The sequence below is a fragment of the Lissotriton vulgaris genome, chromosome 5 (assembly GCF_964263255.1).
Source record: "Lissotriton vulgaris chromosome 5, aLisVul1.2, whole genome shotgun sequence".
In the NCBI taxonomy this organism is placed as follows: Eukaryota; Metazoa; Chordata; class Amphibia; order Caudata; family Salamandridae; genus Lissotriton; species Lissotriton vulgaris.
In genome coordinates, this window is record NC_141693.1 from 1,059,536,559 (window position 1) to 1,059,680,737 (window position 144,179).

A 144,179-nucleotide genomic window follows, 5' to 3' on the forward strand; every position below is an offset into this window, starting at 1 on the left:
AGACAAGTTTGTGAATACCCACAAACGTGTGCCACTGTTCCCAAATATCTAAAGTCATCCTGCCCTGGAATGACCCTTCCTGCCCCCTTAGGAGATTTATTCAAGTGTAATGTTTTTGAAAGATGGGTTATATAATAAACTTGAATGAATACATTTACAAGAGCATATTCCTCCTTTGATGAATTCTCATACCCAGAAATTTAGACATTTGCACACTTAAGTTGGGCTTAAGCATGAAAAAGGCTTTGTGAATCAGGTCCCGACAGCTCTAGAGTTAGAGTTGAGTGAGTGGTGACTCTGACCTCCACCTACCCGCCGAGTTTTTCTGCTGCATAATCAGATGGGCCTCGTGTAAAAGATCTATCGATATTCTCTAGTTTCTTTCCTCTTGTCTTGCCTATTTATTGGACTGACACTAAAGAAAACATATTAGTTAAGTATGACAACAATATAACACATATAATGCATGTTAAGTAGAACTGTAAATGTAAGTATAGTATAAAGCACTTATAGTAAAGCCTAGATTGTGAAGTGAGCACAGCTCACAATACCAAGCGACAGAAAGAAAAGCAAAGAAAGCTAAGAAAAACAAAACCACAGATGGCTAATGTCAATGAACGGTGGCAATCGCTAAACCGGTTCTTGCAACCTTCCCTAAAAAAAACACGGCTGTTGAAAGAAGTTTGTGAAACCAGTCTGGAAATTCTTAATTTGAGCCGGTTGTTGCAGATGGGCCAGTGCACTCGTTTTTCGGGGACGGTCACTTGTTTTGCCTCAACAGACTTGGACTCACAGCGAGAGAAAGAACAAGCATATGCAATGCAATAGGTCTCACAAAAGTGAGATTTTGAGCTATAGCCATTGTAAATGGCAATGCCTTTCATAATATTAAAAGGCATTGTCATTTACAATACCAATTGGTCAAACTTCAGCAAAATCGAGACTTATTGTATTGCAGAGCGTGGTGTCCATGAAGCGGGCACCGTGCTTACCATTAAAGTAAAAACATAAAAGCTAAAAGAAAGCGCGGTGTACCTGAAGTGGACGCCACGTTCTTCTTAAAAGCATTTTTTTTAAAGCGCCACTATTGTGCTGTGAATGCTATGGGGGTAGTGGGCAGCCACTTTTAAAGTTTAAGCGACATAGGGCTCCACATGAAAAGCAGCCGCCATTGTCCTGTGTGGGCGCGCTGAAAATGCAAAAAGCAGCCGCCATTGTCCCCATTAGTCAATAAACAAAATAGTGCTCACTGATTTATAACGCAGACCATGTAGCAATCCAAGTAAAAGGTCCAGTCCTTATGGGAGGTAACAAATGCAGACAAGGCGATATCAAGAGGGACTAACAAGCCTATTTATGGTCAGAAGCCAGCATTTATAAAGGACAATGACACAAGCCAATTAAAAATAAGGGCGGAGAGTGGGTGGGGCTTCAAAGCCATACTTCACTACCTCATGCCTCGCAGCAGCGTATGCGCAGCCCAGGCTCGACCTAATAACACAAAAGGGGACAGAAGGAGAAAGAGAAGGATGTAGTCAATAGTAAAGGGAGAAAGCTGGGGTGAAAAAGGACCTGCAAAAACTGAGATAAAGAGATAGGGAGCAGAAAAGGACAAACAAACAAATAAAAAGTCAGAGCCAGAGGCCTGGCCCATCCACAGCCGAACCCTTACATTTTTTGCGCATACATTGTGCAATACTTCATGTAGAGACTCTTGAAAATAAAAAAAAGCATTTTTCTACAATATGGAGAAGTGTATCAACATTGTACATCACATTATGGGCCCGATGTAGGTAAAATTGATTTACCGATTTTAAATTACCGAATTTTACCGATTCGGTAATTTAAAATCGGTAAATCAATGGGTCCGATATGTAGGTATTCCAGATGTGCTGGAATACCGAATCGGATGAATTCGGTATTTACCGATTCGGTAAATACCGATTCGGTAATGCCCATTCATTCCTATGGGCTTTGAAGCCCATAGGAATGAATGGACATTACCGATTCGGTATTTACCGAATCGGTAAATACCGAATTTCTCAAGGGTGCAGGGGGTGTCACTTTGACACCCTCTGGCACCCCCAAAACAGGCACGGGTGCCATGTGGCAGGCATACCTGCCCTAAGGGCAGGTCTGCCTGTCACATGGCATAGGTGTGCATGCACACATGTGCATGCACACCGGAATCGTTATTTTACCATCAAATAGGATTTGATGGTAAAATACCGATTCGTTAAGGCTCCTGGGACTCTGAAGAGTCCCACCTACATATGGGTGGCTCCGAATCGGTAAAACTACCGAATCGGTATTTTACCGATTCGGTAACTTTACCGAATCGGTAAAGTTACCGATTCTGTATTTTACAGAATCGGTAACTTTACCGAATCGGTAAAGTTACCGATTCGGTAAAATAGTGCACCTACATGTCAAATCATGTATACCGATCGGTAACGGCCGAAAATACCGATTTTCGGCCGTTACCGACCGACCTACATCGGGCCCTATATACCTAAATTTAAAAAACATATATTAAAAGTGAACATTTTTAAACATGACCATAAAAATATTAATGTCACACGATCTCCGGTCATGGCAACGATGGCATTAGTTAACTAAGAGGCATGGTAGTTGCCACGTGCACCCTTTGAGTGGTCTAGATTCCTACATGGTGTTTGTATATCACACCCTAAACTTGGGTATTTCAAAGTGCTCTCAAATGCAATATTGGCAACAAAGGAGGCATGGGGAAATAAAATACTTGCTGAGGATCATACGATTTGTTCAAGTTGGGATGCCGGGATAAATCAGATGTTTTCTAGTATGTAAATGTAAATGTACAGGAATTTATATAGCGCAAATCACCGAGCGGTTTCTAAGCACTTGCTTACGGAACCCGTCCTGGTATTCCCCTGTGAGATAACCCCGGCAGGGTAACCGCAAGGTGAAAGCCAGGCATCCCACCGCGAGGCCATTGTGGAGATTAAGCAAGCTATTGCCAAGAGTCGCAGAGTGTGAACCCATGAATCGAGTAGGCACCGGAGCGAGAATTGTCGAGTCCATGGACATTTTAGGACTCAAGACCCCACCGAGCCAGGAATTGAACCCTGGTCCCGGGCTGACCTCTGCTTCCACACTTCTCCACCTTATCACATTGTGCCATGCAGCCATCAGGGGCCGTAATACGTATTTGCATTGTCTGCGCCCAGAGCACCTTTGGAAAGGTACGCTGGGAGCAAACAATGCCAATGTGCCCCATTATGGTGAATGGGATTCAATGGGGGCAGCTGCGAACTTGCGCTGCCCTGGGGGGCAGTGCATTCATGTGAAAACATGGAGCAGCCGCTCCGTGCTTTCACCGTGCAGGCGGCATCCGCCTGCACTTTCACAGGGGATTATAGATCCTCTTGCAGGCGGATGCAGTCAGTGACCGCACTCGCCTGCAAGGGGATGTCTGGAGGGTCCATGGGACCCCTTTAACACCGGCAGAGGGCTGCTCTTTAGGGGCACACAGACAGTGCACCACCTTTTAAATGGTGCACTGTCAGTGTGCCTTCTGAGGGCTTCTCTGACTCTGTGCCTGTGTCTGTAATATGGCATGGGGGCAGAGTAAAAGGAATTCCCTCATTTGCATAGGGCACGCCCCTATGCAAATGAGGGAATAGCACTGTCGATACCGCTGGCTCTTTAAGTGTGCCAGCGCTATCGGTATTATAGAAGGAGACGTACAAACGGCTGCGCCCCCTTCTATAATACTAAAGTGCTCAGGGAGGGCGCGCAAAGAGGGCGCAAATGCCAGTTGCGCACCGGGCACCCTATGTAATATGGCCCCAGATGGATATCTCTTCCCCTCTCCTAATTCACACCAAAGGATGATGCTTTTTCTTTAATTCTTGGCACAAAGGAGTAGCCAGAAGAATAAAAGTCCCTGCACTTTGACTCTTATATAGTAATAAATGCAAGAGTAACGTGAGGAATCCCAACTCTTCCCAGTATCCTGGGAATTGTACCCTGTGGAAATTTGCTGAACATTATGCAAAAGGATGACTATTATAGCATGATTTTAAAGGAATTTGGCCAAAAACTGTACATTTACCTGTATTTACCTATTTCTCTCATTCATCTTTCCATCTTCTTTCTTTTTATGCTTCTTTATTTTCTTCTTCTTATCATCTTTTTGTTTGCTTTCATGTGTATTTCATTCTTTCTTTCCTTCTGTCCATTCTTGTCTCATTTCATCAGTCGGCATACCATATTGCCAAAAACAAAAAGCCATTTAAGAATGGAGAAAAAGTAATTGTCCCAGTAATTCTTGACATGGCTAAGACAATGCTTGGTGAAAAGGCAGCAGATAAGTTTAATACAATACCCATCTCAGACACAACAGTTTGCCGCAGCATCTCTGAAATGACAGAAGATATCCACGGACAGCTCATAGCCCGGTTGAAATTGAGTTTGTATGCTTTGCAGTTGGATGAAGCAACGTACTTTTCAAAGGAAGCAGATTTAATTGCTTGTGTTTGATACTGTTATGCATTCAACTCTGTCAATACCTTTGTGGATCTTCAAGGCTTAAAATGGGAAAACTGTGTCGGAAGCGGTCCCCGGAGCTCCTCCGCGGCCACCCTCCGTTTCCAGTAATCCTGTTGTTTTCCCCGGGCTCCAGACACTGCATTCAGTTGCGGAACAGCCGGAGCCCACTTGAGAGCGAGATCGGGGCAGTAGCGAGATCGGCACGGAAGAAAAGTGCATTTTCTCGCCCGCAGCAGCCCGTCTGACCGAGACTTTAAAATGGCGGCCCTGCACGGACGAGTAGACGCCTGGTGAAGGAGGCAGATTTGGGGGCATCTCAAAGGCACTGCGGCAGATTCTGCGGAGGGAGCCGGACGGAGACAGGAGGAAGCGGGGCAGAAGGCGCCCTCGCGCCCGGACCTGGCACCGTCCGCTGAAAACTAATGGATGCTTCCTACGCCACTCCCCTGATGAAACAACAGCCCGACCAGGATCCCCCTGCAGCACGCCTGGAACCTTCTCTGCAGCCCCACGAGAAACCACCAAGTGAGACCCCAGTCCGACCGAATACTCAGCCATGTGCACGGACTGCTGATCTTATTTTTGGAAGGATTCAAGTCCAACTCTCCACCGGAGCAGCGCCTGAGGTAGGACGCCTGACCCCAAAATGGCCGCCACGCGCGACCTCACCAACAACAAATGAAGCTCGCTGACTCCCAATGCCCCCAATTTGACTAAGCGGAGCACATACACTCATGAGAGCACCAAGGGGAACCACTTGGAAAAAACGAATCGCTCTGTCCATCGTCCCGTCAGCAAGTCTGTACGCACGAAGAGCATTCTGACTTCAAAATGGCCAGGGGCACTCCCTTGGTGTTGTGACCACATGCCCCCCTACGAACCCACTTAAGGGAACTCTGCCTAAGAAATTCTACTATGTGTGTATATATATGTATATAGGGATAACTCTAATCACTAGTACATACTGTAGACCTTTGTATTCCTATGTGACTCTTAGAGTGTATCCATAAGTATCCCTTCCCTATGTATATAGAGATAACTCTAATCACTAGTATATGCAGTAGACCTTTGTACTTTCTACCATTCCTATGTGACTCTTAGAGTATATCCATTCGTATCCCTTCCCTATGTATATAGAGATAACTCTAATCACTAGTATATGCGGTAGACCTTTATGCTATCTACCATTCTTATGTGACTCTTAGAGTATATCCACTTGTATCTTCTCCTTGTGTGACTTTACATCTTGTACATTTGCAATTTTTTCCGTGTGTATCCTTTTTGTAACGCATGTAATCCTAAATCCTTATGTTTTTCAACTGGTGCTTATGTAAAGTGCTCTGACAACTTCAGGTAAAGTTCGCGCTATAGAAAATCGCATAAATAAATAAATAAATAAATAAATAGATGGTGCTTCTTCCATTTGTGGTACTAGGGCTGGCTTAAAAGTTAAAGTGTTGACAGTCGCTCCACATATTCTGTGGATACACTGTATGGCACACAGGGAAGCCCTTGCTGACCAAAACATGGATGTTAAACTTCAGGATATACTAAATTATGTTGTTAAAATAGTTAATTTCATAAAGAGCCACCCAACAAGAGCTCAACTATTTGTAATTTTATGTGCAGTAATGGGAACTGAACAAAAATAGCTAGCTGCTTCACACACAAGTCTGATGGCTTTCCCGGGGAAAAGTGCTGAATCGAATTTTTGAATTAAGGAATGATGTACAGTAATTTCTTCTGGATTTGAACTCCTGCAAATATGAAAGATGAACAACTCTGCAATTCCCGCTGGCTTGAGCTTTTCGCATACCTTGATGACATCTTTGAGAAATTAAATTCCCTGATTCTGTCTTTGAAAGAAGCTGAAATAACGTATTTTACCATGTATAAATAATATTTATTTTCAAGAAGAAGCTGGCGCTATGAAGAAGAATAATTGATGCTGGCCTGTTTGAGTCATTCCCATGTTTAGCAGATGATTTTGAAGAAACAGAATATGAACTTCCGAATGTTTCTGAATTAATAGAAAAATCACCTGTCATCTCTCAGGGACAGTTTTCAAAAGTATTTCCCTGAGGAAAATATTCATATCAATGACTAGGTATTTAAACAATTTCAGGCAGATGCGGGCGACCATCTCCCGATTCACATGCAGGATGTACTTATTGATGTCCAGAGTGACCGCACATTGCAGATGCAATTTAGTAAACTCTCATTGGGGGCGTTTTGGCAGAAGATGTCTGCAGAACATTTATCTGTGAGGGAAATTGCAGTCAGAACTCTCTTGCCTTTGAGCATGTCATATTTATGCAAGATTGTGTTCTCTGTACTTGAAGACTTAGTAACGCTCAAGGCTGGTAGTGCAGCACAACCTCAGGATAGCATTAGCAAAAATCCATCCACAAATAGACTGTCTCTGTGGTGAGAGACAGGCACATCTGTCACATTAGTTTTGGAAGTGTGTTCATCAATCTATGTCAAATTATGTGTTTTGTGTGAAAAACAGAGCACCATTGTAAATTGTTTTGTGCAACATTTTTCTTGGAGACTTTTCATTTTAGCTGTGTAATAAGCATTTGCCTAACCACAGGCGCTCCCAGACCTTCTGTATACTAAACACTGTTCATTTGTATAATAGTATTTGCCATACACAATTAGGACTTTGCAGGTGAGGATGGCTGTCGATGATGCAGAGTACCAGCTTCCAAAAATGTCGTCAGGTGGTGTGGAGGGGGCTCAACGCTTGAAAAGGTTTAGAAGTGGGGCTCCACCTATAAAGGTTTACAGACTTCTGCCCTAAAGGCTAGCAAAATTGCGCCTATGCCGGCAAGATTGCTCAGTGAGTTGAACAGCTGATGTGAGGTAGTGAGCTCAAATCCCAGCGAGTCAAATCATCATACTAGGAAGTGCAAAATATCCCTCAAATATTGCAAAGTTGAAAAGATTTGACCTTTGAGAAACTTCAGAACTTTGAGAAGTTTCTGAAGTTTGCAAACTTGGCCAAATTCAGGCTTGCTGCAAAAGAAAGTTTTTGCAGGAGAATTCTTCTACTAAACGCAAGATTTGCATGAACGTTGGTGTGAATTTACCATTGGATCTCATACTTGGCATACGCCTCGACTTGCGCGGCTGATAAATTGGGCATTAACTTTTTAAAGTGCACATGCCAAACCTAAAAATATTTGCACCACAAATGGAGAAGAGGCTGGACCTTGATTGGGAGAAGCATGGAAAGGGGGCCAGGCCTTTAATCCAAGCAGTGCCTAAGCATCCGTGCTGGGGCCATGGAAGGGGAGGGGGGGCTTGCTGCTAGTGTTGCATCTGCTGAAGTACTCATTCTGTCAATGTCCCGCAGTCTCTGGTGCTCACCTCACATCCAAGTTTCTGGGTAAGCATGGAAGTATGGACATTTCGAGAGTCATGGACAGACAGGAGGGCCTGGATGGTTAGAACACCTGACCAGCCACTACCATCGCCAAAGATAAAAGGGTTCCGAGTCTGACGTCCTGGGAAGGTTAGCAAAAAAGTAATGGTCCTCAACTGTGTAGAGGCCCCACACTCAAACTGGAAACCTACTCTCACTAGGGGTTTCAAGGTCATCTTGAATTCACAGTGTGATATCCACTTTTCACCAGAAATCGGTCGAAAAAAAAGTGCCAATACCTTGCGACACACTGTGGCACATTGTGAGTTTGTAGACCTCTTTAAAATGTCAAAATAAATAATAACGTTAAAGGTCTCGATTGGACAAAACTTAACAAATGTTAACAACTTGAAAAGACACTAAAATAGTGAACTATGAGAAGAAAGGACAGTCATCTTCTGCACCAGGGAAGACCTACCTGCTGCAATGCAGGTCAGTAACCCGTTCATGAAATCAGAATCATGAAATCAGAAGCCTACGAACCGGAGGGGCAGGCTTGGAAAGATAGAGCTATGTGATATGGATGCTTATTCATCACACTATTTATAACATTCAAAGATGTATGCCTGAATTTAATTGTTAACGGTACATAATGAAGAAATATTTCACTAGGTGCAAATGTTTGAAAACCGCTTGAGTTTAATTCTTTCCCTTAACAGAAATCACAATGTCTCGTTAAAAGTAAGTTTCATGGAAATCATGGTTGGCTTACACATACCTTTGAGCAAAAGCTACAGCGTACGTTTCAAGACAGCCATTATTTATTTCAAAGGATGTCTTATTCGTTGTGGTATATTCATATCAATGTGACATTCATTTTGAGAAATAACATTCATGCCAACATAAGTCATACATATTTCAACATGTGTCACTTGTGTAATTCTTTTTAATTCATTTCATATTAATTTCCATGTCATATTCTTCCTACAAAGTCGTTTTCAACAGAAATATCACATATCACAGTCCATTCATTTCTAATAGTGTCATACTTAACACACGAGTGAGGCAAAAATAGGTGCAAAGCATTAAAATGAAACAAACATTATTCAAGTCTACAACAAAATTAAAAGCATAAACATAGCCTAAAAGGCGTGTAAGTTCCATAACTCTTAATAGGAGGCCAGATGAAACACATGCAGTTCACATAATGTTCACATACTTGTACTCCTCAGAGCCTGTGATGCCCTGGTCACTTATTGGTTGTCCACAGTGACACTTCAACTAAACAGGCCCTGCAGTACTCCCCTCTGGTGCGAGGCCTCCAGATACTTCCGCAGGATCCTTGCAGGGTGCCCACACTTTGGGCTATCACAAATAATCACTTACATATCTTGGGGAAGGCTGGGGCTCATTCCTTCAGCAGCAGGGCATTTGGTGAGTAACAAAGACAAGCTTCGAGTCACTTTCAGCAGGAAGTTAAAAAGCAGTCTGCCACCAATGTGCTGGATACTGTACAAACAATGTGCTCCAGCTACAGCATCCGAAGTTTCAGCTTCAGATTCCAAGAGGAGGTCTTGGGTGATGTTCTATCTACAAACCTCAGTCAATGACATGAACCCACCTACCGTGGATTCAGTTGACCAGAGTCTGTAGAGGAATTTTGCGCATTTATATTTTGGTGCATCATTAGCAATGTGCAGAAAATAGTTTCAGTCTCAATTTCGCAAGTATACACGAATATAGTGCTTTTGTATTTGAAACTAATTTCCTATGATGTGTAGAAATACGTTTTCATGACTCTTGCCAACTAGGCCCCAATTTGGGCCTAGCAGTCATGTTTTCCAAAATGGATGTAATCCTTGTCCTTCGCCTGTGCGTCGCTGCCTCTCATTTCCACAGTACCAAGTCTATTAGATTATTTTTTATTTCCATTGTCATTGTTCATGCTATTTTTTATTAAGTTTCCCCAACTCAGTCACAAAGCTGCAACTATGTATTCAGTCTTTCCGCTAGTACCCTATTCATTCATGTAAAAAACTGTAAATAGTGTGTTGTACCATCTCCAGATGACAATATCATAGAGGGGGCAGAATAATTATCCATGTAGAGGGATTGTGCTTAGGTGCTAAGGAAATATGACGGTTTATTAGACTGTGTGCTGATATGTGCCCAATGTAACATGTTTGATCATACCACAATGATTCTGCTTTTCTGTTAATTCCATATGCAAAAGTAATGTATAAAACCCCTATTTTGGGGGTTTCCTGTTCTACTAGAAATGCTGTTGGTTTCTCTCTGGATTTTGGTGCCCACTTGGGCTTAGAATATGATTGATTTTGTTTTTCCATGTGGTGCTCTATTTCCTGAGAGCCGTCATGGTAATTAACCTGTACTATACTTTGATTTTTTGTTACAAATCTTTAACCTATTCCACTGATCTAGAACTCGAATATTGAGTGCGTCCTTTTACTTAATTGACTGTGTTTCTGATATTATTGATGTGCTAAGAGGTGCCTTACCTCAGGGGGACATTGCCTCGTGAAACTGAGGTTTAATACTATCTCAGTTTCATCGAAATGGTGGGTGTTTGGTTGAGGTAAAGTTTGGGTCATCAGTATTGCATGGTTCCCCGCGCCAACAAGTCCATACTCTGAATGAGTCCAGTAAGCCTGGAATCCTCACTTGTTCCTTGTTCCGATGATGAAGGTAGGTTTAGAGTGTGTGATTTCAATAAAGTAGGCCTTGTCTTAAGCATGGAATACACAACTAAAATATGTTTAGTTCATGGACAAGGCATCAGTGGTCTGACACACTTATAGATGAACACTCAAGTTCAGCTAGTAATGTTTTTGTTTTAAAAGCTATACGCATTACAGTAGTCTCAATATCTTAAACATGTGTGTGAACTGTGGCTACAGGTCCTTTAACCCCTTCACTGCGGCGGCTATTCCGCCGCAGTGCTAAGGGGGCAAGGCGGCCGCGCGGCGGGCGCATGCTGGTGACGGAACCGCTCCGTCACCAGCTGCGGTTGCGCTGTGCTTATGACGGAGCGGTTCCGTCACGTTCAGCGCAGGCGCAGAATCTGCGCCGCGCAGGCGTTCCAAGCGGGCCGTGACGGAACCGCTCCGTCATCAGCACAGCGCGACCGTGGCTGATGACGGAGTGGTTCCGTCACCAGCAGGGGAGGGGTTAAAGATAATGCCCCCGGTTGCCAAGCGGTAATGTCATTACTTTTAGCTCTGCACGTTATAGTCACAGACATTACTTTTGAGATGGCTCCACCTCACACAGGAGAAAGAAACAGGAACTTATATCATACCTCCGCCCACCATCTGGGCGTTATAACTACTAGCTTATCCAAGGAACTTCCTGATAATATCAAGCCTAATAAAGTCAAGCTTTCAGGGAGGGTGGGCAGGTAACATAATGACTGTGAGGAAGATGAGTAGGGCTAACAATAATGAAGATTAGTGGTAATTAACTGGGTCATTGTCCCTAGTCTAAGTCTTTAATGTTTAAGTAATCCAAAGCTAGACTGGCTTTCAAGCACCAGAGCATCCAAGAAAATAATGCACAACATTTGTCATTTTAATTAATGATTCAATAAAGAAAAAAATAGAATCGAATGTAAAAACAAGGCATTCAAAAACCTTTCACCAAAAGAATGTCTTTCCAAACCAATTGTTAAATTCTGTAATACATGAGAAAACTGTGGACAAAGACGCAGCAAGAAAAAGTCTCAGATAAAGGAACACTCTGAACTTCTGCTCATGGTGTTGCAGCTCCTCGAGTAGATATGCTCTGAACACCCTCCGGTATGCGAATTCAGTTAAGGTGTAAGTCACTGGCCATTTCAGATACCGTGCATAACCTCCATCACATCTCCTGCTTAGATTCGAAAAGTAGTGTCAAATGTTAGTTTATAAAATGTGAAAAACAGGTCAATTTATTATCTAATACTAAAGAGATGTCTAGAGGATCCAGCAACCAGCTGGGCCAAGGAGCATTCACGTCATTTATCTCAACGTAGCTTGTTCCACTCCAAAAGTTCATTTAATCCCCTCTGCTCACTTTGTTCTTGATATATCCAGCGTGCCTCCTTGGTAATCAAACGTCTCTCAATGGTCTGGATGTCACCCATCACTCTTTCTAATACCACCCACGTGAAGGTGTGCTTATTGCGGTGGCAGTGCTGCACTAACTTGGTGGTCAGTTTCCCAATCCTGATTGTACTGACATGTTCCTGGATACGGAGTTTGATTTTGCGCGTAGTGAGACCAATATACTCCAACCCACATTCACATCTCAGTCTATATACAACATTAGAAGTGTTGCAATTACTGAAATGGTTCAGTGTCCATATCTTGCCAGATTGTAATGTCACTGTGGTGGCTTTTTTCGTCATAGGGCACACAGAACAATTTCCACAGGGGAAATGTCCATTTGGAATGGTTTTCGTTTCTGTCTCAGCTCTTGCATTAGTCCTGGTGTGGACTAGTTTGTCCTTCAAATTACTAGCTCTACGAAAGGCAAAGCGTGGGGGGGGGATTCTTAAAGTCTCCCGTAGATAGTAAGGACCAATGTTTCCTGATGGATTGGCGGATCTTGGTGGCCATGGGGTCAAAAGTCATGACCACCGGTAGACAGTCACTTCTTTCTTTTATTTGAGTCTCCAGCAGAGCCGAATCGAATGTAAAAACAAGGCATTCAAAAACCTTTCACCAAAAGAATGTCTTTCCAAACCAATTGTTAAATTCTGTAATACATGACAAAACTGTGGACAAAGACGCAGCAAGAAAAAGTCTCAGATAAAGGAACACTCTGAACTTCTGCTCATGGTGTTGCAGCTCCTAGAGTAGATATGCTCTGAACACCCTCCGGTATGCGAATTCAGTTAAGGTGTAAGTCACTGAAATAGTAGCACATATACCATGACACAGTATTATTACATACCTTATTTCATTGATTCACACCAACAAAGTTTATAAACAAGTAATCAGAATTTCTATAAACTTCACACCTTTCCTGATAGAAAGGAGCATCTCATTCAACATCTAACAATTGAAAAGGTTCTTCCTCTTTAGAACATGGTTCCGGGAAGAACATCTTTAACAAAATCTCTTGCCCCCTGTACATTCCAGACACAATTTTTGGGAGGAAAGCACAATAAGGTTTCAACAATGCTCCCATCATTCAACATCATAGGAAATGGAGGTAAACATATCAAAGCTCTAATCTTTCCGGCTGATATCACTACCACCAAAAATACTTCTTTCGTTGACAGATAATTTACATCAACCAAAGGCAGAGGTTAAGATTCAAAAGGCAACTCTTAAAGACCCTTAGCATTACCAGAAGGTTCCAAGGAGGATCCGTTCAGGAAATTGGTCTTGAAGAATAAAAGCTCTTCAGCAATTTCACCACAAGATCCTCATCTTTACCAACTCGTCCCAGAGCATCTCTGAAAGCTTTGATTGCAGACCACTGTGCTCTCAAAGTAGCTCCTGCCAGCTGCTTGTGAAAACAGTCAGATAAGAATTGAAGGATAGAAGTAATTGTCACATTCTACAGGAGAAAGAGCTAAGAGAACACCAATGTTGAAACCTTTTCCAATGCTCAGCATTGGATTTCGCAGTAGAAGGATGTCTCGAGCACTGAATACCCTTTGCTAAATATTCTGGTATCCCACTACTTTGAAACCTGACACTCTTAACCTCAAGATTGACATAACCAATCTCTGCAAAAGGCACCGCAGTGCAAAAAGAGGACAAAGTATTAAGGGAAGGGACTTCTCCAAGGTGGTGAAAGAGCCATCAAGCTCAGTAGGGGGGAGCAGGATCACTGGGCCAGAAAGGAAGAAATGCTAAATCTTTAGAAGCAGTAGACGGATAAGGGGATTAGGTGGAAAGGCATGCAGCAGATGATCACACCAGGGAGTTCCTTAATCTAGGGATACTCGCGACGTCTCAATCTATTGCTTAAATAAAAAGCAGCCTAGCTCTGATCTCAACAATACGAGACAACACAGAACTCACAAACACTTTGAACGGACAAAAAATGTGTGAAGAGCGAGATGGCACCTCACGGGCGCACCACCAATGGGACCCCTGGCTGGTACTCACCAGGATGGCCCTGTTATCATCATTGGTGCCATCAAGCTTTAACGGAAACGTGTCTCAAACCCAAAGTAAACAGTGCGTGGTGCAGTGAACACAACTTATATGCAACAAAAACTAACAACATAAAACATTTAGACATATAAGATACTGTGCAACCAGGACGTTAAACTTTACTTATGTTCCTTTCTTTGTTGCAAACAGTAAACACTTGAATATAAAAAAGGAGAGTGTGAAGACTACCTATCACTTCACACCCCACTTACAGCCAACATGTTTCATTGCCGTGGTTTAGATCAGGCAATTTCCTCAGGGCCACTCAATTTGAATGCCACTGCTAGAGGCACTGTGCTGCCAATGCTGTAATAAAAACAGACAGAAATATATGGGGTTACCTTCCTGGCCACCTAACTGAAGTGCAGATATTAACACTAATGCAGTCTAACATTCATGCTGTCCCAATTAGAAGATATTATAATTACCCTTTGCGTGGTTTAACCCCTCATACCAGCCGAGAGGAAAAAACGCTAGGAAAATGCCCCCAATGGTGAGCGAAGTCCTATCTCCCTTCAATGAGGTTACTGCAAGGAAATATTAAGCACAAGGGTTTAGCCTCTTTTACAGCGCAGCCCTCACACGCATTAGCAAAGCTTCCCCCCTTGTCTCCTAGACCCTCTGATCTCACCCGTGGAGAATACTCGTTCGGCGTCTTCTCATTACTCGAACGCCGAACGAGTGTCACAGATGATCTTTTTGTGTCTCCCGGTGCCGATTTTCGTGATCTCTCATTGGCCGGAATTCGGCCCACCTGATTGGTTCTGCTCATCACGTGGCATCCCCGTTCATGGCTAGACGCGCCGATTTTCGTGCTTTCTCATTGGCCAAATTACGGCTCCCCTAGCTGGTTCACATCATTACATGGCATCCGCGGCCATGACTGAACGGTGCCGGATACCATAACCCACCCTTGATTTCAAGGATTCCTCTGACATTTCCTAGTAGCTCTCAATATTTGCAATGTTGCTCGAGGGGCGGGAACACCTCGCTCTGAGTATTATGACTCTACACTTTCACAGATTCATGTCCTTATTCATTCAGGACAACTTGTAAGCATTTATTTTCCTAGTTAAATTTTCAACATTGAAAGAACAACAAACGTGGGGGCTTATCTTTTGCTTGGTGGGACCCTGTTAAGTTATTCAATATGTCCACTGCATCTGTCTTAAAATACTCATGTCATGATTCACGACTAGCCACCATACTAATGACGTTTTGTGGGACACGTGGGGGCCATCTTGGAATGGTGTGTATATAAAATATATCCAGCATTACTGGAATAAGCTGCAGCCCTACAGAAGGTGTTAGTCTCAAGCACTACTCATTCAAGGGGTACAAATTTCATGCCTTAATGTATTTGGGTACCCAGTTATTAAATACCCAATGTATAAAGAGGGAATTATATCGCTCCCAATAGTATTAGCCTTAAGCACTGCATATTGCTAGAGTAAGAGACCAGACTGAGTGCTTAGTAGCCGATATACATCTGTTTTTAGTAACAAGAGTATCTCATTTCCCTATCCAACGGGACCAAGTCCTCAAATCCCTATACAGACAGGGTTAACATTGCGGGCCCTGTTGGATGGCCAGGGCCATTTCAGATACCGTGCATAACCTCCATCACATCTCCTGCTTAGATTCGAAAAGCAGTGTCAAATGTTAGTTTATAAAATGTGAAAAACAGGTCAATTTATTATCTCATACTAAAGAGATGTCTAGAGGATCCAGCAACCAGCTGGGCCAAGGAGCATTCACGTCATTTATCTCAACGTAGCTTGTTCCACTCCAAAAGTTCATTTAATCCGCTCTGCTCACTTTGTTCTTGATATATGCAGCGTGCCTCCTTGGTAATCAAACGTCTCTCAATGGTCTGGATGTCACCCATCACTCTTTCTAATACCACCCACGTGAAGGTGTGCTTATTGCGGTGGCAGTGCTGCACTAACTTGGTGGTCAGTTTCCCAATCCTGATTGTACTGACATGTTCCTGGATACGGAGTTTGATTTTGCGCGTAGTGAGACCAATATACTCCAACCAACATTCACATCTCAGTCTATATACAACATTAGAAGTGTTGCAATTACTGAAATGGTTCAGTGTCCATATCTTGCCAGATTGTAATGTCACTGTGGTGGCTTTTTTCGTCATAGGGCACACAGAATAATTTCCACAGGGGAAATGTCCATTTGGAATGGTTTTCGTTTCTGTCTCAGCTCTTGCATTAGTCCTGGTGTGGACTAGTTTGTCCTTCAAATTACTAGCTCTACGAAAGGCAAAGCGTGGGGGGGGGGATTCTTAAAGTCTCCCGTAGATAGTAAGGACCAATGTTTCCTGATGGATTGGCGGATCTTGGTGGCCATGGGGTCAAAAGTCATGACCACCGGTAGACAGTCACTTCTTTCTTTTATTTGAGTCTCCAGCAGAGCCGAATCGAATGTAAAAACAAGGCATTCAAAAACCTTTCACCAAAAGAATGTCTTTCCAAACCAATTGTTAAATTCTGTAATACATGACAAAACTGTGGACAAAGACGCAGCAAGAAAAAGTCTCAGATAAAGGAACACTCTGAACTTCTGCTCATGGTGTTGCAGCTCCTCGAGTAGATATGCTCTGAACACCCTCTGGTATGCGAATTCAGTTAAGGTGTAAGTCACTGAAATAGTAGCACATATACCATGACACAGTATTATTACATACCTTATTTCATTGATTCACACCAACAAAGTTTATAAACAAGTAATCAGAATTTCTATAAACTTCACACCTTTCCTGATAGAAAGGAGCATCTCATTCAACATCTAACAATTGAAAAGGTTCTTCCTCTTTAGAACATGGTTCCGGGAAGAACATCTGTAACAAAATCTCTTGCCCCCTGTACATTCCAGACACAATTTTTGGGAGGAAAGCACAATAAGGTTTCAACAATGCTCCCATCATTCAACATCATAGGAAATGGAGGTAAACATATCAAAGCTCTAATCTTTCCGGCTGATATCACTACCACCAAAAATACTTCTTTCGTTGACAGATAATTTACATCAACCAAAGGCAGAGGTTAAGATTCAAAAGGCAACTCTTAAAGACCCTTAGCATTACCAGAAGGTTCCAAGGAGGATCCGTTCAGGAAATTGGTCTTGAAGAATAAAAGCTCTTCAGCAATTTCACCACAAGATCCTCATCTTTACCAACTCGTCCCAGAGCATCTCTGAAAGCTTTGATTGCAGACCACTGTGCTCTCAAAGTAGCTCCTGCCAGCTGCTTGTGAAAACAGTCAGATACGAATTGAAGGATAGAAGTAATTGTCACATTCTACAGGAGAAAGAGCTAAGAGAACACCAATGTTGAAACCTTTTCCAATGCTCAGCATTGGATTTCGCAGTAGAAGGATGTCTCGAGCACTGAATACCCTTTGCTAAATATTCTGGTATCCCACTACTTTGAAACCTGACACTCTTAACCTCAAGATTGACATAAGCAATCTCTGCAAAAGGCACCGCAGTGCAAAAAGAGGACAAAGTATTAAGGGAAGGGACTTCTCCAAGGTGGTGAAAGAGCCATCAAGCTCAGTAGGGGGGAGCAGGATCACTGGGCCAGAAAGGAAGAAATGCTAAATCTTTAGAAGCAGTAGACGGATAAGGGGATTAGGTGGAAAGGCATGCAGCAGATGATCACACCAGGGAGTTCCTTAATCTAGGGATACTCGCGACGTCTCAATCTATTGCTTAAATAAAAAGCAGCCTAGCTCTGATCTCAACAATACGAGACAACACAGAACTCACAAACACTTTGAACGGACAAAAAATGTGTGAAGAGCGAGATGGCACCTCACGGGCGCACCACCAATGGGACCCCTGGCTGGTACTCACCAGGATGGCCCTGTTATCATCATTGATGCCATCAAGCTTTAACGGAAACGTGTCTCAAACCCAAAGTAAACAGTGCGTGGTGCAGTGAACACAACTTATATGCAACAAAAACTAACAACATAAAACATTTAGACATATAAGATACTGTGCAACCAGGATGTTAAACTTTACTTATGTTCCTTTCTTTGTTGCAAACAGTAAACACTTGAATATAAAAAAGGAGAGTGTGAAGACTACCTATCACTTCACACCCCACTTACAGCCGACATGTTTCATTGCCGTGGTTTAGATCAGGCAATTTCCTCAGGGCCACTCAATTTGAATGCCACTGCTAGAGGCACTGTGCTGCCAATGCTGTAATAAAAACAGACAGAAATATATGGGGTTACCTTCCTGGCCACCTAACTGAAGTGCAGATATTAACACTAATGCAGTCTAACATTCATGCTGTCCCAATTAGAAGATATTATAATTACCCTTTGCGTGGTTTAACCCCTCATACCAGCCGAGAGGAAAAAACGCTAGGAAAATGCCCCCAATGGTGAGCGAAGTCCTATCTCCCTTCAATGAGGTTACTGCAAGGAAATATTAAGCACAAGGGTTTAGCCTCTTTTACAGCGCAGCCCTCACACGCATTAGCAAAGCTTCCCCCCTTGTCTCCTAGACCCTCTGATCTCACCCGTGGAGAATACTCGTTCGGCGTCTTCTCATTACTCGAACGCCGAACGAGTGTCACAGATGATCTTTTTGTGTCTCCCGGTGCCGATTTTCGTGATCTCTCATTGGCCGGAATTCGGCCCACCTGATTGGTTTTGCTCATCACGTGGCATCCCCGTTCATGGCTAGACGCGCCGATTTTCGTGCTTTCTCATTGGCCAGATTACGGCTCCCCTAGCTGGTTCACATCATTACATGGCATCCGCGGCCATGACTGAACGGTGCCGGATACCATAACCCACCCTTGATTTCAAGGATTCCTCTGACATTTCCTAGTAGCTCTCAATATTTGCAATGTTGCTCGAGGGGCGGGAACACCTCGCTCTGAGTATTATGACTCTACACTTTCACAGATTCATGTCCTTATTCATTCAGGACAACTTGTAAGCATTTATTTTCCTAGTTAAATTTTCAACATTGAAAGAACAACAAACGTGGGGGCTTATCTTTTGCTTGGTGGGACCCTGTTAAGTTATTCAATATGTCCACTGCATCTGTCTTAAAATACTCATGTCATGATTCACGACTAGCCACCATACTAATGACGTTTTGTGGGACACGTGGGGGCCATCTTGGAATGGTGTGTATATAAAATATATCCAGCATTACTGGAATAAGCTGCAGCCCTACAGAAGGTGTTAGTCTCAAGCACTACTCATTCAAGGGGTACAAATTTCATGCCTTAATGTATTTGGGTACCCAGTTATTAAATACCCAATGTATAAAGAGGGAATTATATCGCTCCCAATAGTATTAGCCTTAAGCACTGCATATTGCTAGAGTAAGAGACCAGACTGAGTGCTTAGTAGCCGATATACATCTGTTTTTAGTAACAAGAGTATCTCATTTCCCTATCCAACGGGACCAAGTCCTCAAATCCCTATACAGACAGGGTTAACATTGCGGGCCCTGTTGGATGGCCAGGGCCATTTCAGATACCGTGCATAACCTCCATCACATCTCCTGCTTAGATTCGAAAAGCAGTGTCAAATGTTAGTTTATAAAATGTGAAAAAACAGGTCAATTTATTATCTAATACTAAAGAGATGTCTAGAGGATCCAGCAACCAGCTGGGCCAAGGAGCATTCACGTCATTTATCTCAACGTAGCTTGTTCCACTCCAAAAGTTCATTTAATCCGCTCTGCTCACTTTGTTCTTGATATATGCAGCGTGCCTCCTTGGTAATCAAACGTCTCTCAATGGTCTGGATGTCACCCATCACTCTTTCTAATACCACCCACGTGAAGGTGTGCTTATTGCGGTGGCAGTGCTGCACTAACTTGGTGGTCAGTTTCCCAATCCTGATTGTACTGACATGTTCCTGGATACGGAGTTTGATTTTGCGCGTAGTGAGACCAATATACTCCAACCAACATTCACATCTCAGTCTATATACAACATTAGAAGTGTTGCAATTACTGAAATGGTTCAGTGTCCATATCTTGCCAGATTGTAATGTCACTGTGGTGGCTTTTTTCGTCATAGGGCACACAGAATAATTTCCACAGGGGAAATGTCCATTTGGAATGGTTTTCGTTTCTGTCTCAGCTCTTGCATTAGTCCTGGTGTGGACTAGTTTGTCCTTCAAATTACTAGCTCTACGAAAGGCAAAGCGTGGGGGGGGGGATTCTTAAAGTCTCCCGTAGATAGTAAGGACCAATGTTTCCTGATGGATTGGCGGATCTTGGTGGCCATGGGGTCAAAAGTCATGACCACCGGTAGACAGTCACTTCTTTCTTTTATTTGAGTCTCCAGCAGAGCCGAATCGAATGTAAAAACAAGGCATTCAAAAACCTTTCACCAAAAGAATGTCTTTCCAAACCAATTGTTAAATTCTGTAATACATGACAAAACTGTGGACAAAGACGCAGCAAGAAAAAGTCTCAGATAAAGGAACACTCTGAACTTCTGCTCATGGTGTTGCAGCTCCTCGAGTAGATATGCTCTGAACACCCTCTGGTATGCGAATTCAGTTAAGGTGTAAGTCACTGAAATAGTAGCACATATACCATGACACAGTATTATTACATACCTTATTTCATTGATTCACACCAACAAAGTTTATAAACAAGTAATCAGAATTTCTATAAACTTCACACCTTTCCTGATAGAAAGGAGCATCTCATTCAACATCTAACAATTGAAAAGGTTCTTCCTCTTTAGAACATGGTTCCGGGAAGAACATCTGTAACAAAATCCAGACACAATTTTTGGGAGGAAAGCACAATAAGGTTTCAACAATGCTCCCATCATTCAACATCATAGGAAATGGAGGTAAACATATCAAAGCTCTAATCTTTCCGGCTGATATCACTACCACCAAAAATACTTCTTTCGTTGACAGATAATTTACATCAACCAAAGGCAGAGGTTAAGATTCAAAAGGCAACTCTTAAAGACCCTTAGCATTACCAGAAGGTTCCAAGGAGGATCCGTTCAGGAAATTGGTCTTGAAGAATAAAAGCTCTTCAGCAATTTCACCACAAGATCCTCATCTTTACCAACTCGTCCCAGAGCATCTCTGAAAGCTTTGATTGCAGACCACTGTGCTCTCAAAGTAGCTCCTGCCAGCTGCTTGTGAAAACAGTCAGATAAGAATTGAAGGATAGAAGTAATTGTCACATTCTACAGGAGAAAGAGCTAAGAGAACACCAATGTTGAAACCTTTTCCAATGCTCAGCATTGGATTTCGCAGTAGAAGGATGTCTCGAGCACTGAATACCCTTTGCTAAATATTCTGGTATCCCACTACTTTGAAACCTGACACTCTTAACCTCAAGATTGACATAACCAATCTCTGCAAAAGGCACCGTAGTGCAAAAAGAGGACAAAGTATTAAGGGAAGGGACTTCTCCAAGGTGGTGAAAGAGCCATCGAGCTCAGTAGGGGGGAGCAGGATCACTGGGCCAGAAAGGAAGAAATGTTAAATCTTTAGAAGCAGTAGACGGATAAGGGGATTAGGTGGAAAGGCATGCAGCAGATGATGCCAAGGTGGAGTTAACCAGAAGTGCACATGGCCTCACATATTTAGAAAAAAGGGTTAGAGATGGTACAGTTGTAATAGCACTGCAAGCATGAAATGCATAGGCAGCCCAACTTGGACTTGGTGCACAATTGTGCCCGTGACACATATACATGGCGACGCAAGTGACAAGGTGAAAACAGCGGAACGGCGTTTAGTGACAAGTGAAATAATATATACAGGTGACTGTGTGGTTCAGGACGGATTGATTCACAAAGGTTGCTTAGGAATAGATAGGAGCGACTTAGGTAGAACCACCCCAGGTAGAGGCGCCTTCAATTGTGCTGAGGGGTCGACGACGTTTCGATGCTATGAACTACGTACGGATCATCTTTAGGAAGGGGCGGCTTTTTTTGGAAGTGCTGTGTGTGAAGGGCGCGAACCAAGGTCCACAGAGGAATGTAGGGATCAAGCTGACGTGGTTAAGTACTGCACCGTGTGGCGTGGGTAGTCCTACGCAAATCGAACTGGGCAGGTGCCAGCGAGCGAGTGGCCCTGGAGGGGCAGAGAAGAGTGCGAGTGGGGCACCACGGGAAGGAGGACGGCTTCCCGGGGGCTGGCAGGTTGAGGTCCTCGTCTGTCTGGGGCGAGCGTGCCAGATCCTGTCAACAAGAGAGGAGTGAATCCAGGCGGTGGGGGGCGGCGCGTCTGTCATCCATGAACCGCCACGTTCGTTCTGTATGGCCCAATATCTTAGTCAAGGAATTTCCAACTATTTCTGTAACAAGAGTTTTTTATTTATGTTAAATGAAAATCATCTCGAGCTACAAATATTGTTAGTGATGTACTAGAGACCACGTCAAACAAAATTACATTAACGGCCACCCTCTGAAAGATTAGCAGCATTGATCACCTCAGTGCATCAGACAGGGTGCCACAGGGTTGCCTGCAGTACTGTAAAAAAGATTTTTTTTTAAAAGGCTTTGTCCAGTCAAAATGCCTTTACATGGGTAATACTTAATAGCCAGAGCTGTAATGTCGTGGGCACCAAAGTAATAATATTAGAAAGTCTTCGCTCCTTCACATGAGTTATCACTCAAATATCAGCTTTCCACATATATTTTAGAAATTCAACAATTTTTTTCCAAACATCTGCATTTTCATCTCGAATATAAGCTTTAAGTATGGTATTCATATATCAATTTAGCTAAGGATAAGCTTCAAATTTGGGAGGCTGGACTACCTACATCAGAGCTACTTACAGGTTGCTGACGAGCTACCAGTAGCTCACAAGCTACTTGTTGGCCAACGCTGGCTTAGTCTCACTGATTCCTAAGTCTATCTTCTCTTATGGCTGAAGTCTGCTCAAAACTGAGAAGCATAAAAATTATTCTGTTTCCAAGAGCCTTGTTCTTGGTTTTGCTCTTAGACAGTTATCTACATAGACTCTCCAGGATTTCGCGATTTGGCACTTTTGCAAAAATGCCGCGATTTTTACAAACGTGCCCGCAAATTGAAGGAATGTGGAGAACAAACTTAAACAGCAATAGACTAGTGCCATTTTAGTTTGTCTCCTTTCACAGCAGGCAGCTTCTCAGGTGAGTTAGGCCCCTGTGAGTGGAACTGAGCTCCCAGCACAGGCCTCAGCCAGGCGTGAATTACTTCTTTCTTGCTTCGATGCTTGTGATAAGGTGATAGGGGCCCTTATCTCATGGCTGACAAACAGGTCACCATAGTCAAAAAAAAGGGAGCCAATTGCTATAACATTAATTTACTAATATTTTGCCAGAGCACTAACCAGGAAGCTGCACCATTCAAAATACACTATGGGAAGGTTAACAGGTTCTTCACAGCCTCAGAGGGTTTGATTGAGCCGAGGGGTCCTAACACAATGATTCTTCTGTAAATCTCCAGGCCCTTTAATCTGATTTCGTCTAGGTTGCAGCTGCACTGTAGCCTTCACGCTCTTGGACTGATTCTCCCCCAAAAATGTTACCTTGCACAAATGCGATTTCCATTTCTAAATGCACAATCTTAAAAACATTCTCAAACGAATAGGTCTCGCCTGTGACACAGGGGCAGACCTACCGGCTTTGCCAGTGTTTTATTTTTCCCCAGATAGGAATAGTTCTCACTGCCCGAGCCCCACCTCACATGGGCTTCTGCTGTACCTTAGGGCCACTCCCTACAGCCAGTTCCCATTTGCCCAGTACCACGCCGTACAGCCTCAGATGTGTGCAGTGGCTGCTGGGTGCAGAGCGTGGCTTTCGGCCACATCCTATATCCGGTCGTCACAACCTGGAATCGACTGGGCTTGGTTTTGTCTGTGTGCAGTAGCCGCTGGGCACCCACAAGCTGGTCTTAAGCGTCTGTCCTTGTGCCACTGAGCTCATTGGCCGCCAGATGTAGGGCTCGACCTTTGTCGTCCGTCCTTGGGACACTGAACTCACTGTGAGTAACCTTAGGCAGTGTGCTTTGGTCACTGGGCCCAGAGCCTGGCTGAATGCCCTGTACTGCGCCCTTTTTACATGCCCTGTCCCAAGTCCATATTCCAGAGAACCCATTATGCGCAGGCTTTGGCTTTACACAGCACCACTGGGCACAAGACACAATCAGTGGGTACATTCTGCAAAGGGTCCTGCATAGCGCTTTGACCATGCACAGTGCACTCTAAGCGCTGCCCTATGCCACTGGCTCTGAACTGTGCCTAGTATTCCTGCCCACAACCTTAAGCTGTACTCAGTGGAAAAGGGTGGATGCTGAGGCATTCTGCAGCACCCTGCAGCCCCCACGCCTTTTTAACACTGTATGTTGTGCTGAGTTTAAAGTCACAATTCCAGTCTGAAATAACAATGTGCTTTGGGAGATGCTGCCATTTAAAAGTGATTGTGAGCACCGTGAAGCAGAGGTGGTCCTCAAACTACTACAAATGCAAGTACTGCCTGTTCAGCTGCTGTCTGGTATAAATGAAATGGGCACTGCGCGGTGCAAGCGACAGAGCCGGTTAGTGTTAACCCAGACTGCGGTGTTGGATGATTCGGTGCGTCGTGAAACTTACGAGCGGTGCCCCCAGCAACTATGTGGTTACAGGTGTTGAAGTCAGCAGGCAGTGATGACGTCGTGAGCCAGGGCGGCGAAGTAAAATGAGGCGGTGCGGAGTGCGGTGCCCACAGGTCAGGGAGAAATACAGCTCCCTCCCACTAGGTTAGGACTGGAGCTGTGCTTCCGTATTGCTGCCGACACTTTAAACATGCTTATTTCAAAGTGGAATACTCTGCTAAAACAGTTTCCATTGATTTCAGGCTGAAAATGAATGATTATGAGTAAAATAAAGTGCCGCAAAAATGCGAATAAATTCCCATATTTGTGCCGCTAAATTTCTATATTTGTACCGCTAAATTTGCTACTCCATGTCGCAATATCCTGGGGGGTTTGATAAATGTGCATGGAAGGGGTAACATTGGGGACACTTGAGGTGGGGGTATGAGGGTATTTGTCAGAGACAGAGTTGGTGTCTTTTGCAAGAAAATGGGCTAATGGAATAGGAGGGTTCTGGGGTAGAAGTGGATATATCTTGGCAAGTGATTTTTGCACCAAAAAGAATGTAGATTAAGCTCATACAGTATGCCTCATATCTACTGCTCGCAATGGGTACATCTGAAAAATATACAGTAATAAAACCCAAAATATTCCATGAACAAAATAATAGGAATCCTTTTATAGAAAACTAGCAGCCCGTCCCGACGTTGTCCGGGTATGAATTGCTGCCGGCCAGTAGTATATTGTTTAGTAGGATTTCGTTTAGATAGCATTTCTTATCTGTGACAGGCCTGTGAAACTCTCCGATTCACAGTGCACTGCTGATGCACTTAAGAGTGCGCGTTCAGTAGTGTGTGAACTCGAGTTTCCCTACTTTATTTTTCCTTGCAATATTATATAGCGCGAACTCAACAACATGGCATGAGCACAATTTACATTACAGAAGAACACAATTCATTCAACGGGGAGACAAAGCGATTTGCCTGGAATCACAGGATGTTGAGCGGATGCTGAGATTCGAACGTAGCTCCCCAGCTCTAAAGTTCGCAATTCTAGAACTTGTGGCGGGAGGTGTGTCTAAAAGTGTATGTCGGTGCTGGCCATCAATGAGAGAGACCTGTGCATTTTTCAAATAGGTGGTGAAAAAAATATGAGTATGTTGCTGGAGATGTGGGCCGCCGTGCCACCAATGTACTTACCGGGGGAGGGTAAACACCCATTATTCCGCAACTTTCTTTCCGGATACCATTACTCTGCATACTTTCATTACGAAAGTACCATGACTCCGCAATACCATTATAACGCATGGCATTACATTTTATATGCTTTTACCACACATACATTTACAACGAAATTCGTTGTAAATGCATGAATGGTAAAAGCATGTTTTTTTTAATGTTTGGATAAGGTAAGTATAGGTATAGGGGTATATGTTTTGGGGTACTGAGGTGTATGTTTTGGGGTGTTTGGGTATTTTAAGGGTTCAGATATGGTTTTTGGTTATGGGGTACAGGGGTAGTTTTAGGGTTTTGGGATTGGTATGGGTTTTGGCGTACAGGGGTATTTTTAGGGTTCAGGGCTAAGTTTGGGTTTTGGGGTATAGGGGTATTTTTAGGGTTCAGGGTTAGGTTTGGGTTCTGGGGTACAGGGGTATTTAAAGGGTTCAGGGCTAGGTTTGGGTTTTGGGGTACAGAGGTATTGTTGGAGTTCAGGGCTAGGGTTGGGGGTACAGGGATATTTTAGGGTTCTGGGTTAGGTTTGGGTTTTGGGGTACATGGTTATTTTTAGGGTTCAGGGCTAGGTTTGGGTTTTGGGATACAGGGGTATTTTTAGGGTTATGGGGTAGGTTTGGGTTTTGGGGTACAGTGGTATTTTAAGGGTTCAGGGCTAGGTTTGGGTTTTGGGGTAAAGGAGGTATTTTAGGGTTCAGGGGTAGGCTTTGGTTTTGGGGTACAGTGGTATTTTTAGGGTTCTGAGCTAGGTTTGGGTTTTGGAGTACAGGGGTATTTTTAGGGTTCAGGGGTAGGTTTGGGTTTTGAGGTACATGGGTATTTATAGGGTTCAGGGCTAGGTTTGGGTTTGGGGTACAGGGGTATTTTTAGGGTTTAGGGATAGGTTTGGGTTTTTGGGTACAGGGTATATTGATAGGGTTAAGATGGGTTAGTGTTTAAGGGTGTTGGGGTATTTTAAGGAGTAAGGGTGGATTATGATTATGTGGTGCAGGGGTATTTAAAGGGAGCAGGGTGGGATTAGGATACAATATGAGACATGGCATGAAGGGCGGAACGTACCACACGCCCCCAGCGTTTGTCACGCCCCCAGAACACGCCCATAGTACAAAGCAGACACGCCCACAAGGGACTACTTTGCTGGCACGGTTCTTTAACCTTTTAAATATATATGGTGGGCGTCTGCATAGCCTATGTCCTTCTGCTGCAACTGCCCTTTCCAACGCTGTATTGGGTGTTGTGATTGGTGCTGTGATTTCCTGAGATTACCCGCCTCAAAGGTTTGGGCTCTCTCTTTATTATATTAGTATGGATTACTCTTTCAATTAATTAAAGGAAATTCTACAGAGCTCCTACAAACACTGACTAATCGAATAGATCTGGGTCTTTTGTGGTTAAAAGCACTTGTGTGTTGACCATAACCTTGCTTTCTATGTGTAGTTTTTCGAAGGCAGCAGTTTGTTGCTTTGGGGATTAGTGTTGTGCTGTGGCAGGGTTATAGAGGGGAGTAAAGGTGCAGTATAACAGCGGTACGAGAGTGATAATACTACAACAGGGAATACGCACTAACTAAATGTGAACATCCACCCCGCAATCCTCCAGGGTGTAGTATAACATTTATGTAAAAAGGGTCTGTTGAAACGGGATAGTACCCCTAGGTGATTTTTTAAAGGGTCTCCAATGTAGTGTGTTACTACCATGAATGGAGAAGGGGCCTTGGGCATGTATCCAATGAGGGACTATCCCTTTCACATTCCTTCCAGGGTATGTAAGCTTTCCCAGTCCAAAATCTCCTTCTCTGTCCTGTAAAGTCCATTATGCCATAACAGATGCAGCAGACCCCAGAGGCTACAGTGTGTTATGTTCCCAGACCTGTCCATGCATGCATGGTCTCCCTTTCTGAGGCCTATTTATTCATCAACCTCCATAAAGCCAGGCACTCAAGTAAAACTTAGATCTGCACAGGGAGTCACTGCAAGCTGAGGTGCTGCTGGCTCACAAGATTAGGAATGGCCCTGAAGCTACATATTGCTCTCACTAGTACCAGAGGGAAGATCCTTTGATTCTTTGTGGCACTGCAGAGGCAGAATAATGCAGAGAGTGGTCTTGAGGGAGCCCCAACCCCTGATGGTCTGCCTTAAACGAGGGGCAAATGACAAGACTTTGTTGGGGAGACCTTCCAATACAGGCCTGTCTGACCACAATGGGCCGCCCTTACAATGCTGTGGTGTGGGTGGAATACAGTTCTAGGAGGGGTCTGTGGAACTGCTGGAGACACTTAGGGGTCAATTAGGATGGCGGACGGATCGCCACCGCCATGTAGGCGGTGGCGATCCGTCGGCCATCCTTGGCCGTCCGCCACCAGGGTGGCGGTCACACCCTAATTGCAATGGAGGGAACACCGCTGCCACTGCAGACGGTCCCTCCACCTCGGGGGTGGCTGACGGACGCAGGTCCGTCCGCCATCATAATCGACCCCTATGTGTTTAACGGTCAGAGGGGTGGTGTTGTAGTGAAAATCAATAAGTAAGGGCCACACTGCCACATTCATTGGATACCAATTAGGGACCCAGACAGGAGCTGAATTTAGAAACATGGTCAGCCAATATGCTTGCTCTTGGACGTATACCAGATGGAAGAGTTTTACACATACTATTTGTTTTAATTCAGTTTACTGTTTCACTAAATAGATATTGAATTACTTCCTCCTAGCTTTCTTCAATCATTAACTATGTTATTTTAATTTACACACATGGGTCACAGAATCACAGCAGCAGTGCTTAGATTTAAATGTTTTATTTACAATTAACTGTAAAAAACAGATATTTACAAGTGAACATGCAAAAGGAATTGGTATGTACAGCAGGACTAATATATGGCCTGCTTCTCAAGTACACAATTGGCTGGAATTACAATCTACAACAATTATTTCATCTTGAGCACCGTTTGACACAGGTTTATTTGGATAAACCTTCTAGCCTAGGCCACAAAGGAACAGTCTCATAATATATGGCCATTATACCCTGAGAAACCTGCCCTCTTCTACTTTAAGTCTCAGCGCAAACCTCCAGTAAGAGCAGCAGGCCAGGAATATTGTTTTGATTCTTATCACAATAGAAACCAAGTTGACAGTGTGCCAACAATTTACATTTCCTCCGGAGTTCTAAAAAATGATTCCCATTTAAAAAAACAATGTTGACAATATTTTTTTTTAAATCAGTTAAAAAGGTATATAAAACCATAATCCATACCAGCAACAGTAACAGATGAATTTAGCACAGAACATATGGACGTTTTACAGTCTTTAATGAGGTAACTATGATGCCACTGGTGGTAAGCACAATACAGAAAAAGACTGAGCTAAAAGAAAAACAGACCTTATGTATAATTATCCATGAACTGAAATGTGTCCCCAAAAAAACACCATGCCCTGCTTCTATGTAAGCCTCTTTACAATATCTCAGACAGCCAAAAGTTCCATCTCCTTGCCGTTAGCATCAGATGCCTCGCCAGTAGCCTTCTTGGCCCACTTGTGGAGCCGGCTGTAAACTGGAAACCCATTGATCTCCTTGTACGTGTAGACCCCAGTAATGTCGTTCCACTGGAAGGTTGGTTGCACGTTCTCCACTGGGAATTCCTTGATCATTTCCTTCTCATCTTTGTCCAGGGCCACCATTCCGAAGAACTGCTTCACGTTGGCAGCAGCCAGAATCTTGGCATGGACCTCGGATGTACGATTGAAGAGTGTATTTTCAGCGGAGTTATATTTGGAACAATATTCTTCTTGTCGAAAGCTAATTTTGGAACTGCAATGCTTGAAACACTTCATGATGAAACCACTAACTGCAACACATGCGATCAAAAGCCATCCAATGATCTGAAAGACAAGAAAGCCAAAGTAAAATGGCAGTTGAAGATTAATTTTCATCTACAGAGTTTATATGACAAAGCTCCTTCAATGGGGGTTGCGGGGAGTGGATTAGGTATAGGGATAGGTGGCAACATCACAAAGCATTTATGTAGGCGAGTGGTAAGTGAGCAGCAGGTACACGTGTGTCCGCGGTCCCAACATGAAGCAATAATGAAATTGTAGCATGTCAACAGCAATGACACTAATCAGCTTGTCTGTTCCTTATAAAGGATCAACCTGAATTAAAGCATGCAGATGGACTTTATATACAGTCACAAACCATGGACTTCCTCACCACCTCTCTCATGACAACTAAACAAAAGGAAGCAGGGAGAGGCAGCCCGCAGCAGCAGAGAATAGAACCAGGAGAATGCTAGGGCCAGTGATTCCAGTTGTGGATATGTTATTAGAAGGATGACTTAGTCAACTTTGGGGAAGTTAATCTATCAGACTTATAAGGGTTGACACTGTAGGTCAATGCCCACGTTTCAGACCAACCACTGCCTTTGTGAGTTTTTTTATTTAGGATCTGTTGCACTTACATCTATTTTAAATCTTGAACGAGGAGGATGTAAGACTGATGGTTAAGATGTAAAGAATATATTCGGTTTGGGGTGACCGTATATTTTTTGATTTGGTGCTTGTGTATGAATGGATAACAATGGTTCCAATGGACATTTTCTATCAAATAAATCCTGATTTTTATAAGCATCTGCCCACTATGCTTCATAGGCCAAGTCATTTAATTACACAAGTCGAATTGTAATAATACTGTATATTATAATAATAAACATTTCCCTAAAATATGGTTTCAGTACACATTTGCCTAATCAGACCCCCCAGGATATATCGGCATGGATTCGCAAATTTAGCGGCACAAAAATGGAAATTTAGCGGTACAAATATGGAAATTTAGCGTCAATTTTGCGGCATTTTATGTGGTCATTTTTCCTACAAAAAACACAGATATCTTAGCTTTTTTAATTAAAACGTTTTGTGGATTTGACGTAGCACAGAGTTAAGAATCACGGTTATCATGAACTCGGCACATCCAGAAACGTATTATCACTTGCACACTAGTTTGTCCCCATGAGGGAGTGGTTTTTCCCTTCTCATATCAAATTGCATTATGAATGGAGCTTATGCTAACCAAGGCTGTGTTTTCACTGTCCCCCATCTATAGATCGATGTCACAGTACATCACGTAGAGCTTGCTGGTGCTTTTTACGTTCTATATAAAGATTTGGGAGATTCACATCAATAAACGATGAGTGTTCCAAGAAGGTTTCCCTCGCATTACCTAACCAAGGAGATTTCCACTTCCCAGGATACAACTGTACACTATATCAATTTACAAGCTCTATTAAAACTGTGAGAATGACAGAGAGGTCCGATGTAATACTGCCATGAGAGAATCTTCAAATATATTTTCTGGTAAAATGTTTCCTTTTGCTTGTTCCCTATTGGCAGGGCCACTGGAATTATGTCATTGTGCGGCTTTTGCGATTTTCACATTAATACAAATTTGCCGCATTTGACACATAATACATCATCTGCCACATTAGCTGCAGATTTTAATTTTGTGTTTCTAGCTCAAATGGTTAAAAAGTTGATAAGATATGCAGTGAGACGTGTTGCAGTGCAGTGAAAGGCCCTTTGCAATGGTGCACTTGCCACCTTTTTGTTGCTTATTGCTAAATGTGGGTATTAAAATGGCACTAAAGCGGTGCGACCAATGCCCAGACAATGTTACCAAGTTTAAAATGAAGAAATAATACTAATCATGCCACATAATTAGGCTTTTCTTGCTACATAATTTACTTAACCCTGCCACATAATTTGGCCCTCATCTGCCACATAATTCCGTTGGTCCTGACTATTTGTGCATATCCTAAGAACCAAACACCTGTATACAATGTACGATAGTCTTTATCGAACGCTCTATAAAAGGACATGTAATCATCTGTACAGGATAAGGCCCTTATTCCCCACCTTTAGAAGGCGAATCAATGCCTTCTAAACTATACTATTATGTTATGTTAATAAAATGTATTGAGCACACAAATACCCGGAGGTGTCTTGGCGCTAGGACGGAGGTAAGCCAGGAAGAGGATCTAATTCTGAAATAGGCAGGTTTTTAGATCCTTTCTAAAAGAGGTCAGTGATCTAGCCTTTCAGATATCAATTGTAAGAGTATTCCAAAGCTTTGCTGTACCATACAAAATACTTCTGCCTCCCCAGCATGTAGTTCGAATCCTTGGCACCCTCTTAAGTTTAGCGTCAGTGGAGCGTAGCTGTCTGACCGGATGGTACCAAGAAAAAAGATTTCTCGGTAACACTGGTCCGGTGTTGTTCAAGGCCTTGTAACCTAAACATAATGTCTTGAACTTAATACGGTGCGCTACCGGAAGCCAGTGGAGTCTACGAATTTCCTTAGCTACTGACTCGTATTTAGGGACATTCAGTATTAGTCTTGCAGCAGCATTTTGTACCATCTGTAGTTTTTTAAGGCACTGTTTCTGCATATTCAGGTAGAGTCTGTTGCAGTAATCTTCACAAGTTCGGTCACTACCGTTCTTTGGGAGTCGAATATAAGGTAATATCTTCTTCAGTTTCTTGATCAAGAAATGGGAGGTGGACACAATGGTATTGGTTTGCAGAGAGCCCGCCCGTCGACGAGTCTACTGAGTCTATCGGAGCGTGGTGTGCGGGAGGCTGCTGAGGCATTGCTCGAGATGGCTTTTACAGCGGGAATCGAAGCCGGTTGAGCCGCAGCAGCCGGGGGGCTCAGTTTGTCTCCCCGCACGCCCGCCTCTCGGTCGCGGCCGCCCACATTCAGCCGTTTCTGACCGCCGGCTTTCACCCGCCTGCTTTCACCCCGCGCTCGGACTGGCGGCTACGAGTGCCGCCCTAGAGATATCCAGCGGGAGATCGGGAAAGCAGCGGCGTCGGCGGCCGCAACGGGCACCAAGCACCAGGAAGCCAAGCAGTGCGAAAGTATCCGGCATCACACCTCATCGCCCCCGAGCCTGGGGGTCAACCAGGTCAACCAGGAGTCCATGCTGGTGCATCACCAGGGCCACAGAGCCGAGAGAGGCTGGTGAGGCAGTCACATCGTCGGGGGGCAGCTGACAGTGGTGGTTTGAAGCGTTTCGAAGCTGTGGCACCCAGGGTCACAGAGAAATCACCTGGCCCCAGGCGCCCTAAGCGCCAAGCCCCAAAGCTCCGTATTCCAAATTGCAGCAAGCTCCCCCTCGAGCCCCCCTGATTGAGCCGCACCCGCAGCGGTGAATAGGGTGGCAAGGGTGGGAGCCGGGCCGCGTGCACCGTGAAGGAGGAGGAGGAGTGAGGTTAGGAGAGAGGTGAGGGCGCTGCGGCCAGTTGCGCAGGCCCTGCCGCCGTCCGCCTGCCGTAGTGGTTGCACGGCCAAGACCGTCCGGACCGAAAGCAGGGGCCCAAGCAAACCCTCAAATCCTCCAGTCCACCAATCCATCATTCTGCCTACAGAGCCCCCAGAGTCCTCAAGTAAAGGGTTCTGCCAAAAAAAAAAAAAAAAAAAAAACCCTAGTCAGTGAGTGTGGAATTAAATCTCTAAACCACACAGCAATCTCGGAGGGGGATCCACAGGGGAAAACAACTTCTGCTAAATGAAGCATTGCCGGAACAGGGAACAATTCTAAAAGCGACAACGGTAACAAACATCTTCATCCGTATAAACGTCGCACCTTTCAGGAAACCAAGCAAACCCCCTGCCAGAACAAGAACCCAACAAATTACCATCCATAGCCGGCCACAGAGCCAGGGCACGCGCTTCTTCACGCAGGAGCTCAAAAAAGTAAGAAGAAGATCAGACCCCAAGCCAAGAGGAGGGCCTCACAAATGATATCAGAAACAGTCCGTCAAGCGGCGACAGACAAAAAAACAAACAAAAAAAACAAATCCAAACCATCAAAAGAGGAGGACTCTCTATCCAACAAAACAGTATACGGAGCAGGCCAAAGGAAGAGGCTGATCTCAGCACCCAGCCCAACAACAACAAAAAACGCCAAGCCCGAAAAATTAAACAGGGATTCGAAAATTATTTTTTCTAAAAGACCCAATGGCGGCAATATACGCTCCCTCAAAAGAATCCTCCCAGCTACCAAGTCCAATGCAGCCTGACAAATCACAAGCCACCGCTCCACTCACCCCTGCAAATTCCATCATTTTCATCTCAAAATGAATTACTTTTGGGGAAAAACACGGCTCAAATAGGTGTTAGGAAACTCGTGACAATAACAGCCCAGGTGCATCAGATAGCATCTACAACACCTGTCACAACCCTCATAACAAAAACCGGAGCGCCTGCTAAAACTCTCAATGTGATCGGAACAAAGACAGCTACTAATGTAGAACCAACGGAAACGACTAAAAACCCCACGGGGGAAAATAGAGAATGCGAAAAATTCAACCTCAGTTTCGAACCATCAAAAGCAGCACCGAAGGGACTAACAACTGCCACGGACCCAAAGGTCGGTAAGCTACCACCTGGTCCTAAGGAAGTGGGCAGATCAAACATAAAATGAACCAAGGAGGAAAAAATAAACCTAATTAAATCTGCAGCAAATGCAGCTCCTAAGGAAGCAGCGTGCAGTAAATCATTCTCCAACATAAATGACTCAAACTTGATAGAAATCTTGGAATCACTAGAATCTAACTGTCAGGATAATGAATGCCAAAGCCCAGGATCAAGAAAAAGAATATCACAAAGAAGATCCAAATTGGCTTCATCTACACCTCTAAGCCCACAGGGCGAACAAGATCTCCAGCACTCAGAACTAGTGGAGGCCGGTCATAGCTCCATAACAATTAAGCAACCAAACCTTTCTTCACCAATAAAAATCTCCTCTGAAAGCGGGTCAAGCCTTGGGCCGGAGGCCCCGTCGCAGCACTTTAAAGAATATTCCAACATGCAATGGGCTCAAACTCTGATCCACACCCTTGAACAAGCCATAAGGGTTTTAAATTTTCATTCAGACAAAATGGGCATCCAAATTGATCTTGTAAATCTTATAGCCAGCCACATCTCAGGCGTAAACAGCAAAATAGATTTAATAACATCCCTACTAACAAAAAGGGAAAATTTGGATCAACAAAGACACACCAACAAACAATTATCCACCTGCTGTTGCAGCCCCATAATCGAGAAACTGGCAACCCTCCCTGAAATTTTAAAAGACGTCCTAGGGGCAGTAAAACAATCTTACAACAGCAAACAGTACACAAACCACCAAAAAAGCGTCGACCAAGAGGTAAGAGCTAATTGCATCGAAGTAATAACAAAAGGAATAAATGATACCCACGAAGAATCAGTGAAAATAGAGCCAGAGGCACAACTTAATCTAATAGATTTTCAACCAGACGCCCCAGAGGACCCTTTTAAACCAGCAGTTGTGGCAGTCAAACCGACAAAACGGGAAAGAAAGCACGCAAGAAAGGCCCGGCTCAAAAACAAAAAACAGCCTAGGCCCGCCTCGGAATTTTTTTCACCACTATTCATAGTAAAATCACCTAGGGAAAAGAAAAAAATTACGTCCCCCCCTTCCGGGGCGGCACGACCTGCAAGTGACCAACCTCAAGCTACCCAGCCTCCCATCCCAAAGCAACAGGGCACCAGCCATACCTCCACATTTCAAAATTCTCCCCAAGTCATACAAGGGGACTGAAGCCTCCTCTAGAGGACAAAGTAGCTCAAAAAGCCATCCGGGTAGTGCAGCAACAAGGAGGAAAAGCATTATCCAACAAAGGAGCGGGGCAAGGAAAAAAAATCTTGCATACATCGGGCAATAGAATCCCGGGGAGCTGCAAAGGCCCGAGTACACAACAATGTGATTTCCAACAAGAAGAAATAAATAAGGGGTCAGAATTAGAAAAACAGAAACCTCCTCTAGTGAAGGCGTTGGAGGCTCCAACACCACTCAAGCCTCAAAACTTCTCCAAATTAATTGCTGTAACGATAAGGGGAAAGGATTGCCACTGTAAGCTCCTCAACCGGGATCAAGCGGAGTCGCAAATAGGGAAAACAGTCCAAAAAACTCCGGGAACACCTAAATTGAGATCAGAGGCGACAACTATAGACACCATTCAGTATGATCCACAATGTGGACAAAACACGTTATTAACTTCAACATTCAAAGGCGGAAGAAAGGAAAACGTACCCCTCTCGCACAATGATCAAATTCAATCAGATGAGTTCAAACTGAAACTGTCTTTCATTCCCGAATACTCGACAAAAGGAACACAAGACACATTAAACAGAGGAAACCTCTTGAGGCTGTTTAACGAAATCCAAGAATTAAAAGGAATCCGCTCGTGTGACCTAATATCGGTTGAATTCAAAGAAACAACCGGGAGGGGAGCTGAAGAGACCCTGACAACCTGGTCATCTAAGGACCTGGTGGATAAAATAGTATCAACGACTGGAAGGTTCGGAGCATGGGGAATTATGTTAAAGGCTTATATTAAAGGTATCCGCACCCCCTCCTCAGAAATCCAAAAGAAGTGAATAGCTCAGGTAAAAGTCAGTCCACATGCGTACGTGGTGCGCGTGTCAACTCACCAGAAGCTCCCTTCAGCAAGAATAGGCACTTCACAAGAGAAAGCCCTGGCAAAACTGAGGGCAGTTCACAGGACACAAGGGACTGGTCCTGGATTCCCAGAACACTAAACAATAAGCATTCCTAACCAAGCAAAGAAAAGCAAAATAACAGAAAGGAGGACGGCCCCCATAGTGGAAGACGCGTGTTCAGCCAACATCTCGCTCTGTTCGTGGAATGTTCACGGATTTAATGATATGGGGCAAGGCCACAAAACCGTATCGTTCTTCACCCAACAAGATATAATCTTGCTCCAGGAAACCTGGAACCTGGTTGCAAGCCCAAATCCAGGATTCATAGATCATCATTGCCTGGCAGAAAGACATTCAAGTTTTGGACATCCGAGAGGGGGCCTATCAACATTCATCATACAAAAATTTTATTGGGCAACGGAAGAAATAGACACGGGGGCCAACTGGATCCAAGCAACTAAAGTAAGCAGCAACGAACCAAAGAGGCAACTCCTACTAATCAACGTTTACATCCACCCAGAAAGAAAAAGCAGAAGGGAAAACATATAACCTTAGTTAAATTATTAACATCATTGCAGAGAAGCCATGAGAACTGCCAAATAGTGATCTCAGGCGACTTCAACAGCAACCTTTTAGTGACTCAGCCGGGAAGTAAAAGAAAAGCAACTCAGGGAGCGAGAGCATTAGTGAGCAAATTAGAAGCTCTCGACCTGACAATTGTGAACGGCAACGCTTCGGGGGATATTCCAGCTGCTGTAACATACCTGAGCGGAAAGGTCTCCTCAACGATAGACTTTATAATTATTAGTAATACCTTGCTCCCACAAATCAACAACTTTAGAATCACTCCACGAGCCGAAAGTGATCACCTTCCGTTCATCCTAAACATGAACAATAAAGTTAAGTTTGCACAAAAAATCAAGTCCATCATGCAACCGCCTGAAAAATTCAATCTTCGAAAGTTAAAATGGCGGGCAGTGGCACCCCTATCCATTCAGGAGACAGTCAAGGCTTTCCTGGATACACAGGACTCCCAATCAGAGAATGATTGCGTCAACACCTGGGAGCAGCTGGCTCAGTTTTTAGTTCATAAATTTCCAGTCTCTCCGGGACGCATCCCAAGAATGGTGACCAGAAGCGACCCATGGTTCAACCAAGACCTTAGAATTAAAAAAAGAGAGATCGCGAGAGAAGTGCGACTTCAATTACAAGCAGAAAAAATGGGTCATAAATCAGAAAAAACGAAGCTGCACGCATTAAGGCGTACTTACAGGAGGAACCTGGGGAGAGCAAAAACAGCGCATAAAGGGTCCATCTAGCTGCAATTACTATCGGCTAGTAAAAAGCCCAATAGCAGCATTTTTTGGGGCATAATAAACAAATTATCAACCGGCCCAAAATTTCGGCAAGAAGCAGGAATTGGTGCAGAAACATGGATTGCCCATGTGCAATCCCTTTATAATAAGGCAGAGACGGGTCTCGAAGGAAGGCCCCACGGGCAAGTTCTCGATCAGAAAGAAATACAAGCCTTCCCCACCCCGGATCATGCGGAAGGTAGCTCACTACAATCAGAGTCACCCACCAACGAGCCAAACACCCTGACTAATGCGAAGGAGCTAAGAGGGCTCATACTGAAACTCTAGTCCGAGGGAGCGGCTGGGCCAAACGCCATTCCTAACGCCATTTTTAAGAACAACCCAGAGTTTTGGTCTTCCTACCTTACCCCAATCTTCAATGAGATCTACACTCAGTCCAACATCCCGGCTTCCAGGAAGGGGAATATCATCCACCCCATATTCAAAAAGGGAGATCACCGCAAGCCGGAAAATTATAGACTAATCTCATTGATAGATGTAGAAGCAAAACTGTATGCCTCGTGCCTGCTAATTCAGCTGCAAGGTTGGATGGAAGAAAAAAACATAATCCCAAAGTTTCAGACAGGATTTAGGCAAGGAATGGGTACCATATCCAACTTTGCTATCCTAACACTTCTAACAGAACAAGCATTTACAATGCAACAGTTTCGCCTTTGCAAAAGTTAGATCTATTGGCATTGTAAATGACAAAATTGTCATTTATGTGTTGGTTTTGAAAACGGATAAATAAATGGCATTGTCATTTACAATGCAAATAGCTTAATCTCTCGCAAATGCCACACACAGACCCACACCTACACACACACAGACCGACACCTACACACACACAGAACCCCCTCCACACACACAGAGCCCGCCCCCCACACACACAGAGCCACACGTATGTCAAATAAAAATGTGATACCAGATCGCTGAACTGCAAGTGTACAGTCCAAATTGGTTGAAATGTTTTGGGATCGAACTCGGGAGGGCCCAGTGAGAAATAAAGAAAGGTAGTTTGGTTTTAATTTCTATGGCAGTAGTTAGGGTTGTGGAAAGATGAACATTCATCAACTCAATTGGAAGCTTAAAACACAAAGCCGACAAAAAGATGTCAAGCACAGACTAGAAGTCACAGACAGCAGGCAGGAACCGCCCACCCACTGCCTGTGTCTGAAGGGTACCAAGAGAGTGGGATCATTTTCAGTCCAAGCTTCAGAGGGGGCCATCGCCTCCATAAAACCCAGAAGCGTCATCTGATCACTCGTCAGCAATTTACCTCGCATCCCTCCTCGTCGGTAGCTACCACCATGCTGGTAATCAATAAAGTGCAGACTTAAGCAAGGCACTGGACTGGTGCTACTCAAAGACAACAAACTGATCATACCGCCTCCTCCAGTAATGGGGCAACAGCAGCTCCGGCTGGGGCACTTCCACGTCCCCTCTTGAAGGGCACATAATACATGGAGCTCTAAGGAAGCCTAGTGGCGGGACTTGTGCTCCTAGACACAAGAGGGACAGCGCGCCTCTAGAGGATTGGGTTGTTCTCACAAGCTAGAAGTGCCGGTAGAACATTTGTCAAGAAGAATTAAGTAAAATCAAGAAACGATCCAAAACTAATGTACTATATGCCAAATAAAGCAAAGAAGACATATAGGCAATTATTGTATGAAACAAGGGGAAAATGTAAGATTACATAGAATCCATCTCACATGGAAACTACACTTTCTGAAGACTTGGCTCTGGAGTAATCAACGCAGAATTTAAAGACAAAGATTCAGAAAAGTAAATGTTATTTAATAAATGGGGACCACTCGCATCCATTCTGCTCGTGTTTCAGTGTGGCCTTATTTATTAGCCTTTACAGTTTGGTAAAGCACGTATTAACTTCTCTAACCACAAGATAAGGAACAAAATCGTATTTTTTCATTTAAACTACCTTCTCGTTTGAACTTGGAACACGAATGATGACCCAGCGGTAGGAAACCTCAAGGAGAACCATTTCAGTGTCTTCCTGAATCAATCCTAGAGGTGTGACCATTCTTCTACAGTCAGGGATTTAAAGGACAGATCTAGGAACTAAGGTTATCAGAGAAAAGAGAAAAAAGTAAACTGTGTTGGAAGCTCTCCGGTATCTATGTTTTACCCTCCCTAAAGCAGCTCTGAGGTCAGACAGGGCCAGGGTGTGCAGGGAGGATTCTGGGTGGGTGTGGACAAACAAGGCGCACACTTCTTCGGGAAAAGCACACGTCCAAGGAAAGGGGGGTTTGTATTATTTATACCTGGCATTGTCTCCTCTGCACAGAGAGGCGTCGCACCCATGTGCTTTGGGCAGAAGGTGTAACAGGTGACGTGGGTGAGCGCACACACAGGAGATATCCAGCAGGACGCCCCTCGGAGCTCAGCCATGCAGCCAGCGGGAGATCCCACAAGTGTGGGCTGGGAAGGCCCATCCAGCTCTCCATGACACTAGCACGGCAACCTTCGGCGCTGTGTCTAAATAAATAACATATTTTGTAACTCACAAGGGCTCCAGCAGCGGTTCAGCGGACACTATCATCCCAAACACTACGGGAACGAAGAGTAAAACACAGAGCTACCCTGAAAACAAAGCCGTCGAGTCTTTGTAGCTGGTATTTATATATAGCGCTTACTCCCGCTGACGAGGCGCCACAGCGCTTTTCGGCGAGTAGTGCGAACTAAAGTGTAATTCTTCTGGTGGCGCGGCCTTGGGCATGGTCCAGGCGTGAAGGGGCAGGTAGACAAGATAAAGGACCCCGATAAAGCCACCCTAAACTGCTGATGTCCGAACTGGGCTGCCAGACCAGTTTTAAATCCGTGCCAAGTCCGCTCTTTCCCGCACATTGGAATGTTTATTCCACAGACCATCGGGTAGAAAGTTTCTAGTTGTTGAAGTCTTTATCATGGGGTAAAGACGAGTGGCTCTCCTCACAGAGTGCTTGTGTCATGTGCCAGGGGGCATGTCCTGGGACTGGGCACCGAGAACAGCCAGTCTGGCAACAATGCGAGCCCGCTTATAAAACTGGTTTAATCTCTCACCACCTTCTGCCGATGGTGTGGGGGCACTGAAAAACTAGAAACCGTTTACTAAAATATCACACGGACAGCGGGAGGGGGGCGGGTGAACGGGCTCACGGACAGCGGGAGGGAGCGCACACACAGGAGATATCCAGCAGGATGCCCCTCGGAGCTCAGCCATGCAGCCAGTGGGAGATCCCAAAAGTGTGGGCTGGGAAGGCCCATCCAGCTCTCCATCACACTAGCACGGCAACCTTCGGCGCTGTGTCTAAATAAATAACATATTATGTAACTCACAAGGGCTCCAGCAGCGGTTCAGCGGACACTATCATCCCAAACACTACGGGAACGAAGAGTAAAACACAGAGCCACCCTGAAAACAAAGACGTCGAGTCTTTGTAGCTGGTATTTATATATAGCGCTTACTCCCGCTGACGAGGCGCCACAGCGCTTTTCGGCGAGTAGTGCCAACTAAAGTGTAATTCTTCTGATGGCGCGGCCTGGGGCATGGGCCAGGCGTGAAGGGGCAGCTAGACAAGATAAAGGACCCCGATAAAGCCACCCTAAACTGCCGATGTCCGAACTGGGCTGCCAGACCAGTTTTAAATCCGTGCCAAGTCCGCTCTTTCCCGAACATTGGAATGTTTATTCCACAGACCATCAGGTAGAAAGTTTCTAGTTGTTGAAGTCTTTATCATGGGGTAAAGACGAGTGGCTCTCCTCACAGAGGACAGCGGGAGGGGGGGGGGGGGCGGGCGGGCACACGGACAGCGGGAGCGGGGACAGAGGGAGGGGGGGTGGGCAGGCACACGGACATCGGGAGGGGGGCGGTCAGGCACACGGACAGCGGGAGGGTGGTCAGGAAACAGCCAGCAGTACAGGGACAAGACGAACAATGAACACAAACATCTGTGGTAACAAAAAAAAAAGTACACGCCCACAGTGGCCACGTCTTCATGACGTTGCGGAGAGGGAAAGAATCGGCGGAACGCCCACCAATCGCCTCGGGAAATGACGGACAGTTCTCTCTTCCAATGGCTAGCCTCCATTTATGGAGCTAGCCAATGGAAGAGAGAGGCAGAACGAAGGCCACACTGTTCTAACATTAGATTTCGCCTGCGCCAAAAAGCTGCGCAGTGCGCAGCTTTCGACGAGGCGAAACCTAAAAAGCGCAAAAAAGGAAACTCCGGCTGTTTGCTTGCTTCGTGGATATCAAATCCGCTTTTGACAGAGTGAGCAGGAGCCAGCTCTGGAAGAAACTCAACGCATGGGGCTTGCCAAGCATAATACTCAACGCCATAATCTCTCTGTACACGGACACCTGGGCAAGAGTCAAGCTGGGCGATGGGTTGAGTACTACTGCAAGTATTCACACGCAAAGAGGCCTGAAACAAGGCTGTGTCTTTGCCCCCAGCTTATTCAACTTGTTTTTATCTGATATTGCACCACATATTGAAATACCAGATTCTCACCCCCCGAAAATGCCCAATGCATCAGTTGCCATCCTACAATATGCAGATGACATAGTCTTGCTGAGCCAAACTCCCATTGGTTTCAAGAGATCAATAAATAACCTTGTAGCCTAGTTAGACAAGGAACAACTGGAGCTAAACAAAGATAAACAAAAACCGTCCGCCTAGTGGATTGTAAAGAACCTAAGTTCAAATGGACGGCCAAAGGGGCAAATGTTGAAGAACTTAGCTCATATAAATACCTGGGCATAATAATCGGGCAGGGTGCAACTCATAAAGAACATAAATTGGCACTGAAAGCCAAGGCACAATCATTAACACCTTGGCTGCTAGGGGGTTTTCCAATCCTGTGCTGCATTCTTGAGATTCCCATTGTTCATGACAAAGCCAGCTCGTCATAAGCACAGCGCAGGTAAAACCCATGACGAGCTGGCTTTGTCATCAGCACTGAAGGGGTTAATCTACGCATACAGACTATTACGTAAAAAAATGGACTGCCCGAATTACTCTCATTTGATAAAAGTAATGGCCGTCCAAATCCAGCCCAGTTTGTCCTATGGCTTGGCCCCTTGGTGCGGTAAAGAAGTGCACTTACTGAACGAGCTGCAGACAAAGATCTACAAAGCCGTCTTTGACCTACCAAATTTGCCTCACCTTCGCAGTTCAGATTGGAATTCGGCCTCCAGCATCAGAAGTTCCGGGGAATGAGCGGCTTTATAAAACTTTGTCATACATTTCGCTCCTCAGACCCGGGCACTCTGAATAGTTTATGCTGGGATGAAATTAAGCTCATGGGGGATCAGGAAACACCTAACTCCTGGGGAAGCTTTTTGAGAGACTCTCTGGCCGAGATGGATCTACAAACAGCATGGGACAAAGGGTTGGACAGAGGAAGGGTTTGCAAAATAGTAAACATCGCAACCAAAACGAAATCCTGGGAGGACAAAAAGGCGCTCACCAAGCGGCGGCACGGGTGGACAGTCATAAACTCTTACAGATTTTCAAAGCCACAAGCATACTTATCTGCCCATTTTAGCTCACAGCTAAAAATGAGCTTTATAAAGTTTCAAATGGGTGCGCATGTCTCAAAGGACTTATACCCACTGTGGAAAAAGGCCTTCAAATCAGAGTCCTGCCGACTATGCGGCTTCAAAAAAGAAACCTTAATCCATCTAATATGTATGTGCCTGTCCAGCCATCCAAGACCAAAGGAGACAGTACTTGAAATCAATTTTTAATGATCTGAACATTCGGTCCAGCAGGCAAGCGGTGATACGCTGGTTAGAGGGCACGTCGAACATCCTGGCATGCCGAGGAGTTAAATACATGAAATTAGTTAGCAGACTTCTACGGCAAGCCGACGGAGATCCTAAATAAAACGTGTATAATGACATTAACATCCTCTCTAAGGGGTTCACACTCTGTTAACTCTGCTGTTCCGAGTTCAAAAGTCGCCAACGCAAGATCTTTTACCTCTGAATTTTATTGCTATGTACCTTTTATAAAAAAAAGTGATGTGTATTTTTTTACAGAACGATAATGCTATTGCCTATGTAATTCTTTTATCTGTTCCAGGGGGGTATTGTAATGATTTTAATTAATCAAACAATAAAAACAAACTTGAAACTTGAAACTATTGGTTTGCTGAGATAGGGTGAGTTTATAATCAATCAGCACCCCCAGATATTTGCCTTAAGGACTGGTTTTGGCAGCTCCCCCAATTCCGCCGGCCACCAAATATTGTCCCAACTGAGTTGCATATTCCCAAAGATCACCACTTCGGTTTTCTCAGAATTTACAGTGCTTTCCCAACCACCTGTTTATTTCCACCATGCAGTTTTGAAACTGCAGAAATAGGGAGGCTTGATCTGTATACGCTGCCACCACAATCTGGGTGTCATCAGCGTATGAGGTGAGACTAAAACCGAAGTCTTGTGTCAAAGGTGCGAGTTCTGATACATAAACTGAAAAAAAAACTTAAAAAGTGTTGGGCTAAGTGACGAGCCCTGTGGGACTCCACAAGAAAGGGCATAAGCTGTTTATTTAAACTGGTCCAGCGTCACTGTTTGTCTTCTATCCCTCAGAAAGGAGGATAGCAAGGTCAGTGCCAGACCCTTAACCCCTAACATTTCTAGCCGCCGTCAGAATAGGTTGTGATTCACAGTGTCTAAAGCTGCCGACAGATCGAGGAGGATGAGGGCAGCAGCCCCCCCCCCCCCCCCCCCCTCCGTCCATCACCCTCCTGATCTCTTCGGTGGTCTTGACTAGTGCTGTTTCTGTGCTATGTTCTGTTCGAAACCCGAATTAGGAGGGCTCATGGACGTCATTTTCCTGTATGAACTGAGCTAAATGTTTTTCATTATTTTCTCCACTATCTTGCCTGGGATGGGCAGCCGGCTATCGGGTGATAGTTGTTGGGATTGGAATCGTCCAGGTTATTTTTTTTTTAACAGTGGCAATATTGACGCGTCCTTCCAAGGAGCTGGAGAAATACCACACATGAACAGATTATAAAACATTTCTGCGAGTTGTGGACTCTTTCAGGAATGCAGGTGGGCATGGATCACATGGGGATCCAGATTTAATTTATTTGATGTGTTTTTCCACTAGTTCAGGAGTAACCTGTGAGAAGCAGTGAAAGATCTTACCACTAGGGTCTACACATGGGAATAACTCATTAGGAGCTCGAACAGGAGCTACTTCAAAAGATTCTTAGATGTCTTTGACTTTATTTCTGAAGGCCTCTACAATGACCTCGCAAAAACTGTTGTTGTGCTTAGTGCACATTTTCTTAGGTAGAGAGGAAAGCTTCTATACTACCCCAAACCGTTCTTTAGATGAACTCTTGGCTTTCTCAATCTGCCTGGAAAAACAGGCCTTTTTTCTGCAATCAGTAAGGTTTTGTATTGATTTTGTGCAGATTTATAGATGTTTTTGTCTGCTATATCATATTTGGTTCTTCAGCGTCTTTCAAGACTGCAACATTTTTGTTTTTCCTGACGTAGGGCCTTGGTAAACCAGGGGGCGGTGGAGAATTACGGTTCCCTGAAATTTTACCGGTGGTTACTGTGGCCCTAATGGCCTTTTTTAGCCAATCCGTATATTTGTTAATTGCTAGGTCAGGGGGATTATTAAAAAGTGGTCGTGTCCTGTTCAATTGGCAGTGAAGCAGGTCTTTATTAACCTTGTTCCAGGCATTATATGTTAATGAGTGGGATTTAATTACCCCTTCCTTCTGGACTTTGGGGATAGTGTAGTCAAATGTAATTAAGGAGTGATATGACCATGTGAGAGGGTGAGTATTTTTTACTATTAGGCCAGGTGTAGATGTAAAGATGCCATCAAGTGTGTGTCCTGCCTCATGTGTGGGCTTGAGCACCATCTGAGATAAACCTAGTGTCCCTATGGTCTCGAGGAGAGAGATAGTGTCCTTATCCCCTCTATCTTCTAGGTATAGATTGAAATCGCCTAGAATGGTGAACTCATTGGCGGAGAGAATAAGCTCCATGAGAGCATCTACATTGTTAGTAAAAGTGCTTCTGGCGCCTGGGGGCGATAAAGTAGTAAGCCCCTAAATGTGTTTTTAGCATTTGCTTCTAAGGCAAAGTAAAGAGCTTCATAGTAAGGGGTGGAAGCTGGGGCAAAAGTAGTTTTGAACTTTTCCCAGTATATAACAGCCACTCTGCCTCCCCTCTTAGTAGGCCTATCTACCCTAAACAATAGAAATCCATGAGGGGCTTCTATCACAAAGTCCGGGTCAGAGGCCGAGTCAGCCATGTTTCTGTAAGAAACAGAGCATCAAGCTTGTATGTGGACATAATGTCTGCTACTTCATACTTGTGTTTGGCAAGCGATCTAACATTGATGAGACCACAGCCTGCTTCTATCAAAGCTAGGGAATCTAAATGCTTTGTCTCACAATTATTTCTAAAGGGTTGAAGTGCCTTAACCATCTGTTGCAGCGGGCGTTCTTCGTACTTGTGATCTGCACGCTTTTGCTGCTAACTTGCTGATGGCATATGTCATGTAATGGTCTATTAATTGTTTATATAAAATTTCAAACAACAACCTTTGTCTGTCATTCTGTGAGACTGCTTCAGCAGTGATTATTGAACTTGAATAGCAGTGACGGATCCAAACGGGGGGCACTTAAGTCCTTATAGGTACTACACCACTCCCAGTCATATGGCACGCCTTTCTGGTATGATCATTTAGGATGGGTTTACGCACTGACACCCGAATTCACTGTTTAATGGCTGCCTCCGAGCTCTGCAGGTAAATCAACAAAAGAACAAAACAAAGGGTTGAGCGCCTTTGTGTGGGAGAACCAAAGAATCAAAGCCAGACTTGACCTACTTGCAATCAGCATCGGATTGGTAACGCAGGCACTTGGGCAAAGCCCGAGGGGCCGGTATCCAAATTCCAGCTGTGGGCTGCTTTTTTGAGCAGCTTGGGGTGCCGATTTGGGCGGTTTCTGCATTGTTCGATTTCGTTAGCGGCCCAGTGGGCACCTGAGTGGTGTTTCTGGAGGTAGATGATCGTCCATTACCTCTCTTTTATCAACAGGCAGAGGTGTCATTCCCTTTTTCTAGCTGGGCCGGCCCATTAATATATCCAGATTGAGCGGGGGCAGGGGACCCGAGCAAAAGTGGCCTCACTTGTTTTCAGATGTGTTTTTTACCAGTGAAAAATAATCTGTGCATTTTTTTAAGCCCGCACCCCCCCATTTTTATAAAATTTCGCAGAACCAGTGGTTTGCGGAACAGCAATATTCAAATGTGGGCCACTTTTTTTTTGCGTGCCCGGGCCGATTTTTAATCCCAATCCAACCCTGCTTGCAATACCTCATGCCAAACACTTTATAGTGCTGTGAATCTTACACAGACAAGGGTCAGTGCAGCACTAGCAGACAAAGAGCTTAGGCAGGACTGACGGCGTTTCCATGAATGTGGACATTCCAGCCTTGCGGAAGGACCGACTGTGCCTCGAGGCCTGCACTCTTCTCTTAGCCTTCAGCCTTAAACTGCCTGTAACAAAAGTCTTTGCGTAACTGTGACTTTACACTTGTAAACTATGTACCCATCGAAACCCACTTCAACAGAATGAAGTCAATCTGTATTGTAACTATTGTTATATTGAGTGCCATGACGCTCATCGGGTCCAGTAAATACTGTAGAAAATTCCACAATAAAATAATAAGACAAAAGTAAAATAAAGAGAACCCAGTGCACAGGGCTGGAAATACACAGTATGCGTGCACCACCTTGCATTATGTGGGCCTTGTTTTACGCATCGTAGTGAGAGTAACACCAGCGACGGGCATGATGGGGGACCTGCGCTTACAATGATCAAAAAGCGGTTGTACCTATTGACAGTACTGGTTTTAATCCTGTGGGTCTGGAGCGCCCAGACCCTAATGCTGTACTGTGAACTGATGGTGGGTGGGAAGGGGGTTCAAATTCACCGAGTTGTGGGGCATATTATCAAGGGTGGCGATAGGGAATTTTTGCTGCTTTAGCGGCCGTTTTCAGCCGCTAAGCGGCGATAATTCTATCACCCTATTAGCAAGCTGTCGCTAACAGCAGTTAGCGACAGCTTTTAGGTGATAGCGAGCGGTTTGGGGCCCGCTTTGCATGTTAGCGATATTTATCGCTAATGACATGCAAAGTGGGCGTACCAAAACTGTTAGCGACTGAAAACAGTCACTAACATCGCTATCTCCTATTAGTAAGGCAGGCGTAGCAATGGAAATATTTGCGCTAAGCGCGAATATTTCCAAATACTTACACCTGCCTAGGCCAGTTCTTAGCCATGTTATCCAATGGGAGGTGGATAACATGGCTAAGAGCATTTCGTCGCTAATGCGTGAATATCGCTGTATTCTCAGCGATATTCACGCATTTCGCCGCTATCGCCGGAAAATGTATCGCTTTGGAGATAAACGTTGCTAATAGCACGTTATCTCAACGATAAATTCCGACGATGCTCAGAGACAAAAAAATCGTCGCTAAGCCTATTTATCGCTACTTGTTGGTAATATGCCTCATGTCCTGATGCTGCGCTGTGCGATGCTTACTATCACTGTTATATTTGTTTACTTTTCTTGCAATAAAAAGATCTTTAAAAAAAAAAAGCTATAGTAGAAACACCTTCCATGTGTTTCCCAAATGAAATGGAGTTAGTTGGCCCTTTAGTCTCTATTCCGACCTAGATTATCTCCTGTCATTTCATTTGTGCTAATCAAGTCTGTCTGCAAAAGGAAGGTCACAGGTTTTAATTTTGACCGATTCGGGTGTTCATCCTTTGGAACGTGTAAAAGTTTATTTTCACATCGGATCGAAATGGAAAACGCTGCAGTGATCGACACTACATAACAACCCGCCCCCCCCTCGCCCCCACACCCCCGAGATTCCGCGATTTGACGCACTTTTTACACAACCGCCCTCAAAAATTGGAGACTTATGATCAGATTTTTTTGGGTTGACAAGATATTTTCTTCCCCATGTTCCTAACTTTTGGGAAACGAGGACATATTGTGGCCATCTTGTGGGTGTACACAGGCACAAACTGAGGCTGGGCACCTGGTTGGCAATGCTGCTCCAGGTCAGGAGGCCCTATAGAATAAGCTGGGGGCATGGTTCTAAATTAGTGCCAGGAGCTAGAGGTGCCATCGGAAAACACAATATTTTGTAACCTATAGACTAGTGGTCATTTTGAGTGGTAAAAGTAAAGTATTGACAAAATCTTACTCATGAAAACCTCTACTGTTAAAGTGAACAATTCTGATGGAGCCACAATTCTTGGAACCCAGTTATTCCTAGGTATACGGTAAACTAACTATTGGTACAAAGAAGATGGAGGCCATTAGAAGGAAGACAATACGGATGTGGGAGTAGCATGTAACGATCCTGTTTCTCACTGCCAGAAATGGCCCTGCTACTGAGTAAAAAAGTCAAGTTATTTTCTCAGGCTCTCTGTAGCGCTCAATTCCGATGAAATATATTTTCTCTTTAGCGTCGCTGCTCCCAATCTTATTCCCTGCCAACTTTACCCTAAGTATCGTTTTCAAAGTGACCTAGTGTCCTCTCTTCATAACTGTTCTCTATGCTTTCCTTTCGCTTCACTGTTCATATCAGAGCAGTCTCTCTCCCGCACTCTGTCGAAGAACAGTCAGGGTACAGTGCACCCATCCAACATTCAAAATAAAAGTTATTTGAGCTCCTACTATCTTTGCCCCAAGGGGACCAGGAAAACAACCAAACCGACCACCATGAGGGGCGGCAAGACTCTCATTTACCCCTTCGCGGGGGAGGGGGGGTGAGTGCGGCGATTTCATGCTCGTGACGGAACCACGCAGTCATGAGTCACGGCGGCGTGTGCTCATGAGGGTGTGGTTCCGTCACGGCCCCGCCCGCTCACTAATTTGCCCGCACAGGCGGGGAATTAGCACTGCGTAGGAAGTGCAGCAGCTGCATGACGGAACCACGCCGTCATGAGCCCGTGGCTCATGACGGCATGGTTCCGTCGTGCACACGCAAGGGGTTAAGGAGTAATTTCTCCGCTACTTTACTGAAAATTAATATATATATATATATGGAGATGTAAGTTTCCTTTCAGGGATATCATTATGAGTTCCTTTGTGATCACTGGGGCAGAGTTGTGATTTCTGGTCAGACCATCACTCAGTAATATTTGTATAAGATTTACCATATGCCTACTTGACTATGGAAAACGTACTCCACTACCACAAATTTCTCCACCCACTATGATCCTGCGTCTAGGGTGCCTATGGAGACGTCACGTCACCCCTCATGGAGCTGGGAGGCAGCAGTGCCCGGCAGGGGTTCATACATGGGCACTAGAACATCCCAGTGAGAAACAGGGCCCCCCTCCTACAAGATTATGATTGGAGCGTTGCTTCCGTAGAGCAGCAGAAACTTGAAACATGCCTTTTTCAAATTGGAATACAGGCTCCACTGATTTAAGGCTGAAAGGGAATGATTTCGAGTAAAATAAAGTGCTGCAATAATGCCGGAAAATTTTTCATTTATGTGCCGCAAAATGTGCAAATCTATGCCACAATATTCTGGGGAAGTCTGTTTAAAACCCACGCTTATATTGAGGATGACATTAATCCTGGTCTGCAACTTCACTTGATATTTCAGCACTGGAATTCTCCCTCTACTCCTAAAATGTTGCTCAGGCTCTTCTGACTGCTGCAGCATCAGCCAAGCCAGTACTGGGGCAAACAGTATTGGTGATGCAGTTGTTTTGACATGCACCCCTTTCCAAACAAATTCTCTACAACCCAGAGAGGCCAGTAAATGAACCCCAGTGTCAGATCACTGCTGTGCCAGTGCACCTCAACACGAAGAGCCCAAATCCCCAAAACAAGCGCAAGTTGCAGACATATTGAACATTGGCTTTTATAATGAAACCGATTTTGGACATATAACAACTTACACATCAGAAAAAACTGCTGCAAGTGAGTGGTAAGCACAAAGCGATTCCCTAGCTCTACATATGCATATCGAAATAAAGTGTAAAGCACTCATGTTTGGCTTTATGGAAATGTGTTTTTTTGTTACTCTCCCTTTCCCCCGAGAAATCGCCCCTGTATTCCCTATGAAAATTTGGATATTTGATGGAATTTCCAGAACTTCCAGGAGCACACACATCTAGCTCTTTCAGGACAAACATTGATATGTGAAGGGGGTTTGGGTGGCTGCTGACCAGAGGAAGTTTGCCCCCTGGACAGATTGATAGGGTGGTGCATTCCAGCGGCTTCCATTTGGTAATTAGGCTATGTTTATAGCCCAAATGTAGCCCAAAATATATTTTGGGGGTCAAGTTGGGCTACCAGCCACCATTTTAGGTTCAGGTGACCTGGTGGCTGGTAGCAGGCAACTTAGCTGTAGCAAAATTTCTAGAACCTTATAAGTCCCTGAGGAGGAAGATTAGGTTGTACTAATATTAGTTTAACTGGAACAGTTGACTTACTTCATATGGTGTCAAATGATGCATGAGTGGCTGCGGCTTTGCGGGTGCTAAGGGAGGCCGAGAAGTTAGATCTTATGCTGGGAGGGGAGGTGGATGCCGCCCTGACCCGCACCAACCCGCCAAGTGTCTGCTGGAGCCGCGGCGGCCATTGCCGCGTACTCCCCGCCAAGGAAATGGTGGGAGGAGGGGGCCACATTTGAGTAGGTGAGTGTAGGGGCCGCTCCTTGAACAGAGGGGCTGCCTCTCAGGGTTCCGGATGGAGAAGGGCAGGTTCTCTGGTGTCGGCCAGGCCGTGGCGTGGACAGGGCTGGAGGCTGTAGGTGGAAGGGGCAGGAGCGAAGTGGAGGGGGGCATGGAGTAGGCCAGCATGGATAAGGTCCATGTAGCAAGGTCCGCGCTGACAGTCAGCGGCAAAGCAGCCTGCCATGTGGTATGCCTGTTTACAGGGACACCAGTAAAAAAAAAAAGGAGGAAGGGGGCGGCATCAGAGCAGCAACACACATTTGGTGGCACGTGGAATGGGAGGGGTTTGTACACAAGCATGATGGGAGGGGGGAGCAGAGAGGGGCCGGGTAAGGCGGAGGGAGTCCCTAGCAGCCAGTGGGAGGGGAAAGAATGGCAGAAGGCCTACAGGCAGCGCGGGGAGGAGTCGAGAACACTACACAGTGGAGTGGTCCCACAGCTCTGTGAAGGACAGGGCAGACTGCGGGGGGTGAAGTTGGACATATTTGAGCACTGGGAGGAGATCACGAGGGGAGTGCAGAGCATGACATGGTGGCCCAGGTGGACACATACATAGGTTGGGGAGGTTTCCTGTATTGGGGTCTATAGGGGAGGAGTGGGAGGTTTCTTCCAGAGGAGGTGGTAGGGGAGGCAGCGGGAGGTGGGTGGGGCCCCACATCCGCAATAGTGGTGGCTATGCTGGAACAGAGTGGGGAGGAGGATGTTTTAGAAGAGGGCGGCTTGGTAGATAAGGATTTTGGGGTCGTCGGGCCAGCCCCATCTTGGGTGGCATGCGGGTGGATTGGCGGAAGGAGTGGGTTCGCAAATCGCGTGAAGGCATTTCAAGTGTGGGTGAAGGATTTTTGGGGTACAGAAGAGGTCTTCAGGTCAGGCGCAGAGTGCCAGCACACCAGTCCTGTTAGCTTTCATTCAGGTGCAGAGGTGGTGCAGCGTTTCAGACTTAGTAGAGCTGGGTGAAGCTCATCAGTACCTAAGGGGAGAAAGGGCTGGGCCCAGCATTGTTCGCCTGACAACAGCGGAGGATGCTGGCGTGGCCAAAGTACGAAGGTCCTGGATGACCACGTTGGCTCCAGCAGCTGATCAGTCTGGGACTGCCTCTAGCACACGAGAAACAGCAAGCAGGCGAGTGGCGCCAGTGGATCTGAAGGGACGGGTTAACTTGTCCCCCTGGGCCACGCGTTGCACTACGACTGGGTCCATTACTGAGTTGTCCAGTATGTTAAAGGAGCGCAAGGAACAGCCAAATAAGAGTGCAAAGGAGGAGCAGCCACTGGCGAGGAAGACTGCAACTGCACGGACACCAGCCTTCGCGCTAGGTAAGGACAAGGAGATGGGGAATGCACCAAAGATTGTATCCACAGACGTGCATACTAGCAGATCGTTGGTAGGGGGAGGGGGAAGCTGGGCAATACATGATAGATGTGGGAGTAGGTACTGAAAAAAAGACAGCGCTCACGGTCAGTGCAGTGGCAAAGGCAAAAAGGAGGGCTCATGGGTAGTTACCTGGGGGGGCGTCAGATGTGGCAGGTGAGAGGAACGAGGGACCTGAAAGCAAGGATCTTAAGATAAAGAAATTGCCCAATATGGACAAGACTACACCACTGCGGCCTCATTTAATGTTTGCCACGAAAGAGTGAATTTGAAAGGGGGAGTAACTCGAGATGCTAAAACTCCTGCATAAACAGGTGCGATCGAAGGAGGATTCACAAGAGGAGGAGTGCGAGTTGCAAAGAAGCCAAGGGTACCCCTCACAATAGAAAATTGGACCGCAGCATTTCTAATTTATGCCAGCGTATACTGCGTGAAATATCCAGAGCGATGCGTAGGCATGGTCAAATACATGGATGTGGTAGAAAAGCCCAACTGAGATGGGGAGGGGGTGAAGAGTGGGTGCAATACGACAAGGAATTTAGGGCACAGTTTGCCTGGGATTCAGAGGCCAAATGGGGGGAATAGACTCAGACCTCTGGCAGCAGACCATGAGGGCCGCAAAGCTTGGTAAGACCATCTTTACAGAAAGTGGTTTGCTAATAGTGTATTGCCCCTTTCGGGGACGTCCCACTTGGCGTGGATTGGGAGGGGCACTGAAGACGCAACCAAGGGGCACCTGTTGGGATTTTAATAAAGGGATGTGTTAGAAAGTGGTTCTGACATTATGGGCCGCCCTGATTTTTCGCTTTTTGAGCACCTAATTATTGAGCTTTTACTGTGGGGGAGCCTCATAAACTCATAATGAAAGACACTGCATGGGGATTTTACTGGCGCCCCCTGGCTTGACCAGGCCACTGCGCAGCAGCTGGAGTAAGAGACAACAGGCTGGTTACATGCAGACACAGCTATACATGTGTGTGCACACATGTAAGGGCTGCACAGGGGTGATTCCTAGCGTGTGCAGTCCAGGAGCAGCTACAAAGTGAATGGTGTGACATGACTTATGCAGAATTGGGTGGTGGCATGGAATAGGCCTTATACACTGGGAAGGAACATGCCAGGTAAAGTCAGTGTGTTTTACTGTTTTTCACTTCATTATTCCCTTATGTGGGTGTGGAGACCATGGGCTAGAGTAACTTTCATAGGGCCTACAGATTCCAGACATGCACTAAAGTCCACTGTAACAGATGTGAGAAGGAGTATTCTGCAGAGTCCAAAGTCATATTCGTACTGCTTTTGGGTCATCTAGAAATGTCACATTTCTTTGAGTTAGCCATAACCAGGGCCTGGCTGAGGGCTGACCTCAGCAGGATGGATTGATAACCTTTCTTCCACAAGCTAAGGCCTCCTCTCCACGAAGAGAAGATGGGTGGCGCTACAGGCTCATCCATCAGCAGCTATCACTGGGTGCCAGGCACCAGGCTGCACCAAGGCGGGAAGGCAGCAAGGGGGGGAAGGGGCTTTTTCAGAGACTATGTGGCAAAAGACCCAGGACGACGCCATTGTGAACAAACTCAGAGGCTGGGCAGGAAGGAGGGAGCAGGGGGAGTGAAGTGATGTGTCGCTATTTAATAGGACAAACAGAGACTTCCTGCCAGCCCCCTACTCAACTTTTAATCAATCAATCATAGCATTTATAAAGCGCACTACTTACCTGTGAGGGTCTCAAGGTGCTGGGGGTGGGGAATGCCACTACTGCTCAAAAAGCTAGGTTTTGAGGAGTCTTCTGAAGGTCAGCTGGTCTTGGGTCTGCCGTAGGTGGGTGGGGAGGGTGTTCCAGGTCTTGGCGGCAAGGTGGGAGAACGATCTGCTGCCGCAGGTCGCTCTTCGGATGTGGGGGACTGTAGCGAGGGCGAGGTCGGAGGAGCGGAGCTGGCGGTGGGGGTGTAGAAACTGAGTCGTTTGTTGAGGTACGCTGGTCCGGTGTTGTGGAGTGCCTTGTGTGCGTGGGTGAGGAGCTTGAAGGTTATCCTCATGTTGATGGGGAGCCAGTGCAGGTCTCTCAGGTTGGGTGTGATGGGGCTACGGCGAGGATCAGGCAAGCAGAGGTGTTCTGGATGCGTTGAAGCAGTTTCAGGAGTTTGGCCGAGACTCCTGTGTAGAGGGCGTATCCGTAGTCCAACCTGCTGCTGACTAGGGCCTGGGTGACCATTCTTCTCGTTTCGGTGAGAATCCACTTGTAGATCTTGAGGAGTATGCGGAGGGTGTTGAAGCAAGAGGAAGAGACGGAGTTGACCTGCTTCGTCATGGAGAGAGTGGAGTTGAGGATGACCCCTAGGTTGCGTGCGTGGTCGGTGGGTGTTGGAGCTGTTCCCAGTGCGGTGGACCACCAGGAGTCGTCCCAGGCCGAGGGGGTGGATCTGAGGATGAGGACCTCCTGGCTGAGTTCAGCCTCAGCCAGCAGTTCCTCATCCATTCGGCGACGGCCTTCATTCCTTCGTGGAGGTTGGTTTTGGCGGTGTGGGGGGTCCTTGGTGAGGGAGAGGATCAGCTGGGTGTCATTGGCGTAAGAGATGATATTGAGGTCGTGCAGTCGGGCGACATGGGCGAGTGGTGCCATGTAGATGTGCCATGTAGATGTTAAACAGCGTTGGGCTGAGGGATGAGCCCTGGGTTACGCCACAGATGATCTTGGTGGTTTCAGAGCGGAAGGGGGCGAGGTGGACGCTCTGTGTTCTGCCGGAGAGGAAGGAGGTGGTCCAGTCCAGGTCCTTATCTTGGATCCCGGCGTTGTGGAGGCGTGTGCGTAGTGTGCAGTGGCAGACTCTGTCGAAGGCGGCTGACAGGTCCAGGAGGATGAGGGCCTCGGTTTCTCCGTTGTCTAGCAGGGTCCTGATGTCATCGGTGGCGGCGATGAGGGCAGTGTTGGTGCTGTTGTTGCTCCTGAACCCGGACTGGGACGGGTCTAGGATGTTGTTTTCCTCAAGGTAGCGTGTCAGTTTTTTGTTGACGTCCTTCTTGATGACCTTCGCCGGGAGCAGGAATATGGGCCAGAAGTTCTTGAGATTTGTGGGGTCTGCCTTGGGTTTCTTGAGTAGGGAGTTGATCTTGGCATGCTTCTGGCTCTTCGGGAAGGTAGCTGTCTCGAAGGAGATGCTGATGGCCTTCCGGAGTTGGGATGCAATGGTGGTGCTGGCTTTGTTGAAAATATGGTGCGGGCAAGGGTCTGACGGAGAACCGGAGTGGACAGAGTTCATGATCTTGACTGTGTCGTCTTCGTTTATGTTGGTCCAGGAGAGCAGGCGGCTGGTGCGGATGGTGTTCATGGGGTAGGAGGTCTCAGTGGCTGTCGGGCGGTCGTGGCGTTGAAGCTGTCGTGGATGTCTGTGATCTTGCGATGGAAGAAAGAGGTCAGCGAGTCGCACAGGTCTTGCGAAGGTGGGATGTCGTTGGTGTTAGAGCTGGGGTTGGAGAGTTCTTTCATGATGTTGAAGAGCTCTTTGCTGTTGTGTGGGTTGTTGTCTAGGCGGTCTTTGAAGGAGGCCCTTTTGGCGGATCTGATGAGGTGATGGTGTCTACGGGTGGCGTCCTTGTGGGCTGCGTAGCTGTCCGGTGTTCGTTCACAGTGCCAGTTCTTTCCTAGATTTCAGCATGTTTGCTTGGAGGCCTGGAGGTCTTCAGTGAACCAGCTGGCTTTCTTGCTGGTGTGGCTGTTGGAGGGTTTCTTGAGCGGGGCAAGGGAGTTGGCGCAGTCGTCGATCCACTGTCTGAAGTTGCGGGCGGCGGAGTCGGGGTCGGTGGGTGAGCTCTGGGTGAGGGTGGTGGTTAGCTGGTCTTCGGTGACTTTGCTCCAGCAGCGGCGAGGCATCTGTTGGGTGCGGTGGTGCCAGGCGGGTTTCTGAAAGGTGAAGTGGATGAAGCGATTGCCGGTCCAGTGGAGTTCGGTGGTGTGGTTGAAAGCGACGTTGGGGCCTGCGGAGAAGATGGGGTCAAGCGTGTGGCTGGCGGAGTGGGTGGATGTTGTGATGAGTTGTCTGAGTCTGAGGTTGGCGAGGTTGGCGATCAGGGTGGTGGAGCTGGTGTGGTTGTTGTTCTCGAGGTGGAAGTTCAGGTCCCCGAGGAGGATGTAGTCCGTGGAGGCGAGTGGCGCGTGTGCTGACGGAAGTCGGCGATGGAGTAGCTGAACTGTGGTTAGGGTCTGGGGGGTCTCTAGACGAGGGTTGCTCTGAGGGTGGTGTTGGGTTCGGTGTGGATCTGGAAGTGCAGGTGTTCGGCGATGCTGAGTGTGTCGTCTGTGTTGGTCAAGACTCTGAGAGTGTTCCAGACGATGACGATTCCTCCACCTACTCCGTTGAAGCGGTCCTAGCAGGTGATCTTGTAGCCTTCCAGGATGCCTATGGTGATGTCGGGTGCTGAGGAGGGGTTCAGCCAGGTCTCAATCAGGAAGGCGACGTCTGGGGAGGTTGAGTCGAGTAGGTCCCAGAGTTCAACGGCGTGTTCGTGGGCAGAGCGGGTGTTGAGAAGAATGCATCTGAGGTAGTTGGGTTCTTTCTTGGTCGGTGGGTTGGCGGGTCGGATGCTGGTGAAGATGCAGGTCCGGCAGGAGAAGGGTCCATGGGTGCGCTTCGGGGCGGCCAGGAAGCAGGCGTGTGGGCGTTGGGTGTTGAGTGCGTGGAGGGTGCTGGCATTGTTGCGGAGAGTGGCATCGTGGCGTCCGCGGGGGTCAGGGTTACTGGCGCTGGGCGCGGTCCAGGCACGGACGGGCGCTGACAGGCTTACCTTAGGCATGCCGGCTGCACGTGGTCGCGCAGCGGCCGGCATATATGGGGAGGTGGGAGCAGCTGGGAGGCGGGAGCGGGTGGCTAATGGGCGAGCAAGGGGGTGGGGCCGCAGGGACGTAGCAACAGGAAAAACAGGTGAGGAGAGGCAGGGGGAAGCAGAGGGAAGAGGGGCACAGAATCACAGGGGGCAAAAGACAATACAGGGCACAAAAAACAATAAACAGGGTGCAGGATCACAGGGGAAGAAAGGAAATATACAGGTGGCAAGACACAAGACAGTACAGACCAAGTGCAGTGGTAGCGAGCTGGGGCGGTGCTCACATCAGGAGGAGCTGTTGTTAAGGTGAGGGGAGCGACCTGCCTGCTTGTACAGGAAGAGAAGCTCTCTCTGGGGTGTGGTCTGCTCAGGCAGAAGGTGCTGGAGCCTGACACAATGGGCAGTTGGAAGGAGGAACCCCCTGACTGCCCCCAGGGTCCTCAACAGCACCAGGAGAAGAGTCCATAACCAGTGCGCAGAAGCAGGGGCCTCTGTGCAGGTAGAAGAGAGGCCCAGGAGGAGAGCAGGCGAAAGGCTGGTGCAGGGAGCAAGTGAAGACAGCTCCCTGATGAATCCCCCCTCTCAGAGACCCAGAAGGCGAAGGAGAGTGTTCCCAGCGGCTGGGGCTGGCCAAGAGGAGCAAGAAGAGATTAAATGGTGAAAATCAATCAGCCACCTGGTTGCAGAGATAGGCCCCCCAGAAGTAGGCGACCTTTGACCCCTCAGTGGACCGACGACGAAGCGTGTGGGGCTCCGCCGCCAGACTCAACCATACCTCCGGGGTGGGTCAGGTCCCGGGGGGTGCCCCCAGCAGAAGGGAAGCTGGAGAGTGCCGTTGCGATCCCCGTGAACATGCCCTGCAGGGGGCCAGGAGCCCACCCTGGCCCCCACCGAAGATAGAGGTGAGCGGGGAGTGCCGTCGCGCCCCCGTGACGAGGTCTTAAGGGGGCAGGGACCCCATCCCTGGGCCCAAAGCAAAGTCCGGGGTGCCAGGAGCCCACCCTGGTCCCGTCAGAAGATGACCAGGGGGCCGGGACCCCAACCCTGGACCCCGATTCTAATTCGGGGAGCGCTGTAGCGCTCCCTGTAAAGATGGCCCCCAGGGGGCCCAGGCTCCCCAACTCCGGGCCCCCGTGTGATGAGGTGCGGACGGGGAGTGCCGTCGCACTCCCCCGGGTCCTCGCTGGGCCAGCGGTAGTCAGCGTGTCTGACTGCCGGAGCGGGCAGACCAGAAGTGATGTGCCGGATACGGCAGCAGCACACGGAGGTGCAGGCAGGGAGCCGGCCGGGGGTGGGCTCCCTGAGCCCTCTTAGACGGGAAGAGGACCCCACCGGAAGGAAGCAGCCGGGGGTGGGCACACCGAGCCGCCTCACCTGATACGGGGTCTAGGTGGGACCGGGCTCCCAACGGCAGGAGGAGCGGCCCAGGGTAGAATCCCTGAGCTGCCAGGAAGCACCCACCTGGGGGTGCGGTGGGATCGGGCCCCCCAGCGAGTCCGTAAGGAAGCGACAGGAGAAAAGGCAGCGGGGTTCTCCCCGTAGCAGCGGAGGAGCCGCTGCTAAAGTATGCACAAACTCCCATAGCAAGTCCCCATGACACTTAAGGAGGGACTTCCAGTTTCGTGCTGGGGGAGACTGCGCTTCTCAAGCAGCTCCCCCTGCACCTTTGTGCCCGTGTGGTGGTGATCCCGTCCTCCTGGGGCCACCACAAGCAAGGAAAACCGCTGTTTGGCCTTGCAGGCCAGGACCAGCCTGCAAGGGCAAACAGCGGGAGGTGTGGAGATGTTATGCAATTTCACAAAGTAATTCCAACAGCTTATGTATTTTTGTAAATTGGTGCATAGTATGGAGTAGTGTGTGTGTTTAATAAATGTACTCTTACTTTTATAAAGCAAAGTACAGACTGGACAATCAATTATTGAGTGTTATTGCTGTGCACCTGTAAAGGCGATTACTAGCCCACACCACCTCCTTTGAGTAAGCCTCAGACTGCTCTGCAACGCTACCTTCTGAGAGTCAGGCGCTACAATTGGGTGTTTTGTTCCATGTGAAGGACAAATGTAGTCATGTTCTTTGTGTAGGCCTCACAGATACTGCCTCGTTTTCCAACAGTATATGCAAACGAGAATACGGTAAATTTCGCCATGAGTCAGCAGGTACGGGACAGGCAATGCAGCTTACAGCCAGGGCACTGGGCAGTTGCAGCAGTACAGGAGTAGCCAAGCGGAGCATCAGCAGCAACTTTCAGGTCCCCGAGGAGGAGGGTGGGCCCAGGGATCTGGTGCAAAAGGCTCGTACTCTGGAATAATCTAGAGAGGTTGGAGTACTGGCTTAGTTTCTACAAGCAGACAGAAGAGGAAAAGTTGTTGGGGGAAAGGATTCACTGGGGTTTTCATTTGGGGTACGAGGTATTCGGACTCAGTGGTGGGCAGACAAATTGCACTTCGCAAAAGCGCACATTCAGGTGGTGCAGGACAAATTGGAAAAATAGGTCTCAGAGGGAAGGATGGCGGGACCCTTTCATGATTGGACAATGGCAGATCTGATCACATGGAGACTGAGACAGTGGGAGAGATCTTCTTGTACCATGCAGACCAGACTGATATTAAATCAATGGTCGCCCAGATGACTGCTTATTTGTTTAGAGCTGGGATAATTAGAGTGTTTATCTGCTCCTAGAAAACATGGTTTCGGGTTGGTTAGTTTGGTGGAAACTGATATGGAAAAGCCTTCTAGAATTTCTAGTGTGTTCTTTGGAATAGTAGAGCAGACCCTGTCCTGACTTCGCTGAGAGAAGCCTCCTTCTCGACTCTGGTGATTTTCCCTGTCGAGAGTGTTGAGCTTTATGCTTTAGCATTCATACTTTTTTCCTTGAACCTTAAACTTGGTTTATCTAAAGCTGACACCTTTCTCATTGAATTTCCCCTGCCACTTTCAATACTTTATTTAGAATAGGGAATTTCCTTTATGGAACCTGTTTGGTTGATATTTCACTTGCTGTATGTGATTTGATTTTTCATCTTTTTCCTTATAATAAACAAACTCAGATGCCATGATCCTTTAAATATGTATGCTTTTACAATATATTTTTTCAATTTTGCTGACTGATTTAACTTGTAACGGGAACAAAATTGTTAATATAACTCTTAAGGTTTGAACACAATCCTCTGTTGTTCTTGTGGATACACATTAGTTTGACAGTACATAAAATGGATTGCTGATGGTAGCTCCACTCTACCACTTCAAGTCGACAATCAAATGTCCATGCGTCCAATGGGGATTATCTTTGATGATTTTACTAAGAGATTCAAGAAACCCCGCTCTATCAGTTGATTTCCTTGTCAATCTAATTTCTTTGGTTTTTTTAGGTCACGCACATGGCGATTACAGCGTGAAAGCGCTGTCTCGCCTGCGAGACCTATAGTCACCGGCTCTGCTTCCCAGCAGACAGGAGATGGGCACGTGCAGCCTCAGGAATCGGACCAGGTTGCGCGCCCATTGCTCCTGTGAACAGCATGCCGGAATGGTATCAGGATGTGTGCACAGAAGAGCGCGCACACACACAGACACACGCGCACACACACACGCACGCGCACACACCCTCCCCCCCACTCACCGGGCTCTTTCTGCTGCTACAGGCTCCGCCGCATCACCTCACACGCTGTTGGTATTGTTTTTTTTCTACATAACGCACATTTACCAAAATCACGTAGTTGCTGTAAAATTGACGAGACATTTCTTTTACGGCTCGGGTTAAGCTTTCGTCATCCATCAAGTACTACGTGAGCTGCGACCTAGCTTTCACTTTTCTCTAGTCTCTTTCGGCGTCCACCATTAATTTGAGCAGAAATACAGGTGAACATAACAGCAACCGACTGCGCTTGCGCTTAGGGAGATGGTACGTGCATGTCACGTGACACTGTCATCGGCAAGGTTAACGTTACCCACGTCCCAGTTATACTGTATGCTTATGATGCAGTTCTTATATCATGAACACCAAACGGCCTTAAGAGCCTAATTGACACCTTTGTTGAATTTATGGATATTCTGGATCTTGGGACTAACATCTCTAAAACCCATTAAAATCCTGTACGTCGTTTCAATTGGTATTAAGAGGAACAAGTAGAGAAGGGACATATTTTCCATTTTTAAGGGGTCATTGTTGATTCCATAAGCACATGGTCTCCTTATCTTTTAAACAGATGACTCAGGCCTAATCAATCCATTGGAGCGCTGCCTAACTTTGTAAAGCATGTGAGAAACAAACAGATCATACCAATTTTAGAGATTTGAAGTGTATGTGCCTGCCAGTATTGATGTATGGGGCTGCTATATGGGGATTCTGTAACACCAACAATTAAGAAGAGAACTGCAGCCCTCACTATTGCCTCCTCAAAGACCTAGGCCTCACTTAAGTAGAAGACCTTTTTAAATTAGCACCAATGCGTTTTTTGGGTTACAATGTAGGGAAACTCTCATGCTGCCCTCAACTGAGGGATAATTGTAGCACCAGGGAGTGCGGAAAGTCGAAAGACGATGAAATAGGTAAAATTAAATCAATAAAATCTATACTGACGTCTGTCGAACACCCCGCCTCACCACGCTACACCTGCGCTGGCCACCGCTGAAATGCAGACTGCCTCAGGCGCGACTTAGGCCATAAGGTTCCCTTGCTGAGACACATCAGGCGGAGAGTTTATGCCCTTGGCAGATCCAACCTGTTTACTGCTCCCTGTCAGATTGCTAAAGGGAAAGAACATAGGGTGTAAAAAAAATATTTTACATTAACATCAATACTAAGAGAGCCTGAAGAGATGAATAAAGCTGCAATATGGGATATGCGATCATACAAACTACATTTAACACATAGCCTTATTTGACCATGGAAAATAACCCATGGGAAAGATTGTTACTGACAAGATTTCGGCTCGGCAGTATCAATCTTTGCTATACCATGGGACAATGTGACTCATCAACTGTATTGTAATGTCCCTGTGATGCATCCTCTACACAAAAACTCATGCACTTTATTCTTTTTTTTGCAAATTTTATAAACCTTTTACGCAAGATTATTTATTACTTCTATTTAAAACGTATGGATTTTTCAAATTTAAACCTGATTTAAACTTTTTGTACATGTTGTCCAACCCCGATGTTTATCTTTGGGGTGTGTTTTAAAGTCGGCGTTAAGGCACCATGAAAAATTAGAATATTCTATCTTTATTTTAGCAAACAAAACCAAAGTTGACTACTGCATTTTGAGTACTCAGTGGTTCTTCTCATCATTGTTTTCTCTGCGCTATTTTGTACATGCTTTTATGTTCATCTCCGAATAATCAAATAAAGTTCAAAGCTTGGTGTGTTTGTTTTTGCTCTTGCCCTGGAGCATGAACGAATTGTGTCCTTCCACTGCTTCCTTTTCAGGTGCTACTTTTTAGGTCTCGTCTGAGCTAGCTTTAGCGCATGCGTTGCTCAGCGAGACATTTAGTGAGTGGCTTTTAAAAGTGCTGCCACACACTTTTGCCGGCCTAGCACTTGCAGTTACGCACACGAGCGCGCGCGCAGCCGCCAGCTTTGCCACTCGCGCGCTTTTTAAAAATGTTCTTTTAGTGCGTGCCCACGCACACGCACAACTCCCGAGCTTTGTTCCTCCCTTTTGTGCGCGCACACACAACTCCCGCTTCTCCCCCTCCTGCACCACAGATCGCGTCTTGCGGCCTCTCGCGCGTGCGCGACAAATGCTTGTTTTCTATGGGATGTTGTCCGCAATGATGACTGGCAAAATGAAGAAATGCTGTACCGGTCAGGAATAAAAGTGAATCCAGCTAAAGGTAAAATCAAGCTTTATTAACATTCTCAATGTTTATTCTTCATGTACATGCACTGCTAACGTAATGAGAACTCTGGCCAGAACTCCGTGTGTGTGTGTTTTCTGAAAAATACTTGGTCCTAAAGTTGCCTTCAGTTACCCGATAAATAAGAGTCTCCCACTTAATACAGCCGCCATAGCTTGGATGTTCAGTATTTGTAGTCACCCAGTACCTCCGCCTGCCGCCACTGCCCCCAGCTCTTGCATTTCACCACGAAGGAGCAGCCACCAGTGGGTATGCACATATTTTTTAAGTGTCTAATCCAATTTTCCCTCCCCAACTAGCAAAATCAAATCGTGACTTTTTATGAAAATATAGAAAAAGCACACTGGAACGTTTCTGGTGGTTTATTCTTGTGTTTTTTGCATGCGCTCTTATTCTTATTTTCTGTTTTCGCTTGTTCTGATTTTTATATTGTTTTGCTTTTGACGTTTTACATTTTTTAAATTTCGAGTGAATATCCAGTCAAGAAAAAACAGACTGTTCCCGCTGTATCCACTTTCGGATGTTGGCGTTAATGGTGGTTATGCTTCCCAGACCGTTTTAGGAAAGGATAAACTTAATATACCAGTAATATTTATGGCCAAACCACACCACTGCTTTGTTTCTGTCTTTTGCATGTAATGTCTGCATACAGTGTCTGCATACAATGTGTGCTTTCTGAACATCCACTGTAGTTCTGTGTTGTTGTACATGTTGCCAATTAATGCAGTGTTGAGGCCCAAGAGACGCCCACTTTCTTCATTATTGTTGTTTTGTATGGGTAACAATTAATACGTGTTTTCTCTGAATTCTAATTTTGATCACCGCTATTTTCTCAGATATCCTCGTATCGCTTTGTTTGCTGTTTAATGTGCTTATATCCATCATATGTTGATGTAACAAAATTGAGCTTCTTGATTTCCGTGGCATTTGGCTGTGACACAGTAGGGAAGTTACATACCTGACGCAACAGTACTTACCAGATGTGTTTAACCAGCTTATTCCAGCTTCCAGGAGCTGATGTCACCACCTATGAGAAATATCATCATACCTTCCAACAAATATCTGGTCTTTAATGTAATCCTGAGATATTTATAACGCTTGAGTGAAAAGGCACACTTACAAAGTCAGAAGTCATTAGTATATGTATCCTAACTTTAATTATATAATGCTCTTAAACACATCTGGGAATTTTCAGGGCACAGTTAAACTTGTCCAGATGAGTACTGGGTGAAGATCCTAGGTGTAAAGCAGGTGCAGGAAGCCCGGTTGGAAGATGAGCACAAGTGAGGTTTTTTGAGTAGATAGCGAAATTGGAGCTGGAATAAAAAATGTGCAGGCCTTAATTCGGAGCAGTTCAGATGAAATAACCGTGTTGGCATTGTCTGTTTTTTGTATTTTCTTTTAGGAGTGTGTGCAGTATGAGGCAGAGAATGCGCGGGATCATGTAAATTGATATTTGTAAATGTAAATTGATATTTGTATAGCGCACTACTCACCCGCAAGGGTCTCAAGGCACTTGTACGAATACCGCTGTGGAATCCATCCTGGCTTTCCCTATGAGGCGTCCACTCCTGGGCACCCCCAAGGTGGAGGCCAGGCTTCCTTAGCGTTGTGGGAGCCGTTGTGGAGATTAAGCAAGCTATTGCCCAGAGTTGCAGAGTGGGACTCCATGATTGGAAGAGGCACTGAGGCGAGAATTATCAGGTCCGTGGAATTTTTGAGCCCAAGACCAGCCGAGGCGGGGAATTGAACCCTGGTCCCGGACTAGACCTCTGCATCAGGGTCCGCCACTCTAACCATTGAGCCACACTTCTCCATTCAAGGCAAACATTTCCTTATTTAGCTATCATGTTCTGGGCCTTTTCTGCAGCACTTCTTTTTATTTGAGGCAAAGGGTCTAATACTGCTGCCTCCCTTTCACCTGAGCTATTCGAAGTGCTAATAGGACAGTGGGTATATTCGATCAGATTATTAGAAGCTTGCAACAGCTTTTCAAAATGAAGTTGCTAATGCTCCTACCATCACTAGCACGTTTTCGGTGCCACTGCTGCTTGACTTTACACTGTCAAGTACAGTGGAATGCAAGGCAATGAAGAAATGGTCATGGTGACATGCTGCTAAATCCTTGTGAGAACTAGCGATGCTTTCAATGCCAGACGCACCTTTCGTCATGTCTTGTGGCAAGTACAATGTTTGTTTCAGGTGCAATGGAACCTGCATGAAATGAAACTCTGAAGTGAACATGTATTACTGTGAAAACTCCAGCTGTGCCAAGCCATCAATTTTGTGACATTTATCTCTTTAGGTCTCGTACCAAAGGCTGCGCTTGCGCAGTCTTGCTCAGAGATTTAATGTTTTCTAGAGTGGGGCTTGAACCCGCGCCTCTTCTCCATTGGCTGGCTTCCTAAACGGAGGCCAGACATTGGAAGAGAGGGACATCACTCCGTTCAAGCCCCGTCTTTTTCAGATTAGGGTGTGTTTTTTGCAGTTTTTTTCTCCGTGACGTCATACGTCACTCAACAGCAAAAACCTCGCCCCCGAATGCGAAAATATCGGCACTTTTCGGACACCATTTCTGCCCGACCGCTGCCGGAAGAAGTCGAGAAGCTGCCGAGTCCTCCAGTGAGTGCTTGCTGTCCTGCCCCCTCATTGCTCGTGCTTGCTGTCCTGCCCCCCTCATTGCTCGTGCTTGCTGTCCTGCCCCCCTCGTTGCTCGTGCTTGCTGTCCTGCCCCCCCTTGTTGCTCCTGCTTGCTGTCCTGCCCCCCCTCGTTGCTCGTGCTTGCTGTCCTGCCCCTCCTCGTTGCTTGTGCTTGCTGTCTTGCCCCCTCGTTGCTTGTGCTTGCTGTCCTGCTCCCTCGTTGCTCGTGCTTGCTCTCCTGCCCCACCTCGTTGCTCGTGATTGCTCTCCTGCCCCCCCTCGTTGCTTGTGCTTGCTCCCCTGCTCCATCGTTGCTTGTGCTTGCTGTCCTGCCCCCTCGTTGCTTGTGCTTGCTGTCCTGCCCCCTTGTTGCTTGTGCTTGCTCCCCTGCCCCCTCGTTGCGCATGCTTACTCCCCTGCCCCCTCGTTGCGCGTGCTTGCTCCCCTGCCCCCTCGTTGCGCGTGCTTGCTCCCCTGACCCCTCATTGCTTGTGCTTGCTGTCCTGCCCCCTCGTTGTTTGTGCTTGCTATCCTGCCCCCCCTCGTTGGTTGTGCTTGCTGTCCTACCCCCCCACGTTGGTTGTGCTTGCTGTCCTGCCCCCCCGTTGGTTGTGCTTGCTGTCCTGCCCCCCCTCATTGGATGTGCTTTCTGTCCTGCCCCCCTCGTTCGTTGTGCTTGCTGTCCTGCCCCCTCATTGCTTGTGCTTGCTGTCCTGCCCCCCCTCGTTGCTTGTGCTTGCTGTCCTGCCCCCTTGTTGCTTGTGCTTGCTGTCCTGCCCCCTCGTTGCTTGTGCTTGCTGTCCTGCCCCCTCGTTGCTTGTGCTTGCTCTCCTGCCCCCTCGTTGGTTGTGCTTGCTGTCCTGCCCCCCCTCGTTGGTTGTGCTTGCTGTCCTGCCCCCCCTTGTTGGTTGTGGGTTGTTGTCCTGCCCCCCCTCGTTGGTTGTGCTTGCTGTCCTGCCCCCACTTGTTGCTTGTGCTTGCTGTCCTGCCCCCCTCGTTGCTTGTGCTTGCTCCCCTGCCCCCTCGTAGCTTGTGCTTGCTGCCCTGCCCCCCCTCGTTGGTTCTCCTTGCTCCCCTGCCCCCTCGTTGCTTGTGCTTGCTGTTCTGCCCCCTCGTTGCTTGTGCTTGGTCCCCTGCCCCCTCGTTGCTTGTGCTTGCTGTCCTGCCCCCTTGTCGCTTGTGCTTGGTCCCCTGCCCCCCTCGTTGGTTGTGCTTGCTGTCCTGCCCCCCCCCCTCGTTGGTTGTGCTTGCTGTCCTACCCCCCCTTGTTGGTTGTACTTGCTGTCCTGCCCCCCCCTCGTTGGTTGTGCTTGCTGTCCTGGCCCCCCTCGTTGCTTGTGCTTGCTGACCTGCCCCCCTCGTTGCTTGTGCTTGCTCCCCTGCCCCCTCGTTGCTTGTGCTTGCTGTCCTGCCACCCCCTCGTTGGTTGTCCTTGCTCCCCTGCCCCCTCGTTGCTTGTGCTTGCTGTCCTGCCCCCTCGTTGGTTGTCCTTGCTCCCCTACCCTCTCGTAGCTTGTGCTTGCTGTCCTGCCCCCTCGTCGCTTGTGCTTTGTCCCCTGACCCCCTCGTTGGTTGTGCTTGCTGTTCTGCCCCCCCTCATTGGTTGTGCTTGCTGTCCTGCCCACCCCTCGTTGCTTGTGCTTGCTGTTCTGTCCCCTCGTTGCTCATGCTTGATGTCCTGCCCCCTCGTTGCTTGTGCTTGCTGTCCTGCCTCCTTGTTCGTTGTGCTTGCTCTCCTGCCCTGCTATTGGCATTGTAAATGACAAAGCCATTTATTTATGTTTTAAAAACAAAAACATAAATAAAAACAAGCATTTACAATGCAATGGTCTCGGCATTGTTAAAGTTAGAGCTATTGGCATTGCTCATGACATTATTTTTATTTATGTTTTGGTTTTTAAAACATAAATAAATGGCATTGTCATTTACAATGCCAATAGCGTAATCGCTCGCATATGCGATACCTATTGCATTTGCACCCACACAGAGCCACACACACAAAGCCACCCACACACACACATACAGAGCCACCCACACAGTCATTCACAGAGCCACCCACATGCACCCACACACACACAGAGCCACACTCACAGAGCCACACACACAGAGCCACACATACAGAGAACCACACACACACCTCTCTGCCCAGTAACGCCCTAGGGAACAGAGGCACGAAAAATCGGATCACAGGCAGGGCACAGAGGCACGAAAAACTGGATCACAAGCAGGGCACAGAGGCACAACTAGCAACGAGGGGGCAGGGGGGCACAGAGGGACTACAAGCAATGAGGGGGCAGGGGGGCACAGAGGCACAAAAACCGGATCACAAGCAGGACACAGAGGCACAACTAGCAACGAGGGGGCAGGGGGGCACAGAGGCACAACAAGCAATGAGGGGGCAGGGCGGCACAGAGGCACAAAAAACGGATCACAAGCAGGGCACAGAGGCACAACAAGCAACGAGGGGGCAGGGGGGCACAGAGGCACACAAAACGGGCACAGAGGCAAAAAAACGGATCACAAGCAGGGAACAGAGGGGCACAGAGGCACAACAAGCAACGAGGGGGCAGGGGGGCACAGAGGCACAAAAACCGGATCACAAGCAGGGCACAGAGGCACAACTATTAACGAGGGGGTAGGGGGGCACAGAGGCACAACAAGCAACAGGGGGCGGGGGGCACAGAGGCACAAAAACCGGATCACAAGCAGGGCACAGAGGGGGCATGGGGGCATAGAGGCACAACAAGCAACAATGGGTCAGGGGGCACAGAGTCACATAAGCAACGAGGGAGCAGGTGAGCACAGAGGCACAAAAACTGGATCACGGGCAGGGCACAGAGGGGGCATGGGGGCACAGAGGCACAACAAGCAACAATGGGTCAGGGGGGCACAGAGGCACATAAGCAACGAGGGAGCAGGTGAGCACAGAGGCACAAAAACCGGATCACAAGCAGGGAAGCACAGAGGCACAACAAGCAATGAGAGGGCAGGGGGGCACAGAGGCACAAAAACCGGGCACGGAGGCACAACAACCGGATCACAAGCAGGGCACAGAGGGACAACAAGCAACGAGGGGTCAGGGGAGCAAGCAACGAGGGGGCAGGACAGCAAGCACAAGCAACGAGGGGGGGCAGGACAGCAAGCACGAGCAATGAGGGGGCAGGATAGCAAGCACTCACCGGAGGACTCGGCAGCAGCTTCTCGACCTGCGCGCACACAGCCTCTCAAATACACTCACACCTGCGCACACAGCAGTGCATACAAACACACACCAAATATACACCTGCGCGCACACAGCCTCTCAAATACACTCACACCTGCGCACACGCCAGTACATACAAACACACACCAAATACACACCTGCGCGCACACAGCCTCTCAAATGCACTCACACCTACAGACACACCAGTACATACACACACCTGCTCGCACTCAGCATCTAATACATTCACAGACAGACGCTAGTCCACACACACACCTGTAAACATATACACACACAGCCTTTCACTTTCATTCACACCTGCACACAGACGCACACCAGTGCATACAAACACACACCAAATACACACCTGTACACACACAGCCTCTCAAATACACTCACACCTGCGCACACACCAGTACATACACACACCTGTTTGCGCCCAGTATCTAACATACATTCACAGACGGACGCTAGTACACACACCTGTTAACACACACTCAGCCTTTCACATTCATTCACACATGCACTCAGACACACACCAGTACATACAAAAACACACCAAATACACACAGCCTCTCAAATACTCTCACATCTACAGACATACACCAGTACATATAAACACACACCTGTTTGCGCCCAGCTTCTCACATACATTCACACAGACGCACGCTAGTACACACGCCAGTGAACACACACTCAGCCTTTCACATTCATTCACACATGCACTCAGACGCACACCAGTACATACAAAAACACACATGCACACACACACAATTGTGCACACACCTGTAAATGCACACTCACATCTGCAGTCACACACATACTTACAAATATGCGCACACACCTGTACAAAGTCTCTCACATACCTTCACACCTGCACGCACACACATGAACATGCCTGCATGCACACAGGACTCACCATGCGCCCGATGCCAATCGCTGTGCTGTATGACTTTGTCAGGGCACTGAAGCGCTAGACACATAATTCATGCAGACAGCTAATAATTTCACAACCAAGACAGCGCTTTGGGCCAAGCAGAGGGCAGGGAAGCGCTACACAAACTGCAATACAATGATGTTTACACACGGTCAGCGCTTCACCAGTGTGTAGACATTGTTTTCTATACTGTGTTCTAGCCACGGGAGAAGCGAGAGGGGCCACGGAGCTGAGTAGGGGCCGCAGGAGCAGCGACAGGGGGCCATGGAGTCAAGGAGGGGGCCCCAACGAGTGGCATTCACTGACGGGTGGCACCGTCACCTCTTCTCCCTACCTGAGTGGCCCAGAGGCAAATGGGCACAGAGACCATCGCTAAATTCACCCCTTCAACAGACACCGGCTGCGTACCCAGGGGCATGAACAGCGGTGGGTAGGGGGGTGTGAACAAGGGGTCAGGGGCACGCAAGGGCATACAGGGACAGGAGCACCCGGGTCAGGCACACGAGGGCAAGGGGCACACGGGGGCAGGAACACTCACCTTATCTAGAGATGAGAACTTGAGCCAGAAACGCATATTAGACATAGTGGGAGGCCCCGCGCCCAGGCACCTTGGCACGATGACCCGGGCACGGAGGAGAAGCACTACAGCTAAGCTGGCAAGGATCACAATGGCAGCAATCCGATCCACGAGCATGAGCAGCCGGTCAGGCCCCACGGACAAGCCACGATCAGGGCCCCCGAAGCATATCCATGAGCCGCGAAGGCATGACAGTCAGGAGCTTGAAGAGCAGGGCAGCCCCGCACAGCAGAGGGCAGGACCCCACTGTTAAAGTTAGAACTATTGGCATTGCTCATGACATTATTTTTATTTATGTTTTGGTTTTTAAAACATAAATAAATGGCATTGTCATTTACAATGCCAATAGCTTAATCGCTTCCAAATGCGAGACCTATTGCATTTGCACCCACACAGAGCCACACACACAAAGCCACACACATAAAGAGCCACCCACACAGTCATTCACACAGAGCCACCCACACACACACAGAGCCACCTACAGAGCCACCCACACGCACCCACACACACACACAGAGCCACATGCACAGAGGCACACACACACACAGAGAGCCACACACACACCTCTCTGCCGAGTAACGCCCTAGGGAACAGAGGCACAAAAATACGGATCACAAGCAGGGCACAGAGGCACAAAAAACTGGATCACAAGCAGGGTACAGAGGCACAACAAGCAACGAGGGGGCAGGGGGTACAGAGGCACAATAACCGGGCACAGAGGCACAAAAACCGATCACAAGCAGGGCACAGAGGCACAACAATCAACGAGGAGTCAGGGGAGCAAGCACGAGCAACGAGGGGGCAGGACAGCAAGCACAAGCAACGAGGGGGGCTGGACAGCAAGCACGAGCAACGAGGGGGCAGGACAGCAAGCACACGCAACGAGGGGGGGGCAGGACAGCAAGCACGAGCAAAGAGGGGGCAGGACAGCAAGCACAAGCAACGAGGGGGGGCAGGACAGCAAGCACAAGAAACGAGGGGGGGCAGGACAGCAAGCACTCACCGGAGGATTCGGCAGCTTCTTGACTTCTTCCGGTGCCATTTTCACATTCGTGGGCGTGGTTTTTGCAGTTCAGTGACGGATGACATCACAGCGAGAAAGAACGCAAAAAACACGCCCCCGAATCCGAAAAGGACAGGGCTTGAACGGAGTGACGCACTCCCGTTTAGGAAGCCAGACAATGGAAAAGAGGGGCGGGTTCAAGCCCCACTCTAGAAAACATTAAATCTCTGAGCGAGACTGCGCAAGCGCAGCCTTCGGTCCGAGACCTAAAAAGATAAATGCCACATAATTGATGGCTTGGCACAGCTGGAGTTTTCCCAGTAATACATGTTCACTTCAGAGTTTCATTTCATGCAGGTTCTATAGCACCTGAAAACATTGTACTTGCCAGTGCGACGCTAGTCCGAGACCTAATAATGTCATGAGGGGATTTGCTGTTGTATCACGACCAAAACGCAGATGTGATTAAAATGGCATGTAGGTTACATACAAATAGAAGCAGTCGTTTAAAGGGGCCATTTAGAATTTATATAAAAACATTTCTCTTTGCCCAGCCCTGCGTCGCTAACAACCACCAACAATAAGCATTTCAGAGTGTTGCTTTGTGCCGTTGAGAGACACTGCAACATCACATGATGGTCCCTTTAAATGACAATACAAAGGGGTCTAGAATCATGGGGTGGAATTCTAGAGCCAGGTTAAAGACAGTGCTGTCAGAACATGAAATCTAGTTTTGCTTGTTGCTCTAATTTTCATGTCTTCTCACTTTCAGTTCAACACCAGCAATTCCTAATAACAAGCATTGGCATAGCTAATAGGTCTCGCATTTGGGACCTTATAAGTGTTTAGCCATGCAACAGTTGGTGTTGTTGCACCAAGGATATACTGAAGCATAACTGAATACTTATAAGGTCCCAAAAGCAAGACCTATTGGCTATGCCAATACTTGTTCTTTTTGTTTAGGCACCCGACTAGACTGCATGTCCAGATATCTCCCTCGTATACTCCCGTAATTCATTTTTGCCCATGTGGTTCTTCGGTTCCCCCATTCCATGTTGTGCATTCTGCTCCGCTTGCTCTCCGGCCCACCTGTGCTCTCCGTTTCCCCCCACACGCTTTGAGTTACTTACCCCACCTGTGCCCTCAATGTTAATTTCCCATCTCCTGTGTTGCTTGACCCTTCACGTACTCTGTGCTGTTTAGCCCTGATGCCCCTACTCTCAGTGTTGCATGACCCCAACCCTGTGTGTTGTTTCACCACTCTTCTACGTTGCTTTCCCCCCACCTGGCATAGCTTTTTTGTGTTTACTGGTCCGTCTCAGATTGGCAAACAGAATGAAAAAAAGGCGTCCACGCCATTTTTTCATGTGAACATGCGTGCACCTATGAAATGTTGGCAGATCGTGTCATCGTTTTTTTTTTCTTCACGTCGTTCTGCACAATATCCCTGAAAAGGCCAATAGGTCCAAAACGCAAGACCTATTGGCAATAATTGTTTAAGAAACTACGCAGCTGCACATGCGTTTTTCAGGCGCACGTTTGACACATTTGTCCAACATTCATCTTTTAGAATAAAAGTATAATCCTGATAAACTGATAAGTACCACATAAATTCACACAACACCAACAAGTATTTTAAATAGTAGCATCATGTACAGCTGTGTTACTTTGATTGCACTCTGAAAAGATTGTGTACTAGTTTTGTAATGTGATCCTTAACATGGAACCTGTCTTCGAGGCTAAAGGTTTGGCTCTTTGATTTGCAGTGTATGAGAATGCCTAAAACAAGGCCCAATTGCACAGAGCTGATCATAGCTACCGTAACCCCAATGAAGCAGAGCTTGCTGATGACATCTCAAGAGACATCACTGATGACATCATCCAGTGATTGTGAGTGTTTTCTAAACGTTACTGAGTGTAAGACATATATATTAAGGTAAGTGGCTGTGGGAGTACTTGTATGGGTGAGTAAATTGGAATGTTACTGGTGTTTAGAAGAGTGAGTGTGTAAGTGAGACACTGTATACATGAGTATGTGGGTGTGGGAATTTTTGTATGTGTGAGCAAGTGGGTGCGTCTGTGGGTGTATGAGTGAGTAATTGGCTGTGTGAGTATCTGTATGGGTGAATGGGTGTGTAAGTGGATTTAATGGTACATGATAGGGTGAATGAGTGGCTGTAAGGGTGAGTGTGCGGATGTGTCCGTGGTTATAAATGGGAAATGAGTGGCAGAATGGGTGACTTAGCAGGGACATAAGTGTTTGTACGGATGATTGACAGGGTATATAAGTGACTGCATGAATGGGTGTGTTAGTAGCTGTATGGGTGCGTAAATGGGTGTGTGAGTGACAGTATGGGTGAGTGTGTGGGAGGCTGTATGGGAGAGTATGAGCTTGTGTCAGTGACCATTTGTGAGTGAGCACATGTGTTAGTATATGTATGAGTGGGTGTGTGAGTAACTGTTTGGGTGAGTGACTGTATGGGTGATTGGTGAGTAGCTGTATAGGTGATTAATTCAGTGTATATGTGGCTGTATGGGTGTAGGAGTGGGTATGTAAGTGTCTGTACGACTGGATGTGTGGGTGGCTGGATTGGTCAGAGAGTAGGTGCATGAGTGGCTGTATATATGAGTTAGTGGTTGCACAGGTGAGTTGATGTGTGAGTGACTGTATGGATCAGTGAGTAGGTGTGTGTGTTTGTATGGAGCTGTGAATGGGTATGTCAGTGGTTGTGTGTGAGTGGGTGTATGAGATGTTGTATGGGAGTGTGAATAGTGCTGTGGATGATGCCATCAGTGATGCCATTTGAGACGTCATCAGTGATATCACTAACCATGTCTTGAGTGATGTAATACATAAGGTGATAAGCAGTGCATTGCGGGGGCATACGTTATAGTTAGTCCAGGTGACTATAACTGCTGAATTTCTATGGTTTTGTAGGAGTGAAATATGAGCCCAACTAGAACATCCCTGCAATCTTTCTTACATATGAGTGTGCAGGCTTCCGAAGAAGCAGGACAAGCTCTGCTCTCCGTTTCAAGGCTTTCATTTAGTGCCCTGTATTCGTCCAAAAATAATTTATCGGCCCAAAGCGACGCCTCTGAAACAACCCAGCTGTCCTTCCAGTATCTGGCGATTCATTCCTGATACAAAATTTCGATCACGCGCTCCCATGAACACCACTGCAGCGGCTCGCAGGCCCTTGCCCCAATTGATGCTGTCAAAACCGCCTAAATACCCAATTCAGCTTGCTCACCTACTGTATGTCCTGAAGATGATCTGGAATAATTGAGATCGAAACGCCGTTGACCCCCTACAACATAAACTCCTGTCACTCTGTAAACATTTTCTGAGGAGTTCTTACTATTGTTGTCAATGCAATGTCTTCATTTTAATATCACCCTCACTTTTCACGTCATGCTTATTGTCACTTACTGTGTGAGCACCTGAATACTATTGTTTTTTTAAATAAATACCTGTCATAAACTGACCTACATGTCCCTCTGTATATTACTTACTGCTCCCTTAAAGAATTAACTTCCTACTCTTAAACGCAGTGCCCACCCCACAGGATCACTTTTGAATGGACCATTGTTTTCCCAAAACGCCTTACCACCCCAGGTTCACATATTGGGGTAACCTTGTTTTTAGTTCTCGCCTAGCGAGGCAGCGCATGCGCTGCTCGCTTGCGCGATCTATTGTCGACGATTTTTCTTCCGAAGGGGAACAGGAGATGTGCATGCGTACGAACAGGAGATGTGCATGCGTACGGGTCATGTGCACGCGTACGGGTTGTGGCGTTTCAGCACAAAGTGCTTTCGCTTTTGCTGGTTATTCAAATCTAATGTCGCTGTGTTTCCACAGACTGCGTCTTTACTATTCTTTTCTTTACAGCCTCATCACCAGTACTGTACAATATTCCAAACACCACCCTTTACAGCAGTGCCTTAAAAATTGAAGCACCGTAGAGTGCAATATGTGCTAAATGACAAAAAAAGTTAATGTATATTTACGATTTTTGTAACAAAATTAAATTTAAAACTCTTATTTTACCAGTTATTGCACTTATAGCAACTACTGAAGAGCTTATCTTCCTTTCACAGTTAATTGACAATGGTAAAAAAAACATTGTGTTGCATTAAGTGTAAAATGAAAACAGTGGATGGGCAAAGTTTGCAAAGTCAATTACACATTTCCCCATGTACAACTCTTGCTGATTTTGAAACTAGGCTGCATTTCCCAGCCTCACGTGCCCACAATTGCCTGCTTTAAATGATTTAAGAAATATGATTCATTAAGGCAAAAAATGAGAAAAGTTAAGGCCCAAGGCTTGCAGTGTTTGGATTCCACCCAGTGCTTTACCACACATTTCCCAGACACTGTTTGCCATTGTCTGCACTGCACGCTGTTTCCATGGAATGATTAATTGTATTAGCTACAGTTCCGCGGTCCCCCAGTTATCAATTCTCGCAGTGGGGTAGCAGCTCAAATGTTTAGCTGGGTCATCTGGTGTTCAAAACTCCCGCTCAGAAAGGGAACACAATTTTCAAAACAAGCATTTGCAATGCAATCGGTCTCGCATTCATCCGAGTTTAAGCTATTAGCATTGTAAATGACAATGCCTTTTATTTATGTTTTGGGTTTTAGAACATAAATAAAACGCATTGTCAATTTCAATATTAATAGCTTAAACTCTTGCAAATGTTAGACCTATTGCATTACAAATGCTTGTTCTTTATTACTTCAAAGATCCACTAAGCTCAAATTAGGAAGGTCTTTCAATGACCTGGCCGTCACCAGGTCATTGACTGGGCCACAATTTCAGTGGCCTCCTTAGATGCATCAAAAGCATTTGACTCAGTAGACTCGTAATTTCTGTTTCAGAAACGGAAAAAGATGGTGTTTGGCGCTCGCTTCCTGTCCTGGTCAAATTGTACAACAAACCAAAGAGGGTCAATGGTGCCCAGTCCAGGGCCTTTCCTACTTGTTGAGGACAATGCATGGTTGCTCTCTGTCACTGTACTAGTTGGCTTTGTAATAAAGCCATTGGCATAGTGGATACGAAGGGATGTCCACATAAGAGGGTGGGTATAGGTTAAATACTGGGCTGAATACATTTCGCTGTACTCGAAAGACATGCTGATATCCATAATAAGCCCATGGGAATCCCCTGTCAGGCTTAAATAAATATTGATGCATATGAGTTGGTCCTCAGAGGCAGTAGCAGCTGCTATTTGGCAGTAGTGGTGAGGTGAGGAGGGGGGGGGTTAAAAAAAAAAAGGAATGAAAAGGAAACAAAAAGAACATTTGACTTACCTGCTGCCCTCTTCGGACAAAGCAGGAAGCGCACAGGCTCCCAGACTCCCCTAAGCCAATCACAACGCTGCTGCCATCAGCATGATAGCAGTGTTGTGAATGGTTTGAGCGTCCTGGTTCGATGCTCAGGCAGGTAGTGGGAGTCTGTGTATTTTCTCCACTCATCTGTGCAATACAGCCAGGTGGAGAACATGCTAAGTGCGCATGACTGTTTGACCGGTCCTAGAAGGTTGGCAAATCTGTCATACGCACTTAGAAAGTGTCCACCACTCCTCCCCATGCTCTGTGGGCAGCCTAGTCCCACCCTGCTCTGCACCTACAGAGCCAGTACTGAAAAATAAAATGAAAATAACATGGTGTTATTATCATTATATTTATATTGTGGGGTGATGCTCCGCTGCCTTAGAGGAGGAGCCGCTGCTTCTCAGAGGACCTTCAAGACTTCAAATGACACTGTAAACGGGTAGAATAAAAATACAGAGCCAGGCATGAAAACACCAACAGAACCACCTACAAGGATGCACTCAGACTCTAGTTTAGTTAAAAAAGAGAGAGGTGACCCAACGCGTTCCAGGGAACAGAGTACTCTAAATAGCTTAAGCCAAAAAGAGAAATTCCTGGAGGAGAATTAACAAGGCTTCACACTATCCTTGCAACTTTACCACTCATGTATTATGTCTTGCACACCACTTTACCAATGAACCAGCAACAAACCTAAATATACTTCTACACGCTGAAATGTAATGCTTACACTGTTTTATTTATTAAAAAGTATTTGTTTCTCAGAATTTAAAATTTCGGAAAAAAATGGAGGGATTTCCAAATTACATACAATCAAAATATTGAAACATTTTATACAGTCCACTATATGTGGTCCTAAGGAAAAAAAAAAAACACAATGTTAAAAAACACAATATTAAAAAACAGGTTTTGGTGGTAACATTCAATAAATATAGGACCACCTTCTTCAGGACAGGATTTCATATGGGGTCTTTCCACACTTGTTACCACCGAAACGCATCGCCGCCTGTGCTAATTAAGAAATCCAAAAAAGCAGAGGAATTTCTAGATACAAGGGATATTCCTGTACAAGTGGTTCCTTATAAATCTATATAGGGCTATTGGATCCGTCTGAAGTTAAACTAGACAACTATAACTGCTTCCTTTTTTTTGGGGTTGTATATTGTATGCACTGCTTAATGATCGTGCCTATTTTTTAACATTGTGTTTTTTAATATTCTGTTTTTTAATATTGTGTTTTTTTTTGTTTTTTTAACCTTAGGACCACATAAAGTGGACTGTATAAAATGTTTCAATATTTTGATTGTATGTAATTTGGAAATCCCCCCTTTTTTCCTGAACTTTTAAATCCTGAGAAACAAATACTTTTTATATAAATAAAACAGTGTAAGCATTACATTTCCGTGTTAGAAGTATATTTGGGTTTGTTGCTGGTTCATTGGTAAAGTGGTGTGCAAGACGTAATACATGAGTGGTAAAGTTGCAAGGATAGTGTGAAGCCTTGTTAATTCTCCTCCAGGGATTTCTCTTTTTGGCTTGCACTCAGACTCTACCACCTGCAACTGAGAGACGCCAAGAAAACAGCGCTAGATGAACACATTAAAGGGAGCTTCAACAGCAGCAAGGAGAGATTCTCCATCATCAAGGACTTCACCACGCCCTTGGTCTCAGTCCACAACATCACCCCTCCCAAGAACTTTGAAAGAATCTATCAGACTTCTTCTACAGCGAAAACGCATACATCTACAGCGAAAACGCATACATCTACAGCAACTTCGCACACCAACCAGACCACAGCGATCGCATCGTAAGCCTGCCCATGACAAACGAAGACCGTAACCTGACAGAATGGAAAACTCTCACCAGAGAAGACAAAGCAACGATCATGCAGATCATCCACTCAGGAGCTCCTACAGACCTATGCCCCCATCACATCTACAACCTTGGAGCATCACTGGTCAGAACGGCCTTTACCCACATCATCAACATTTCCATCCCATCCACCACATTCCTGGAAGACTGGAAACAAGAATGCCCTCCTCAAGAAGCCGCCTGCCAAACCAATCCACCTAAGCAACTTCTGTCCTATCTCCCTGCTTCCCTACCCAGCCAAAGTGATAGAGAAGGCCATCAACAAGCAACTCACCTCGAACACCACCATCTACTGGGCAACACTCAAATCACGATTTAGAAAAAAAACAGCACCCGTAGCAGCCACGAATGACAGTGGACCATCCGAGACCGAGGAGAAACAGTGGCCCTCATCTTGCTCGACTTCTTTGCAGCATTGAACACCATATCCAACAACACACTCATTAAAAGGCTCTAAGAACTCAGCACCCGAAAAACCTGCACTCAAATGGATCTACTCCTTCCTCAGGGGAAGAACCCGAAAGGTCAGGCTGCTACCTTTCACATCATTGACCCACAGCCTGATATGTGGAGTGCCACAGAGTTCGTTTATCTGCCCTACCCTGTTCAACAGCTACATAACTCCACTTGCTAACCAACAAACAAAGGTGGACCATCCAAAACGCTGTTGCAAGACTCATACTCAACCTCCCACACAACACTCACATCTCACCCCACCTCAGAAAGCTCCATCCAATCCCAAGACATCCTCCTGATTTCCTAAACTGACCACACCCAACTCATCCTCTCCCTGACGGACTAGACAACCTCCACCAGAGTCAATTTCACAAATAGCATGATCATAGTAGCAGAATGGATGAGAATCAACTGCTTTAACCTCATTTCCGACAAAATTGAAGCACTGAGGACCTTCCAGTGGGACACCCCAAGTGGCCAACAGAGCTAGGATTTACACCAACACTAACTGACCACGCCATAAATCTGGGGATAATCCTGGACGACAAGCTCAGCATGACAGAATAAGTCAGCGCTGCCTAATTCTGCTTTCTACGTATAGTCTGAAAGATCTTCAAGTGGCTGCCACAGAACACCAGCCTCATCATCACGCAAGCACACATCACAGGTAGACTTGACTATGGCAACACACTCTACGCCAGAATCTCAAAGCAGCCTACACAGGCTTCAGACCATCCAAAACGCTGTTGCAAGACTCATACTCAACCTCCCACACAACACTCACATCTCACCCCACCTCAGAAAGCTCCATTGACATCCCATTCGCAAAGGCAGCCAGTTTACACTTCTCAGGCACACATACAAAGCCTTGCACAACACTGGGCCAGGCTACCCGAACAGTCACAAACACTTTTGCCAACCTGCCAGAACCTACGTTCAGCCTCCATCTCACTAGCAAACACCCTTGCATAAACAAAAGTAAAGCAGGAGGTTGCTTGTTATCCTACAGCGCACCCAAAACAAGGAACAACCTTTCACTACACATCAGAGCCTCCACCTCAATTCTGAAGTTCTGCAAGAAGCTGAAAACCTGGCTACTGGGATAACTTAATAGAGAACTTACACACACACCCCTGCTCAAGCGCCTGGATACCCTCAAAGGAGATTAGTACATTTTACTAATCGACACAACATAACATATGAAAAGGAAAAGGCATCAATTGGGATACATCTTTACTGTTCCCCATAAGATGCTAGAAACCAAGCAGATTGCTTCCCTTTGCCGCTAAGGGCCACATGCAACAAGCAATTTTGCGTTCGCAAACGGCTGTTTGTGAACGCAAAAACTGCTTTTTAAATGTAACAAACCCTATTTTGCGATTCGGTAACTTGTTACCGAATCGCAAAATGGGTTTGCGATTCGGTATTTGGAAGGCGTGTGTTTAGGGTTTCCCTTCCAAATACCGAATCGCTGCGGTATGTATTAATGTTTTGTGACCTTGAATGCAGTCGCTAAACATTTACATTTTACCACCTACTTCCAGTAGATGGTAACCCATCCCTTTGTGGATGTTTATAATACATTTTATAAGATCAGGCAGGGGTCCCATGTATCACTGCCTGCTCTTAAAAAATGAAAGGAAAACTTTTCATTTTATATTTTGTGAAGCATCCAGTTTTCCTTTAAGAAAAATGGGCTGCTCGACAAAAAAAAGATTGCTTTATTTAAAAGCAACCACAGACATGGTGGTCTTCTGATCTCAGCAGGCCACCATCCCTGTCATTTTTGCGATTCCTAATAGGTCGCAAATTGCGACCTACCTCATTATTAAGGTGGGTCATTTGCAACCTAATAGTAATCGCAGAAATTGTACACTTTCATGCATGGCATTTTGCGGTTTCCTAATTGCGAATCGCAAGGATTCACAATTAGGGAATCGCAAAACAGTTTATTAATACATCTGGCCCTTAGAGTACAATACAAACACTTTAATAAGTTAAGAATACGGGTATCCATATCTATTACACTAATAATCTCAAACCATTTATATTGGCGTTTTAAATGACAATGTTTTTTATTTTTGTTTGTTTGCAGTGGAGTGATGATTTAGGGACGGCACGGGAGAGTAAGTGATGGGCGAAGCTGAACCACATCAGAAACAAAAAAACAAGCCCTTCATGACAACTGGTGTTAATGTACAGTGCTTTTATACCTAAAATGTACATTAAAACATGCTGCGATCTTAAAAAAATTGATTCATTATGTTTTTAATTTTTTTAAAGGGCCACAGTTTAATAATCTACTTCTGTGCAGTGCAGTGTTTATAGAGTAAAATAAGTGCTCAGTATACCATATTACAAGCTTTTACAGCAAGCCCATATGCAGCCGCACTGACAGTAGGATGTTATTGTGAAAGAGGATGTCACTTCACAAATCCGGAGCGCATAAGCTGTATTTTAAAGGCACAGGCAAATGGGAGGAGCGCACCAGGAGAACACCACGCCAGATAAACAGATAAAGGTATGGTGATCTGGTGACGATTGGAAAGGCACATAGAATGTTGTGAAAGTTGAAAAGGGCGAGCTGGGCAAAACAAAAGAAGGGCGCGTGGCCACCATTGTTAAAGTTAAAGCGCTTGGCTGCAAAAAATAAACAGATAGTGTTTGCCAAGTTGAATACGGGAGCCATGCAGAACAAAAAGAAGGCGCAATGCTGCCAATGTTAAAGTTAGAGCGTGGCATGGCGCGCTGCAAAAAATAAAAAGATGTTGTACAACTGGAATACGGCGCCGCCATTGTTAAAGTTAAAGCGTGGCATGGGAGCTACAAAATAAAAAGATAATGTTTTAACCCCTTCGCTGCGGCGGCTATTCCGCCGCAGCGCTAAAGGGGCGGGGAGGCCGCGCGGCGGCCGCATGCTGGTGACAGAACCGCTCCGTCACCAGCCGCGGTTGAGCTGTGCTGGTGACAGAGCGGTTCCGTCATGACCCGCCCCGCTCATTAAAACTGCCGCGCAGGCGCGAAATCAGCGCCGCGCAGGCGCGGCGGCCGGGCCATGACGGAACCGCTCCGTCATCAGCACAGCCCAACTGTAGCTGATGACGGAGCGGTTCCGTCATCAGCAGGGGAGGGGTTAATGTAGGCACACTTACTAAGCTGCACACATTAATCAACAGAAAATGAAAAAAAAATACTTCAATTACAGGAACAACATGTTGGTGAAGTGCGTAGCTGTCCTGTCGTGCCTGCAACGCCAGTCATTAGCAATAAAGTGCTCTGTAACTCTAAATGAAACATACAGACTAAGATCACATGTAACTGTAGTCCTAATGGGAGGTTACAACAGTAGAAAAGGAGGGACTATTTCAGAAATTAGCCAAAGAAAAAAAAGCATTTCCAAAAGACAGTCAAAGAGCCAATTAAAAACATGGGTGGAACATGAGAGGAGCTTAACGCCCATATTCTAAATACAGCATGTCTTGAAGAGACAGCACAAGCGTTGTTTAAGAGACCTAAAAACTGTGAATTAACAGCAGCAAAGTTGTGCTTCATTTGCATGGAGCCATGCCCCCATGCAATGAAGAAAAGTCACCTTCAGATCATTCTGGCACACAAACAAATCACAAGGGGCCGCACAAGCGTCTGTGTCCCCTTCTGTAAAACCAAAGGACCTCGGGAGAGCTGAAAGCAGGCACACACACATGTTCCACCCAAGGGTCACTTGTGTAATACGGCCGCAGGACTATATACTTGATAACCAGTCACTTTCCCCACAACTCTCTCAGGAGGGAAATTATGATAAAGGTGTCATACAAATAAATTATTCTATATCGACTTTCAGTTATAGGGGGTTTTAGATATGTTGTGACTCCAGAGGTATATTACCTGCTACGATAGCACCTTATAGAGAAACAAGGGCAAGGACATGCATAGTTTCAAAACATGATGGGCTTTACTGCCATAAATTACAAATGAATCTGAAGAAGCAACCAAATTAGAGTACTGAGTTATCATAGAATGCAGTGAATCTATTTGAGTCGAAAGGCCTTTACACCAATGTGGACTTTAAAAGACAAATAGAAAATGTATTACCTGAGACTCAAATTTTAACCTTCTAATTACTTCCTCCTTAAATTGTACGACTTCAGCGGGGATTTCCTTACAAGGAAACTTCGCCATTGTCTCTGGGCCATTACCAGATGGAAAATTTGGCAAGGTGGAAGGATCGACAAATTCGCTCAGGGCGCAGACGTAGGCATCACCTTGGAGCAGTGAAATGACAGACCAGGTGATTGGGGCCACAAGGGCCTGTCCGATAATGGACCCAAACAGTAGGAAATTGCTGGGAGATCTGCAGATTTTGAACCATCTCCGCCGACATTCTGCCACTAGGTTCCAGGTGTGGTTGTTCAGAATCACACCGCCAAGGAACAGCGCCAGGACAGGAACTCCAATGGCCGCCAGTCCATAGAGGTAGTTTCTCTCTTTCGCACAGGGGCAGTTGAAGGCAAGGAATGAGTACAGTTGTTGGCTGCCTAGGGTGCCCAAAGCCACCAGGCTATTGAAAATGACCACATCTTTGTTCTTAAAAATCAAGGCGAGGAATTTGAGATTTTCTGAAATCACAGAAGACATGTCTTATGGTGTTACCTGTACCAATATCCAGTGTATAAAAGGAGAGATCTCTGAAACAAAGAAAGAAAACAATCATTTAAAAAAGCTCGGGACGCTGAAAATTCAATGAACTTGCACATTCATTTCAAGCGTATCATGCATTTTGCATATTATTTTGTGACTTCGGTTGAGTTCTACCAACTACATGCCCTGCACCCTAGTAAATTCATGCATGCACAGAAGCTCAAAATGCCACCAACAGGATTTTTTTGAATGGTTTAACGAGTATAAACAGACAAAGGGGCGCTGGTGTGAGCCAAATCAACAGTAATCTATAGATGCGCAAGTAATCCTTTGACACTAGCGGCAATAGGAGACAAATCACCAAGAGAAAATGATCATATCGGAATATCAGCATTGAAGAGGGACACTCCCACTGTACATAAAGGAAACGTCGAGTATGTTGTTAGGGAAATGCATGCCACTGCTCGCTATACGGGTAGTCCATTGGCCTCGTTTTTGTTTAGCAATATTACAAATAGTAGATGGGGTAATCATTCAATACATTCATAAACATGCTCTCGTCAACAAAACAGTTCCTCTTCACAAAATACAAGCCGCGCGCACGGACTGTAAATCGGGAGCTTACCAGGCTCATATCACCAGTTTCCGTTATCTTTAGTTAAATTATATGACAGACAAAATGACCGTCCCTAGAGTTTGCCAAACAACTCAAGACTGACAAATATATTCCTGGAAAACAACACTCCCTCCCGTGGAGACAATACTCTATTCAACCCCAAACCCGCCAATCCGAAGGGACGTGTGGATGTATCGCCTCGGGGGCGGGGCGCTCTCTTTCTTCGGCCTGTCTCCTCCCAGCCCCTCCCCCAGCATGAAGGATGTAGCAGCTCGCTTGCAGCCTGGATCGCGCGCTGAGGGGGGTGCTGCTGAAGATGCAGCTCTTGCCGGTAGAAGCAGGAAGTCCGGCCGACCCACTGCCGATCAAATCCATTTAAAACGAACCACTTTCCCACGATCTGCAGCTCGCAGACTGCTACCGTATTACTTTCAGCTTACTTGCCGTTGCATTGTGCTGCGGGCGCCCTGGTGTTAAAGGGACGCATGTAACTAGTACCATTACCATTATTCAAAGTGCTCTGAGATGAGCTGCTAAAACCTGGTGATCACCACAAACTTCGTAACCGCAGCTGTCTGTTTCCCGGAACTCGAGGGCATCTTACTGTTGGAAATGGAAAAACAAGCATTTGCAATGCAAGAGGTCGCGCATTTTTTAGAGTTAGAGCTATTGGCGTTGTAAATGGCTAAGGGCCTCATTTATGAAAAGTGACGCATCGCTGCGAGAAAACAGCGCGTCCCTTTTCATTGCGACCTCCTTGCGACCCCAATGATGCGTCATATTTACAATACGACGCATCATTGCGCAAGGAATTACAGATACGTCAATATTTCTGACGTATCTGTAAGCGCAAAAGTGACGCATTGCTGGAGTGTGTCACAAAAGTGACGCAACTCCAGCAATGCGTCCTTTCACACAAGCCCCATGTGAAAGGGCTTGCATCAGTCTTACGCCTGCTGTGAGGCAGGCGCAAGATTTTGACGCAACAGCGTCCTAAAAGTGACGCAGTGAAATCTCATAGATTTCACTGCGTCACTATTATGAGGCTTTTTGCGGGGGAACGCCCCCTCTGCATACATTATACCTGACGCAGGTATAATGTAGCGCAGGGGTTTACAAAGTGACGCATCTGCTTAGATGTCTCACTTTGAAAATAGTGCGCAACAGGAGGCATGTTTTACGCCGCCGATGAGTCACAAAAAATGACGCACCGGCGGCGTAAAAGTGACGCACGGCCTCATAAATGAGGCCCAATGTCTTTTACCTATGTGTTTCCGTTTGGAGGGTAGTGTGTGGCGGGTCCTTCGCTAAGGCGAAAGAGGGTTTCCCCCGCTACTTTTCAGCAGCATAAATAAAGGAAAAATAAAACAATAATAACTCAATGTTATCAATTTCTTTATCCTTGCTGTGTCAGGTTTGTGGGGCGGGGCTGCTCTGCTCACAGAGAAGGGGCAGGAGTGGTAGGCACTATGTAAGTGTGTGTTAATGTTTTTCTGTCTCGGGCTGGCCAAACCATCATGCGCAATTTGCGTGTCTCCACCCAGGCTGCATTATAGCCTGGGTGGAGAACATGCCCAGGCTTCCAGTCCCTGTCTGATCGCCGAACCATAGCGCTCTGACCAATCACAATGCTACAAGGCTTAGGGGTGCTTCCTGTTCTGACCGGACGTGGAGGAGAGACAGAGGTAGGAAACAGTGATAAGGTGGTTTTTTTCCCTTTTTTTATACCACCAGCCTCACCACCACTGATCCATGCCGGCCTCCACTGAGTGGATGTATGAACAGAGACGCAGCTGCAGCACTGTCTAAAGGACTAAGAATGAGGAATTACCACTGGGAACAGAGACACAGCTGCACCTTTACCTAGAGGACTTAGAATGGATGGATTGTCACTGGTACCAGGTAAGCAGCTAGCAGCACTGTCTAGAGCAGGGGTCTCCAACAGGTCGATCGCGAGCTACCGGTAGCTCGCCGAGGCCCTGTGAGTATCTCTCCCCGGCATTTTGATTTTGTAACCCTTTATTTCCTTTTGCCGTTTTTGGACATTTTTAATAGCTGTTTCCGCCCTCACCCAAATCAGCTGCTCTGATAGGCTTAACTGAGCTTAGCTGGGGAGTAGGAGGCGGGCTGAATATGACGACGTTGTTCGTCATCTGAGTTATCACTACGCCACCTGCCTTTCGCAGCGTAGCACCGTGTTTTCAATCTGCATGACATGTGTCGGTGCAGAAAGAGGCCAGAAATCTTGATAGCATGGGCAGTGGCGTGGCGCAGGCAGTGCTGGGCTGATAACCTACCTAACCTTGCGCCACCTGCCTTTTCCAGCCTGGCACAGAATCTCTGATCTGCGTGGGAAGCAGCAGATCAATCAGTAAGACACGTCGTGAAATAGTTGTGTATGCTTTTTAGTTGTGAACAGTGGCAGCTGGCGGGGCAGCGCGGGGGGAAATAACAAAAGCAGTCTGCTTGACCTCAAAGGGTATTTACCCCTGCTTGGTGTCCCCTTGCCCTGTGATTCTTACACTCATCTTGTGAACTCTTAACATTAATTTGCACCAGGTATTGACAGCAATCGAGCAACAGAAATATGTATTTACATATTAGAGAATAACATTATTCATGTATTCCCAGCAGCAAGGGACAGAAAATGCGTAATCAGCCCCTTCTCCAAATAGTTTGGCAAATAAGCACTTTTACATTCTAGGGACCCTTGTTATGGCATTTGGGACTTCCCTCAACCAGATGTGCTTTGGTTGTGTATTCTTGGCAAGAGGCTTGTTAAGCGCCTGACCTAGTATCAGTGTCTGCTGGTCAATGTGAAAATAAAATTAGTCCGATAATTTTAAACATGTGTAGTGTGTCGTGTGCATGGATGGGTGTGCCCCTTTGAGTTCCATGGCTAGTCAGTTGTCCATTGTGTTTCCTGTACTGGTTGTTTTCGATATCACATTGCTAGTCAGGCAGTTAGCGCTTACGTAATATGTTTCCCCTGCCGGAGTCATATATTTAGGTAACTTTATTTGAAAGGTTCTTAGATGTATGTTGGTGCGAAGAGAGAAAAGTACTTTTCAGCAGGTCAGCTGGCAGTACTGTGATGAGTATGGTTTTGGTGCTTGGTTGCATGGCAAGGGTGTAAAGGGATTTGTTTTTGAAAGGGGAATGAATAAATACATTGCACAGAATGGTGTCATGATACCTTATCAGTCTACCATTAGTCGCCCAGGTAATGGTTTGCTCTCAAAACTACATTTCAGCGGGCATATCAACAGTAGAGGGTTCCTGCGCAGTACACACTCTGGATTACTTATTGGTGGGCCGAAGTTGTTGAGGAGGATCACGGCAGAGAAGAACAGTGGGAGGTGCATGACCCAATGTCACCCCAGTGATATGTGATAAAAAAATATATCATCAGGTATCATGCTCCATTAATTGTCCGCAAGCTTCATTTATTTTATTTATTTATTTTATATTCTTCTATAGCGCATGAATAGACCCCCGGAGGGGTATCTCCGCGCTTTGCCAGTGAGAATATCCTCAGATGTTAAGTGAAGAGGTGAATGGTGCATTTAGAGAGAGAGATCAGTTAATGGGGAATAGATGGGTTTTTAAGACCTTACGAAAGGTCAGATGGTTGGTCAGTGTTCTCATCTCAAGAGGCAAAGAGTTCCAAAGCTTTGGTCCAAGGTGGTCCAGGGCTCGCCCTCCTTGTCTGGCCTTTTTTATTCTAGGCACCTGCAGAAGCTGTTGGTTCCCAGAGCGCAGGGTTCGCCCAGGGGCATAAGGCAGGAAGATATTGGCCAGATATTTGGGGCCTTTGCCTATCACACTTTTGTGAATTGTGCATAGGGTCTTAAAATGCACTCGTTTCCTCACTGGTAACCAGTGGAGTTTGGTCAGCAGGGGGAGGGAGGGAGTCCTGGGGGGGGCGTTGAGGACTATCCTTGCTGCCGTGTTTTGGATTACTTGCAGTTTTTTGAGCTGCCCTTCATTTGCTCCCAAAAGAAGGCCGTTGCAGTAATCCACTCTGCTGATGATTAATGCCTGCACTAGTGTTTTTCTATGGCAGTCTGGCAGGTAGGGAAACACTCTCCTTAGCATACCGATGGCTTGGAAACAGGTGCTTGCCACCTGGTTTACGTGGTCCTTGTAAGTAAGTGTTTGGTCTATTAACACTCCTAGGTTTCTCACTGTGTTTTTGGGACTAGGAACAGGACCTAATTCCAGGGGCCACCAGTCCGGAGTCCAATGTGTTATTGCTTGTCCAAACAGCATGACCTCCGTTTTTCCTATATTGCATTGGAGACAGTTTGCTGACATCCAAGCAGATATTGCTCTCATTCCCTCTGCGAAGGATTTTTTTATCGCAGGTGTCAGGTCTTTAAAGGGAAAGAGGAGTTGGGTGTCGTCAGCGTACGACACTGGTGTAAACCCAAATGATCTTGCTAGGTTGGCTAGGGGAGCCACATACACGTTGAAAAGTGTAGGGCTTAAGCAAGAGCCCTGTGGCACTCCCTTATTGAGCTCCCTGTGGATGGATTTGTGGGAGCCCAGCCTAACCTCTTGAGAGCGTCCTGACAAAAAGCTTTCCATCCATGCCAATGCTGTGCCCTCCAAACCTACGTCTTTTAGTCGCTCAAGAAGCACTTTGTGAGACACCGTATCGAAAGCGGCGGAGAGATCCAAGAGCACCAGAATCATGGAATTGGCCCCATCCAGTGCCATTCTGATGTTATTGGTCACTGTTTGGAGGGCAGATTCGGTGCTGTGGTTTGGCCTGAACCCAGATTGGGAATAGTCCAGGCCCTCCGTCGCTTCTAGATGTTGTGACAGATAGGTGTTCACATGCTTCTCAGCTATCTTACTGATGTATGGTAAGAGTGAAATGGGACGCAAGTTGGAAAGGTCGGTCCACGGGGAAGCAGCTTTCTTACGTATTGGGTTTACTACCGCCCTCTTCCAGTCTGCTGGGACTTGTCCTTGAGTAAGAGATGTGTTAATGACATTCTGTATGAAGGGGCCCAGGAGAGGGAGCAGGGGAGGAACCATCTTAGCAGGGAGAAGGTCGTTTGGAGACCCTGATTTGATGTGAGTAATGAGGTGAGGGAGATCTGCACTTTCAATGAGGGGGAAGTGTGATATGGGACTTCCACTGTCTTTGTCTTTGGGCAGGTTTAGAGGTATAATCCTGTTAGCGCCATTCGTACTGTTATTGGCAGCCACTATTTTTTCGTATATGGTATCAATTTTACTCTCAAAAAAGGACGATATCTCGTCGCATAAGGTCTGTGAGAACTCCTCCGAGCTTTCACATGCGGCAGGATTAACAAAGTTTTGGAGGATTTTGAAAAGCTCCTTGGGACAGTTAGTAGCTTCTTCTAGTTGTTGCAGAAGGCGATTTTTCCTAGCCTGTCTAATGTTTTTATAGTACTGAGATTGAGCATGATGGAAGACCGCTCTTGTTTCCTTGGTCTTATGTTTCCTCCATTTTTTTCGGCTTGCCTACATTTTTGTTTTTCCTCCCTTAACTCCTGAGTGTACCAGCTTTCTTGTTTGGAGGCAGGATATTCTTTGTATAGTTTTAAGGGGGCCAAAGTGTCAATGGCTTGTTTGACTGAGCCTGTAAGCTTAGCCAGTGCTACATCTACTGTATCTTCTGCTGATATGGTGGGTTGTACCCACATTTCCTGTAGATTGCTTAGGGAAATTTTGTGCCATTGACGGCGCCAAGAAGGAAGGGAGGGTCCTTTATTTTCCGGTCTTTTGGGAGTTGAGAGTATGATTTCTAGAAGAAAGTGGTCTGTCCATAAGATCTCTCTAGCTGGAAGACAGATGACCTTGGGACAATTGGAGAGGACAAGGTCTAACGTGTGGCCACCATTATGCGTGGGTCCAGTGTTTTTTATCTCTAGACCTATGTTTAGCAAGTCAGTGATTAGGGTATGAGATTCAGGTAAAGTTGGTAAGTCTACATGAATGTTGAAATCCCCTAGAAGAATGAAGTCTTCATTGGATTTGAGTTGGGGAGCTAGTAATTCTTGGAGAAGGAGAGAAAAATCAGGGTTTGGTCCTGGTGGGCGGTAAACAAGGGCTCCTTTCCAGAAAGTGTGGCTAGTGAGGGCAATTTTAAAAAACATAATTTCTAATTGCAGACTTTCATCTGGCATGCAAATATGAGACCCTTGCAATTATTTTTCACCCGTGGCATCCAGGTCCAGCACGTGACTGGCAGTGTAGCAGCTCTTCTCCCTGAGGGCACTTGAATCTCACACACACAGCCATATGCTGTGTCAGGTAGGCACTTTCATCTGTGGAGCTAAGAGGCTCTTGGGGCGCCAGCAGCAGGTTTGGGTGACATGGCAAAAGAGACACATATATAACCCCAGCCTCACCAACAGCCCTAGTTGCTGTCAGGCCTCTGAGACCATGCACCATCAAGTCACCAAGCAGAACCCTCAACTAATTCAGAATCACTAGATCACCATCCCCAGGCACCACTAGCAGCAAGTTTTGATCACAAGGAATCTGCTGTGCACCTCACAGTGTGTACAAACTGATTGGTTGAGCACTGCTTTCATGCAGCCATCATAAGTTAGCCCAGAGTCCATATTCTTCCACCCTTTATGTATGTTTTTTAAAAGGTCCAAAATAATATTTTGTGTTCCAACACAGAATTTGTCAGATGTAATAGAAAGAAAACAAGTGACAATCAACAATTGCTGAACTGAATTTTTCATTTTGCGGTCCACGGGGAATCAGTTCACTGCAGTGCATGTTCAAATCACAGTGTGGTCTCTAAAGAAATTAGGCTTAAAGTCAATGAAGCTGGGTATGGGGGGTGTCTCGTAAAAATGTGCGAGTTGCTTGGCATTTAGTAGCTCACAATGATTTTTACTAATCAGAAGTAGCTCTCACTACAGAAAAGGTTGGAGATCCCTGGTCTAGAGGACTTAGAATGAGGAAATACCAATGAGACCAGAGAAGCAGCTAGCAGCACTGTCTTCAGGACTTGGAATTAGGAATTACCACTGGGAACACAGACATAGCTACAGCACTGCCTAGAAGACTTGAAATGGGGGAGTTACTGACAAGCCCAGAGAAGCAGCTAGCAGAACTGTCTAGACGAATAAGAATGAGGAATTACCACTGGAAGCAGAGACAAAGCAGCAGCACTGTCTGGAGGACTTAGAATGAGAAATGACTACTGGGGCCAGAGAAGAAGCTAGCAGCACTGTCTAGAGTAATTAGAATGAGGAATTACCAATCAGACTTGTGAAGCGGGTAGCAGCACTGTCAAGAAGACTTAGAATGAGGAATGACCGATGCAACCAGAGAAGCAGCTAACAGCACTGTCTAGAGGACTCAGAATGAGGTATTACCGATGCGACCAGAGAAGCAGCGAGCAGCACTAGCTAAAGGACTTAGAATGAAGAATTACCGACCGGATTACAGAAGCAGCTAATAGCACTGCCTAGAGAAATAAGAATGAGGAATTACTGCTGGGACTAGAGAAGCAGCTGCATCACTGTCCAGAGGACTTAGAACAAGGAATTACTGATTGGGAACAGAGTATTAGCACTGACTGGAACGTTTAGAATGAGGAATTCATGACGGGACCAGAGTAGCAACTAGCAGCACTGTCTGGAGGACTTGGATTGAGGAATTACCACTGAGACCAGAGAAGCGGCTAGCAGCACTGCCTTGAGGATTTAGAATGAAGAATTTCCGACAGGACCAGAGAAGAAGCTAGCAGCACTGTCTAGAGGACTTAGAATGAGAAATTACAGATGAGACCAAAGAAGCTGCTAGCAGCACTTCCTAGAGAATTTAGAAGAGGAATTATCGATGAAACCAGAGAAGCAGCTAACAGCACTGCCCGGGGGACTAAAAATGAGGAATTACCCCTGGGAGCAGAGGCACAGCTGCAGCACTGCCTGTATGAATTTCTGCTGGGACCAGAGAAGCAGCTGCAACATTGTCTAGAGGACTTAGAATTATAAATTACTAATGGAACCAGAGTAGCAGCAAGTAGCACTGTAGAACACTTAGGATGAGGAATTGCCGACAGGACTAGAATAGCAGCCAGCAACACTGTTTGGAATTTTTAGAATGAGGAATTACTGACAGGCCAAGGGTACCACCTAGCAGCACTGTCTAAGGGACTTAGAATGAGGAATTACCAATGGAAGAAGAGAAGCAGCTAGTAGCACTGCCCAGAGGACTAAGAATGAGGAATTACTGCTGGGACTAGAGAAGCAGCTGCATCACTGTCTAGAGGACTTAGAGCAAGGAATTACTGATTGGGAACAGAGTATTAGCACTGACTGGAATGTTTAGAATGAGGAATTCATGACGGGACCAGAGTAGCAGCTAGCAGCACTGTCTAGAGGACTTGGATTGAGGAATTACCACTGAGAGCATAGAAGCAGCTAGCAGCACTGCCTTAAGGATTTAGAATGAGGAATTTCCGACAGGACCAGAGAAGAAGCTAGCAGCACTGTCTAGAGGACATGGAATGAGAAATTACAGATGAGACTAAAAGCACTGCCTAAAGGACTTAGAAGAGGAATTATTGATGAAACCAGAGAAGCAGCTAACAGCACTGCCTGGAGGACTAAGAATGAGGAATTACCCATAGGAACAGAGGCACAGCTGCAGCACTGCCTGTGTGAATTTCTGCAGGAACCAGAGAAGCAGCTGCTACATTGTCTAGAGGACTTAGAATGAGTAATTACCCATGGAACCAGAGTAGCAGCAAGCAGCACTGTCTAGAAGACTTAGAATGAGGAATTACCGACAGGACGTGAGTAGCAGCCAGCAACACTGTTTGGAATTTTTAGAATGAGGAATTACCGATAGGCCAAGGGTACCACCTAGCAGCACTGTCTAAGGAACTTAGAATGAGGAATTACCAATGGGAGCAGAGAAGCAGCTAGTAGCACTGCCTAGAGAACTAAGAATGAGGATTTACTTCTGTGACCAGAGTCACAGCTGCATTACTGTCTAGAGGACTTAGAATGAGGAAGTACCACTGGGACCAGAGAAACAGCTAGCAGCACTGTCTGGAAGACTAGAATGAAGAATTACAGACAGAACCAATGAAGTAGTACAAAAGGGGGTGGTGATGGACAGAGCATCTGAATCAATCAAACACTCACACCCAGTCAAAAGATCTGGGTTTAATCCATCACCGTTCTTTAGCCCACTCTGCCACTCCAGTTCAGACATGGCTATATGCAAATCAGTCTGACCCTGTGCCTCATGGGAACAGTCCAGCCCGAACTGCCAAGCCATGTCTTCCCTGGACCGGAAACAAACTTCCGAGGACCGGTTTCTGGCATTCCAGCCGTCTTCAGCCCGGCTTTCTTGAATCCAGTGGCAAAGTGAGCAAGGGACTCACGTCTGAACATACCCTGCCACACTTATGGCGGCCAAAAGCAGTACAAAAGGGGGTGGTGATGGACGGAGCATCTTAATCAATCAAATACTCACACCCAGTCAAAAGATCTGGGTTTAATCCATCACCGTTCTTTAGCCCACTCTGCCACCCCAGTTCAGACATGGCTACATGCAAATCAGTCTGACCCTGTGCCTCATGGGAACAGTCCAGCCCGAACTGCCAAGCCATGTCTTCCCTGGACCGGAAACAAGCTTCCGAGGACCGGTTTCTGGCATTCCAGCCGTCATCAGCCCGGCTTGCTTGAATCCAGTGGCAAAGTGTGCAAGGGACTCACGTCTGAGCATACCCTGCCACACTTATGGCGGCCAAAAGCAGTACAAAAGGGGGTGGTGATGGACGGAGCATCTGAATCAATCAAACACTCACACCCAGTCAAAAGATCTGGATTTAATACATCACCGTTCTTTAGCCCACTCTGCCACCCCAGTTCAGACATGGCTATATGCAAATCAGTCTGACCCTGTGCCTCATGGGAACAGTCCAGCCCGAACTGCCACGCCATGTCTTCCCTGGACCGGAAACAAGCTTCTGAGGACCGGTTTCTGGCATTCCAGCCGTCTTCAGCCCTGCTCGCTTGAATCCAGTGGCAAAGTGAGCAAGGGACTCACGTCTGAGCATACCCTGCCACACGTATGGCTGCCAAAAGCGGTACAAAAGGGGGTGGTGATGGACGGAGCATCGTATTCAATCAAACACTCACACCCAGTCAAAAGATCTGGGTTAAATCCATCACCGTTCTTTAGCCCACTCTACCACCCCAGTTCAGACATGGCTATATGCAAATCAGTCTGACCCAGTGCCTCATGGGAACAGTCCAGCCCGAACTGCCAAGCCATGTCTTCCCTGGACCGGAAACAAGCTTCCGAGGACCGGTTTCTGGCATTCCAGCCGTCTTCAGCCCTGCTTGCTTGAATCCAGTGGCAAAGTGAGCAAGGGACTCACGTCTGAGCATACCCTGCCACACTTATGGCGGCCAAAAGCGGTACAAAAGGGGGTGGTGATGGACGGAGCATCTGAATCAATCAAACACTCACACCCAGTCAAAAGATCTAGGTTTTTGTTTGTTTGTTTTGTATGTTCTTATATAGCGCTCGATCCCATCACCGTTCTGTAGCCCACTCTGCCACCCGAGTTCAGACATGGCTATATGCAAATCAGTCTGACCGTGTGCCTCATGGGAACAGTCCAGCCCGAACTACCAAGCCATGCCTTCCCTGGACCCGAATGCTCAGACGTGAGTCCCTTGCTCACTTTGCCACTGTATTCAAGCAAACCGGGCTGAAGACGGCTGGAATGCCAGAAACCGGTCCTCGGAAGCTTGTTTCCGGTCCAGGGAAGGCATGGCTTGACAGTTCCGGCTGGACTGTTCCCATGAGGCACAGGGTCAGACTGATTTGCATATAGCCATGTCTGAACTGGGGTGGCAGAGTGGGCTAAAGAACGGTGATGGATCCAACCCAGATCTTTTGACTGGGTGTGAGTGTTTGGTTCAGATGCTCCGTCCATCACCACCCCCTTTTGTACCGCTTTTGGCCGCCATAAGTGTGGCAGGGTATGCTCAGACGTGAGTCCCTTGCTCACTTTGCCACTGGATTCAAGCAAGCCGTGCTGAAGACGGCTGGAATGCCAGAAACCGGTCCTCGGAAGCTTTTTTCCGGTCCAGGGAAGGCATGGCTTAGCAGTTCGGGCTGGACTGTTCCAATGAGGCACAGGGTCAGACTGATTTGCATATAGCCATGTCTGAACTGGGGTGGCAGAGTGGGGTAAAGAACGGTGATGGATCAAACCCAGATATTTTGACTGGGTGTGAGTGTTTGATTGGTTCAGATGCTCCGTCCATCACCACCCCCTTTTGTACCGCTTTTGGCCGCCATAAGTGTGGCAGGGTATACTCAGACGTAAGTCCCTTGCTCACTTTGCCACTGGATTCAAGCAAGCCGGGCTGAAGACGGCTGGAATGCCAGAAACCAGTCCTCGGATGCCTGTTTCCGGTCCAGGGAAGGCATGGCTTTGCAGTTCGGGCTGGACTGTTCCCATGAGGCACAGGGTCAGACTGATTTGCATATAGCCATGTCTGAACTGGGGTGGCAGAGTGGGCTAAAGAACAGTGATGGATCAAACCCAGATCTTTTGACTGGGTGTGAGTGTTTGATTGGTTCAGATGCTCTGTTCATCACCACCCCCTTTTGGACCACTTTCGGCCGCCATAAGTGTGGCAGGGTATGCTCAGACGTGAGTCCCTTGCTCACTTTGCCACTGGATTCAAGCAAGCCGGGCTGAAGACGGCTGGAATGCCAGAAACCGGTCCTCGGAAGCTTGTTTATGGTCCAGGGAAGGCATGGCTTGGCAGTGCGGGCTGGACTGTTCCCATGAGGCACAGGGTCAGACTGATTTGCATATAGCCATGTCTGAACTGGGGTGGCAGAGTGGGCTAAAGAACGGTGATGGATCAAACCCAGATCTTTTGACTGGGTGTGAGTGTTTGATTGGTTCAGATGCTCCGTCCATCACATCCCCCTTTTGTACCGCCTTTAGAACCAATGATGTAGCTAGCTGCACTGCATAGAGGACTAACAATGGGGAATTACAACAGGACCACATAAGCAGCTGCAGCACTGTATAGAGCACTTAGAATGAGGAATTACCACTGGAACCAAAGAAGGAGCAATAGCACTGCCTAGAGGACTAAGAATGGGGAATTACCACTGTGACAAGAGACACAGCGCATCACTGCTTAGAGGACTTAGAATGAGGAATTACAGATGGTACCAGAGTAGCAGCTAGCAGCACTGTTTAGAGGACTTAGAATGAGGAATTACTACTGGGAACAGAGGAGTAGCTAGCAGCACTGCCTAGAGGACTTAGAATGAGGAATTAAAACTGAGAACAGAAGCACTGCCTGTGTGTGAATTTCTGACATGACCAGAGAAGCAGCTGCAAAATTGTCTAGAGGACTTAGAATGAGGAATTACTAATGGGACCAGAGTAGCAGCCAGTAGCACTGTCTAGAAGGCTTAGAATGAGGAATTACCAACAGGACTAGAGTAGCAGCTAGCAGCAATGTTTGGCATTTTTAGAATTAGGAATTACTGACAGGCCAAGGGTACCACCTAGCAGCACTGTTGAAGGGACTTGAAATGTGGAATTGCCAATGGGACCAGAGAAGCAGATGGCAGCACTGTCTAGAGAACTAAGAATGCAGAATTTCCACTGAGACCAGAGTCACAGGTGCAGCATTGCCTAGAGGCCTTAGAATGATGATTTACCAATGGGGCCATAGAAGCAGCTAGCAGCATTGTCTAGAGGACTTAGAATGAAGAATTACCAACAGAACTGATGAGGTAGCTAGCTGCACTGCATAGAGACCTAAGAATGCGGAATTGCCACTGGGACCAGAGAAGCAGCTGCAGCACTGTCTAGTGCATTTAGGATGAGGAATTACCACTGGGTCCAGAGAAGCAGCTGTAGCACTGACTAGCGGACTAAGACTTAGGAATTACAACTGTGACCAGCGACATAGCGCAGCACTGCCTGGAGGACTCAGAATGAGGAATTACTGATGGGACTGAGTGCAGCTAGCAGCACTGTCTAGAGGACCTAGAATGAGGAATTACCACTGGGGCCGAAGAAGCAGCTAGCAGCACTGCCTAGAGGATTTAGAATGTTGAATAACAGAAGGGACGAGAGAAACAGCTAGCAGTACTGTGTAGAGGGCTTAGAATGAGGATTTACCAATGGGACCAAGAACCTTGCAGAACTGTGTAAAAGACAAAGAATGAGAAATTACCACTGGGACCAGAGAAGCAGCTGCAGCACTGTCTAGAGGATGTAGAATGAGGAATTACCACTGAGACCAGAGAAGTAGCTGCAGCACTGTTTAGAGGATAAGAATGAGGAATTACCACTGGGGACAGAGACACAGTTACAGCACTGCCTAGAGGACTTAGAATGAGGAATTATCACTGGGATCATAGAAACAGCTGTAGCACTGTCTAGAGGACTTAGAATGAGGAATTAGCACTGGGACTAGAGAAGCAGCTAAAGCACTGCCTAGAGGACTAAATGGGGAATTACCACTGTGACCAGAGGCACAGCGAAGCACTGCTTAGAGGACTTACAATGAGGAATTACCGATGGTACCAGAGTAGCAGCTGGCAGCTCTGGTTAGAGGACTTAGAATGAGGAATTACTACTGGGAACAGAGAAGCAGCTAGCAGCACTGCCTATGTGTGAATTTCTGAGATGACCAGAGAAGCATCTGCAAAATTGTCTAGAGGACTTAGAATGAGGAATTACCAGTGGGACCAGAGTAGCAGCAAGTAGCACTGTCTAGAAGGCTTCGAATGAGGAATTACCAAAAGGACTAGAGTAGCAGCTAGCAGCAATGTTTGGCATTTTTAGAATGAGGAATTACTGGCAGGTCAAGGGTACCACCTAGCAGCACTATTGAAGGGACTTGAAATGTGGAATTGCCAATGGGACCAGAGAAGCAGATAGCAGCACTGCCTAGAGAACTAAGAATGCAGAATTACCACTGAGACCAGAGTCACAGGTTCAGCACTGCCTAGAGGCCTTAGAATGAGGATTTACCAATGTGTCCATAAAAGCAGCTAGCAGCACTGTCTAGAGGACTTAGAATGAGGAATTACCAATGATACCTGAGAAGCAGCTAGCAGCACTGTCAGGAGGACTTAGAGTTAGGAATTACCACTGGGAACACAGACATAGCTACAGCACTACATAGAAGACTTGAAATGGGGGAGTTACTGACAAGGCCAGAGAAGCAGCTAGCAGAACTGTCTAGACGAATAAGATTGAGCAATTGCCACTGGAAGCAGAGACAAAGCGGCAGCACTGTCTGGAGGACTTAGAATGAGAAATTACTTCTGGGGCCAGAGAAGAAGCTAGCAGCACTGTCTAGAGGAATTAGAATGAGGAATTACCAATCAGACCAGTGAAGCGGGTAGCAGCACTGCCAAGAATGTTAGAATGGGGATAACCGAGTCAACCAGAGAAGCAGCTAACAGCACTGTCTAGAAGACTCAGAATGAGGGATTACCAATGTGACCAGAGAAGCAGCTAGCAGCACTAGCTAAAGGACTTAGAATGAGGAATTACCGACCGGATCAGAGAAGCAGCTAGTAGCCCTGCCTAGAGGACTAAGAATGAGGAATTACTGCTGGGGCTAGAGAAGCAGCTGCATCACTGTCCAGAGGACTTAGAACAAGGAATTACTGATTGGGAACAGAGTATTAGCACTGACTGGAACGTTTAGAATGAGGAATTCATGACAGGATCAGAGTAGCAGCTCGCAACACTGTCTAGAGGACTTGGATTGAGGAATTACCACTGAGACCAGAGAAGCAGCTAGCAGCACTGTCTAGAGGACTTAGAATGAGAAATTACAGATGAGACCAAAGGGGCTGCTAGCAGCACTGCCTAGAGGACTTAGAAGAGGAATTATCGATGAAACCACAGAAGCAGCTAACAGCACTGCCTGGAGGACTAAAAATGAGGAATTACCCCTAGGAACAAAGGCACAGCTGCAGCACTGCCTGTGTGAATTTCTGCAGAGACCAGAGAAGCAGCTGCTACATTGTCTAGAGGACTTAGAATGAGTAATTACCCATGGAACCAGAGTAGCAGCAAGCAGCACTGTCTAGAAGACTTAGAATGAGGAATTACCGACAGGACGAGAGTAGCAGCCAGCAACACTGTTTGGAATTTTTAGAATGAGGAATTATCGACAGGCCATGGGTACCACCTAGCAGCACTGTCTAAGGGACTTAGAATGAGGAATTACCAATGGGAGCAGAGAAGCAGCTAGTAGCACTGCCTAGAGAACTAAGAATGAGGATTTACTTCTGTGACCAGAGTCACAGCTGCATTACTGTCTAGAGGACTTAGAATGAGGAAGTACCACTGGGACCAGAGAAACAGCTAGCAGCACTGTCTGGAAGACTAGAATGAGTAATTACAGACAGAACCAATGATGTAGCTAGCTGCACTGCATAGAGGACTAAGAATAGGGAATTACCACGGGACCACGTAAGCAGCTGCAGCACTGTATAGAGCACTTAGAATGTGGAATTACCACTGGAACCAAAGAAGGGGCTATAGCATGGCCTATAGGACTAAGAATGGGGAATTACCACTGTGACCAGAGACACAGCGCATCACTGCTTAGAGGACTTAGAATGAGGAATTACTACTGGGAACAGAGAAGTAGCTAGCAGCACTGCATAGAGGACTAAGAATGAGGAATTAAAACTGAGAACAGAAGCACTGCAAGTGTGTGAATTTCTGACATGACCAGAGAAGCATCTGCAAAATTGTCTAGAGGACTTAGAATGAGGAATTACTAATGGGACCAGAGTAGCAGCAAGTAGCACTGTCTAGAAGGCTTAGAATGAGGAATTACCAACAGGACTAGAGTAGCAGCTAGCAGCAATGTTTGGCATTTTCAGAATGAGGAATTACTGACAGGCCAAGGGTACCACCTAGCAGCACTGTTGAAGGGACTTGAAATGTGGAATTGCCAATGGGACCAGAGAAGCAGATAGCAGCACTGCCTAGAGAACTAAGAATGCAGAATTACCACTGAGAGCAGAGTCACAGGTGCAGCACTGCCTAGAGGCCTTAGAATGATGATTTACCGATTGGGCCATAGAAGCCGCTAGCAGCACTGTCTAGAGGACTAAGAATGAAGAATTACCAACATGACCGATGAGGTAGCTAGCTGCACTGCATAGAGGCCTAAAAATGAGTAATTGCCACTGGGACCAGAGAAGCAGCTGCAGCACTGTCTTGCGCACTTAGGATGAGGAATTACCACTGGGTCCAGAGAAGCAGCTGTAGCACTGACTAGAGGACTAAGAATTAGGAATTACAACTGTGACCAGAGACACAGCGGAGCATTGCCTGGAGGACTCAGAATGAGGAATTACTGATGGGTCTGAGTGCAGCTAGCAGCACTGTCTAGAGGACCTAGAATGAGGAATTACCATTGGGGCCGAAGAAGCAGCTAGCAGCACTGCCTAGAGGATTTAGAATGTTGAATAACAGAAGAGACGAGAGAAGCAGCTAGCTGTACTGTGTAGAGGGCTTAGAATGAGGATTTACCAACGGGACCAAGAACCTAGCAGAACTGCGTAAAGGACAAAGAATGAGGAATTACCACTGGGACCAGAGAAGCAGCTGCAGCACTGTCTAGAGGGCTTAGAATGAGGAATTACCACTGAGGCCGGAGAAGTAGCTGCAGCACTGTTTAGAGGACTAAGAATGAGGAATTACCACTGGGGACCGAGACACAGTTACAGCACTGCCTAGAGGACTTAGAATGAGGAATTACCACTGGAACTAGAGAAGCAGCTATAGCACTGCCTAGAGGACTAAATGGGGAATTACCACTGCGACCAGAGGCACAGCGAAGCACTGCTTAGAGGACTTAGAATGCAGAATTACTGATGGTACCAGAGTAGCAGCTGGCAGCACTGTTTAGAGGCCTTAGAATGAGGAATTATCACTGGGATCATACAAACAGCTGGAGCACTGTCTAGAGGACTTAGAATGAGGAATTACCACTAGGGCCGGAGAAGCAGCTAGCAGCACTGCCTAGAGGGTTTAGAATGTTGAATTACAGAAGGGACGAGAGAAGCAGCTAGCAGTACTGTCTAGAGGGCTTAGAATGAGGATTTACCAACGGGACCAAGAACCTAGGAGAACTTCGTAAAGGACAAAGAATGAGGAATTACAACTGTGACCAGAAACACAGCAAAGCACTGCCTGGAGGACTCAGAATGAGGAATTACCAATCAGACCAGTGAAGCAGGTAGCAGCACTGTCAAGAAGACTGAGAATGAGGAATTACCACTGGGACCAGAGAAGCAGCTGCAGCACTGTCTAGAGGACGACTTATAATGAGGAATTACCACTGAGACCAGAGAAGTAGCTGCAGCACTGTTTAGAGGACTAAGAATGAGGAATCACCGCTGGGGCTAGAGACACAGCTGCAGCACTGTCCAGAGGAATTATAATGAGGAATTACCAATGTGACCAGAGAAGTAGCTAGCAGCACTGTCTAGATTACTTAGAATGAGGAATTACCGACCGAATCAGAGAAGCAGCTAGCAGCACTGCCAAGAGAACTAAGAAAGAGGAATTACCACTGGGACTAGAGAAGTAGCTGCAGCACTGTCTAGAGGACCTAGAATGAGGAATTGCCAACCAGACTAGTGAAGCAGCTAACAGTACTGCCTAGAGGACTCAGAATGAGGAATTACCTATGGGACCAGAGTAGCAGCTAGCATCACTGCCTAGAGGACTTAGAAGAGGAATTACTGATGAGACCAGAGAAGCAGCTAGCAGCACTGCCTAGAGGACTCAGAATGAGGAATTACCTTTGGGACCAGAGTAGCAGCTAGCAGCACTGTCTAGAGGACTTAGAATGAGGAATTACCACTGGGACCAGAGAAGCAGCTATCAGCACTGCCTAGAGGACTTAGAAGAGGAATTATCAATGGGACCAGAGAAGCAGCTAGCAGCACTGCCTAGAGGACTAGGAATGAGGAATTACCTCTGGGAACAGAGGCACAGTTGCAGCACTGACTATCTGTGAATTTCTGCTGGGACCAGAGTGGCAGCTAGCAGCAATGCCTAGAAGACTTAGAATGGGGAATTACCTACAGGACTAGAATAGCAGCTAGCAACACTGTTTGGAATATTTAGAATGAGGAATTACCGACCGGCCAAGGGTATCATGTAGCATCACCGTCTAAGGGACTTAGAATGAAGATTTACCAATGGGATCAGAGAAGCAGCTAGCAGCACTGCCTAGAGAACTACAAATGAGGAATTGCCACTATGGCCAGAGTCACAGCTGTATCACTGTCTAGAGGACTTAGAATGTGGAATTACCACTGGGACCAAAGAAACAGCTAGCAGCACTCTCTGGAGGACTTAGAATGAGGAATTATAGACGGAACCAATGAAGTAGCTAGCTGCACTGCATAGAGGTCTAAGAATGGAGAATTACTACTGGGACCCGAGAAGCAACTGCAGCACTGTCTGGAGCTCTTAGAATGAGGAATTACCACTGGGATCAGAGAAGCAGCTGTAGCAGTGCTTAGGGGACTAAGAATCAGGAATTACCACTGTGACTAGAGACATAGCGCAGCACAGCTTAGAGGACTTAGAATGAGGAATTACCAATGGGACCAGAGTAGCAGCTAGAAGCACTGTCTAGAAGAGTTAGAATGAGGAATTACCAACAGGACTAGATTACCAGCTAGCAGCACTGTTTGGAATTTTTAGAATAAGGAATTACCAACAGGCCAAGGTACCATCTAGCAGCACTGTTGAAGGGACTTAGAATGAGGAATTACCAATGGGACCAGAGACGCAGCTAGCAGCACTGCCTAAAGAACTAAGAATGCGGAATTGCCACTGTGACCAAAGTCACAGCAACAGCATAGACTAGAGCAGAGGTCTTCAAACTTTTGGATGCTGAGACCCCCCTGTCAACATTTTCAAGCGTAAGGACCCCCTCCTGACAAAATGTCTAAACCTCTAGGTTATGAGGAAGGTGAGGACCAAATTATGCGACAGGCTTCACTAAATTGTGTGAGTAGAAAATGTAAATAATGTTCTGTGATGCTGCGTATTTTGGGGTAGCATTGCTTTATTATTTTGAATTTTTTTAAACACAGTAATTCTGAGGAAAGATTTCACCTCATTAGTACCAGTTTATAACCAAAATACAGCAATTAACATCAGAAAGATGTCTAGTCAACCTCTGTGAAGGGCCTCCCAATCCGCAGGAATACGCGCTGCCACATTAGAAGCTCACCTGGCCATGGCTGGGAGCAGCAAGGGTGCATTCATACCCTGGTCGTCTTGTGCAGAGTTAAGCAGTTTCCCATGCCCCTTTCCTCTCACCCCTTCCTTCCATCCCTCTCTTCTCTCCTCTCCCAACCCCGGATCCCTCTCTCACATTGCAGGCAGATGGTTATTAGCCCCAGGACACCTTTCGGTAACAGTAGCGCACTACAAATGTAAATAATAGGCAGAAGCAGGAGATCCACTAGACCCGAATTTCGGGGGGGGGGAGGGTATGGGGTTAACACTCCCAGCCAGGGCTTGTCCAAGCACTGGTCGCACACAGTGCAACAATCTTTCCACATTCTCCATGAATTCCCTCACTACCACTCACCAACAATACACCTCATCTCTCTATAGCACCTGTCTGACAAACATTTCATTTTTTATAGCTCTACTCATAGTTTACTCACACTCAGTTCTGTGATGTGCATGGTACATCTTCTTTGTACCAGGCACTTTAACCTTCTGCACTGTGTGGGTGACAAGAGTACCCATGTGACTGCACGGTGAGCAATGCAACAGTGTGAGAGTAGGGTAAAAGGAGTGACTGCAGGGTGAGTGAGGTGACCATATGAATTTGGGTTCGGCTGTAAGTGCAGAGTGGGACGAATTAGTGCATGGTTAGTGATGGTCTTGTTTGAGTGAGCTACAGATTGAGCAGTAAGGGGGGGACAGGTGAGTGGAGTGTCACATGAGTGCAGGGTGAGAAGTGTGCTCGTGTGACTGCAGGGTGAGGTACAGAGTGAACAATGCAAGCAAATATTTAGTGCAGAGTGATCACTGCGAGAGCAGGCTGAGCGGGTGAATGTTGTGAGTGCAGGGTGATCAGTGTGAGTGCATGGTGATCAGTGTGAGTGCATGGTGATCAGTGAGAGTGCAGGGTGAGCGGGTGAATAGTGTGAGTGCATGGTGATCAGTGTGAGTGCATGGTGATCAATGTGAGTGCATGGTGATCAGTGTGAGTGCATTGTGATCAGTGTGAGTGCATGGTGATCGCTATGAGTGCATGGTGATCGCTATGAGTGCATGGTGATCAGTGTGAGTGCATTGTGATCGCTGGGAGTGCAGGGTGAGCAGGTGAATGGTGTGAGTGCATTGTGATCAGTGTGAGTGCATTGTGATCACTATTAGTGCATGGTGATCACTATTAGTGCATGGTGATCAGTGTGAGTGCATTGTGATCGCTGTGAGTGCAGGGTGAACGTGAAAGTGAAGGCGAGAATGAGAAGTGAGTAGTTTGAAAGCAGGGTGCATTCCCAGAAACTTGAAGCGTAGGGTTTCAGATATAAGTTAAACTATTACTATAATAGCATTAATCAGGGTTCGAGGGTGGAGGAAATAAATAATGTGCTGATCCTGCAACAAACTTCCAGTCTAATGTTTAGGGTTACCAGCTCATTATTTTGATGGCCCAGAAATAAGCAATCACCTATACCTGTATTTTTTGCACTTATCTGCAAATACTTAGAACAGCAAAAATAAATAGAAAGCACTTTTAATTGTGTTCTAGGGATGCCTCAATGATCCATGACTAATAATTAAAGAGAATAAAGACAGAAAAGTCACATCACTAATTAATACATACTTTTTTATGTATAACTCAATTTAGTGTCAAGAGCAGGTCTCTGCAGGATCTTTAAACAAACACATAGCAGGCATTTTTCTTTTGGCAACCAACTTTATATTTCTTTGCATTAAATGTATTCTCACACTACAGCAGTAAGTGTAAAAATACAAATGTAAGGAATAGGCAGAGTGGGGGCCCAGGGGGTACTGGAACCATAAAAAACTAAGCTTTGGTAATCAGTTAACAAAGGCATGTAAATATGCTAATGGTCTTTAAAGAACTGTGAAAAATTTGGCCGGAGATAAGACTCCAGACACTGCCCAGCAGAGGCCCCAGGAGCACGAGCTGCACTGCAGGATGGGGGAGGAGGGGGGCTGAAGCCCTGGAGGCCAGGGCAGAAGTGACACTGTGAAGGCACAACCCCCTTTGCATCGCTCCAAGGCCCCCCTGGGGGTCGCGCCCCACAGTTTGAAGACCCCTGGTCTAGAGGACTTAGAATGAGGAATTACCGACTGAACCAATGAAGTAACTAGCTGCACTGCATACAGGACCAAGAATAAGGAATTGCCACTAGGACCAGAGAAGCAGCTGTAGCACTGTCTAGATGACTTAGAATGAGGAATTACCGCTGGGACTAGAGAAGCAGTTGTAGCACTGCCTAGAGGACTAATAATGGGGAATTACCACTGTGACCAGAGACACCGGGCAGCACTACCTAGAGGACTCAGAATGAGGAATTACTGATGGGACCAGAGTACGAGCTAGCAGCACTGTCTAGAGGACTTAGAATGAGGAATTACCATTAGGGCCGGGGAAGCAGCTAGCAGCACTACCTAGAGGACTTAAATGTTGAATTACAGAAGGGACCAGAGAAGCAGCTGGCAGTACTGTCTATAGGGCTTAGAATGAGGATTTACCAACGGGACCAAGAAACTAGCAGAACTGCATATAGGACAAAAAATGAGGAATTACCATTGGGGCCGGAGAAGCAGCTAGCAGCACTGTCTAGAGGACTTAAAATGAGGAATTAGCACTAGAACCAGAGAAGTAGCTGCAGCACTGTTTAGAGGACTAAGAATGAGGAATTACCTCTGGGGACAGAGACACAGCTGCAGCACTGCCTAGAGTACTTAGAATGAGGATTTTCCAATCAGACCAGTGAAGCAGGTAGCAGCACTGTCAAGAAGGCTTAGAATGAGGAATTACAAATGCGACCAGAGAAGCAGCTAGCAGCACTGTCTAGAGGACTTAGAATGAGGAATTACCGACGAGACCAGAGAAGCAGCTAGCAGCACTGTCTAGAGGATTTAGAATGAGTAATCACCACTGGGGCGTAGCCTAGAGAACTTAGAATGAGGAATTACCAATCAGACCAGTGAAGCAGGTAGCAGCACTGTCAAGAAGACTGAGAATGAGGAATTACCACTGGGACCAGAGAAGCAACTAGCAGCACTGCCTAGAGGACTTAGAAGAGAAATTACCAATTAGACAAGAGAAGTAGCAAGCAGCACTGCCTAGAGGACTCAGAATGACGAATTACCGATGGGACCAGAGTAGCAGCTAGCAGCACTGTCTAGAGGACTTAGAATGGGAATTAACACTGGAACCAGAGAAGCAGCAAGCAGCACTGCCTATAGGACTCAGAAGAGGAATTATCGATGAAACCAGAGAAGCAGCTACCAGCACTGTCTTGAGGACTAAGAATGAAGAATTACCCCTGGGAACAGAGGCAAAGCTGCAGCACTGCCAATGTGCGAATTTCGGCTGGGACCATAGAAGCAGTGTAACATTGACTTAGAATGAAAAAGTATCAATGGGTCCAGAGTAGCAGCTATCAGCACAGCCTAGAGGACGTAGAAGAGGAATTACCAATGTGACCAGAGTTGCAGCTTGCAGCACTGCCTAATGGACTCAGAAAGATGAATTGCGGATGGGACCAGAGTAGCAGCTATCAGCACTGTCAATAGGACTTAGAATGAGGAATTACCACTGAGGCCAGAGAAGCAGCCTGTAGCACTGCCTAGAGGACTTAGAATGTTGAATTACAGACGGGACCAGAGAAGCAGCTAGCAGCACTGTCTAGACGGCTTAGATTGAGGAATTACCAACGGGACCAAGAAGCTAGCAGAACTGCGTAAAGGACAAAGAATGAGGAATTACCAATAGGACCAGAGAGCCAGCTGCAGCACTGTTTAGAGGACTTAGAATGAGGAACTACCACTGGGACCAGAGAAGCTGCTGCCGGGCTGTTTAGAGGAATGAGAATGAGGAATTACCCCTGGGGACAGAAACACAGCTGCAGCACTGCCTAGAGGACTAAGAATGTGGAATTTACTCTGTGACCAGAGACACAGCTGCAGCACTGCCTACAGGATTTAGAATGATGAATTACCTCTGGGTCCAGAGAACCAGCTAGCAGCACTACCTAGAGGACTTAGAATGAGGAATTACCGATGGAACAAGAGAAGCAGATAGGAGCACTGTAGAAAAGGTACAATAACGAAGGGAGCAGTCTTTGGAGTCTGGATGGGGAACGGTCAGCTATGGCAGGCGATGTGATCTAGGTCCAGCAAGAAGACGTGCAGGATCTGGAAAAGCTAGGACCTGGGATGGCAAGGCACAGAGGCCGACATTATAGAGGCCCAGGACCCAAACCAAGAAGAAACTTGTAGGAGTCTGAAGAGGCGGGGACCAGCAGCTGGCTGCTGATGTCATCCCACACCTGTGGGTAGAAGCAATAGAGGCTTCCCCTGTCTCAGAAGCTGTGATGTACTGGCCGTCCTGGATAGGATTAAGGATAGGGGAGATTTGTGAACAGAAAGGAATATCAGCTGCAAGCTGCGATATAAAACTCTCTCCACAGCTTTTTGGTAATAAACAAGCTTGTCTGAGGCATGGACGCGCTTTATGGCAAAGCTGCAGGAAGTGTGCGCCGCCGAACAGGAAATTAACAAAAACAAGTAACACTAACCTATTTATCCCATCGTGAAAAATTGTATGTAAGAGAGGCAGTCTCCAGGGTGAGACCAAACCAGCAAAAGGAGAGAAAAATATAAACTACAAACCAATGAACACAAAAGATTTTTGAAAAGCACACGAAGGAGCCAATCAAAAGCGCTGGGAGTGCTGAATGCCCATACACTGGATACAGCATGGCTCACAGAGCAGCATATGCACGCTGCTAGGTTTCACCAAAAAAATACTCTGGGAGTCCCTAGGCGCAGAGTCATGATTTGTTGAGTGATGGTCAGCATATGCATTAATTTTTGGAAAACTCTTCTCCATGGCAATTGGCAACAAGAACAAATCAGGGTCACAGCACTGCAAGTTTTCGAGGTCTATGTATAACTAGCTGCTTCAGTCCAGCTTTTTCTGTTGAATTCTGGGACTTGTAGTTTTGTTATTCTACTATAAAACCTGGACATCATGTAAGAGAATTAAAAGAAAAGAACTGGATTGGAGCAGATCTACACACATGGACCTTGAAAACTTGGCAGCTATGGGGGAGTAACCCAGCCCCTGTGGCGCAGGGGGCCCACCCATATTCCAGGGTACTCCTAACCCTTCAAAGGGAGGGTATTCAGCCCATGGTCCATTAATATCTGTATAGACTCATGGGCATCACATAGTTTATACGGGGCCCGTCATTTTGCGTTACGCCATTGGGACAAATATGAGAGTAAATCTGTTTTGGCTTACTTACCAGGTCACAAACAGACTACATACTGCCTCAATCAGAATTTATACCCATGCACAGTACCGAGATTACATTGGTTGCAGTCACTGAAGACATCAGATGCTCTTTAGACAAAAACATTCCTTTATTACTTGTTTAGTTGGACCTCTCCGCAACATTCAACACTGTATCTAATTCCAGATTGCTGCAAAGACTGGAGGAGGCAGGAATCCATGGCACAGCACTTTCATGGTTCAAGGATTTTCTAACCAACCTAACCCAGACTATTAATCTGGGTTCTTACAAATCGCGCACTTTGAAACTTTAAAAAGGGGGTGCCACCGGGCGTCTGAGCCCCACACTCTTTAACATTTACATGGCCACCTTTGCCAAGCTTGTTACAAACGTTTGGTTTCAAAACACTATCATATGCTGATAATACGCAGCTAATCATCACTCTTGACCAAGATTTGAACAATGCTTAAGCTCGCTTCTCATTAGGTATGACATTAGGTATAACAGGCTTGGTGACCCGGATTACAGATAATTTTCTCCAGCAGAATGCCAGCAAAACAGAAATCATACTGTTGGGCAAGGTTCGACATATTTGTACACCTGACTGGTAGCCCTGAAAGCATGGCCTAGCTCCAACTCCCAAACTAGTCATAAAAGGCCTAAGCGTTCGCCTTGATCAAGCACTAACTATGAAAGAACAGGTTGGTACCACCACTGGCACATGCTTTCATATACTGCGTCTACTATCGAGAGTTTTCCCCCTCCTCCCACATTCGGTGAGAAAGACACGAGTACAAGCGCTGGCCATTAGCCCCTTGGACTACTGTAATGCTTTATTGGTGTTCATAAATGAGACTATCTTAAATAAATTGCAAGTCGTTCAAAACACAGCAGCACTTTTCATCAATAATCTAGCAGGCTGGGCAGCCTCTGCCCCTCTTCTGCACTTGTTCCATTTGTTGCTGATTCATAAAAGAATCATCTTCAAAGTCTGTAATCTGACGCACACGTCCTTGCACGGTAAAGGCCCCAAACCTTTTCCAGTACCGTCCAGGCAGATCTTTAGGATCTTTAAGAATATTCATCAGTAGGCAGATCTTTTTCATGCCTAGCCCCCCTGTTTTAGAACAAGCTCCCACTCCATATATGTCAATGAGCAGATCATTATAAGTTTAGAAAACTTCTTAAAACATCATTGTTTCTGGCCTAATTAGTTTGGATTTCTGTCTATGAGCTGCAGAGCACTAAGATACCCCTCCTGGTGTGATTTGCGCACTTTATACATAAATTATCATTAACACATGAACATTAGCTTACTAAGCTGTCTTGCATGGTTAAGGCACTTGTTGCAGAGACCATGGTGTGTCCAGCTAGTTCAAGGGTACAATAGTGGTAAGATAACTTAGTGGTTAATGTTCTTACTGGAGAGGTTTGTGTGCAGTGTAGTCCCAGGTTGAGCTCATCATTAGGGCGACCAGATATCTCCATGTCACCGGACAACAGTTTTCCAGTCTTGGTACTTATTATAACAAATTGGTGCATTCTGAATAGAGATGTGAATTAACCTGTTGTGTCAATTGCGCTAACACACTTAAAGGTAATTACTGGTTTAAGGTAAGCCCATGGCTGGAAAACTGGTGTCCCATTGACATGGAGTCATCTGGTCACCCTCCTCATCATAAAATAACACAGAGTGTTCATGTGTCTGCTGCAAAGCACACTATGTAACAAGCAGGCCCTAAATGTGTGTTTTATGTAGACAGCTCAGGTGGTTACTGATTTTGCTGTAGAGATTCTTATATCACCTGCAGGTTGCACTTTACAATCCTTGTAACATAGCTGAGTGAGTTATTAACTGGCACCAATGAACTGTATATAAACTGTAAGGCATAAGCGTAGAACTGTTTGGGTGGAAAAGTCCCTCACGTAGTAGTATACGTGAACCCCTGAGTGCCCTAGCAACGGTGATATCTGGATCCTAGGTAACGAGGTTTTGTCCATGGGGGGACATGGATCATGTGTGTGCACTATGACCTGTCTCACAAATTGAGGCCTGGCTATAATGAAAGTGGCGCACCATGCTCTACCCTCATTTGTTTTTTTAAACAAACTTTATTGGTTTTACAATGTACACCCAATAGGCATGTTCAGATTTCAATTCGACCATGCTCTACCCTCATAGTGGTGGAGGGATACCGCCCTGTCTGGTAGCTGAGTAGCACAAGTGCAGTGTTGTTATGTTATGTTATGAAAATTTATAACGCGCACAGCTGCTCCAGTGAAGGAGCGTCCTGGCGCTTGACAAGGTAACAACATAACACAGCTAAAAGAGGCAGCAAACTAAAAATAGTGACAGTTTAAGAAAATAAAAAGGTCTTAATGGCCCTACGAAATAAAAGAAGGTCATCCAGGGCACGGATCTTTAAAGGAAGGGAGTTCCACAGGACCGCAGCACGTACTCGAAATAAGCGGCCACTAGCTCGACTACGCTTGAACCGAGGAACTACTGCAAGTTCATGGCCCAAGGAGCGTAAAGAGCGGGCAGGCACAAAAGGAGACAAGAGATTCGAAAGAATCTGGGCAGAGGAGCCCTTGAGGATCTTATAAGAGAGACAAAGCACTTTAAATTGGATTCTCTGCTTAACCGGCAGCCAATGGAGGGAGCGCAAGGTGTTGGCAGCGGAGCAGAACTTGGGCAAACCCACCACTGCTCTAGCTGCCGCGTTCTGCACACGCTGTAGACGGGTGATTTCAGCCTGGTTAATCCCTACCAAGAGGGAGCTGGCATAATCGAGCCGGGAAATCACCGTCGCCTGCACCACAAGCTGCCTGGTCGAAGCGTCAAAGAATTTCAACACTGGTCTTAGACCACGCAGGATGTCGAAACAGCATGCAGCAGTTCTCTTAGTGTGGCCGACAAAGCTAAGGGCAGGATCTAACCACACCCCGAGATTTTTTATCTCCGTAACCGGAGTCGGGGTGGGCCCAAGTTCCGGAGGCCACCACATATCGCCCCAGAGTTCCGCCTGCTTGCCGATGATCATGATCTCTGTTTTTTTTGCGTTCAACTGGAGACAGTTGGAATTCATCCAGCTGGCAACCGCCCGAAGTCCATTCTGGAATCTAGGGGCATCCAAACGAGAGTCCCCGCTGAGCGTGACCGCCAGCTGAGTGTCGTAAGCGTATGAGACCATAGTCAAGCCCCACTGCTTGACGACATCAGCCAGCGGCCTCACGTATAGGTTGAACAATGTGGGGCTCAGCGAGGATCCCTGAGGGACCCCGAGGTCCAGAGGATGTGATTTTGACTGGTGGGGCGGAATGGCCACGCAAAAAGATCGATCGGCAATAAAAGAGTGGAACCACTGAAGGGCGGGGCCGACGACGCCAGCTTCCTCCAGGCGCTGAAGAAGAATCCTGTGCGAAACGGTGTCAAAGGCGGCGCTAAGATCTAATAAAACAAGCGCCGCCGTTTGACCCGAATCTAGCACAGTGCGCAGGTGTTCCACCATAAAGAGGAGGGCTGTCTCCGTGCTGTGATCAGCGCAGAAACCGTTCTGCGTGGCGTCCAGGATATTGGCCCACAAAAGATGGTCTGAGAGGGCCATATTCACATGAGCCTCCGCTACTTTTGCAGGCCACGGAAGAAGCGATATCGGACGGTAGTTCTCGGGTTTACGAGAGTCCAGAGAAGGCTTCTTCAGGATGGGCATAACCACCGCCTGCTTCCACTTGGCGGGAACCAAACCTGAGGCAAGCGAGAGATTAATCAGAGAACAGACCGGTAGAAGACCGAAAGATGAAGGGTCTCTGAACAAAGCCGGTCTTAGCGGGTCTGCCGGTGATCCCGACTTAATTTGCTGAGCCAGTTTCTTAAAACTTTCAGGTAGCAAGCAGGGAAGAGTATGCAAGACATCATGCACTCGAGGGCTGAGTGAGACTCCACCATGCGGCATAGTAGTAGGAAAGGCTCGATAAATGGCTTGGACTTTTTCAAGAAAAAAGGCCGCCAAGGTCTCACAATGTGAAATGGAGCAAGTTTCATTCACAGAGGCCTTTTTTGCCATCAGATCTTTAAGAGCCTTAAAAATGGTTTTAGAAGGATTCGAGCTATTGCGGAATTCAAGAGCATAGAACGCCGCACGAGCTCTGCAGACAGCGCGGTGGTAGGATTTGATGGTGGCGAGATACAGGGCTTTTTTCCTGGTATCGTATGTTTTCCGCCATTCTCTTTCTGCGCGTCTACACGTACTTTTTAGTGCACGTAAGGATCCATCATACCAAGGGCTGGGGTCCCTTGAACCACATTTGCCCAGAGTCACCGGAATGAGGGAATTGAGAGCCCGAGTGATCCATTCCCAGAAGAGGTCATAACCCGTTTCCACAGTATCTGGCGGGACCAACGGGTCCTCAGGACCTGACAGCAAGCGCTATTCCCCCACCTCTAGTTAGTGGTAGCAGCATACTGGTTATATAGTAAGTAATCAAGTAATATGGTCAGGCCATGTGACCTGTGTCATGGGAGTGGGGCCTACTGTTCCAATCATAGGTAGTTCTGCAGCTGTGTGCTCAGCTCAGCCTTGGCTTATATCAGGACAGATGTGTGGATACAGTACATGCATGTTGAAGTGCATCACACTTGTGTGCTCGCATGCAGTGCTCAGGATGCATGAGGGTTTGTGAGTGCCATATTAGGCATGCCACGCTTGCTGGAGGAATTTGTGAAGTAGAGGAGCCCCCCAGACTGAGTTTTGGATTGCTGCATTCCTGTGAGCTGGGTGAGGCACAGGCTGGAAGAAGGAGAGAGCCAGGCTCTTAACACCTCGGCTGCTAGAGGTTTTCCCCCCGGTGCTGAACTCTGAGAGTTCCCATTGTTCATGACGAGCTCAGCTCGTCATGAGCACAGCTCAACCGTGCCTCATGACGAGCTGAGCTCGTCATGAGCATCGAAGGGGTTAAGTACACTTCAGAGGGTGCTATTTGATTCAGAGGGGTCACTGAGAAGAGGCCTGGGCACATCTCAGAAAGGAGATGGGGTTAATACGGGAATCATAAAAACTAGGGCTGGGGCCTTTGTAACTTATCGATACACATATGAGGCTGACATCTGTGGTACATAAATTATGATGCGTAGTCCAGGTGTAGTAGATCCCTCTTTATTAGCAGGTAGATAGGTGGCAAGTTATAAGGCAAGAAGATACAAAGGAGAAACCCCACCAGGAGCGAGCTACCAGCTCCTCAGCCTGAGATGACCAACTGACAATCTCCCCACAGTAAGGCACTCAAACATTCCATGATGTCACAGGACATTCTGATGAAGTGGCAGAGAGAGAAAAGATATAGAAATCATTTACCACACATCCTCTTCCGTTAGCGAACAACAGAAAGTACGAAGTTAAAGCGGAGCAGAAGGATTCAGAGGAAACTGTAGACACAAGTGCAAGTCAAAGAAATAATTTGAAAAGCAGGAAACTTAAGCATGGAAGCAGAAACAAAGAAAATTAAAAGAGGCATGTAGAAAGATATTCATAAGATGCACAAATGGTCATGGTTGGTCAAAACACAAGAATGCAAATTACATTACAAGCCCATCCACCCTCCTTAATAAAACAAGGTAGCGATCCTGGTAAGCCAAAAAGGGTGTAACAACCAAGAGACAAAATGTGTGCAGATGGAAGTAAGCACAATAAGATGTACGCCAGGTCCAGATGTCCAAGGGAAAAGTAGCTATGAGCTACAACCACGTCCCTAAAGGAAAAGTACACCTTGTAGTAAAAATAACAAGATGAACAAACACCCTTCAAGAATGAGGGTGCACCTAAAAGTACAGTAAATAAGTATTTTGCAACGGTGCAATGAAAGAACTAGCAACCTACACAGAAAAAGGGTATGCCTTGCAATAAAGACTAGTGCATGACGTGCACTAACAACCTCCCCTCCAAGGGTACACCTAGAAAGGCAACCTTAAACTTTGGAGAAAAAAAAAACAACTCCCCAAGAAAGGGTACACCAGAGGATACTAACGCCCCTGGAACAAAGAACACAGTAGCCACACACTGACAACTGTGACGCAACTTCTCCAAGAGGATGCGCTGACCACGCACCCCGCCTACCCAAATAGTGTGATGCAACTTCGACAAACACTGACAACCTCCCCTAACAAAAGGGTACACAACGGAACAATGTAAAAATTGTTCAACGCAATTTCACCTAATGGTGGAACAACACAAAAATAGAGTGATGCAACTTCCTGACCATCACTGACAACCTCCCCTAACAAAAGGGTACACCATGGAACAATGTAATAATTGTTCAACACAAGTTCACCTAATGATGGCGCTGACAACGCACACCACCACCATCCCATGGAGCTTCAGAACATAGACCCATGGAACTTCAGAACATAGTAGTTACATACGGACAACCTCCCCTAATAAAAGGGTACACCATGTAAAAAGTGAGACGTAACATATTCAAAGGGTAAGAACATGACCCTAGCAAACCAATTTTTGAATTGACTGACACCACAACTTCCCCACAACCTCCCCTAAATAAGGGTACACCGTAGGGTACTAACCCTGAGTACATGAATGGGGCATTGATTAAACACAAACAACCTAGCTCACCAAGCAGGATTAAACACAGGAAACACCCCCTGTAAAACCAAGACGGCAACATCCCCTATGGATATATAGGGTACACCATGAGGTAACATGACCCTAGGAACCAAAATTTGGCATAGACTGGCACCACAACCGCCCCTAAGTAAGGGTACACCGTAGGGTTAACATGTTGCCTTAGGAAATCAATACAACATAAAATACAAGACACATTAGAGAGAGTTCGGTAAAACTCAAGCTGTAGGTTAATGTAACGCAGAATTGACCCACACACAACATGCACAGTGATGCTAAGAAATTCAAGTATAAACAAATGAATTAACAAAAGACAATAGCTCCGGTGAGCGATCTCTCACCAAGGTTCCTGTAAGCAGCTTCTCCTGGAAGTGGCAAGTCTCAAATGCACCGAGCAATGCAGAGAAAGCTTGAAACCATCCGAATGCAAATGCTGAATAACGTCATAAAAGTCACAAAATGAGAACTATTCTCGGTAGAACTCCGTAGACATACACTCCTCATGTTCTACTTTTCGCTGAAACAGTTATGGGACTGGCACCGCAAGGCAAGCTGGAGCGGACCAGGAGACAAACAGTAAAGCTCTTAGACCAGTGGCAGCAACAGACGGACCCATACACACTACGCAGACTTGCGCAGTGAAAGCAATCAAAATGGAGGCACGTCGTCACGTCGGCGCCGGAAGGCTCACGGCGAAGATGTGCTGCCCGGACTCGCAAAGGAGAAGGCAGTGGTAGAGGGGCAGATGTCACAAAGGGCATGATGCAGGCTCCACGAGACGGTTAAGATTGTGTGCGTGCCATGGCAGATGGCTTGTTCAAAATGTAGAGGCTTAACTGCCACAAAGTAGATCGCATGGTGAAAGCAGACAAAAACACCTCAAAAATGTCCCCCACTCACTGCTAAAATACAACTAGGCTTCCACAAGGACGAGCGTCAGGTCACTCTGAATGTCTTCAAGTTGTGAGCAGTCACAGGAAGGCAGAGGAAACACCACACTGTGGGAGTACATACCCAATACACAAAGGCCACAACAGAGCTTGACAAAACAGATGATGGGTGGCTCCCGTGATGGAGAGAGTAGAGACACAATAGCACGACAACACAGATACTGGCCGTTGTGAAGGAGAGGGTACTGCTAGCGCCGGGGCACCTCCAGAAGAGCAAATACAGCAAGCACTCGCAGGAGGAGAAGTGCCCCCACCGTGGGAAAAGACACCAGTTCCACAGTGGTTGAGGGCAAGCTGTCAAGGCGCAAAAGGCAGCCGGAAAACGCAGCAGGGTGATCAGGCCCGCTGAGTCAGAGGCTCCTGTAGCTGGAGACAGACAGTCTCCAGATGACACCGAAATGGCAGTTGGCTCTCACACAAAACAAACGCCCAGGGTGCAGGCTGTCCAAGCTGAAAAGGACACTGATGGGGCTTACTGGGAGTTTCTCTGATCTCCAGTTGATTAGCTTTCTCCAGTCTTGGCTTTTACTGAGACTCAATACAGTGCTAGGTTTACTGAAAGTTGAGTTTCAATCCTCTTTCCTTGCAGTGTAGGTTAGTCCATGAAACGTCGCCAAACTGTGGTACATAAATGATGATGCGTAGTCCAGGTGTAGTAGTAGATCCCTCTTTATTAGCAGGTAGATAGGTGGCAAGTTATAAGGCAAGAAGATACAAAGGAGAAACCCCACCAGGAGCGAGCTACCAGCTCCTCAGCCTGAGATGACCAACTGACAATCTCCTCACAGTAAGGCACTCAAACATTCCATGATGTCACAGGACATTCTGATGAAGTGGTAGAGAGAGAAAAGATATAGAAATCATTTACCACAACATCCAGGTGTCATCCTCTCATTGGTCCCTTGGCCGTGTTTGGAGCTGTTAGATTTGGAGACACTCCTGCTGTGATAGACTGATCTCTGGAGGAAGAGCAAGACAGAGAAATGGGCACTTCAAAGTGGGTAACCCAAAAACATGAGCTTCAAAGACAGAGACACTACATCATATATGTGTCTGGAAAAGGATTATGAAAAGGGGAGCAAAAATGCTACAGAATGTCCTGAGAACCGGGACCCTGTTGCCTAACATAACGCGGTGTGTGCGGCATAGCAGCAGTCCAGCCCTGTGCACACAGAAGTGTGTGGAAGTGACAAATGGGTAATTAAATTAAATACTGACTTTTGTAGGTTATGCTCAGCCTGTTCACATTAATGTAACTGAGCACATAGTGACTTCATACATGGAAATTACTGGCATGGTAAACATCAGACCGTGCGGTAATGAGGATATTTATTAAACTCTGTTTATCCTGTTATACTTGGTAGGGCTGGGTGTTGGTGCAGGCCTGGTCGCAGTACCACTCTTCCAGAAGGAGGTAAAGGGTGAGAAGCAGTAGTTCTATCCCGCTCTGACACCACAGTAGAGGTAGGTTGGGGTAGAAGAGGCAAGAGTCATAAGGTAGTCTGGGAAGGGTCACTTGGGGGTTGGAATGAGGGCTTCCACAGCAGTACATCCAGGGCTAGTGGGAGCTGTTCCAGCCGCAGACCTGCAAGGGTAGCGTCTTAGGGCAAAAGAGGCTAAAGTGTTTCAGCGGCTGGCTGCTACTAGTGTCGAGCCAGCCCTTTGCAGTCACACGGCTATTGGGAGCGAGTGGCAGACACTCCTTGTGGTGAGTGAGTGTGGCTGTCAGCGACCCAGTAGTTTGCCATGAGGGAGATTTCATGCCCAGAAATCAAGGGGGAAGCAAAGGGGAGAGGAGCGGGCCTGGTCAGTGAAGCAACAGTTCAGTGGGGGATCAAAGTAGTCCTTGCCAGGAGGGGGCTCTGGTGCTGTTCTGTTAGGGCAGTGCTCTGATGGGACTGGGCCACAAGGCTTGCCCCAGAGTATCCGGCGGCTCTAGGTGGGGATGGGTGGAGATTATGGGAGAGTGGGTTGGTTGGCTGAGGGGCAGGAGATGGGGTTTCAGGCTGCTTTATTGGAGGTACTTTCAGGGGTGTACAGAGAGAAGGCCGGGATAGGACAGGAGGGCATAGGAGAAATAAGAAAGGGCCCCATGGGGATAGATTTGGTTGTGAAGACAACATAGTGACTTTAGGAGCAGAGCAATCTAGGAGGCAAGAAAGAGGCACTGAAACCTCTCAGACTTGTGCAGGCTCGCAGGAGATGGGTAGCCAGTGCTCACCAGTAAAACGGAGCAGCAAATGTTTCTAACACTGATGCGCCTCTTGGATCCCAATACGAAGGAGGGCCTCGGTTTGGTGTGGCCAGATCTTCAGTTTTGCCCACAGCGGGTTGAAGAAGGGGAGGTGAGTTCTGTGTGACCTCTCAGACTGTGAGGAATACCCCCTATTGAAAAAGAATGTTTTGTGGGAGGTTGTGGAGGATGAGAAGATGCCTGGTACAAGTGAGGTGTGTAGCCAAAGTGAAGAGAGATTGGGGAAAAGGGGTTGATTTTGGATTACAAGAATTATGAGCAGAGGGCGACTAAGGAAAGGGAGATTGAAGACAATGGTGTTATGGTGAGTGCAAGGTTGGTTAGGAACTGCAGTTGGAGGCATCAGGAGTACAACAGGGGTGAAAGGCAGGTTATCTTGGCTAACAAAGTTAGGGAATAAGAGTTGAGGTGAGAATTTGGCTGGCTCTGAGGAGAGGTCCTCGAATTTGCTACCAGGTACATGGATGTGGTGGGAGTGTTGGTGTTAGACCAGGTATCATTGGCGTGAGTCTCCCTTCCATTTTTTCTGATTTCCTCCTCTGTTTTTGATCTGTTTTGCTGGTTAGACGCTTTGGGCACTGTGCCACTGCAATTCAGTGCCACAGTGCAAGTGCTCCCTATGTTAAATTGTTGTACTAATTAGTGACACCATGATTGGGTTATTTGATTTACTTGTCAGACCCTAGTACAGTGCACAATGTGTGCCCAGGGCTTGTAAATCAAATGCTGCTGTTGGGCTTGCAGCACTGGTTGTGCCACCCACAGAAGCAGCTTGTAAAGTGTGTCTCAGTCATGCTATTGCTGTGCCTGTGTGCAGTCTCTGACTGCCATGTCGACTTGGCAAGTGCACCCACTTGCCAGTCCCCAAACCTTCTCTTTTCTGCACAGCAGACACCCCTAAGGTAGGCTCAAGGGCAGGGTGCATTGTAAGTATAAGGTAGGACATGCCCTGGTTTGTGTGGCATGTCCTAATAGTGAATTACAGCCATTTTCGTTTTTCACTATTGCAAGGCTACCTGTTCCCCATAGGCCAGGATGAGCCGTTTGATTATTACATCTTATAATCCTAACTGACTCAGGGAATTAGGTAGAAATTCGAGTTTAGTATGCCTGAACTCAGAATGATAAAATACATCTTTTAGTGAAGTTGGTTTTAACATACTGTGTTTGAAAATACCACTTTTAGAAAGTAGGTATTTTCTTGCCTAACTATCCAAGCCTGCCTCTGCCAGGTTGTGTATTCCTTGTCTGGAGTTTGAGTGACAGGGGCTGGGGGATTCCAGGAGACAGGGTGAGTCAGCACAGTAGAGAGATGAGCATCTAGATGGATGGGAGGAGCTGCACCTGGGGTCTGAATAGGGCTCTGCCTTCCCTCCACAATGCTGGATCCACCTCCTGTGGTGCATCTGATGTACCTGGCCTCCACTGTGAAAGGATAGAAGGAGTATTGTCAACAAAGTGCTCCAGGACTGACCAGAACTGGCTTGGAGTAGGCAGAGGCCTCTCTGCCTTCAGAGAACAAAGAGAATTTGAGTATAAATATGGGGACCCATACCCCAAGACTTTAGATCACTTCTGCGAACAAGACAAACCTTTTGCCAAGGAGAAGAACCAAGGAAGCTGCAGGAGTTTGGACTGCCCCTCTGCCAGTGTGCTGTTTGCTGGGTTGGCCTACAGTGGTCTCTTCATTGCCAAGGAAAGGAGAAGGAACTTTTTAAGGACTTCATCATCTTGCAGAATATTTCTCCAAGGGCTTGCACTTGTGCTTGCCTCCTGCTGAAGTGTCAGGGTTACAAGACTTCACCACCAGCACCCCTCTGATTTTCCTTTCTGGGAATTCTATCTGCAGAAGCCTGCGTGTAGCTGGGAGCTGGAAGCGGGACTCAACGCGAAGAAGCGTGTCGCCGCCATAGCTGTTGTTGTTGCATCGCCGGAGAAGCGCGCTGCAGCCGCATCTCGTGAGAAGCGTGCTTTCGTCGCAGCTGTTTGCCGTTGCATCACCGGAGAAGCGTGTCGCCACCGCGAGGGTCGCCGTCGCATCACCGAAGAAGAGTGCAGGGCCTGTCCCAGATCCAAAGTACAGAGTTCGCTGCACGGCCGTCAGAGCTTGCACGCATCGTCTTCACGTCGTCACATCAAGGGCGACATCTTATCGCATCGCAACAGATTGTCGCATCGCATCGAAGCGCCATCTTGTCACATCGCAACCGAAACACATCACGAGCTTGTGCCAAGCTACCATGGGGGTGAACAGGGGTTATCCAGTAGTGTAATCCCCTTTCCCTGACTTGGAAGCAAGGGTCCCTATTTGGTCAAAGGTGTATACCATTACCAACTAGAGACCCTCAGATCTAACAGTTGGGCTAAGCAGGGTAAAGTGCAGGACATAGAAAAAGGGAGTGCTGGTGAGTAGGTGTTGGTCAGGATTCAACTGTGGTTGAGGAGGAGGATTATGAGTGACAAAGCAAGTGAGTTAAAGGTAGAGGAGTCGGGCTGGCGAAAGCTGAGGGACTTCAGGAAGGGGAAGAGGGTGCCAGGTTTTAAAAAGCAATTAGTTAGTCTTGGTCTGGCAGGAGGTCGAGAAAGGATGTAAGGAAGAAGGTGAAGCTAGAGAGGTAGAGTCCAAAGTGACGAGGCTGCCTTACATGGTGGTTACCAAGTGTTTACTGGCTCATCTGATCACTTCAATAAAAAAAAATATGGAAAGAAAAACATGTGACGGTTTCCAGGTTACATAGGGAAGGTAAGGCAAAGGAGGGATCAAAGCAAAAGACCCGGAGTTTCTGTGACAATTGAGTATTGGAAAACAGTGGTTTTGATTTTCGCAATTGTATTTTCTGAGAGCTATCAGGATAGGGGTTTGGAATTGTTTAAGTATATGGATGTTATCAGAAAGGCACAGATTAGCTTTGGATGATTTAGCATCAGCGGGGTATGATGATGAGGATTTGGAGGGGCAGTAGGGTGAACAAGACCTATTTGGATCCCTCTATTCCTGGGCCTAGTGTATTTATAACCAATGGTTTGCCATTGCTTTTTCAGCCCTTCCTACATCGTTCTACATTTTTGGGGATTGGGGACTTGCAAGAGGGCAGCTAATTCAGGGAGGGAATAGCCCATTCAACAGAGGGTTTTACATCAGGGAGTACTGCAAATATGAACATATGTGCAGACCGTCAATTTCTGGTTATAGTTTTATCCGTGATAGTGACACAGTCTGGTTATTGGACTGCAGTATTCAGGAAGGTTTTAAGTTAGGTTACGAGAGGCATCTGTATCAGAGATGAGCAGACAATTTGAGATCGACAAGGGCTAACTCAAAGGTGGTAAGATGGAAATTTCTGAAAGAAGTGAAGGAGGGTAGAGTGATGGGCCACTGTGACAGTTGGCCCCTAGAGGACAGGATTATTTGCTGCTCCTGAAGCTGAGTTTTGGTTAATACATCATTGGACTTGGCTGGAGAGACCATCGGTCAATAATTTAATATTGTCGGAGTTGTTCTCAGTATAGTATGTTGCAATACACAAAGTTGTGTGGTTGATCAGGGAAAAGATGTAGGGAAGGAAATGGCTGAGAGTGAAGTTAAGTCCGCTTTTTGTTTCTTGCTGGTACATCCAAAGGATTATGGATGCAATCTGAGGGGCAGATTTAAGTTGATAAAGCTTTTCTGTTTTTTTAGTTGAGATTTTAGTACATTCTTGCAGTGGTGTTTTCATTTCTCACAAGCGTTGTATCTGTGACACATTATTTGGTTTGCTTCTTTGTAGATGTGGTGGTTCAATGGGCTATAGTAAGGCATTGGCTGTTTTCAGGGTTGCTGGAGAACCTGGGTCTTCCTCTGATACTGGAGAATATGAAGGGGCTGTCTACTGTATTGAAATTTTGGGTGTGGAGCTGAATTCGGAGGGACTGGAGGTGTGTTTTTCCTTAGACAAAGTACAGAAGATTCTTGAATTGTAGGTAGAGGTGTTGAAGTCGAAGAAGGTTCGGGACAGTTAGGGAACTGTTGCTGCACCTTAACTTTGCATGTGGAGTAGTGATGGTGGGGAGGACCTTTTGTAACATTGGGCTTTGGTTTGTCTGGGGATTCACTGGCGCAACATCCAGCGAGGATGAAAAAAGGAATGACGGCTAACTTGTAGTACGGATGGCCTTTCTGAGGGATTTAATGAGTAGCATTGTGGGACCTCAGAGAGGAGATAGGATGGTGAGTACAGATTTATTTAGTTGCAGTCAGAGTGGATTGTTTTGGCTTTTTGAGCAGGGAAAAAGGTGAGCACAACATACTACACAGCTTTTTAGAGCAAGACATGTTTCTGGACTGGAAAATTACATAGTCGATCTTTTATCTAATTCATAGTATCAGAGGTTCCGTAGTCTGGCACTAGAGTCTAAGACAGGGAGGCCTCAAAAGCTATAGGATCTAGGAGTTGTGGGTGTTGCAGCTCATTGGTGATTCCTTTGCGCCGTCAGCCAAACATTATTCGCAAGTATGGGCTATTAAGTAGCGTGTTAGAGTTGAGGGGTGGGCAGCGGAGGTATAATGGGTTTATTTTGTTGTCTAGAGCACTTGCTGTCTCTTTTGACTATTGCGAGCAAGTTGGCAGGTATAGCATTGTACAGCAACATGTTCTGGGGTTACGATCCTAGCCTGGGAAAATGGGATGTAGAATTTGAGAAGGCTGGGCTTGTGAGTTTCTGAACTCTGTTTGATTTAGGCACTCCACCGTGGACATCTTACATAGGTTGATGTTTGCATTGGCAAGGTTATGTTTTCTACTTAAGAGGTGGTATTTTTTTAATCTGTGCATGGTTTGGTTACTTTTTGGGGCATTCGGGGTGTCTGCAGTGTTGGGTCTGCTGCTGGCGCTGCTGAAAGTGGCCTAGTGGCAGCAAACTGCCCTGCTAGCACATTTCATTGGGGTGTGCACTCCAGCTCAAAATCCGACTAAATCTCCTCTCATCCAACACTGCTTCCTGGCTGATTAACAATCTCACTAATGCCGATTGTAAATGCCGATTTTTCCTAAAACGATTCTATTTCAAAGACACTAGATCTCGATGAAAAAAAACCCAATTAACACACAGTGGAAGACCGGTGCTGTAGATACATATATGTATGAGGAATTAAATTATTTGATTTCTAATCCTTGTTTCTATGACTGATCAGAGTATACGAACCTTGGCAAATCACTCCATTTCTTTGTGTCCGAATTTATTTTTCTGTCAAAATCATCAGACCTTAAAGGAGTGGTTCAAAAACGAATTTACCACGACATTTAAATTTAAAAAAAATTTGACCTAAAGTAGATGAAAATATTAAGTAACTGAATTGTATTTTAGGTTGAAGAATAAGTGAATACAAAAATACTCAGGGGCAGATTTATGAAGGCCTTGCGCCGCCGGTGCGTCATTTTTAACATGGGAAAAAGTGACGCACCGGCGGCGCAAGTCCCTCATAAATCTGCCCCTCAGTTCTCTCAGGTATGGGCGTTGACAGAACAATGTCAGAACAATTTTGCTGTTTGTGGCATAAATCCCTACTGTTGATTTTAACTGGTTTTGGGAGATTGTATGCAAGTCAGAGTGACTCAGTATAAAGTACGTGGCAGTTGAGAAATGGAAGCAGATTTAAGAGATTTAAAAAACATACAACACATGGTAGAGGGCTGTGAGCCTTCCGGTTAGGTCTGCTTCCTGTTATGTTGAAAAGAGGAAGCGCGCTGTGAGGCGTTCATGAAGGCAGTGAAACGTCAGTCGCCACCCCTAACATGTTTTCAATCCCAACGAAATCAGAAAGGCTGAATATTTTAGTGTGCGAAATGCATTCAAAGTGCAACAGCTGCGAGCCAGATCCACATTTTGAACGACAATGACAGTCATCAATAGCATTATTTCTGGATCTGTGGTGTCGCTGCAGTGCTTAACCCTTTGCACGCTGATGACGGAACCGCTCCGTCAAGAGCTGCGGGTGCGCTGTGCTGATGACGGAACGGTTCCGTCATGGCCCGCTCGCCGCTCATGCGCGGCGCGAATTCCGCGCCTGCGCTGAGCGTTCTATTGAGTGGGGCGGGCCATGACGGAACCGTTCCGTCACAAGCACAGCTCACCCGCGTGCCGTGACGGAGCTGTTCCGTCACGAGCACGGGACCGCCGCGTGGCCGCCCCGCCCCCTTAGCACTGCGGCGGAATAGCCGCCGCAGTGAAGGGGTTAATTTGTAAAAAATGAAGTCCAGGTGCTCAAATGTTTATCGAAGGCCAAACCCACTTCCTTCACTGGCTCCACCCACTTCCTCTATTGGCTCAAACTCCCTCCAGACACTAGTATCAAACACATAATACCTAGCAAAAACTCTATCAGACCAAAATCCCCTCTCTATGGATATGAAGTATTTTCTGACTTGGAAATTGTAAGCCACCCTTTTTGAGAACCAAATATTCAAGGAAACACTAAGAGACATCATCCAGAAGTCCTAGGAAAACGAGAGGTCAGCTACTAGCATGCTAATCAAATGGCAAGCCTTCTTAGGGATGTATGACATTACAACGCATGCTTTTACCATGCATGCCTTTACAACGCGGTTTTTACATTGCAAACCATTACAACGCATAGCGCTTTGGGGTGCTAGATAGTGAAAAGTTTAATTTACTATTCCAACACCAGTCCCCGTGGACACTAGGGAAGGTGTTCGATAGTAAATTAAACGTATTCCCTATCCTAATGCGCCCCCCAGCGCAATGCGTTGTAATGGTTTGCGTTGTAAATACTGCGTTGTAAAGGCACTGCGTGGTAAAAGTTGCGTTGTAAAGGTTGTTCACCCTTCTTAGTGGTGGCTATGGTACTCAACATTAGTTCGGTGTGGTGCCAGGAAAACAATGGGTAGTATACTGACAACACCGGATCAACACTAAATGCAGTGCTGCAGACAAATCTGTGCTGCCTCATATATACTGAAAACCTAATCCACAAAGACTATAAGGGAGATAAAGGAGGCAAACTACTTGTGTGGCTGTTTAAACCCGAAATGAGCGTCACACAAAGGACACATACCTACGGTAGGCCATGAACTGCACAAAACAGCATGAACAGCCTGTTTAGGCTTTTACACTGACCTATATAGAGCACAGGGCCCTGAATCACCTGAAGAACTCAGCTCCTAACTGGATTTTATACAGTGAGCCTGACAGGATTCCCTCCAGAGAAGCAAAAAACGTTGAATATGCCCATGATGGATTCAAGCTTCAGTAGGCAATAAAAAAATCGGCAATGAGAAAAGTTCCAGGACCATATGGCCTACCAGTTGCATTTTGCAATGCATTCAGGCAGGGCCACTGTAATTATGCGCCAGGGAAGGGACAAATTATGCGGCAGGGTTGAGTGAATTATGCTGGAAGAAAAGGCAAAACATGCAGTATAATGAGGTACATTTTATGATAGTATCACTTCATTATTTTGTCAGTTGAACACTTGTTAATGGAGCCCTATTTAAATGCAATACATAAGTCTCTTTCCGACCTAACGATGTTATCCATGTGCCTCTCAAGGACCCTCTTCTCATTCCACTGAACTCCAGTGAATATGAGACACACCCCGCCTCTGACCCACAAACCTGCGTGTGCTACCCTGCTCCTGGAGTGCAGCTCTCTCTACTCTTCTCAGGTGGCCTCAGACCTTCAAGAAGGATGAGGCTTCCTTGCCTTCTGAGGCCTAGGCCTATTTTGGCCAAGCACATTATTCGTTGTACCTTTTATCCACGTACTACTTTTTCACTGCAGAACTTACCAGATTGCTATCAAACTTCTCCTTGTGAGCAGATGCTTGTGTATTCAGTGACCACTTCATCCCCCTACCACTCCCAGCTGATGTTTTTTTGTTTAATGCTATCATGTAACATGATTGGTTGTTGTGGTGGATAAGTTTCACCTGTGCCGTATTAGGGCCTTCCTCACACACACGTGGGTATTTATGCTTGGACCTTCCGCCTACACATGTCCCTTTTTCCTCATACACACACATGAACTCACTCTCAAATACTAACACTCATGGACCTACCCTCATACACACATGTGCATCTATCCTCACACACAAGCCTGGACCTACCCTCATACACACACCAAACACCCACAGGCCTTTTCTTATCGAGCTGAATTATGCTTAGGCCATCAAGCAGGTATTGCAGTACCTCCAGGAATGGTCCACTTCCCCACCCGTGGAAAACAATGCTGTTCAAAAAAAGATAAGAAAACAAAAGTAATGTTCCCCTGGCAGGCTCTGTAAAGTGGTGCTCATGTGTTTGGGTGTGAATAAAATCAATCTGGCCACATTTTTTCCCTTCATATTTTGAACCGTTTATTTCTCTCTGTCCAGAGGCTGCACTTTGACATAGAAACATTTTTCAGAAAAAGACATTTCCAGCAAAAGTGTTTTTCTTTTTTGGATCCATTTCACAGGGGAACAAATAAAGGAACAGAGAGGAACAAGAGGGTAAGCACCGTGTCTTGAGTTATGGTTTTCAGCAAGTGAGGGGGAGCGAGACAGAGACAGAGACAGAAAGAGAGGGAATAAGAGAAAGAAAGAGAGAGCGAGAGAGAAGAGGGGGCAGCTGCCAGAGGCAGAGTAGGAGAAGTGGACACTGTCCATGTCTCCTCTGGGCAGGAAGGAAGAGATGGAGTCCTTTTCCTTCTCTGCCCACCCCGCATGTCCCCGATCGGCCACGAATAGCCAAGCCATATCTATAGGCCTTAGCCATTTCTGCCATCATAGGACGCATTTGTAAAATAAACAAGTAGGGGAACGGATTCAATTCAATTAAAGAAGATGGGGCCCTGCCCGAGGATCCCCCCACTTCGACCACTGGGCAATCCAGAAGCTCATTAGGGAAAAGAAAGCATGCACCACTGAAGTAAACACAGAGGTGTACGTCTGCAATATTCTCAACAGAGGGCAGACCATCACCAGGAGCTGCAGCAGGTCTAACTCTAGCCGCAGAAGACTCGCATATTAACCCCTTCCATGCTGATGACGGCCCCCAGCCGTTATGCATTACGGTGCTCGTGTGCTGATGACGGCTGGGGGCCGTCATGAACCCGCCCACTCGCAATCCTGCCGCACAGGCGCAGAATCGCGGCCGCATGGAAGGGATTAATGAACAGATAGGACAACAAGGCCCAGAGGCAGTGACTGACAAGGCCGCCGGAGAGGACACTCTAAGGCCCAGAGGCAGCACAACTGGAAAAGCGCCCTTCTAATTTTGTTACTGTAGGCCGGTTTTGGAAAAAAAAAATAGGCCCCAGTAACAAAACCAGTCTGCCCCGGCCTGGGGGGATTTCACTGCACATTATGCCCGGATCCAGGGGCATGATTGCTTGGATTGGAGTCACTGACTCACAGTCACCGCGTAACGTACTTGGCTTAATACCTGGTTTACCAAACACAACCACTACTCGAACGAAAAGGCAGTGTTGGTTGGTTACTACTTACTGCAGTTATGGACTGGACTGGTTACAGTTTTTATTAAGAGACCTGATGCACAGTTCACAACGACATGCTGTTTAAACTTACAATGCCGCCCGTCGTCGTGCCGAACAGACTGCCTTTGCCGGTGAACTGACTCATGCGCAATGTGTTCATGATGATAGGGTGGGGCGGCAAGGCGGGAGTGGAATTTTAAAAAGGTTACGTTAAGCATACTGCAGCGCAGCTCCACGACACCAAATTGGCCACGGCACAGGTAGACCAGGCCCTAATAAATAAGTGCCGGTGCTAAGCACCTGAAACCACTGACACCAATTAAGGACTGGACCACCAGAACGGGTTGTTGAGCTGGTGCTGATGCTGGTTCCGGTGTACCTGCTCACCAGAGAGTTAGAACCCCAATCCTGGGCTGCAGCTGGCTCAGAGACACCTGAGACCTTCTTATCAATGAAGTGGCGGTTGGCGGAATTTGAAAATGGTGCGGCGTAAGACAGTCGCGGTTGGTGACCCACAAAAATGGTGTGTCAACATAAATAGAATTAAAAAACATACATACAAATAAACATTTTAAATATGGAAAAGGAAAGTTTCACTTACCTGAGCCTGCAGCATGTCCTCGGTGTTCTTCAGTCCTCGGCTCCAGACTCCTCCGAGCCAGACTCACATTTTGAACAACAATGACAGTCAGAAATAGCATTATTTCTGAATCTGTGGTGTCGCTGACCTGACAGTGCTTAATTTGTAAAATATGAAGTCCAGGTGCTCAAATGTTTATCGGAGACCAAACCCACTTCCTCCACGGCTCCACCCACTTCCTCTATTGGCTCCAACTCCCTCCAGACACTTGTATCAAACACATAATACATAGCCAAAACTCTATCAGACCAAAATCCCCTCTCAATGGGTATGAAGTATTTTCTGACTTGGAATTTGCAAGCCACCCTTTTTGAGGACCAAATATTCAAGGAAACACTAAGAGACATCATCCAAAGCTCCCACAGGTTCTCATCCAATCCAGACACTGCTATCATGGTGCATGAGAGAAGTCTCTGGTTAATAGTGGGGCATGTGGGGCCTCCTGTTGTGAAAACAATTGCAAATTGGAATTTTTGCACTAATTCTGCGATAAATGAACCAAAAATATAATTCTTATACTGCCTTTAGCCTGCCACTCTCTCTCTATCCAGGTTGTGGTGTTACGGCCAGAGGTGCCCACCTTAGAACTCGGGAACCAGGTTGAATTCTCTGCCTTGGCTGATCATCCGGTGATTCTGGACAAATCACTGCCATGTGTCTATAAAAAATGAATGTTACCATTTGTAATGTGACTGGTGGTCACGTAAAGTACTTCAATACCTTCAGGTCAAGTTTGAACTACACGAAAATGGCACACGGACGTTAAAAAAGAAGCATTAACATAACGAACGACAGATATCCATTTTGTGGCTGATTTGTACAAAGTGAAACAAAAAAATTGGTATAAATATACAGCTTCGCCACTTAAATCATATGAGCAGAGGCAAATATTTTATTTGACCAAAACTCAATTTTCTAGAAGCATTTTTAAATATGTGAGCTCAGAATACCAGTTGTACAAACATCTATTGGGCTTGATTTGTTAGACTATTTGTCACTGTTTGTTGAGAGCTCTGAGGTTCAGGCCACAGTCATTTCACGTTTTTCATAGTGCCCAGCAGCGGGTAGAAAAAGCTGTTTGAATCCATTGTCAGCGAGTCCTTGGCCTCTCAGTACAGCGCACAGAGCAGTGATCATGATAGCTGGTAGAAACCGTGAAGCAACCAAGATTTATGCTGCTGATCCGGCACATTTTACGCTCTGTTTTGAGAAACTAAGGGGCATATTACCAAGGACCTTATCCCCGCTTTAGTGGGAATTATTCCCGCTAAAGCGGCGATAATTTTATCGCCCTATTACCTAGCTGTCGCTAACACCAGTTAGCGACAGCTAGTAGGAGATAGCGATCATCTTGGGGCCCACATTGCATGTCAGCGATAATTATCGCTAATGACAAGCAAAGTGGGCGTGCCAAGATGTTAGCGACTGGAAACAGTCGCTAACATCGCTATCTCCTATTACCTACTTTTGGAAATATTCGCGCTAAGCACGAATATCTCCAAAAGCTAACGCCTGCCCAGAGCAGTTCTTAGCCATGTTATCCAATGGTAGGTGGATAACATGGCTAAGAGCATTAGCTCGGTAATGCATGAATATCGCTGACTTTTCAGCGATATTCATGCATTAGGAGATAAACCTTGATAATAGCAAGGTTTCTAAGCGATAAAAATAGGCAAAGCACGGCGATAAAATTATAGCCGCTAACCAAGCTTAGCGATAATTATCACTTATTCTTGGTAATATGCTCCCAAGTTGTCTAATTAAATTAGAAACTTGCTTTCTAAATATAAGACATATGCACAGCACAGTATAAATGACCAAGAAATAGGCACATTTTATGTCTAAAAAGCAAGTTACCTAATTCAATTTACTTAAGTAACTTGCTTTGTAGACACGCCAGGCACGTCGGGATAAGGCTTAATAAATATTGTTGGGCGACTGGAAAAGCAAGGACAGTGGGGCAAAGGAAAGAGAAAGAAGAAAGGACGGGAAAATTTGAGGGGAGGCAAGATTGCGGTCTAGCGTTAGACCGTACTGCAGCACTTCACTGAGCTCCGCTTCATCGTGACCAAGACCGGAGATGACCCATGCTCTCAGCGCTCAACGCTCGATCGGATGGAACTTGTAATGACTGCCGACCGACTTCTGAATGATGAAGGCTGAGAATCTTGTAAATTGTTCATTTTGAACCAGTGTTCTACATCTCTACCTTGCTCCCGTTTTGCTCAGAAAATACGTGGCTTTATGATACAGGGGCTGTCTCAGCCCAGAAGTTACAGGAAAAGCCACGAAAAACATTTGAACTCACCTGGGCATATGCGGAAATCCGTGGCTCCGCCTCACAGTAACGCTCCGGGCAGATTCCTGCCTCTTCAGTAGCCGAGCTTCGGTGGACATCGCAGCCGATACAGCCGCTGCTACAGAATTCCGGATTCATAGTGTGTGGCAGCTTCACTTTTCTGATTCAGCCGCGTGTGCAGAAATATCCGCGGAAATCTCAGGAATCACCGGTCATGCCGCTGAAGAGTGCTTCTGCTGCTTCAGCTGCCGCGGCCAGAGCGCGGGTTGCGAAGGCAGCTAGAGTTCTACGCAAAGAGGCTGAAAGGCAACAACGAGAGGACTCATTGGATGGGGAAGAGTCTGACAGCGCCTCGGCCAAAATGGTGAAAGCTAAGGCGAAGAAGCAACAAACAGTTGTACCCACGAACAATACTCCAAGACAGGAGGTCCTCGCCTCACGAAGGAAGCTAAGTACTACAGGGGGGGCACAGTACTTGATTTACTCTTAAGGAAACAATTGGTTCAGGCTAGTCCTCAGGCTGAGTTATTATTAGCTATACCTCCAGATGATGTTCAGAATAGTATGCTTGACGAGGGCTCCCCAGTTCTCCCCATGCCTCAAACAAATATCACTCTGGATTTAATTAATGGGTCATCCGGCCCCCCAAGAGCTGCTTCCAAACCCCAGCCCACAACTATGGCTATGGTAAATAACTTGATTGTTACAGAGACTTCTGAGTCTTTACAATCTAGTGAGTTGGCTGAAACTGATGGAGTGAGCAGGCTGGAAGCTGGCGAGGTCCGAGGTGCGAAGGGGCGCACCATGTCGTTTACAGGCCCTGGTGGAAACATATTAGGGGTACATAGTGAGCTAGATAGCTTGGTTGTGGAGGGTGCATCAGTCACAAATCAGACCGTACCCGCAAGTTTGTCAGTTACACCAGCTACACCAGTTACATCACACCCTGTTGCTCCTGAAGAACAGTTGACTACACCCCTACATATGCATCCTAGCAGCCCCTCGGGAGTGACTGCAGTGAACGGAGGTGTCAATGTGCTAATGCCTAGTGTAAGCTTGCTACAAACCGCCTTGCTGCCGGAGGGTGAAAAAGACTTTAGCAAGTTTTATTCCTTCTCTGACGAGACCGGTGAGGTCGGAGCCGATGTCGTGGGGGAATGGTCGGAGAGCTATTAGTCTACAGAGGAGGATGAGGAGTCGGAACCTCTCCCTAATTCTTCAGAAGATAGTTATGGGGAAGGAAGACAGAATGCCAACACTGTTAAAGCTAAGACTAAAGCAGGGTCTAGAGTCATACAATGTGGCCTGGCCAAGGGCCGCCCTGGTGTCAGCCATGGTGTCAGCCATGGTGTCAGCTCTGGTATCTCTGAGATGCCCCCCAAGGCGGTCGAGACTATCTTACAGGCTATAGCAGCACATAGAGAAGAGACAGCTCTGGACAGCAAAAGATCTTGTGCAGCTTTGCGCAAAATGCAAGGGGTTGTTAAGAAGCTTTCTAAAACCTGCAGTCACATAGGTGAAAGAGTCACAGAGATGGAAGTAAGGGTAATGTCGGCTGAAAAAGACTCCTCTGAGAATTCCGAGAAAATTAAGCTTCAGGAGGCGTAGCTTATGGATATCAAGTGGAAGCTTGAGGACTTCGAAAATAGGCAGCGGCGTAATAACGTACGTGTTTTAGGGGTTCCAGAGAAGATGGAGGGGGAGAACATACGGGCCTTTATTATCAAACTATTCAGTGAATCTATGCCTGAATTACAAGACTGGAATTGGGATGCAGAAATACAACGGGCCCACCGAGTTCCGTTCAACCTGCCACCTAAACCAGGGGTGTATCCCCGTGCTATTCTAGTATATTTTGGAAATTTTTTGTTACGGCAGACGGTGGCGGAGAAAGCGAGATCTGATCGCAAACTATCATTCAATGACTTTTCATTTTTTTCAAGGCCCGATTTCTGTCACACAACCATGGAGAGACGGTGGCGGTTGCGTTTATTGATTAAACCATTTCAAGATAAGGGAGCCCTAGCATTCCTGAACAATCCCGCTAAACTCAAAATTGTATATGGTGGTCAGATAAAGTTCTTCCAGTCTGAAATGAAAGCAAAAGCCTATCTTGATGAATTATCTTAGATAAATTATAGGTATTGCTATTAATAACCTGTACATGTTTAGGAAAGAACAGCATGTAATCATGGTCGGTTTGCATTATGTAGTGTACATGTGGATATCTCGTAATAATTGTTAGGTATGAGCTAAGATTTATTAGGTTGTTATGTAAGATATAGGGGCCACTTCGGTCATGGTTTATATTTTTGTACTTAATTCTCTACTAGTCTTTTCTTGTTGGTGAGCGGTAGCTCAGTAGAAGTGCAGCAACTACATCACCCAGACTCTGGTTGAGTCTGAATGCCTACGTAAGGGGGAGAGAGGTAATGGGGGAGGGTTCAGGGGAGGGTTCCTTGGGGTGGTGGGAAGGGGGGGGGGGTGGGGGAGTGGGAGAAAAACTTAAAAATGAACCAGGTCTATTAGCCAGAGCAATGTTAACTTTGCAAACAATGCGAAAGGAGGTAAAGCAAGACAAGGAATATTATTTGATTAAGGACACTCTGCAATCTTTTTACATAAACAATGGGTAGACTTAGTGTTCAATCTTGGAACGTTGGGGGGCTCCTATCCAGAGACAAACGTCTTCGATTGGGCGAATTAATGAAATTAAATCCTGTAGATATATTGTGCATTCAGGAGACGCATGTTGCCTGGAGAAAAAGGGCTTTATTGAGCCTCAAGGGGTATAATCCCCTGATAACATCATCCCAATCTTCGAATACCAGGGGTGTAGCAATTTTTACAAAATCCTGTTTCTGCCTGGGAGTACGTTTTCTGTCTGACTCACATGGAAGGTGGGCAATTGTTAAATTGGCCAGCGGTATTATCATCTGCTCTGTTTATGGATCAAACTATGATGACCCTGCAGTATTCGAAGTTCTGGAAACTGAATTAGCTACGTGGCAAGGTCCGCTAATCCTCTGCGGTGATTTTAACATCTCACTTTTGCCATCATTTACGGCGCTAGCGCCGAAGCAGAAATATGTGGGTCGGAAACCAAGGGTGTACCGCGCTGTTAAAAGCTTGGTATGTAGCTTGGGCTTAATTGACATATGGTTACAAAACAATCCCAATGACCCAGGCTATACTTATTTTTCCCACCCTCATCAAAAACATGTCCGGATCGATTACATGTTTACCTCTGGTGATCTAGCATCCTATTCATTCATAAATAAACCGCCTAAAATAATCTCGGATCATAATCCTTTAGTATTGTCAACCACCCACGATGCCAGTTTCACTCAGCAATGCTCTTGGTCTTTTGATAGAAAGCTGCTATCTAACAATGAGTACATTAATCATATTAAAGCCTGGACAGAGGAATTTTTCAATATGAATCGCTTTAGTGCATCAAGAAATATTGTATGGGATTGCTACAAATCTGCACTAAGGGGGGAAACCATTAGTTTCCAAAATAAAGCCGGAAGAATCTTAAGAAAAGAATATGAATTGAAAATTTCTGCCTGGCCGAAGCTGAGGAAGAACATACCGTTAGAATCAGTGCACGTTTTTCATAGTGCCCAGCAGCGGGTAGAAAAAGCTGTTTGAATCCATTGTCAGCGAGTCCTTGGCCTCTCAGTACAGCGCACAGAGCAGTGATCATGATAGCTGGTAGAAACCGTGAAGCAACCAAGATTTATGCTGCTGATCCGGCACATTTTACGCTCTGTTTTGAGAAACTAAGGGGCATATTACCAAGGGCCTTATCCCCGCTTTAGCAGGAATTTCTCCCGCTAAACCGGCGATAATTTTATCGTCCTATTACCTAGCTGTCGCTAACACCAGTTAGCGACAGCTAGTAGGAGATAGCGATCATCTTGGGGCCCACATTGCATGTCAGCGATAATTATCGCTAATGACATGCAAAGTGGGCGTGCCAAGATGTTAGCGACTGGAAACAGTCGCTAACATCGCTATCTCCTATTACCTACTTTTGGAAATATTCGCGCTAAGCGCGAATATCTCCAAAAGCTAACGCCTGCCCAGAGCAGTTCTTAGCCATGTTATCCAATGGTAGGTGGATAACATGGCTAAGAGCATTAGCTCGGTAATGCATGAATATCGCTGACTTTTCAGCGATATTCAGGCATTTCGGCCGATTTTTATCGCTTAGGAGATAAACCTTGATAATAGCAAGGTTTCTAAGCGATAAAAATAGGCAAAGCACAGCGATAAAATTATAGCCGCTAACCAAGCTTAGCGATAATTATCGCTTATTCTTGGTAATATGCTCCCAAGTTGTCTAATTAAATTAGAAACTTGCTTTCTAAATATAACATATATGCATAGCACAGTATAAATGACCCAGAAATAAGCACATTTTATGTCTAAAAAGCAAGTTACCTAATTCAATTTACTTAAGTAACTTGCTTTGTAGACACGCCAGGCACGTCGGGATAAGGCTTAATAAACATTGTTGGGCGACTGGAAAAGCAAGGACAGTGGGGCAAAGGAAAGAGAAAGAAGAAAGGACGGGAAAGTGAACTCGACCATGACGGAGCGACAAGAGAAATCAAGATCACTTACCCCAACAGTCTTGATGTTCAGATGGTGTCAAACTGCACTGGAGGCAGGGCCGGCTTTAGGGCAGTGCGACTGGTGAAGCAGCTCTGGGCGCTGACCTGTGAAGTGGCACCAAAGGAGATGATGGACGGAGCGCTTGAGCAAATCAAACACTCACCCCCCCCGTCAACTGATCTGGGTTTGTGAAGGGGGGCACAGTGACCTCAGGGGGGGTCACTGGGCTGGGCAATATCTTATGATAAGAGGGAAGAGGGGCACTTTTGCAGGTGGTAGTGACAGAATCTGAGAATGCGTTCATGGGACGTGGGGGCACAAAAAGTGATTGTCCCACCGGGCGCCACCAATGGTAAAGCCGACCCTGACTGGAGGTACTTCCCACCAACATTCTGCGGCGCTTCCTCTCCATGAAGCTGAGCTGGTGGCTCCTGAAATCTTCTCTATAGAATGCTCTAAACAGATACATGAGGCACAGAAGCATGCAGTGTGCATCTGTTTACAGCACGTGATTTGGCCTTACAGAGCCATGAGTTGAGTCTCATGACTCTGTGACATCAAGCCCTCTTGAAAAAGCTGCAACCCCTCCTTTTCCAACTCGCCACCCTGTGACATCTTGGAAAGTGAGGGGTAGTGTGAGGCAGCTGATAATTGACAAGCAGCCCTGGGAGTAAAGTTGCGTATGCTGTACACGCCCGGGGCTGCTTCAGAATGTGATGTTTTATTGCATCATTTGTGGGCATTCCATAGGACCCCCAAGTATTGCAGAACCGGGCTGGCAGCATGTCAGCCCGTACCCTGCTTTAACATTCACTGCTGCCATCTGGCACATGCGCAATAGTGCACCTGCCTATTTGAAACTGCCTGATGTTCGCTTTGGAGAAAGGAATGGGCAAGCCAAGGACATTCCTTTTTGCAATTACCATCCATTTGGCAAATATTTGGAAAGGCGTGGTCCCTCACCTCCAGAAACCGCCGCTGCCTATTGCCCTCAAGACACTTTGGTATTTCAGCACCGGCTGAAAACGCTTGCTTTGACCCTTCTGTAAAACACATTGCTAAGGTACATGTGTAGCACCACTTATGGGGCATTCCCTCATTTTCATGGAGGCTTGACCCCATGCAAATGATGAAACTCTTTGCCTCTACACCCATGCCTATTACAGACAGGCACTGCCTTTGCAATGGGCCTCTGGACGCCTCAGAAATCCCTCTGCTGGCAGACCACTACCCCCATTCAAATGCAGGTTGCGTTTCCACCTGGACAATGAAAGGTGGAGTGGCAGCTACAAATAGCACAACTTTCTGTCACTAATGTACTGCCCCCAGGCAGGCATGAGTTAGCAGCCTCATTGGGGACACAGCATTCATTGTCATAGGGTGCACTGTCTCACACTGTGCCTGCCACTCTCACTTAAAGGTGTGCCATGGTCTAGACCAAGCCAGTGCACTCTAATATGGGCCTGGTGAGAAGCAGACAGCATGCTGTCCATGCCTCCCGATTGAGAGACTAACTATGAGAAAAGGGGTGTATTATATGGTGTAGTTTGGAGACCTCATCATTATCCTTAGTTTTTGTTTGTCAAACCTTCAGCTCAACCCTGGGTAGCTGTGGCTCTGAGCAGCAAGGCTGTACAAAGGAAAAAGTGTGAAGCATATAACCAGTTCCAAAACAATTGCAGAAGATATAAAAAAGACACCACAAAAACCCAACACCACTTTATAAATATAGACTGTATTCTTATGTACTTTTAGACAACACAACAAAAAACATCCACCGGAGGGTTCTGGAGATATAGAATTTATAAGATATTGTAAATCAAAACATTTCACTCAACCTTGAACGAGCACTGACAGGTTCCATTAATTTGAAACTTTTTGAGCAAAAAGTTGGGCAAGTTATAAAGCGGTCATTTGGAGTCACTTGGGTCAACTATCTCCAGTAGGGAGCCAGTCAGGTGAACCAGCAAAGTCCTCAGGAACAGTTACATCCACAGAAGAAGCAGGCTCCAGACAGTTGCAGGTGCTTTATCCTTTGCAAGGTTTTCCTATGGAAGAGGTCCCGATGCAAAGGATGAAGCATGCTGAAGATGCTCAAGGATGCTGTGCGTGTGACGCAGTCGACAGGTTGTCTTGCTGCAACTACTCCTTGGTCCACGAAGGAGGTGAGGTGGTCCTGGTCACAGGTTCAACATCCCTCGAAATCCACTTGATACTGGCAGAAGTCCTGTCGCCACTGGCCTATCACTCACCTAGTATAGCAGTCACAGGCAAATCCTTCCTGAGTCAATAACTAAGCCTCTGGGATCCCAGGTGCAATCCGACAAAACTCCTTGGCTCAGCGAACAAGGGTCATTGGGTCTTGGTCCCTGGTGATGCTCGAAGGCGGTTGGCGGCGAGTTGAAGACTTTGGGCTACCAACTTGCCCCAGCAGGCTTCTTTAGCTTTTATGTCTCGTTGCTGTGAAAAAGAGGCCTGTCGACTGATCCTTGAAGTATCTTTGCTTTGGCTAGGCTCTGGAGACGACTCTCCTTGATCAGGACACTGCTGGCACTGTCCCTCTCCTTTGCTCGCCACCAGCTGCAGCAGGTGCAGTCCATGTCAGTGCTGCTTATTTTTGCCTGGAACTAGGTGCAGCTGGGCAGTCCTTCTTCCAGTCAATCGAGATCTGAGTTCTGGGTGCCAGAGGTGCCCTATTTACATACAGAAAATGCTCACAGGGTAGGATGCAGTTGGTAGCTAATGGGCTACCAGGTTCCCTCCCTCCTGATTACCATTTCCTGGGAAGTGTGGCATCTGGCTATCCCAGGATGCACCATTCTGCCCACTTCTAAGATGGCAGAGCATCCAGAGGTCACTAGCCCCACCCAGTGGTGTACCTACCAAGGGGTTACATGCCCCTGGAAAACTGGTGTGACAAGTGGCTTACCCTTCCCTGTCCCTAGTGCCAGCCTGCCTACCTAAACAGTAGAGCAACCCCTCTCCCTTTTTTTCCACATTAGCCCTTTCAAGGCGGCTTCACCGCTGAAGCTCGCATTTTGGGATAACAACCGTGTAGCTTCCTGGGTTGGAGAGTTAACACCTCCTCCAGTGGTATTGTTATCTTTCCTAGGAGTCATTAGCATGTCTCCCGAGGAGGGCAGAAAGCTGTCCGATGGACAGTCCCTGAGTACAACATTAAACGGACACTGGGAAACTTGGGCAAATAAAGTGGTAGCTCCTAAAGTTACACTTTGCCTACCAGTGACATTAAAGTCGATGTAACCACCAAATCGAATTTAATGCACTGATTCTTTTGATACCTTACAGTATCAACTTTAGTAGTCCCATTCAAAAGTTAGCAGAGCTGAGGTGTCAGCCTGTAACTCTGTACTTATCAATGAGGCTAGTAGCCTTTCTGCAGTAAAAACAAAACGTTTGGGTTTTTACTGTTGGAACATGTGAAAGTACCAATTCCATTTTTTAACATACAGCGCCCTGCCTTGGGGCTCGCTAGGTTTACCTTAGAAGGTGACTTATATATATTAAAAAGGGAGATTTGGGCTTTGCCATTGCCTTAAATGACAAAGTCAATTTAGCAGTTTAAACCTGCCCTTCCAGTCTGCAGTAGCAGACCTTGTCCCACTCAGGGTGGCACAAAAAATGCTGCAGACCCTAACTTCCAGGCCCCAGGTACCATATACCAGGGACTTACAAGTAAGTTAGGCTATGCCAAATGGAGACAAGCCAATTACACATGCACAATTTTACGGGTCAGAGCACATGCTCTTAGTCCTGTTTAGCAGAGCTCAGGGTATTTCTAGGTAGGTAAAATGAAGGCAAAAAGTGGGGGTAAACCTGCAAAAAGCCTGTTTCCTTACAATTAGGCAAACTTGTCCTGCAGGGCTCAATGTAAAAACTTGTTTGTATTTATAAACAAAACCTTGTATTTCAGGCCCTTCAATATGTGAGTATCTGTGTAGCTTTGACAGTATATGGTTAATGAGGTGGTAGTGTAGATCCACGTGTGCCTGAAAGCAAGTTAGGGCTGTTCAAAACATTTCCCAGGTTTCAAACAGGCTTGTGCACCCCAGGTCCTTTTGACTTTATAGAAGGGGCCCATATGTGCTTAAATGACCCCTTCTGTAAAACAGATTGCGCTGGTGCACGTTTAGTGCTGGTGTGATCACAAGGGAGTGCGTCCTCATTTTCATGGGTTCGTTGCACTAGGCAAGTGATGGAACACCTTGCATTTGTACCCTCACAGTATTACAGATCTGGGAACTGATCCAAAAAACAGCAATCAATATACTACCTGATGGCATATCCCGAGAATGGGTCACGAAGGTTCCAGGGATGCCCCAGGCATTCACCTGTGGCCCAGTGCAATTACTCACTACACTTACCTGCAGGGGGATTTTTGAACCCTTTTAACATAAAATGTGTATTTGTAAAGCTCATGTTCATCCCAGTATCTTGGTGCAGATTAACAGAGGTTTATTGTTACCCAACTCAATGGTACTCGTTTTATCGACCTCAGAAGGATGAAAGGCTGAGTGGACCTGCGGGGCTTAAACACAGGCCCCCTACAGTGGACGCATTAGTCCACTAAATCAGTGGCCCTGGCCGTTTGGAATGCAGGCAGTTTTGCCATGATCAATGAAATATTTAACAACAAGGGGTGGTGATGGACAGAGTTTCTGAATTAAGCAGAATACTCTCACCCAGTCAAGAGATCAGGGCTAGATCCAACACCGTTTTTTAGCTCACTGCACCATCCCAGTTCAGAACCTGGCTATATGCAAATTAGTCTGTTCCTGTCCCAGTGCATGATGGGAATAGGGCAAACCAAACTACCAAGCCAATTCTTACACTGGGAAGGAAACAAGCTTCCGGGGACCGGTTTCTGGCATTTCAGCCGTCGTCGGCCCGGCTTGCTTGAATCCTGATGGTGCAATGAGCAAGGGACTCACATCTGAGTATACCCTTCCACGCTTAGGGTGGACAAAATATTTAACAACAAGGGGTGGTGATGGACAGAGTTTCTGAATTAAGCAGAATACTCTCACCCAGTCAAGAGATCAGGGCTAGATCCAACACCGTTTTTTAGCTCACTGCACCATCCCAGTTCAGAACCTGGCTATATGCAAATTAGTCGGTTCCTGTCCCAGTGCATGATGGGAACAGGGCAAACCAAACTACTGAAATACTGTTCATCACCACCCCCTTTTCTGAATCGTTTTTGGCCACTATAGGTGTGGCAGGGTATACTCAGACATGAGTCCCTTTCTCACTGCACCATCAGGATTCAAGCAAGCCGGGCCGAAGACGGCTGAAATGCCAGAAACCGGTCCCCGGTAGCTTGTCTCCTTTCTGGTGAAGAATTGGCTTGGTAGTTTAGTCTGCCCTGTTCCCATGATGCACTGGGCCAGGGACAGACTGATTTGCATATAGCCAGGTTCTGAGCTGGGATGGTGCAGTGAGATAAATAACGGTGATGGATCAAGCCCTGATCTTTGGACTGGGTAAGAGTGGTCTGCTTAATTCAGACACTCTGTTCATCACCACCCCCTTTTCTGAATCATGACCAATGAAAGGCGGACCAGTGGCTTCATACCGCCGTTTGCCTTTCACTGATGTGCTGTTCACAGTGCAGGCGTGAGCTTGCGCCTGCACTGTGAACGTTAAATAGTAAATGGCGCACTACCCAGTCTCCTTCTCGTACACCCAACACACAGGGCTACTGCACCATGTATATAATAAGACCCCTAGGTGCAGATGAGCTGTTCTGAACACAATGCCTTGTGCTGTCCTGCTGAGATGTCACCCTCCAAAGGAGACTCACTGAATTCCGGACTAAAAAAAGCTTTAAGCCAGCACCCCAGTTATGAGATTGCGGAGATTTCGCGTTACTAGCCCTCCAGCATCCCTGCCTCGATGGATGACCTTGCACTGGGCATATCACCGGATGGTGCTATAGAATGTTAGACTCATCTATATAATATAGGTGAGCCTAACTTTCTAGCCAGGTCTGAAATGGGTACAGAGAACCAAGGGCTTTGAAATGCACTTGGCCACAATCAATGTCAAAGATGACGAGTGCAACAGCGGCTTTTGCTGGACTGTGCTGGTCCTGACACTGTGGACATATTGACACTCTGCGGGGTCTGAAAGATAGCACTTAAAGGTATATTCTGACCCAGTCAAATGTTGGCTACAGGCAGCACATGTGTTACTCCACGTATCAGAAGCCTGCTGAATGAACAGATGATTCTTTTAAAAGTTTGAAGACACATATGATGCAGCGGAAGCACTAGGGGATTTTTTGTCAGTTTACTAATCCACACCAACCACTATATAATAATCGGAAACATAACTCTAATGACGGGCCCATAAGTCATTTCTACTCAGTTAGCAATACCAAAGGTCCTCTGATGAATCTTTGGTAAAGCTAAAAGGGACTAAATAATGAAAGGCGGAATGCTATTTCTCCACGAGGACCTACAATGAAGAAATACGCTAAACCTTTGTCATTATAAACATAGGCAAATAACTCAGTGACTCAGTAATAAAGACAAACACTATTCTCTTCTATTAGTTTTTCTTGTTATTTCATAATATGAATGGTCAAGCACAAATGCAAATTAAAATGTAATTATTTTTGTTCATAAAAATACAGATTATATTCACAATAATCATTACCATTCATTTATAAAAATATCAGACCATCAGATATAGAGGAGAGAGAGAGAGAAAACATCAGCGAAACACAGTTCACTTACGAAAATGAAATACTAATGCACAGCGTGCAATTAGTCTGAAAAGCTAACCACACGGCTGTTAGGGTATAGCGAGAGCAGCATCACCAGCCGAAGATGTGCAGAGTCTCTAAGAAAGTCTCTAAGGTTTTGCAGGTTTCACCAGCCAGAGAATTCATGAATCGGCATGGCATTCAGCATACCACGAACGCAGGGACAGGTCACCAATCTTGTGAATGAGCCGAGGAACACTTTCCCTCAGGAGTCTTTATAGTACACTACTTTCTTTCTTCCGTCAATATGTTAGATTCTCTCTTTTCAGCAAGCCTCTCTATTGGTTATCCACAATGGTGTGACGGTCTACTGACAGTGACTTTACTACTATTTTCTAAACACTCTTTGTCTAAATATTGTATAATTTACAAGAGAGGAAGGGGAAAAGTACCTGGCTGCAAATGTATTTAGTCAAAGGGAAATCCCTGGGTGTGCACTAAAGCGGGTGCGTGTTATGTTGCTATATAAGTTCTACCCAATCATACACACATTCCTTCTAAATACATCAAGGGAAAAATATATGGAAATTAAACATTAGAGATAGATTTCCACACTAAAAATGAACGTTCTCAATCTTTTTAATGTTTGTAAAAAGTGAAGACCTCTCTTCACAAAGGAATAAGTTAAAAATTCAAAGAAAACTCTTTGAACAGGTACAATAAAATTAAATAGACAGTTAATGACAAATCGTTACACACATGATCAAAAACAATATCGCAATCATAAGAATTATACGACAAAAGATAAAGGAGAGGAATAATCAATACAAATACAATATAAAAAAGAAATTGGATCCTTTTCACAAACCCCCTAACATTGTGGCCTTAAAATTCTCCCGCCACTATTATTGTAGATCCACTGGTCTTTCTTTGATGTTGGTGGCACAGTAAACAGTGTCAATAATGCATGAATATCTGTTACTTTCTTGACCTTGTTTGGATTCCAGTAAAAAAGTGCGTCGACGCGTTTCGGTGTTATATTACTTGATGTCGTAACACCTTCATCAGAACATGCCGTCTCTTTGGGTTCACCGGCTTCTAGGCTTATACTTAAAAATCTCCTGTAGGTATTGTGGGAGTCCCCCA

General features: G+C 46.3%; 1 protein-coding gene and 1 pseudogene across 1 annotated transcript; one reads left to right on the forward strand and one right to left on the reverse strand.

Annotated features, from left to right (window-relative positions):
- Window positions 1-28,671: 28,671 nt before the first annotated feature.
- On the reverse strand, window positions 28,672-85,004 carry LOC147712004 (calcium homeostasis modulator protein 2-like). Its single transcript, XM_086922726.1, has 3 exons — window positions 84,847-85,004; window positions 83,676-84,268; window positions 28,672-29,768 (listed from the first exon to the last, which is right to left on the reverse strand). The coding sequence occupies exons 2-3, from the start codon at window positions 84,216-84,218 to the stop codon at window positions 29,352-29,354; spliced, it is 960 nt and encodes a 319-aa protein (XP_086778852.1). The 5' UTR covers window positions 84,219-84,268; window positions 84,847-85,004; the 3' UTR covers window positions 28,672-29,351.
- Window positions 85,005-131,894: 46,890 nt separating this feature from the next.
- LOC147712005 (polycomb protein EED pseudogene) overlaps window positions 131,895-144,179 on the forward strand; it is a 14,211-nt pseudogene continuing 1,926 nt past the window's right edge.

Bases quoted from the DNA above. Each gene is read 5' to 3' on its own strand.
- LOC147712004 (XM_086922726.1), bottom strand. From the start codon at position 84,218: ATGTCTTCTGTGATTTCAGAAAATCTCAAATTCCTCGCCTTGATTTTT. The intron at 29,769-83,675 runs GTAATACATTTT...CTTGTCTTTCAG, and splicing joins GGTTAAAATTTGAGTCTCAG to ATCATTGGATGGCTTTTGAT.